The sequence below is a fragment of the Miniopterus natalensis genome, chromosome 10, assembly GCF_054644295.1.
Source record: "Miniopterus natalensis isolate mMinNat1 chromosome 10, mMinNat1.hap1, whole genome shotgun sequence".
Lineage (NCBI taxonomy): Eukaryota > Metazoa > Chordata > Mammalia > Chiroptera > Miniopteridae > Miniopterus > Miniopterus natalensis.
This window is the reverse complement of record NC_142090.1, coordinates 46,986,778-47,125,772: the sequence shown is the minus strand read 5'-3', so window position 1 is coordinate 47,125,772 and position 138,995 is coordinate 46,986,778. Positions and strand designations below refer to the sequence as shown.

The window sequence follows — 138,995 nt, the reverse complement described above, 5'->3', positions numbered from 1 at the left end:
TTCCATAGGTTTGGGAAGCCCTCATGCATTATTTGTTTGAATAGACTCTCCATTACCTTTTCCCTCTCTTCTTCTTCCAGAATGCCTATTATTCTAATATTGCTTTTTCTAATGGAGCCACATAGTTCTTGTAGAACTTTTTCATTTTTCTTTATGCCCAGGTCTCTCTCTTTTTCCCTGTGCATCATTTCTAGGTTCCTATCTTTGACATCACTAATTCTTTCCTCCATCTGGTTGGCTCTGTTTTCTATGCTCAGTAGCTCATTCCTGATCTCCTTAATTTCATGCTTCATTTCCAGGATTTCTGATTTATTTTTTTTAAGTTTCAATCTCTTTGGTAAAGTACTTGTTTTGTTCATTGATTTGTTTTCTGAGTGCACTGAGTTGCCTGTCTGCATTTTCTCGCATCTCGTTGAGTGTTTTCAGAACTGCAATCTTGAAATCCCTCTCATCTGTATCACATATTTCAATGTGTTCCTGCTTGCTTTCTGGGAATTTTTCATTTTCTTTCTTATCATCCTCATTACTGTGGTTATTCATGGTTTTTGCTACTCTCCTTTGTCTAGGCATGAATATCCCTTTTATAGCAGCGTTCTCTGAAGAGGTCTTTCCACTGTTTTCCAGTAGTTGGCGCTGAATTGCAAGATTTTTTTTTTACCTCTGTGATCTCCCAGACTTGATCTTCAGGGCTTCTGTAAAGTAGTACAGCTGCTCTGCTTGGAAATGGGATTTGTTTTGCCCTCACTATAATGACAACCAGCCCAAGCACCAAACCCCGGGATCAGCCACAGAGGGAAACAGCAGTTCCACTGCAATAGCTCTTGGTTTACAGATAAAATGTTCCTCAGCCCAACACCAAGGGCAACAGGAGGTGACCTTTGGGAGTCCAAGGGGCAGCAGGGCTCTGTAGTTCCATTTCTTTGTCAGAAACACCCCCGCCCAACAGTGTACAGCGAGCAGCAGAACCCCACACTCTGTCAGGCGTCTGCTGGTTCAGTCACTGTTTACTCCACTTGCCCTGCTGGACTGGTCCCCAACAGCTCTCTGTTCCTCCTGGCTGAAGGAAGCACCTGCTACTGCTGGCTTCCTCCCCTCTCCCAGCCACACTGCTCCCATGAGCTTCCGGCTGCAGGGCTGCATCTGAGGGCTGTCTGAGCTTTCGTCCCTTCTCATCTCCCAGCTTATTCCCAGGTGCCCACCTTTAGATGCTTCAATGCATGAGTCGCTCAGGCGTGCCTCTGTATTGAGTAGGGAATTCTTTATTGAATTATAGTTAGTTGTTGAAATTTCAGGGGGAGAGGCCAAGGGGATCTCTCATGTCGCCATTCCTCTGATGTCATTTATGGCTCAGTTTTCTAAGATCGTGATAGGTCAGATGGCCAAACTGACAGCCCATAAATCATAATTCAGAGATCTTTCAACATATTTCTAAAGTGTACAAATAAAAGGATATAAATCACAGGCTATTCAGATAACTTGGTCATCAATGAATCTTTTCAATGAAAATATACCTAGATCCCAGCCCAGCATGGCTTAGTGGTTGAACATCCACCTAGGATTCAGGAGAGCGCGCTTGGATTCCCAGTCAAGGCATGTGCCTAGATTGCGGGCTTGATCCCCATTTGAGGGCATGCAAGAGCTAGCGGATTAATGACGACTCTCTCGTCATTGATGGCTCTCTCTCTCTCGCTCCCTGTCCCTTCCTCTCTGAAATCAAATATGTATGTTATGTGTATATATATACATATATATATATATATACACACAGAGTATTTTTTTAGCAAATGTTTATTGAGCCCCTACCATGTGCTAATAGTGATCATGCTAACTTTTAAGTATCAGTGGCAAATTAGATGGACACAGTCCTGGCCTCATGGGATATATTTATTAAACAACAAAAAATGATATACATAGTTATATATAAACTATGTAGATATACATAAGTAGTCTCTCATATGGGTTATAAAGGAAATAACAGTTCTTTTTACAGCAGGAGTAGAAGATGATACTTTAAATATAAGTCAGGAAGGGAACAAGAAGCTAAAAGAAAAGCACTCTAAGCAGATAGAATAGCTTGTGCAAAGGCCCTGAGACAGGAAAGAGCTGGCTTGTTTAAGAACAAGAAGAACATTAAGTTCCATAAGGAAAATATTTTTTCTCTCTTTTTTAACATATATTTTTATTGATTTCAGAGAGAGGAAGGCAGAGGGAGAGAGATAGAAACATCAATGATGAGAGGAAATTATCGATTGGCTGCCTCCTGCACACCCCCTACTGGGGATAGAGCCTGCAATGCAAGCATGTGCCCTGACCAAGAATCAAACCATTATCTCCTGGTTCATGGGTCAGTGCTCAACCACTGAGCTACCCCAGCCTGCCAGATTTTTCTCTTTTGTCTATAGCATAATGTATGTTACATAATAGGCACTACAGAATATTCGTATATGACTGAATGAATATCTGTATACCTAGGATTTAGTGAGTATAAGATAAGGTTAGAGAAGTAGACAAGGACTAGACCATGCCAAGCCCTGTTACTGACTGGGGAATATAATTTACAATTTATAATGATAACCGACAACTGTATGAGGAATTACTCAGTGGGAAGCAAAAATGGAAGAAGGGAAACCCAGGTACATGGTGCAGTGGAGGTAGAGACAAGGGGCCCAAAGAAATCACCAAATAACTAAATGTTAGAGCCAAGGTTAGTGGGTTTAATTTCCTGCTTAATTCACCTCTTCAGCAATTTAGCAAAGTGTTGTATCTGATTTATCTTCATATCCCTAGGACTGCCACAGCCCCTCAACCCCCACACCAAACCTGGAAAGAAATTAACTGTTGGCTAAGAATGTAATCAAGCCCTTAAAGAAAATAATTTCATAGTTTCTCTTGGGTCTTCCTATAATTAAGTAAGTGACCCATCTTAAATGAAGTCACAAGAAAGATCAAGAATATGGATTATATTACAACAGATTTGATCTTGTGAAAAAGTCAATGTCATAGGAGAAAAAATGGTAGAGAAACATTCCAGCTATCTACTGCTGTGTAACACTATGTCCCATGAGTACCACCCATACAGAAACAAAAGCAAGGGAAAAATCTATTTAAAATATTGTTATATAAAGCCAAAAAACTTAAACTAATGGTTATTCTTATAGAAGGCTTGCCCCTCTAACACCTCTGAGACTATCCTGAGGGGATAGCTTCTTTTCATGGAGAATGCCTGTAGTTATAGGCAGTGACCAGCAAAGCTGATCAAGCCTAGGGACAGGCAGAGAAGTATCTGTGAAGCTAAAGAGTGACTGCTCAGTGGATAACTCAGGGAACATTAAGACAACACTTTTCCCAACATATACTGAAAATCTGTGTGCATCTGCAAGGCTGACAGCTGTTTTATAACATCGATTAGCATATCGATTCTCAATGAATGGGAATTTGCTACCTCACAGAGTAGCCTGTTCCATTTTTTTATTGCGCTAGATGTTAGGAAGTTGTTTCTTTCGCTTAATGAAACATTTTTCCCCTCTGATTCCCACCCACTGTATGTTGTTTTACCCTCCAGAACCTCAGCAAATAAAGCTAATCCCTTTTGTTGGAATTTTAAGATTTAATTTAATTTACTTTGGAATGGCTGCCTAGGCTACTTTTAATCGTATTATCTGTTTAAGAGAAATTGAAGCAATGACAAGAATTAAATTTACTGACACAGTAGACAAAGTGCCCCATGTGAAGGCAAGTTTTTGTCTTAAGATTTACCAGTCACTGCAGCCTTTTTAATGAGGCGACTCAGTCTGCTCCTGCATAAGTGCCACAGTTATTCTCCCAGATCTTAAAGGAGTCCCAGCTTCCAGGTGGGCAGGCCTGTGCTGGAATAATAACAACAATAATAATAATAACCAAAATAATTAAAAGCCAAATAACTGCCCTATTTCCTTCCCCCTCCCGGGATATCTCTAAACCATTTACATAACTGGTAAAATGGCATCAAGATCCTTCCTTTAAGTTCTAGGATATTCATCCTCTCAATACATTGCTCTTAGGGTGCCATGGTGTTTCCCATTCCTGAGATACTCTCAGGTTCCACAGAAAGGAGTGTCTGTCTCCTTGGCCTCATTCTCCCTCTCCGCATACTCTGTACTGCACTGTCCCCTGTCCTCTTTCTTCAGTACCTATTCCAGCACCAGTTCTGTAATCCAGAAACGTAATCTCTCAACCATGGATTGCTCTCTGCCATTCTCTTCATGTTGTAGTTTTACACCTTTAAAAAAAAAAAAGACCTGGCTGGTGTTGCTCAGCAGTTGAGCATCGACCTAGGATCCAGGAGATCGTGGTTTGATTCCCAGTCAGGGCACATGCTTGGGTTGCCTGCTTGTTCCCCAGTAGAGGGTGTGCAAGAGGCAGCCAATCAATGACTCTCACATCATTGATGTTTCTATCTCTCTCCCTTCCTCTCTCTGAAATCAATAAAGCTATATTTTAAATAAAGAATTTTAAAAACCCTTTCTCATCATCATAATGAAGCTCCTTGGGGGAGAAGAGATAAATATGCACTTTCAGCCAGTCAGTTTGAACCAGAAACAGTAACACAACATGTATAGTAAATTGTACAAACATTTTAAAGAAATTTTGAAAACAGAAAAGTAAAAGTCTATAATTGTGCCACACTAACACAAACCCACTTATAAGTTTATTTGTACATTTATTTATTCATTCAAATTACCAGATATTTACTTAAATATCTATTATGGTCTAATCACCGTGCCTTCTAAGGAATTAAAGTCTAGTAAGGAAATTGTAGCAAGGTAGAAATAATCACTAATAATATTTTGGTATATTTTCATTGAATCCTAATGTTATCATAGTTTTTTATTTAATACACTGCAATTATACTCTCTATTCAGTCTTATCTCCTTTGTTTTATTTTTTAACTTACAGCACAGTGGGAGTGACAAAGGGGGCAAAGCTCTTTTTCTAGATTCTTGGTTATCAGGAATAAGATTGTTCTTTTTAACCAGAGCCTGGAGTATACTAATGTTTTGTAATTCATACAGCAGGCCCTGTTCCTTTTCTGCTTCACAGAGCCTGCCTGTAATATACTGTTTCTCCACTTCCATCTGGGTCCTGAGCTGTGGGTAGATACGTATACCCAGTAGTTCTCAGTAAGGGTTATATAGCTGATAGAGCTCACTCTTACCAAAATGGAAGCCAGGCAGAATAGGCATCAGTCTGGGGAGACAATCATCAACTCTTGTGCCCTCGTCCAGCTACTTCAGTCCCTTATAGATCAGCCTGCACAGTGCATGGCAGTGGTCTCATGGCCTAGGCCATAAGAGAATGACCCTCTGCGTGTTTTCTTGTCTCCTAACTCAACTCTTCTTTATTTACCACAGTCCTTTTTTACCCCTTCCCCTTCCAGAATCCTGATTTTCACAAAAGACTGCTTGGTTTTGTTTGTTTGTTTTCCCTGGAATGCCACCTCTCCCCTCAAAAAAAGGGATCATCCTTTGATCCCTTCTGTCTTACAGATTTTATAGCCTCAGGCTTCCATTCAAGGCCTATAGCTTTAGCCCTTGCCTAGTTTCTGCTCTCTATAGTTACAATCATATTTTAAATATAACAGAATCATACTCCAGTAATTTTTTTTTACAATGCAGTGGCTTTTATTATATTTACAAAGTTGTACATCACCACCACAATCTAATTTTAGAACATTTTCATCACCCCAGAAAGAAACCAAATACCCATTAGCAGTCATTCTCTATTTCCCCTAGTCTTCTGCCAGCCCAAGTCAATCATTAATCTACTTTCTGTCTCCATAGGTTTGTTATTGCTCTTTGTAGTGAGGACAGGTACAGATGGGGAGAAAGGTGAGCTCTAGTCTGGAAGTGAGCTTCTACTTCTGATACCTGCTTGTCTTCTCTCTCCAAAATTTGAAGTTAAAATTCCTTGTCCCTTTGAAATTTCCTTCCAAAAATTCCCATCTGATCTCTAAAAGATATATTCAGATATGATATCTGTAAACATATATATACCTAAATTTTTATCTTATTTCATATCTTTAATCCTATTTATTGTGAATGAGTAGCCCTAGTACACATACAGACGTATCCACCTTGCCCTGAGTTATATATATTTCATAGCCTTCTTGTCTGAACTTATAATGGGGGCACCATGCCTCAAACACTTTTCCCTAATTCTCTAATTCCTAGGTTTTTCAGGTCAGGATGCCATACCTGTATCTTGCTGATTTTAGATAAGATAGCCATAGTACTAGGTACAGTGAAAGGTAGGAGACAGTAAAATGAACCATGAGGAATGGCTTGGAGGAAACACCCCCCTCTGCCATGTACAAAACTAGAATTGAACATGGGGAAAGGAAGAGGGGTGGGAGGTCAGTATCGAAAGGCTCTTTAGTGGGTACTTTTTCCAACCAAAGTATCTTGGCCTCCCCAACATCCCCCCACCTCCCCTCAGGAGTGGTCCTTTGTGATGTCTGAGCTCCCCCTAGCAACCCTTGGCTGTGGGGAGTGCCCCTAATGACAAAACAAAGCTGAATTTTGCTGGGGAGGGGTATATATACAGAGGACAGGACTCCTGGGGTAAACAATTGAGAGCTTAACCATGGCAAAAGTGACCAAGAAATCATGGGTGCCACAAACCACAAGCTCCAAGCGGTGGAAGAAGAAGACCCGCTCTCAACCTAGATCAAGACGCAGTAACAAGGTCAGATGACCCTACTCAAGCCCCTCTTTTACTTCCCCATTTATGTCCTCTACCTGCCACCCTCCCCAGATAATCCTGCCTCTGCCTGGCACAAATCTCCTTCGCTACCCCTTCCCACCCATCCCCATTTTCTTCCAACCCAGTGCCCTCTGGGCTGACTTCGTTGCCTTACCAGGTTCTGAAGATATACAAGAAGATAAAAAGACCATTTCACATGACCTCAAGAAAAAAATACTCTCCTAAAGTTACAACTACTTCAAGAAGTCAGAAGAGAGGGAGAAGAACCAACAAATTTTAGCCATTACAATAGACTGAGCCATAAAAGTAGCCAGGCTGAGCCCAGCAGACCCTATAGAAACACACCCTTTCAAGGTAAGATCCCTGCAAACAGAACCTGCAGAGCAAGCTTCAGAGACCTCAGACTGTCTGCTGCTTCTAAGTCCTGGCTGCTGAGAAACGGCCAACTGCATAGGGACCTACTCAGACACTAACGTGGAACACGGATGGACCACAAATGGTGGTTATTAAAATAAACCAACAAGATGTGAGAAACCCCTCCAAAAATAAAATTAGGCTCTCTGCACAGAAATTGTGTTGCATTAGTGTTTGAGATTATCCCTGAAAATGAGAGAGTGAAATAACAGAAGCTCAGAATCTGCTGCAAAGCAAGCCCTCTCCTCTGTTCCCCCACATCCACCTGAGGAGAAAATGTACGTGCAGCTTCCAAGGATGGAAAGATACCATTTCCACCAGATTCCCCAACTATGGGAGACCAATTTAACAATTTCTTTACTTGGTACTCAATATGCAATTTAAATGTGAGTGAAATCAGCAGAACATAGCACTGCCCATGTACACTATAATGGGCTTAAAGGCAGTGGAGAAGGGAAAGGGGGGAAAGAAAAGGGAGAAAGTAAAGATGTCCCCAGGAGGCTCTGACTTTCTCAATCACGCAGAACTGAGCTGCTCTAGTCATATGGGAGTAATTCGGTTGGAAATTGAAGGCCATGATGCTTCATAGACTCCCTTATCCTCTGTTGACCTTGAGGTGAGTTGTAATAAAGGACAGAGCAGCACCAGGCCTAGCCATCAGGAGAGGAAAATCATGTGGCCACATCATAAGCAGAGATACTCATCTCTGGTCTGATTCTGCCAGTCTTACCTTCCCCATCAATTGTTCCTTCCCCTTTAAAACCTAGAATGGAGAGCTCAGAGTCCCCAGCAGAAGCAGAAATGATTAGAATTCCAATATTCATAGGTTAGAATAGTGATCCTCAAAATATTTGTGTCTCTCTGAGAGAATTTGAAACACTATGCACCTTCCTGTACAATTTTAAGTTGACGTCCTAAAATTTTTATCATGAATTTAACTATTTACTGAGTGTAATATTGTATTATAAATATTGATATTGAAAATAAAACTGTTAATGTAAATTGAGTTTCTATGAACATAGGGGTGCATAAGTTCTTTCTGATTGTTTCGTGTTTCTTAGGATATATTCCCAGAAGTGGGATCACTGGGTCAAATGGTAGGTCAATTTTTAATTTTTTGAAGAAACGCTATACTGTTTTCCATAGTGGCTGCACCAGTCTGCATTCCCACCAGCAGTGTACTAGGGTACCCCATTCTTCACTTCCTTGCCAGCACTTGTTTGTTGATTTGTTGACGGTAGCCATTCTGAACCTGAATCAAAGAACAGAGAACTTATATGCGTAAATGCATAACCCGTGGACACAGACAATAGTATGGGGAAGACCTGGGGGTGGGGCGGATGTGGGGTAGAAAGGATCAATGTGGGGGGAACATCTGTAATACTGTCAACAATAAAGATAAATTTAAAAAATAAAACTGTTAAATTAGTCCTTTTTTTTAACTTACAGTTAGGTGTATGGTTTTGGTCAGATAAAATCCATCCCACTTTGCTATGGAATTAGACAGGGGAGGTGCCACCAGACAGGATTATTATTAGACCTGCATTTTTCTCAACAAGCTTTGACGCTGTTCAAGTATTTGAACAAGCACATGGTTGAGATTCAATTCTTTTCCATGCTGTGTGAATGAGATTATTTTTTCTGTATATTTTTAAAGGCTACTATTATCTGATATTGGCTTGAACCATAAGGGTAAGTGCCAGCCTGGCCTCTGTGCACTCTTTGTGCCTGCAGGACACATTAGCTGCAAACTACACCCAGCAGTGGAGTGAATTGAATTGATTGTATGCAGTTGTTTAGTAGTGTTTACTTAAAAATCAGATGTCTAGGGTTGTGTAGCATCTTTTGTGAGCATGAATGTCCTGACCATTTTTTAAAACTATGTTTTTATTCTTAGAGAGGAAGGGAGAGGGACAGAGAGAAACATCAGTGAGAGAAACATCATCAATCAGCTGCCTCCTTCACGTCCCCTACTGGGGATCGAGCCTGAACCTGGGCTTGTGTCCTAACTGGGAATGGAACCATGACCTCTTGGTTCCTGGGTTGACGCTCAACCACTGAGACACACTGGCCAGGTCTGACCATTTTTTGCTAGTGAAAAATATAACAGGTGTATTTATATAGATTTGCTGAAATTTAAAACATTCATGGCATAACATTGAAAACTCTCTACTATATCCCCCTTTGGCTCTTTCCGTATCTTTTTAGTAAATTTAAAACAAGTTCCTTTGTCTCTACAAAGAAGGATCCATGAAAACTGATAGCATTAGTTGCTTCCAAGAAAGAAAACTGAGCAGCTGGGACAATGTGAGGGAAACTTATTGTATAATCTCTTGTATCTATTGAATTTTAAGTGATCTGAATGTATTGCATATTCAATTTTTAAAAATAAAGTTAACTAATTATATAATAACTAAAAAGCCTATGCTTGCCAGAATTGTAATAATATGTAGTTATTTTAATTTTCAATCATTAAAACATTTCTCTAGTTCTTAAAGATTTACCCAACAAGTGTGCACAATAATAGCGTAATGGCAACAAGAAAATCACTGGTGGGAAGACACCAAAACAGTATAATGAAGCCAGATTAGCAAAAAGGGGCTCAAACGGGAAACTAAGATTCAGTGTATCCCAACTTTTAATTTAAGAAATCTAAAGATTAATACAGTGAACACTAAGATTAACGCTCTTCACCTAGATTTCACCAGTTAAGTGTTGTAGATACGGTAGCGTATTTGCTTTATCGCTAATATGTATTGGTCTTCAGTAGGGGCCCAACAGACCCCAGTGCTGTTGTAGATTTGTTTTATCTTGCTTTAACAGCTTCATCAGAATGTCCTACCAGCCCTATGAAACCCTATAACACATTCTATCCCCAGAGCTGCTGGTATGGTATTCTCACAGATACCATAGACCTGAGGGTGCAACCCGCTTTTACAATTTGGATCCGGGCCCTTTTATGGTGAATGGAAATCAGGAGAACTCAGCATTTACTGAGTTGATCATTAACTTTTGTCAGGTGTGTTGTAGGGCGGTGCTGTGGAACTGGCATAAGGGAAGGAAAGAATTAGGGCTCCTTGGAGGAGTTATATCCATTTATAATAAACCAGTAATCTAGTAAGTAAACTGTTTCTCTGAGTTCTTTGAGCCACTCTAGTAAATTAATCAAGGCCAATGAGTGGGTTGTGGGAACCTCTATTTTATAGCCATTTGGTCAGAAGTACAGGTAACAACTGGGACTGGTGATTGGATCTGAGGTGGAGGGAAGTCTTACAGGACTGAATCCTTTAACTTCTGGGACCTGATGCTGCCTCCAGGTAGATAGTGTCAGAATTAAGCTGAACTGGATACCCAGCTGTTGTCTGACAATTGCTTGGTGTGGGGGAAAAACCCACACGCTGTAATTGGTGTCAGAATCATAGAAAACAAGCAAATGGGTGCAGGGTTCAGATGCCAAATAGGAAACAAGAACACTTAAATGAGATTTCTGTTAGAATATCTACATTACATCTAACTTAAAAACAAATTATCAGGTTAATAGAAAATCTTTAAAAGAAAGTGGTCAGACTTTGTGGTGTCATCTTTCTCCCTCTGCATTTAAGCGGTAGAGTGTAGACTAGAGAATAAACATTTGTCTACATGCTTTGCCCACAAAAATTTCCAAAAGGAGAATATACTTTAGAGAGGTAACTGTGTTCATTAGACAAAAGGGGGAGAATATTTAATAGTTCAGGATCGTTCTGGAGCAAATTATGTATCTCATGGTGGAGATTCCTAGTGAATCCAAAAAGGCCAGAAAAGCTGCCCACTATGCTGCCTCCCCCGTCACACACAGGGATTACCCTTCTGCAGGCGACAGACCTGATATCAGAGCTCCTTTATGTTCTCTCTAACCTGGGTCCCAAAGAAGGCCCCCAAATATATCATTTTTTCTTAAAAACATTCTTGATATGTGATCTGATGATTTTTACTTTTTAAATGCAGTCCACCGAATGCTTTTTCTATTTTCTAAGTTATTTCTATTTAAGTAAAAACTGAATTTGTTTTAATAATATATGCAAAATTCCAGATTATAGATAGCTCCATTTGTCAATTTGTTAAAAGCTTTTTAGTTTGTTTTCACGATATGTAGTTTCCACTTGCATTGCTCTGGTATTTTGTTGTTTTGTGCTCTTAATCCCATGATTTAACTTTTTGTTTAATTTAAACCTCAGACTTGGGAACCATGTCTTCACATACTTGTAGTTAATTGTTTATCTGCCTGAATGTCTTGCATTTGACTGAACATGCCCAGTTCTTTTAACAGTGTCTCATAGGTCTAATTTCACAGACCTTTAATCAGTTGCTATTCTCCTCTGAACACTCTCCAAGTTTTTTTTGTTTGTACAGTATGGCATGTAAAATTAAATATAGTTTGTTCCAACTGAAGCCTGACCAATGCCAAATAAATAAAAAATAATTGCTTCTCTCCTTTTTCACACATATGCCTTACTACAACCCTATAAAGTATTTGTCTCTTATTTCAACATAGAGACTCATCCAACTTAATATCAACCATAATTGTTGGATCTCACTTGGCTTTGTTTCAGCTATGGCTGTCTTAGCTAGTATTTCCGCATGTTTGTTGCAATTCAGAAGCATATTAAAAATTAAATGTTGAGTCCATAAAAGTATTCCCTCCATATATTTTTCCTTCAAAGATTGTTCAATGAACAATTGTTATAAATAAGAACTTAGTACCTGGCCAGTGTGGCTCAGCGTGGCTGAGCATGGACCTAGGATCCAGGAGATTGCAGTTCAATTCCCGATCAGGGCACATGCCCAGGTAGCGGGCTTCATCCCCAGTAGGGGGTGTGCAGGAGGCAGCCGACCAGTGACTCATCGTTGATGTTATTCTCTCTCTCCCTCCCTCTCCCTTCCTCTCTCTGAAACCAATAAAGACATATTTTAAAAATTAAAAATAAATAAGAACTTAGTGGGTCTTAAGAACTTGGGGTCTCCAGAACTAAAGCTTGAATGATTCTGAATATTTTTGTGATACGAACTAAAAAGGATTCAGATGGTTAGATACCAAGAGAGACTGCAAAAACTGTGGAATAAGCAGGCTGCCTTTGTTTCATCCTGTCAATTCATTTGTAAGCAATTCCTGCTAACTTAAGCCAAGGGGAATTTATTGGAAAGATGTCAGAGGATTTTTCAGACTAGAGAACCATGCTTGGACGCCAGCAAACACCAAAAATGCTCCAAAAAGCAGAAATCTCAGCAGTGTTCTGTAGAGGAAGGACATTAACATCCACTTGTTGGGACTGTTCCCTAGTCATTCAGAGTTCTAAACCTTGGGCACTGATCTTAGGCACTGAGGAAGAGGGGGATCCTAAAAGCAGTAAGACAAGATCGGTGCCCTTTAGAATAGTATAGTCTAGGAGGGGGGGAAAAATACACAAATAATGAAATATAAAACCAAGTCTTGGTTATGCTATAAGAAAAAAATGTTCTAAAAGCTGACTTCCAGGTTGTCTCCTACTTACAGAGAAAACAGACATTCCAAATAACTCAGTATAAATATGGTTGCTGGTAAGGTGCATTTAACCTGTCCTTAACAACCTCTCATTCAAGCTCTCCTCCACTCAGGTTCCATGATATTTCCAGCCTGGTAAATGACAAAGTGAAAAGCACTGATCCTTAAAGATACAACACATGGCTTTACAAACATGTTGGGCTTTATAAATGGCACCCTTAGTGCTTATGTCTTAACCCTGCTCTAGGAAATTCTCACTTTCAGAGAATAACTTCTACATCATTTTCTTGGATGTCCTCGCATGCAGCATTTCCAGCCTCCATGAAATGACACATTGATGTGTCACCTTTTGAGATGAGGTGGTCACAAGTAATTATTCAGAGGGGAGGGGGGGTGTATTATTAAAAGAATTCAAAAACACGAAAATAATTCAAAGTGGTGACAAAGATAGGCTGTGGTTTATGATAACTCGCTGCCAGCTGTAATTTTACCCTTTTCTCTCAGGAAACCATATCAGAATGCCAAACAGTTGTGAGTATATGTACATGTACATACATACAAATTCAACAAGGAAGAATGAATACTCACAGGTCATAGTAGTCTATGACACATTAGGTGTTCTTTTCTTTTATTATAGTAAAGTGTCCATAACAAAATTTGCCATTTTAACCCTTTTTGAGTATACAACTCAGTGACATCAAGTACGTTCACATTTTTGTGCAGCCATTACTACCATCTACCCCCAAACTTTTTCATCGTCCCAAACTGAAACGCTGTATTTTATCAATTTTTTATACATCCCTTGAGAGAATTTGAGGTGCTTTGGGAAGCTGACAACAGGAGAATTCCTGTTCTCTACCTATCAGTAGTTTTCCTCTTGTTCAGTCTCATGTCCAGTCCCAGTATAGGAAGAATGAACTCATAAGCATGATGATTATTTTTTGCATTATAGAATCTTAATTTGGGAGAGAGTTGTTTAGACTGTCAAATTTCCAAAATAACTTTTTAGAGACTAACATGGAGTTTTTTCCTTTCATTTTTGCCTAAGTAAGTACAGTGAAAAAACAATCATTCATCACCACTACTCACAAAAAAGACATCTTAACACCAAAATAGATAGAAAGTCATAAAGACATATAAAGAAATTTATATTTATGAAAATGTTGCTCACTGCATGTTTTTTATTTCTTGAATGTACCACCATGATAGAAACAACATTCTGAGAAAGAGCAAATGAATATTTGGTCTCAGTCAACCACCCTCCACCAATATGCAGTGCCTCTGATGGCTCATTTGGGAGGGTGTATTTTCTCTAGTTACACTTTTTTCTTTTAATCCTCACTCGATATTTTTCACGTTGATTTTTAGAGAGTGGAAGGGAGAGAGGAACGGGGAGAGAGAGAAACGTTGATGTGAGAGAGACACATTGATTCGTTGCCTCCCACATGTGCCCCAGCTGGGGCTGGGGTGAGTGAGGTATGTGCCTTTGACCAGGAATCTACCCCAGGACCCTTCGTTCCGCAGGCTGACGCTCTACACACTGAGCCAGATCAGCCAGGGCTCTAGGTTACACTTTAAATCAGCGATCCCTGGCCCGGTTGAAAGCCTGGTGTGGGCCTACATATCAGACATTTCTTTAGTGAGGCAGCAGCACTGGGTGTAGCAGGAAATTGCTTGCACATCTAACCTTTTACAGCTTATGTCATAAGATTTCTCCAAATGCCCATTATGAGTATAAAATACAAGGTGATTTTGTTTTTTAAATCTATTCTCCCTGTCCCTGGATTTTTCACCTAGGTAGGCTGCCATTGTGACCTCTAACGGGAAGACTGATAGATTTGAAATTATTTATGTTGCACTCTATACAGGCACAATAAAAAAATAATTTGTCTCATTCTCCTGTAGAGGCAAGAATTTTTTTTTAATCTCGTAGCTCTTGAGATGTGTGCTAGCTTGATGAACTTGTATCAAAAAAAATGATCACCTTAAAAAGATAATTTAAAAACTGCAGTGTACTTGAATTTCCTGAGGTATCGATCACCAGTGGGAAGGAAGGTACAAAAGGGGAGTAACATTAATAGTAATGATACAAATTCCGCTTGACTCTTGCCCCTACTGATTCACGGAAGACATCAACTCCATTTCAAAACCACATTTGAGTCTGGGAAGACCCAGAGGCATTTAAAAAGTACCCAAAAAATTCTGGGAAGCTTTTCTCTGGCCCTACCAGCAGGCATGGCTGCTTCTGCCAGCCATAGGCATCTGCAGAACCTGCCCCAACAGAGTCAGTGGGAGATGCAACTTGTGTAGGCTTCCGCTGAATTTCCTGCCACATGCCCTTATTTTTATGGTAAGGCTTATTTTTTGTTTAAAAACAAACAAAAATACTGTGATTAGTGGGGGCATTAAATGTGTGATTATATTTGGAACCAAGCACCTGAGCTCACTAATTCCTTCAGTGTTCTACATGCTGGAGATAAGTGATAAAAATAAAAACTCTTAAGCCCTTACTCTCCTGGAAAGTAACAGTTAACTAATTAATATTGAGTTCATGATACCATCTAATTTCCACAATTACAACATTTTGATTTTCATCAAGTTTTCTGAGATTCTGATCTAAAGAATTGCTACCTTCAATAGCACAAGTCATTTGAAAGGAAGAGGGGGGCCAGATATATATTTTTTCTTTTATGATTAAAGTAGCTGTAAAATGGGGGTAAAGATAAGGGTTGAAATCTTGCTAGATTTCAGGTTGCATCTCTCTCACTCTAGTTGATGCCATTTATACTCTGCGCAACTCCTTCCCTAGACCTTCCCCAGTACTGGACACTATAGACTAATAATTTACATCCCAATGCATTTTATGGCATTTGGAAGCCCTCCAGTGGCCAAATGCTATACCTGGGGAAAAAAAATCTATCATGCTGAAGTGTTAAGATGTGAAGTGTACTCATGTTTGCAATATACTTTGAAATTTATCAGAAAATAAATGGATTAATGTATGAATAGATGGTTACATATGAGATAAAGCACATAATAACAATTATAGAATTCAGGTGACAGGTGTATGGGTCGCTATATCATTCTTTCTGTGTATTTGAATATTTATGTAATAAAATATTGAATAAAAATCTCTGCTAGCTCTGAAGATTTATACCTTGAAATTCACATTATTGAATTAAAATTTTGTTAAAACAGCATTTAAACTACCTTTCAATAAAATTGTCTTCATTAATGGACATGGATTTTTCTTAACATGGATTAATTTTTAAATGTTTAAAAAGCACGTGTTTCTATTTAGAAAATTCATACAACAGGAGTGTGAAATAGCTAAATGATTGCTTTGTTTTTAAAGGGTTATCTTTCTAGAATATCTGTTTTACATACTCACAACTTGTTAACAAGATAACTAGATTCACTTTGTTTTTTTAAATCACAGAGGTGGTTTTTTCACAATACTCTTTCTTAGAGGAGATGCATTGATCAGGGTTTAATGCAGAGAACAAAAGCCACCCTTAAGTAATTTAAGCCAAAAGGGATTTATTGCCTGGTATATTACAAATGGTTGGCACGGTTGAAGAAACAGCCTATAAACTGAACTTCAGGAATGACTCACAAATTCATGCTATGGAACTGGCCTGTCAAAGGACTGTTGCCATAATCTGGAGGTCACTGCTGAATGGGGAAGCCACCCCACAGCCACCCCACCTTTACTATAAAGCACTCCCTTAAGAAGGATGCCTCAAGTCCTGGCTGGTGTGGCTCAGTTGGTTGAGCGTTGTCCTGTGCTTTGAAAGGTCACTGGTTTGATTCCTGGTCAGGGCCCAGGCCCAGGTTGAGGTTCGGTTCCTGGTCAGGGTGCATATGGAGGCAGCCAACCGATGTTTCTCTCTCAAATCGATGTTTCTCTCCACCACCCCCCAAATCAATAAAAACATGGTTTGTTTTTTAAAAAGAAATTATGCCTCATGACCTTCCTCTTCCCCACTCAATTTTGTATTGTTCACTATACTCACTACTAACACACAAATGTCTCCTTAGAATTTCAACCACATTCATAACCCTAGCTGCAAAGTAGTTTGAAAATACATTTTCAGCCTTCCAGACACTATAACCCAGTAAGGTGTTTTAAGAGGAGGATGGCATTAAATGAAAGGCTGTTGGAAACTCTTCAACAGACAGATTTGGCTGACAGTACCTGAACACACTGATAACATTACCACTGAGACTAGTAGACATTATGACCTTTCTGGTAAGTGTAATAAATAGATGTCAGCATCTATGAAGCATTCTTGCCCCAAACATCAAACCTGAATCTGAGAAAGCCTCCAGATCCAAATACCAAGTTTACAAGAAATAGAGGGATAGAAGCACATGTTAACACCACAGGGATGCAATTAGCAAAACCCAAAGCATGTGAAACTACAGGACAAATGACAGTTTCTTCAACGAATACATGGCAGAAACAAAAAAGGGAGAGGAACCTAAAATTGGATTTAAGAGACTGATGAAGTAAATGCAGTGTGTGAATCTCGATGGATCTTGATTCAAACAAATCAGTTGTCAGAAACATTTTATGAGACTCTCAGAGAAATATAAATATCCATGTACTTGGATAATTAAGCATATTAAAGAATTAGTTAATTATTTTAGATAATAGTAGTATGATTATATCAACAATAACTTCAGTCACTTTGGCAATAATCTCTCTGCTTTTTCAGACTTATATATTGTTCATTTCATAATTTATGGCTCTGGGTTTTATACTGGAAAGTTTATTGTGCTATCCATTTTACATAGTTAAGTAATGTAATCTTTATAACAGTCCTGTGTTAAAGGTAAATTATAATGTTCATTAAGGGAACACCTATTACAGCTTTTCTGAAAGTGGGTAAAAACAAATGTCTATTTTAAGTACACTTGGTATGTCTAGGAAAGAGCAAGACAGCAAGCAGTCTTTCAGGGAAGGAAGAGCATCAGGCATCTTAGCTAATAGCTAAGGTAAAGTATCAGATATCTCTTTTCAAGAAGATAGATTTAGGTTTACTTTAGATTCCACAAAGTTAACATTAGACTCAATGTTCAAAATGTTTTCAAAAATGTTCCTTTGTCCTTGAAACTATGAGAGGGCAGCTATTGTCTCATTTCAAAGATGAGGAAGAACCCACAGCATGCCCCCAGCCAGAATGATGGAAGTGTGAGAAGCACATTAAGAGGTGTGGTGTTCTCAGACACACCAAAGGGAATGACACCTGGGTCATGAGTGTCCCCCAAAATCGTTGGCCAATATGGAAAACAGTATGGTGTTTTCTAAAAAAATAAAAAATGTAACTGCCTTATAGCCCAGCAATTTTACTTCTGGGAATTTATCATAAGAAACCCTAATTCAAAAGAATATATTCACCCCTATGTTCATTGCAGCGTTATTTACAATAGCCAAGATTTGGAAGCAGCCCAAGTGCCCGTCAGTAGATGAGTAGATAAAAAAGCTGTGGGACATTTACACCATGGAATACTACTGGGCCACAGAAAAGAAGGAAATGTTACCATTTGGGACAGCATGGATAGACCTGGAGAGCATTATGCTAAGTGAAATACACCAGTCAGAGAAAGACAAATACCATATGATCTCATATGTGGAATCTAATGAACAAAATAAACTAGCAAGCAACATAGATTTGTAGATAGGGAGCAGGCTGACGGCTGTCGGGGAGGAAGGTGCTAGAGGGTTATGTGGAGGGATTGAGCAAAAAAGATAAAAAGAAAAAACTCATGGATATGAACAACAGTGTGCTGATTGCCGGGGGTGGGGGTGGGGAGGAAGGTGGAGGGTGTAGGGGGATAAATGGTGATGGACAGAGACTTGACTTGGGATGGTGAACACAGAATACAGTGTACAAATGATGTGATGTAGACTTGAGCACTGAAACCCGTATAATTTTGTCAATCAGTATCACCCCAATAAATTCAATAAAAAGAAAAAAGAGATTCAGCCCAGAAACACATTTGCTGCATTTTATTGTTCAAAGCAAGACATGAGGCCAGCTCACATACTAGTGGTGGGGAAACAGACCCCACCTCCATGGGAGGAGCTGCAAAATACTGTGGCCACGATTTCCAACCTACTACAGTAGTTAACTGTAAAATTAAAGTTGCCCGGCCGGGCGTGGCTCAGCGGTTGAGCGTCAACCTAGGATCCAGGAGATCAGGGTTCTATTCCTGGTCAGGGCACATGCCTGGGTTGCGGGCTCGATCCCCAGTCGGGGGCGTGCAGGAGGCAGCTGATCAATGACTCTCATCATTGATGTTTCTCTCTCTCCCTCTCCTTTCCTCTCTCTGAAATCAATAAAGATATATTTAAAATTAAAAAAAAAGATTGCTTTTAGGAAATAAATTATAAAAAATAAAAATTAAAGGTGACCAAGTTGGAAAAATTCCAGAATCTGACTCTTGCCCCACACAATGTTTATCCCATTGTGTCCTAGAAATTACCCTACTTACTACTGGATAGGAAGCAAGCAGATACAGAGGAAAACCATGCAGATAGCCTTCATGTTTTCAAGCTATATGTTTTAAAGTCCCTGACAGACATTTAACTTAAGTAGCCCCTCGTCAGTTAACTAGCACACGTTTCTTGCCGCCCTCTAAAGCCTACACACACCTAGCTTCTCTGAAATCTAGAGGTATATAGTAGGGTCAGTAGTTAAAAGCAAGGATTTTGGAATAGGAGCTAGGTTTAAATTCTGGCTTTGCTACTTTGTGTGACTTTATAAATTACCTAAAGTCTATATTCCTGTTTCATCCATTAAACATGAATATATCTACTTGGCAAGGTTTTTGTGAGCTTAAGTAAGATATGTTTTCAGAGATCAGAGTGCTTGGCACATGGTAAACATTCAGCAAGGTTAATAATTTTTATTAAATAGGACTGAGTCTGCGTAAAGATACACTGATGCCTTAAGATTTGCTCATGCCTCTTAAAAAGTGAGGCACTTGGCATGAGGGCCTTCATAAACACTTTCACACTGTGAAGCCACCTGAAAAGCTTTTGGTATTAGACTTCTGAATTTTCTTGAGTACCTTCCCTGACTTTTTTGACCCATAAATTTCCCCTTGGTTTGCTTTGCTACCCCCTTCTGGTAGAATGGGGGAAAATTCAATGATGATCCAACTGGTGCAGCTACAGAAATAAAAGCTATCATTATTTGGAATCTTTAGTCAAAGAATTCAACTTTCAAAGATCTTTGTTCCTAAGTCCAAGTGAATTCAAGTTACAGTCTAAATGTAAAACTGCTACATATAAATTTCACTTTATTTCTGTTACATGGAAGTCAATATTGCCAGAATAGTATTAAAATGGACAACTCACTTTAGGTTGAAAAGATGTTAAAACAACTTTATTATTCTGAATGGCACTAGGAAATCTATAAACTGTATTTCACCTCCCTTAAACAAAATGTGTCTATATAATTTTTATTTAAAAAATGTTTTTCTAATGTTAATCTAATCTCTACATCTTTCACATTATAAGACATATGTAGTATCCCTAGCTTGGTATTTTAATTTTTTCGCACAGCCTGGCTGGTGTGGGTCAGTGGTTGAGCATCAACCCAAGAACCTGGAGGTCCCAGTTTGATTCCAGGTCAGGGCACATGCCTGGGTTGTGGGCTCGATCCCCACTAGGGGTGTGTAGGAGGCAGCCGACCGATGATTCTTATCACTGATGTTTCTCTCTTTACCTTTTCCCCTTCCTCTCTCTGAAATCAATAAAAACAAACTTTTTGCATGGAAGCTGCATTAAAATGTTATTGTGTACTTACTTAATGCTAAATTCTTAGATTTTATATTTAATGCAGTAAGTTATTTAAGTGTTTTTTCACATTTTAGTTTTAAAAGGTATTAAAAATATTCTAATAGATTATATATATGTAATAAAGCTAAAATGTATAAGGCATAATATGAAATATCCCAGATGTATATAGATCAACTGTACACTTGTGTACTCATTTAATCCTACTGGAGAATTTTTAATGATATAATACTGGACTGTATATGTTTAAGTTGCTGAGTGGATTTCTAAAGTTCTCATCACAGAACAAAATTGTTAGTAACTATGGAAAAAATTAAAAATTACTGATAAAGAAAATCTATTTTAAGGAAGAATTTAGAACTTTTTTAATATTTGGCTACTTGGGAATAAATCTGTAATAGCTACAGAATATGTTCTTGCTGAAACATTGGCAAGAGAATCCTAATCACAAATGCTATTATATCATATCATGGTAACAGTATATATGCCATGTTATCTCTAAGGAAAGTAAAATGACTGGAATCTTTGGAATTCCCTTCCCCCTCTAATTCAACAAAGCCCAGATTTGTTATAGTTTAGAACAGATACATCTCCTTGAGAGTTAGCCAAGCGTAGCTGCTTTTCACGGTTTAAAATGTTTACGATCTAAATACTGGTCATTTACATCTCACAAGATTTGTGCACCTTAAAGCAAATAAAAAGCAGAGGAAATATTACAGGAAATCTGTTGAGTAGTTTATATTAAAAAATAGATCTACTTTGCACTTTTAACATAATATGCACAGCTGCTTATTGAGTAGATATGTGCCACAATATCAGTTAAAGCTTTTGTAATCCTATATGTAGGGTTAATTTAGAGGGATTTCATGGATTGCAATCAAGGGTACCAAATATATATTTCAACAAAAAATATTAGAATAAATGTATAATTAAGATGTCATTCTCCATTTGAATTTCTCTCATATGCTTCAGATTGTAACTTGCATTCTTTTTATTGCCCTCCTTCACATTTAGCACAAAATGGCCTCTTTTTAGTTTAATTATGAAAAGGTCCCAACACATGTATTGATGTCTTCAGAACAGTGCCAAGTATCCAGCTTGGAAACTACGGGTGTATTCTTGGCAAATTAGTGGATGAAGTTTTTGACTATTCTGTGCTCCAGGAGCAGAGACAAGTACAACTTATTAAGCCTAACTCCATGAGTGTGTTTAAGTAGATACCTTAGATCATGTCAAGAGGTATTAAGTTTGAAAATACAAACTTAATAGAAGGGTAGTTAGTAATATAAATCAAAGCCAAGTATGGACTAGCTACCTTAATATGTGGCATTTACTTTCTACTCTGTCAGGACAATGTTTAAGAAAATATTTATGTTCATAATTCTACTTTGCACATTGAGCTGCTTTTAAAGTGTGTATATACATATATATCTTTCTCTCAAAGGGGCAAGTGCAGTAGGGCAGAAAGTTCAAGTGTACTGACAAATTAATAGGGTACAGTACAGACACAAAGAAAGATTAGTTGATTGACTTGGGAAAAAGGACAAGGTAAGAGGTTTAATAGAAGAAATAACATTTGAACTAAGTCTTGATACATGCATAGGGCTCACCAGGACAAAAAAGAAAAAGTGTTTAAGACAGAGGGTACAATATGAGTAAGGTGGGGACTGAAGAAACTTTTAAGTAGTTCCTTATGGCTGGAGCACAGGTGTGAACACAGGTCAGCAGCAGCAGATAGATCTTGGATGGGGGTCTTGAGTGATCTAAGTTTAGACTGAATCCTGTGGGCCTGTTCTCCAGTTTCATTATGCACCCGAATCACCTATGGTGCTTGTCTAAAACACATATTCCTTAGCCCCATTCTAACTCAGGTCCACACTAGTGCCATGGAACCTGAATTTTAAGGACGCTCCCTAAATACTTAGTTCAGAACCTGGACCACATTTTGAAGAAACATTACCACAGGCAATGAATAACCATTAAACAGTTTTTAGTGGAGAAGTAACAATTAGAAAAAGAGCATCAGATTGGCCTTTTAGAAACATCAGTCTGGTGGTAGTGAGGAAATTGAAGAGATCAGAACCTAGTGTGCAGAATGAACCAGATGACTGGCAAGGATAATGGGAGAAAGGTGATGTGATCGTGCCCATGGTTAGCCTATGTTGTTTTTACAAACAGAAATGTTGCCCAGCCAGGCGTGGCTCAGCGGTTGAGCACCGACCTAGGATCCAGGCGATCGGGGTTTGATTCCCGGTCAGGGCACATGCCCGGGTTGTGGGCTCGATCAGTGACTCTCTCATCATTGATGTTTCTGTCTCTCTCTCTCCCTCTCCTTTCCTCTCTCTGAAATCAATAAAGATATATTTTTTTTAAAAAAATTAATTTTACTGTATTACAGCACTAACTCATTTAAATATAAAAATTCTCCCTGGGATTTTTGTACACTCATTCCTGTATTAATGTCCTAATTCTGATCTCCAGTCTGGACATTTCTTCTGAACTTCAAATCTACTGTGGACTGAATATCACCTCCTGGGTGCTGGGTATGCCAGGTGTCTCAAACTCAACATATTAAACATTGAGATTTTCCTTTCCAAGACAGAATCCTGGGAACTGAGACCCTCCCTCCCTTTCCCTCATACCTACTTACTTATCTAAATAGGACTTATTATAAATTCAATGTCAGAAGATAAAAAGACAAACTGATACGGAGTGAGCCCTTCACATTCAAGAATTTAACACTCAGTTTTAACTATTTTAAGTGACTGCAGAGGTTTAGAACATATAGTGTGTAATTTCACTCAGGCAAAAGTCTTAACCACATGCCCTATGAGGCTGTTATATGTGAGCAAGTCACTTAGCTAATAATTGCACGTTAGCCGAGCGCTGACATTAATTACGGCTTTATTGCTCTATCAATATATGGAAAAAATATCCATAAAGTGAAACATACTATAGTGAAAAGTACTATTTGTAGAAAATTGCTTCCAAAAGAAAGTTAACTAGTAATGTTATGATGGAAAAGGAAAGATTTAAAGGTCCTTGAAGCCTTACTTAAAAGGTAGAGGTTTTAGACAAAGTGGCAGGATGATTTGGCAGTGGCTTATCTCAGATACAAATGAGCTTACCGTATGCTTTACATAGAAAAATAAATTGTTTTCTCCAGTGTTGCAGGCAGTATAAAAATCATTGGGTGCCCTGGCCAGTGTGGACCAGTGGCTAGAGTGCTGTCCTGTGCACCAGAGGGTCACAGGTTCAAGTCCTGGTCAAGAGCATGAACTTGCAACCCAGGTTCAATCCCCAGCCCCAGTTTTGGGAGGCGACCAAATCAATGTGTCTCTTTCACATTGATGACTTTCTCTTTCTCTTCTCCCATCCCTACTCTCTCTAAAAACCAATGGGAAAAATATCTTCAGGTGAGGATTAATAAAAAATAAAAAAGGCAGAATTTAATAAATCATCATAAAGATAGGCAATGGAATAGAAAGGAGAAAAATCTAGATAACTCACAGATCAGTGGATACCTAAAACCTATGACAACCTATGTAACAGTGGAGAAAACATTAAATAGGGATTGGTCAAAGGAAAATAAATCTTTAGATAAAAGCGTAATATAAATTTTTTAAAAACTTCTAGAAAGCTGTAGAACATCTTGATTTTAGATAAGCAAAGATTTCTACAAGAGGATACCAAAAGGCATTGATAAAAGATTGAGAAATTGGGACTAAATTTAAGAATTTCTGTTTATCAAAAACAAACAAAACACCGTTAGTGTGAAAATGCAAATCATAGGCAAGCCCAAAAGGATTAAAAAAGGATTTCTAACAAATAAGAAAAAGACAGACAACTCAAAAGAAAAACAGGTAATAAAATTGCCGATTATAGGATATGTGCATATTCAGCTTTAATAGATACTGTCAAACAGTATCTGCCAAAGACTTGAACAGGTAGTTCAGAAAAGAGAATATCCACATGATCATTAAAATAAATGTGTTCAACATGTCATAAGGGAATACCACTATGTACCCATTTGAATGCCTAAAATGAAAATTAATTACAATACCAAGTGTTAGAAAGGATATGTAACAATTGGAAAACTGTTTGGCAGGACCTACTAAAGCTGAATATGCATGCATACCCTATAACCCACAAATTCCACTCCTTTATATACGCCCAACAGGTCAATGTGTATTAAGTGCACCAAATAGCTTGCTAAAATTGTTCACAGGAGACTAATTTGTAATAGTCTCAAACCAGAAACAACTCAAATTTCTGGTCTATTAAGAGCAGAACGGACAAAATGTGGCATGTTCATACAATGCAAAGCTCTATAGCACTGAAAACCGAGCAAACAACTGCTAGACGTGTAACAAATTTCAGAAGCCCAAGTGAGAAGCTTCTTAGTGGCTGGTCCTGTTTTACTGCTCTACCTGGGCAGTGGTCACACAGAAGTGTATATACTTTGTGATGATGTTTGCACCCTTCTGAATACTTCAATAAAGATATTCCAAGTAACTGGTCCGTCCCCCCCCAAATCTTTATAAATGATTTTACATAAATCATCAAGTGTATGAAGGGGAAAATATTTTTTTCAGTTATACATTTCAGTTTAAATTTTATTAGGAAAATGATATGCTATAGAGGTGTCTATTTCTTGTGAATGTCAAAAGTCCATTATATTCACATCTCGAAATTCTAAAGGAGCAACATGAAGACCATTTGGCTTTAAAAATATTGACTTGATGCTCCAAACAGTGTAGTTCAGGGGTTAGTGTCGGCCCATGCACCTAACTGTCTTGGGTTTGATTCCTTCCTGATCAAGGGCACGTACTTGGGTTGCAGGTTCTGCTCTGGTCAGGGCACATGTGGGAGGCAACCAATCAATGTGTCTCTCTCACACTGATGTTTCTCTCTCTCTTCCTCTCTCTCCATCTGTCCCTCCCTCCCTTCCACTCTCTCTAAAAATCAATGAAAAAAAAATAACATCCTCGGGTGAGGATTAACAACAAAAATATTTTGACATGAAATTGTATTATTTCTCCTCCACAACAATCTCCCTTCCACTCACATAAGGCGACTCCATCTCACTTTAGTCTCTTAATTTCTTCCCCCTTTGGTATGCAGAGGGAAAATACAGGTGCCCACTAACTTTTTAAAAAAAATCCTCACCCAAGGATATGTTGTTATTGATTTGAGAGAGGGAGGGGGAGAGAAACATCAACCAATCAGTTGCCTCCTGTACACGCCCCGACCAGGGAACAAGCCCACAAGCTGGGTATGTGCGCTGACCCACAACCTTTGGGTGTATTGGATAATGCTCCAGCCAGCTGAGCCACCTGGCCAGGGCTCATGTCTACTAATTTTAATCCATGATGTCACAATTCAAACTTGGTACTTATGGGTGAGACCTGTGCTCCAGTAATGTGATGGGAAAAAACAGTTTCCCTTTCCTAACCTCACACCTGGTTTGGTATTTTACTAGGATCTTAGTAGGCAGTAATGCCTAGGGCTGACTTAAGGATAGGTGTTAAAATTAGTTTAAGTATTACAATTGCAAAGACATGTGTTTGCAGAAGGTGCTCCCTTTTATTTAATTAAGAGATTAAACCCCATTTACACTTACTTAAAGGTAAGACTGAGCCAGCAGATATTAAGTCTAATTTCCTAGGAATGAGGAATGAAAAACCAAAACAAGTAAGCACTGTAAAACTGTTTTTGTTTTTTTAATGGCAGGTCAAATATCCTGAAACATACATATATTTTGATAGTCTTCTAATCCCAGTTGAGTTCAAATATTAAAGTAACACACACGAGCTAAGAGAATGCAATATTGTTCCAAGGCACTTACTGAATCTCCATGACTAGATGAAAACAAGAACAATTAGACAGTATATAATATAAAAATAACTTTTTGCTTACAATTTACAAAATGTATTATTATTACAATCTTTGATCTCTCATAACCTGCAATGCTGGTTGCATGAATCCAGCAGTTTTAAAATTCAGAAACTATTTTCTAAAACTTCAGGGCAAATAATTTACAAATAAGGTACACAAAGATTTAGACCATGCAGAAATTTCTTACATCTTCTGTTAATAATATTTTATGACTGCAACTTTATCAAATTATATACCTACTTGCCCTGTACATATACAAAATAATGCATACATGATAAAACATTAGCAAAAGAGTAGTCCTTAAACTCAATTTATCATAAAAGTATTACTATATTAACATGTCTACAAGCAGCGTGTAACAGGGTTAAGAGACATTAAGGCAATAATACTTGAAGTTACAAAAAACAAAACAAAACCATATGTAATACTTTTTCCTAAGTGTAGTAAGGCAGGTAGATGGTCCTAGCAAAAAATGCACAGGTAACAATCTACACTGCTGCTAGTCCCACATTTTTAAGATGGAATACTATAAATCTGGCTTTCAGTGGCACTTAAATTTTCCAGTATAACTTAAAGTGGTTTTTGGCTCCCTGAATCATGTCCATTCTGAAGGTGGATCTCTTGGTCCTTTGGGTTTTCCACAGCGATTACCAAAACCTATAATCAAAACACCACAATAATTGGTCAGTGTTCAGGAATATTTTTATAGTGTTAAAACCATGTCAGACATCCTTATTTTCTTGACCAAATAAATTTCCACATGGGAATTTAGAATTTAAACTGAACAAAACTCTATAACACAAACCAACTTTAAATTTGTTTTGGGTAGTTCATTTAAGAAACTGAATAAGTCACAGCACAAAATGTGATAAACTTTGCCTTGAGGAAATCCTGGAATGATGGCAAATGACCTTTTTTCATTCTTGCCAGCATTAACAACATAATTCCAGTTCTAAAATTACTAGTATCTGTGGCTTTTGTTGGAGTTTCTGGTATTTGATCTTTCTTGTTAATGGAAGTAGGTGGACATTCTGTACAAGTCTCTGTGTGAATACCTCCTGCTGGATGATATGAAATGCAAAATAAAGCTGCTGGTGATCACCATTATTTGTAGCATCATATGTAGAATCCTCTGATTGTTTTAAGGTGGACAGTAAGTTAAAAGAGCAAGAGTCCTCTCAGGGGCATCATGATTTTAGAGGTCCAGATAAATATAAATGTTGGGGTAGTGAGCACAGGAAATCATGCTAAGTGTTCTTCAGGGCACCTAGAAATCTACAGTGAGTATTTCTGCAATGTGAAGACGCTCCTTATGCTCTGACTTTATTTAATAAACCTAGATCTTGGAATATTATGTTTCCTTAAATTGGTTTTACTGTATGCTAATAATTGCAACTAAAATGCGTTTATATGGAAATCAATGGCAAGCAAGTTCACAGCTAAATAATGGACTTACTTTCTGTAATAATTCTTTTCTTTTAAAGTTTTACATTACTTAAATTCTAGTTAGTTTGCTTACTTAATTATTAATGTATAAGGTTAGTTAACAAAAGAAATAAATGCTATAATTCATTCATTCTTTCACAACCTTTATCACATCCCCTACACCTCCATAAGAAACTTTTCTGGAAACTTGGGAGTACAAGTTAAATGACCTTCTACTATATGTTAACTCCTTTCTTATTTCTCTTCCTTCCCTATCCAATCTAGATACCATCCTGCATCACTATAGTCACTCACAATTATCCCCAACTTTATGATCCTTGTCCTTAGATGCTTAGAGTCCAGAGAGGGGTCAGCAAACTTTTTCTGTAAAAGGCTAGAAAGTAAGTATTTTAGCCTTTACAAGCCAATACAGTTCTGTCACATATTCTCCACTGATTTTTGTTTCTTGGTTTTGTTTTTTAAAATACTCTTTGAAAATGTAAAAATCATTTGTTCAGATCAAGGGCAGAACAAGAAAAAAAGCCAACGGCAGAATTAGGCCTATGTGAATGAAACAGTTTGCTAACCCCTGGTTCAATTAGGAGACACAGAAAAGCACATTAATTAGTAAGTACTGTGATAAGTTTTATAATAAAATTATACATAGGGTGCAATGGGGCAGAAGAGAGGTATGTAGGTGGAACTAGTGGTGAGGTATTCAGGGCTGGCTTCTAGGAGGAAATGATGATCTAGTCTGAAGGCCTCAATTTTCTCAATGAAGTAAAGGTCATCATCTACTAAGAGTTAGTGGGATTGATGATTTTAGAAGTAAAGATTTGGACAATTCAGGTACCAACTAGAGTATATAAAATAACCAAGCAAAGCCGTGGGTCTAACTGTGGATGGAGACCAGAATTGTAGGCTTAGCTACAGTATTCAGTAAGCCCAAGGGATAAAATAAAATGGTATGGGAATTAGGAGCAAGAAAGTTGAAGATAATTTTCACTGTGACTAGAGTGATGGAGGATAGTAACGACATTGGTCAGAGAATGAAGAGAAGCCAGAAAGGACTGAAAATATACTAAGAAAATAAAAGATCCAGGGATCTAGCCACAGCAGTAATAGTAATATAAAAAAGAGAGTAATAATAGCATTGCTGCCATGTGAGTGTCTATAATGTGCCAGACACAGTGTTCGATACTCTATATATGTGATCCAACAATCCTCTACTATTAGAGGTACTATTATCTCCATTTCACAGAGAAGAAAACTGAGGCTCAGAAAGATTACGTAACTTGGGCAAAGCCACATAGTAAGTAAAATGGCAAAAATGGGATTCCAGTCCAGGTGGGCTTGACTCTAAAGCTTTTGCTCCCTTACTTATGTTGCCTCAGAAAGTAGATAGAGTAGTTGAAATGGAGCCCTTTAGGCAAAGATCCAGAGAGAGAAGCTGAAGCAGAGTGGAGGACACAGGCACAGACGATGAACTGGGGGAATTGCACAGGCTAGGCCGTTTGACGAGCTGTTTACATGGCCACCGATCTGTAAGCATGTAACTCGACCTGTTTTTGTTTTAGCATGATAGTCAAGGTAATGTGGTAGGAAAAATTAATTTTTAACGGCATTATAGCACTCGGTTGAACCACATCATCTTATGGTCTTCACATATGTATTAAGTGTTAAAAGATTTCAAAACAGTCTGTTTTTAGGGACACAATTCAATCACCTAGGTTACTATGGGCCATATATATATATATATATATTTCTTTTTAACCCTCACCCCAGGGTATTTTTTCCATTGCTTTTCAGAGACAATGGAAGGAAAAGAGAGAAAAAACATCCATGTTCAAGAGACACAGCAATTGGTTGCCTCCCACATCTGCCCCAACCAGGGCCTGGGATTGAGCCTGCAACCAAGGTACATGCCCTTGACTTGAATTGAATCTGGGACCCTTCAGTCCGTGGGCCAATGCTCTAACCACTGAGCAAAACCGGCTAGGGCAATATGGGGCATTTATTTAAATCATTGCCAGATCTAGATCCTAAGTTTTTTAATAAACAACAGAAAATAAAATACTGGGAAATACTTTAAAATAATTTCTTTCCTGTAAGGCCATAACTATTGATAATAAATGCTGTTATTTTCCAGATCAATAATAATCTCTGGAATAGTCATTAATCTGGAAGAATTATACTTCATAATTCAGGTTCTAAAAGAGATGTCCTACATATTTTCACATACAGAAACAACCAAATAAATAGCATATACCATAAGACATGCCATTTTATAAAAATTATTCTATATAAATCTATAGGAAAAAGGAACAAACTCTAACTTACCACATTTTTCACTTCCAGAGGTTATCAAACCCTATAAGGAAGACATTTAATAGCTTTATGAACAAATATGTTATGATTATATATCCCAAGAAATTTTCAATTAGGCTTACAAATTTTAAATGTATGGTACTTTATATTGGGAGTAAAAGGATAGGGAAATTCCTTTTACGTTCTAGATGAAAACTGAAAATGCAGGATCTACTATACAAAGAAACATACACACTACTGCACTTTGCCAGTCTTCTACCATATTTATCGAATTATGATACCATGGATTAAAAGACATAAAATCATTACAGGTTACCACTATTTTATGCGACAAAGTATATCAGTGGTTTTTAATCAATTGTAAAGCGTATCCCAATTTCAGTGATATTAAAATATGGGAGAAATAGGAAAAATATTAAATGTTGATGAAAAATGATATTTTCCATGGCTAAAATATTTAACTACCAATACATTCCCTGAATGTGGAAGGAGACCTCATGTGACCAGAAAAAGCAAAGGAAAGGACTACATATCTAGTGTTATAATGGAAGGAAAAAAAATCTAGGAAAGTACTATGACCCTGAAAATAGTAAATCCTGTTCTCCTCATACCTCCAGAATGATTTGGAACATGGCACAATTTACAAATTTCAAAAGCAGCTTGGGAAAATAACACTCTGAAGTGATGTGACCATGTGTAGACCATGTTGCCCCTTTAAAAAATTCAGATCTCACATTTCATCCGAAATCTTAGCACAAGAAATGCTGATAAAACATTGTATTTAATAGTCTTAAGCTGACAGTTATTACAACTGACAACTGTAAGATAAACTAACAAAAGAGCAAAAATATAAAGCTCTAGCTGTTTTAATGCCAAAAGGACTCACTTCAGATTTTTTTTGTTCAGACTCTTCCTGACTTTGAAGTTCACTCCATTCAGATCTTACAGGTGTATCTAAGAAAAATGAAATCTTACAATTAAAATTAACATATTTACTTCCTGAAATTTCTTGCATTAGGTAATATACAAAAACATTCAACAGATTTTTAGAAACTATCATAAAAAATTTTCTTGTTTATTCCTTTAAGTTTCTTTCCTTAAAATTTAATTAAAATAATTTAGTCGTCAGAGTTTATTAAAAATTATAATCTATAGATTTGACAAACTTAGACTTACTTAATATTACTGAAGTATATGGCTTCACTGTTTTTAACATACTTAAAGTCAGTTAAAATTAATAAAATATTGGTAAAATGTAATACAGATAAGACTAGTGAAAGCACCTCCACTGAGCATGGGACACTGTAAGTATATTAAAACTGTTTCTGTACTCTTTTTCTGGAGGGGAAGAAGAAAAATACATTATCTATGTTTTGAAATATGATCACTTCTCCCAGTTCTCAATGTAACTCATGTGGCCTTAAGTGTCCCTCAATTAATACCAACTGAGTGATGCCCACCTACAGCCCAACTTAATGTTTACTTATCTGAACTGGCACCAAGTGAACCAATCACTGTTTTTTCATAATGGATAAAAAGACACCAAATTTCAAATACATTTATAATTGCATTTAATTGAATTATAGTATCTAACATAAATGGAGCCATTTTAGCAATGTTAGCAAGTAAAGACTATTTAAAAAAATATTTTTCATACAAGGAATTACAAACATTTGTCAATATCAATTTAACCCTGTTTTTGAATTTAATTATGTAGTTCAATAGCAACTAGATTAAAATCAGCCATGTTTTTCAGAGTTTAAATTAAAGTATGAAGTATTTTTGTAAAAACAGAAGAGATACTCACTATGTTCACTCGCTAATACAAAAGATTCGGGAGTTCTTTCAGGGAGTGGAGGAGGTAAATCTTCACTAACATCAGCATCTATATTAAATACATAAAATTTAGACAAATTATGAACTTGTTAAAAATGCTGGCTCATTAAAAATGAACTTTTTATCTAAACGAAGTAAGAGACCTTTCTTGACATTCTAAAACTACCACAAATATCTAAGAGAACCAGTTTTTTTAAATGCGAAAAATAAACAAGAAAATCTTTACCACTTGACTTGTTGTCAACAATTACAAGGCATATTGAACAAATAAAACCCATCACACAGAGAAAATGATTCTCTCATAACTTTCCCAGCACCCTGCAAACATTATCACGCTGTCCTCTAAGTAGAAGGCAGTCTCCAGTAGAAAAGACAGTGGACAAGTGACTTCTCTATTGAGGGTGCTGATGATGCTTTGAGTCCACAACGGAAAGCTTTGGTTATTTGACTTAAGCCAGTGTTTCCCAAACTGGAATCAACTGCTTAACTGCATAAGTTCTGCCATACTTCGTACCATCTGTCTTATTTACTTTTTAAATTCCACTCATTTTTAACTTAACTATGTATGTATTTCATATTTTAAATAGTAATGACTAATAGATTTGAAGTACTAGTTATTTTTCTAATATACATAACAAGTTTTTTTGAATGTTCATTCATTGACTAAAATCTTAACAGAGGCACATGACTCTATTAGAATACTGACTGAAGCCATATAAAAGCTTTTCAATAAGAACAAAATTAGCTCTTAGCTCTTAATAATACATTAAATAAGCCTAATCAGCCTTATTATGGCATAGGGTGAATAATGCAGTATTAGATCTTTTGAGGTTTCACTGGAGGTAGAGAAAGAAAACATGAGGATACAATTCCACTCTCAGGTTAGGAAGGACGAGGTAAAGAAAGGGAAATGTGAGGATCCTGTAATTATTAAAAAAAGAACAATCTCGCCTTGATACTTTGCCATTTTACATCTGATAAGCTATGCATTAAAAAAAAGACTGAAAATCAAGTAAAGCATTCTCAATTTTCAAGAAGCACAAGCCAAATAGGATTGCTCTTTTCCCTTCTACATTTATTTAGATGAAGATATAAGAAAACATAGTTCTGCATCCTGCTGAGAGGAGAATTCCAGTTCAACTTTATATATCTAACACAAGTACTGGAACACTCTCTTGCATAAAAAGTTAAGCCATTCAAGAACTAGCTACCTTATCTAGTAGTAACAGTCTGAGCCATCATCATTCTTCCCCTTGCCCTTTTGTTACTAACACCTCACAGTGAGGAGATGGCTGCTGGAAGGAAGGGATGCATAACCTTGGCATTGTGGTGCCATTTCATAATTAAGTCAACAAATCAGAAAGGGCTGCCTTGCTTGATAACATTAATTATCAATGATCTTTCAGGAACTCTATACCTGTTCTCTAATGACTCTTAAAGTCCTCACTCTAAAAGCCTTTTTTGTTTTACAACTGTGGTCCTTGCTTCTCAACTGCATGTTTTGGATTGTCTTTACTATGTTATAAACTTGTTTTAGACGTTATTCAACCAAAGACTGCGCATTTTACACAGGCTTTTGCAAATCATATACTGTATGAGGCCTAGTGTAGCCAAGTTTGAGAAATCTTTCAGGACACCCGCGTCAGTTTTAAAATCAGAATTCATAGCCAGGAATTTTTGTCAGGCAGTAACTTATACCAAAGGTTGTTTTAGGTATCAAAACAAAATTATTCTCTTTAATTCCCTAACGAATTCTAAAACAAACATACATCTACTTGAGCCAATGGTTCATCTACAAGGTAAATAATTAATAACATTAAAAACACGACTACTTGTATTTACACTGCAGCACAGAACACTTATACAGGAAAAGCTTTAGTTAATACCAAACTAATGTAGCATTGTCAGGGCAGAGTAAAAAGAAACCAGAAATCACATTTATAGCTCTATCTTTGCTTGGAAATACAAATAAAATAAAGCAGAAGTGAACTGCTATACAGTAGGGTGCTTTCAACTATCCTTCAACAGTATATGGTATTTTAAAGAAACTCCTGTTATCACCAAAAGACTGGGCATGTGGCAGTAAATTTAATAAGCATATCACATCATGCATCCTTCCGGTCCTCACCAAATCCTATTTCTAGTAGTCATTAAAAAAAATACATTTCCTAAGCTCAAGGCACATGCCTGATATGCCAAAAAAATTTAAAAAGCCCCTAATGAAAATTTCTTGTCTATATATTTTCTTGAGAAGTTACAACTTGGTAGTTATTTTTCAACCTCTGAAGTTGAAAAATATCTTCTGAAGATCCTTCAAATAAAAACAAAGAATCAAGAATATAGAGAATCCTAAAATTTAGGAAACTAGTCTAGACTCTTACCTACTCTATCAGATACATTCTCAAGATAAAAAATACAGTATGTGTGAGCTGGAAAAATTAAAGGCACTATAGTATGGGCGGTACTTATTGGGTCAGAAAGAGAAAAAGAAAATCATCTTTCAAGTTCACAGTACTTATTTTGCCAGCACATTATAAATAAGTCTGCATATGTCACTACTAAAATTCACTAACAAATAAATGACCACTGATAATCTATCAGTAAATAGCTTTCATGTTTATACATTTGCTCTCAACTATTTGGTCTGTTTAAGAAAGGATTATTTTTAGCAGATCAAAGTTTCAAAAACCAATAATATATCTTGGGAACTAAGTGCTCACATTATGTAGAACTGCTAAGACTGCTTAATTAAAAAACAGCCAGTGAAGACTAGATACAGATATATCCCACTCACTACTGATTGGATTAAAATTCCCAGTCTGCTGAGTAGTTGCAATATTGCTTCTTGGGTTAAACTCAGGATTGAAAGCAGCCTCTTTTTCAAGCACTTAAGAAGAAAATTTTAAACTTTTGTTTTTAAAAGGGCATAAAAAAGATAACAAAGTAAGTATTTGTTATAAACATGAGTGGAATTAAATGGCCAATCAAGCCATTCTACAATATTTGTGCCACTGTTACTTTAAGCAATTGTCTTCCTTAAATTATTTCTATTAGACAGTCAGATTTTTGACCCATGTAAAATACTAAAAGCTGTAATACAGAAGAAAACGAGAAAAATATTTCAACAATTGAAACATTTTGAAAACATAAAATCCAGCAATGCAACACGATCAAATTAAGGTAATAAATAAAAGCTTACTTTAAAAAAATTGTGTGTAAAATAATGAAATTTTGCTGTAGGTTCTAGAGTAAAGTGTGGAATAAAGCATAATGAATTAATACAGCTAAAGTGCTTAGAACAGTGACTGGCACATAGTAAAAATATTTAAGTGTTAGATACTATTATTACCTTTTTCAGCACCTGAATGTATTGTTCCTGCTATATCATGCCTAGCAATGGACATTGGCAATACTTTCCTTGTAGAAATGCTTTCAGTACTAGTGGCAGCAGAAACTGTGGCACTTGCTGTTGAAATATTAGTTGTATTCTTGGTGACAGCACCGTCACAGTTTCTTTCATCTGAGTCTGAGTCATCCGAGTGAAGAGGATTAGTAAAACTGAGGGGTGCTCTGAATAGAGGTGAACTGCTATGATGATCCACAAGATCATGGGTTTCAACTTGTATTGTGGGGCTCGGTGTTAAACTCACAGTTTTCATGGTTTGACAGAGGGTATCTGAGGATTTCCCTTCAGATGAATCAGGCATGGATAGGGTATTTTCGGGTCCATGAAATGACCACTTTACATGTCCTTCTTCATCAAGAGGCAAGCAGTCTGGCCTTGGAGGTGTGTCTGAATTCTGTGATTCTTCTTGTGGGATAACTGGAGCTTTATTTGACGGTGTTCCACTGCAGTCCACACAAGAATTCTGAGAAATACCACCTTTTAGATCCCCTGAACTCAATTCCTGTGACTTAGAGATTTTATCAGCTATACAAGGTGAAGCCGATTTAATTTTAATTGCGTGTACCCTATTCAAGAGTGTGTTCCCATCAAAACTTTTTGGTCCCTCTTGGAGAGGGACCTTCTTAATTTCAAAACTTAAATTTCGCTCCAATTTTTTATCTATCTGTTCAGTTGATTCATTTTTCCCTGGAAGTTCTGCTGATTTGTTATAATTTCTGTTGAGGTCTGTTGAATGTTGTTCTGATGAAACCATGTGCAACACTGGCTTTGGATGGTATCTGTCATTGTCCTGCCACACAGTAGTGACCGTTGGAAAAGCTGAAGGGGGAGAAGGTGTCAAGATGGGTGGCACTGGGTGAGGCTCTGGTGGCTGCAGTATTTCTTCCTTAGCATCCCCTTCTACAAGGCAACTGAAAACAAACATTAACAAAAGGCTATTGTAAGAATGTTTGTTCTTTGTAAAATAAGCTGATGTGTAACAATTATGCAGTTAAGTCTATTATATTAAAAGTCAGTCGAGCCTTTGGTTATGAGAAAAAAATTATAATTTGTCAGACTAAATGTTTAACAAGGTAATACATGTATTCAGTTTAAAAAGTCAAATACAAGAATTTTAATGCAAAACTGTAATCCCTCCCATACCCTTTCAGCTACCCAGATATCAACTTTCAACATTTTTAAGTAGCTGCTTCTAAGATTTACCTTCATCTCAAAATGCATAAACTGGTGTGTTTTTTATTATCTATTTCATATGTTCTCTATAGTCTTCCTCCTATGTGTCTTCTTCATCTTCCCAATACTCTAATACTGTAATTTTTGTTTAGTTCAATCTGACTATAGTTATTATTCTTACCAGTGATAGCTGATTTTATATCTCTTCTTATACAACTTCTTGTTTTCCCCTACTAATTGATTTGGGTTTCTGATGGTTTGGTTCTCTGTGTACCATCAGTAATTCAGCCCTTCCTCTAACTTCACTGCAAATTTGTACACCTCCTCTCAAGTAGTCGAGCACACCAGGTAACTTATCAACACCACAGGCTTCCCTCTTAGAAACTTTGGGTCTCCTGCTCTAGTGTGGGCTACTGCTTCCCTAGGCTACCACAGAGCTGATGTTCAATCCTGTTTCCCAGGTCCCATCTTCCTTGTTCTAGATACACTCCCTTGCTTTGGTGGGTTATATCCTCTAGCCTAAGAACTATATATACGAGGCAAATTTCTTGAGGCCTTGTATATTTAAGTACTGTGTCCTCAAGGTTATTGATTTTTTTGAAAAGGTATATAATTCTAGATTAGAAATAATTTTCCCTTAGAATTTTGTAAATCTAATTCCTATTCCTCTGAACGTGAATTGTATTTTTGACAGACTTCCTGGTTTGATCTTCTAATTTCTTATCTTCTCTCTCCGATTTTCTATCTGTTTCTATTTGTTCATACTCATGGGAGATTTCCTTGATTCTCTTCTGGCTTTCTGTTTTAAAAAGTTTTGCTGCCCGGCCAGGCGTGGCTCAGTGGTTGAGCATTGACCTAGGAATCCAGAAGATCACGGTTTGATTTCTGGTCAGGGCACATGCCCGGTTTTGGGGCTTGATCCCCCATCGGGGGGCATGCAGGAGACGGCCGATCAATGACTCTCTCATCACTGATGTTTCTCTCTCTCCCTCTCCTTTCCTCTCTCTGAAATCAATAAAGATATATTTTTTAAAAATTAAAAAATTTTTTAAAAATAAAAAAGTTTTGCTATTACTTCCAATAGCTAATTTTTTACCATCCAGTTATTTCATGGGCAGGGGAGCTGGAGGATCTCATTATTCAGCATGCAGATTCCGGTTTTCAGTAAGAGACTACAACCCCATCAACTGGACCTGATGTCCCTGAATCAAAAGATTCCCTGATTCAGACACTCCAGAGTAAATCCCTCGTGTGTATGACCAGGTATGGGAGAAGCAATCATCTGTCTGCTCAATTTTTTAAAAATATGTTTTTATTGATTTTGAGAGGGAGGAAAGGAGAGTGAGAGACAGAAACATCTATCAGCTGCCTCCTGTACCCCCTACTTGGGTTGGAGCCCGCAACCCGACCATGTGCCCTGATAGAGAACCCTGACGTCCTGGTTCATGGGCTGATGCTCAATCACTGAGACAAAGCAGCCTGGCTGTCTGCCAGGTGGGTACTAGAATTATCAAGGGAATCACTTAGAAAATTATATAATTGTCTAACCCTATGCCACACACCTAAAACTAATATAATATTGAATGCCAACTGTAACTGAAAAATAAAACTAAAAATAAATGATCTCAGTATGAAAGAAAATCTTGCTAGTAATGTTATGAAACATCTTCACATAATTTCTTCAATATGAATGCAATTTTTGGCAATCATATTACCTGTACAGTTATTAAGAGAAATTGTAATCTTTAGAATATTTAAATTTTTACTAGTACCACAAACCAAAACATGAGCTATAATCAGATTCATGGTTTATGCATCACTGTTCTGATACAGTATACTACTGAAATTTTATCAAATGAAACAAAATTTATGTACTACACCAGTAACAAATTAGTTGCCATATATATGCTACATCCTAAACAAAGTAATAGTAAAAATTATAAAGAAAACTTAAAGTATTCAAAATTTGTTGTTTTAATTAACAGTGAGTAAAATAAAAGTATCCTTTCAAAGAAAATGCGACGTACAATACCTGCGGGTCCTTGGTGGTTTTGGAGGAGGAGAATCTTGTTTGTCAGGATCTATGGAGCTGATCATATTTTCAGTGTTAATTTCATTCTGCCAAGAAAGAAAAAAACGCTTCATTAAAGTTAGAAAAATAAGTTGATTTCCTCTTTTTAAAAAAAAAAAAAAAAATCTTTATTGATTTCAGAGAGAGGAAAGGAGAGGGAGAGACAGAGATAGAAACATCAATGATGAGAGTCACTGATCAGCTAGCCCACAACCCGGGCATGTGCCCTGACTGGGAATCGAACCTCGATCGCCTGGATCCTAGGTCGACGCTCAACCGCTGAGCCAAGCCCGGCCAGGCTAAGTTGATTTCCTCTTATTTCAAATAAATTGTTTCTGGGCTTTTGAGTTTTTCAAATAATACTAATTCTTCCAAGTAACAAAATGAATATTATATTTTCTATACTGTAGCCTGAAGAACTATCAAAACCCAGTCCATCTCCAGTTACTGAAAAATCAATTGTGTACAGTAGCATTTCAACATATTTCAAGTGCTACTGTAATGCTACTGTAAAAAGAAATAGATTTTCCTGGGTTTCGGCACCAAAAACAAACAAAAAAACCTCCCAAAATCAAAACAGATTTCCCAAGAAAATAAAGATCAAAGAAGATAGTTTTTTTAAGGCATCACTACACTAGAAATTTAGTACGTGGAGAAAGGAAAAAAGCCAACAAAATAGGGCTTATACCTTTCACTTTTCCAGCCTTTTTTGGACTCCTATTGCTACCTAGTACTTTTATTAAACAGATCCCAGAACTCACTTTAATCATTCCTTATCCTATCCTCCCTCTTTCTCTATGGTGTGCCCCCCTCCATTAGTGTATATAGCCCCAATATCACTGCCTGACCAAATGAATCCCAAAAAGGCAGGGAGAACCCACCCAGGAATACCCTCAGTTCTCAGTGGTCACAAGGACCAGGGATATCACTAACACAGTTGCTCTAGTGTCAATACAGCTATAAGAATCCTAGGTGTGTTTAGAATTGTGAGTAGAGGAGCTATGAAATTATGAAATAAACCACTGCCTGGAATTAGTTTCAGTCTCAGTAGTACCTCATTTTTATCCAGCTAGGCTATGTTAATTCTGGACCAGTGAGTAGATAAGAAATTATTTTTCACCAATGCCTACACCTCAGATAATTTTAGGGGGGGAAGCCATCTCTGCATGTACTCATATACTATAATCAATTAAGGAACTCTAAAACTTTAGTTACCTTCTGAGAAAATAAAAATGCTATGTCCATCATGGCAGCCTCTTTGTCTTTATAACTGTTTCTTGCCAGTGTCCTTTTTTATAAGTACTCCCCACTAAAAAACACAGAGATCTCAACTTTCCATCAATTTCTAGTGCATCCTGTCTCCTAATACATAATCAGATGTATTAGAAGAGTTTTATGCATCTTACTCTGGTCAGAACAAAAGAGATACATCATGAGACTGAATGTTCTCATTCTTAAAGCCATTTATAACAGAGGCACCTGTTGCAGGGATATCTGCTATAGGTAGGGTGAACACATAATTTATTACCCAAGTCTGGGCTTTTGAGAATGAAAGGGGGAGCACTATTATTATACCTAGACAACAAGTATAAATTGGTATTGCCTCAGAAAAATCAAGACTTCTGGTCACTTCACTTTTAGATCCTCAGATATCTTCAGAATTTAGAGACTATTTGGTTGGTTGGTTGTTTTTATTGATTCCAGAGAAAAGAAGGGAGAGGGAAAGAAATACAGAAACATCAATGATGAGAAAGTCACTGACCAGCTGCCTCCGGCACGCCCAATACTGGGGAATCAAGCCCACAACCCAGGCATGTGCCCTCACTAGGAATGGAACCTCGACCTCCTGGTTCATAGGTCAGTGCTCAACTACTGAGCCACGCCAGCTGGGTTAGAGACTCTTTGCATCATAAAAATATCTCTGACATATTAATGATTCATTTGTTTACTATCCTATTAATTATACAACCATTCCTATAACACATAAATATTTTTGTACCAAAATCTATAAATACCACATTAAGTAGGTTAAATAAAGATGAAGGGTGAACCACGTGAAACGGCTTCTACTAATCTGTTTCTAACCTATTAAAAAAAACAGCTATTTTTCCTAGTTACAACATAAATATCAGCCTCATGTCAAGTAAAGTCAGGTTTTGCTGCCAAATGAGTATAATACCAAACACACACACAGGAAAACAACTTTAGGTTTTCAGAGCATTTTGAATTTTGAAATAGTAGGTAAGGCTTTGTGGGTCTACATGTGAAATGCACTGAAGAGTAAGCACTGAAGAAGGTACACAAATGTAAAGGAAACAATATTTAACTTCAAGAAGTGTATAGTCTGATAATATCACCAAACAAAAAAGTAAAAGGTTAATAATAAAACCATAAAGTGGTAAAATCAGTACTAAGAAGCTACCAAATCAGAGAAAGGAGACTATTAAGAATATATTTAGAACATTAAGAAGTTGAAAATATTAAGGTAGCATGTTGCATGGCATTAAGGAATCAATAAGACTTTGACAAAAACACCAGGATGGAAGGGGGAACAGCTGGGAGGGGAACAAGAAGAGAAAGTATGGGCATTTGCCAGCAAATGACTACATATGACAAAGGAAAGGTGTCATGAAGGATCCCTCACTCTAGGTAAATAAGAGAATGGTGGAGCCATAAACAGAAAGGAAAAAAGAGAAAGAGGAACTTCTGGAGGAGGTAAGCTTTTTGAGCATGTTGAATTTCATATGGTGAAAGGAATCAATGTGGCAATACTGAGGGACCCATTGCCTACATAACATGACAAAACTTCCTAGTCACTGGACTTCGGAATAGAACAATGTTGTTCTTGGACTCCTAGTTTTTATCTAAAATAATGTTTACTGTACTCTTATACATTTTTGGCACCACATTTGTCCTAATGTATATAGCTGTTTGGCTGCTTTTTATTACCAGTTAAAATAATCTCCAACTTTTGAAGTTGAAAGGGATTTCAGAAATTAACCCATTGAAGACTAGGTTCTAGTGTATTCTCTTGCTTCAGGCAGAGCTTGGTAAAGTTATTATTATTATTATTTTTCACTGTTGACCACCTTCACCCATTAGCAGAAGTGATTTTGTGTATTAATATTCCCACATAACAGAGATGTATCAAAGGCAGTAAAACAAAAAATCAGAACCTAATTATCAAACACTTACGGGTATATCATCAGCTATAGAAGAAAATAAGTATTAAAGCAGGGTGCTTTAAAATTAAAGAACATTATTTGAGGGAAAAAATATTCAGAATTTAGTATCACATCTAAAACGTACAACACAAACACAGCAGGACCACAACACAAACTACTGTTGCTATTATACAATCATTCTAGAATTGAAAATCCTGGTGTTGAGAACTGGTGGTGGTGTCTTTTATATACAAGATAAAAAGGCATGAATGCATACCTTACAGATAGTTTGCTTACTGAGGTTCTCTAAATCCCAAGAAATACAGTACTGGATTTCAGAATAAATTTTCTCTTTAGATCTCCTAGTCTGGAAAGTCATTTTAATTATAAATACCTCTAATAAACAGCATTTATTATAGAGTCTTATATTGCTGACTAGCATTTCAAACTAGTATTTCTACAAAAATATTTCTGGAATGTAGAACTTGTTTTAAGAGCCTTTTTTCTTTATTTTACCTCTAAATTAAGTTGTCAGAGAAATAATAAATGGAGATCTATGATGGTGTTTCACACCATAGGTTCAGAAAGGTAAGTAACATTATTTCAAATCATCTTATTCAACTACACAGTTTTAAGATAATTTCCCCCAATTTTTTAGATTCTATATTTTCTCTAACTGGGATTCAGGGTCTCCAATCATGTGTAAAAATGCTATAAGAACAGTCACCTGTATTTAAAAGTACTTAGAAAACAAAATTTTTTAAGAGGAAAGTATTAGAAAATTATCTGAAATGATAAGCTATCTTTTCTTCTATCCATTTGTTCTTCCATTTTTTTATCCATTCATCCACTGAGTTTTATACATACACCATATAGTGCCAGACATAATGGTACACAACTTTAGGCGAAATAGATATAGCAACAGATATAGCATAGCTTCCTCAGAATGGATTCTACAGGAAGTTGTTTTTCCGTTATACAAAATAGGAAAGCCCATCTTGTCCAAATGGAAAATTCAGCAGTCGCCATGTCAGCTTATCAAAATGCAAAGACATAGTTTAACATTTTAAGTTCAGTTAGCAGATATTTAATGTGTATATTCTATGTACCAGCAATGAGAACAAGAAAGTAGGTTTAAAGTAACCACTGATCTGCTATTGGGTATTATTTCATCTCATTTCATACAATGTGTGATTTTTCTTGAATTCCTTAGCTATCTGTAAACCTCTGACTGACCCATGAGACAAAAACAGTCTATAATTAAAATTATAATCCTAGTGCGAAGTTCAGGCGAGTAAAAAGGGAGTTTAATTTATAGATAAAAACCTAAAAATTAAAAAAAATCAGTAATGAAAAACAAAAGTATGAGAGCAATACAATATTTATTACATATCATTTTCTGGAGATTACTTAAATATAGTTTAAAAGGTTTAAAAATACAACATTCAATACTGCATTAAAATTTTTTTCTAGCAAAGGCAAAAGCAAAAGTAAACAAGTGACACTACATTAAACTAAAAAGCATGTGCACTGCAGAGGAAAGTATCAACAAAATGAGAAGGCAACTTACCAAATGGGAGAAAACATTTTCAAAGCATATATCTGATAAGGGCTTAATATTCAGAATATATAAACTTACACAACTCAATAGAAAAAAAATCCAATTAAAAAATGGTCAATCTGAATAGACAGTTTCCCAAAAACATATAGATGGCCAACAGGTACATGAAAAGGTGCTCAACATCACTATTCATGAGGGAATTGCAAATTTAAACCACAACGAGAACTGTTAGAATGGTTCTTATTTTAAAAAACAACTAGTGTTGGAAAGGATGTAGAGCAAAGGGAACCCTTGTGCACTATTGGTGGGAATGTAGATTGGTGCAACAACTATTGAAAACATTATGGGGAGTCCTCAAAAAATTAAAAATAGATCTACCATATGATCCAGGAATTCCAATTATGGGTATTTACCCAAGGAAAGGAGACAATAAATTCACAAAGATATATGCACCCCAAAATTCACTGCATCTTCATTTACAACAGCCAAGACACAGAAGCAACCTATATGTTTATCAGTGGATGAATGGATCGAGTAAATGTGCTCTCCACATACACTAGAATACGATTCCGCCATAAAAAAGAAAAAAAACCTTGCCATTTGCAACAATATGGATGAACCTTGATGGCATTAATACTAAGTGAAATAAGTCAGGGAAAGACAAATACTATATGATCTCACTTATATGTGGAATCTAAAAACAAAAAGACAAAACAGAACTAATAGGTACAGAGAACAGTATGGTGCTTGCCAGAAGCAGGAGTGGGAAATAGGCAAAATGGGTGAAAGGGGGTCAAAAGGTGCAAACCTACAGTTATAAAATAAATCATGGGGCCCTGGCCGGATGGCTTAATTGGATGTAGCATCGTCCCATACACCAAAACACTGTGGGTTCAATTCCCAGTGAGGGCAAATAATTAGGTTGTGTGTTCAATCCCTGGTAGGGGCACATATAGGAGGCAGCTGATAATGTTTCTCACATTGATGTTTTTCTCTCTCTCTAAAATAAGTAAACAAATCCCTCTGTGAAGACTGAATAAAGTCATGGGATGTAATGTACACATGGTGACTGTAGTTAACAGTCTGTATTATATATTTGAAAGTTCCTAAGAGAGTAAATCTTAAAAGTTCTCATCACTAGAGAAAAAAATTTTAAACTATGTGTGATAATGGGTATTAACTAGACTTATTTTGGTGATCATTTCACAATAGATACAAATATTGAATCACTATGTTGTACACCTGAAACTAATATAATCTTGTATGTAGATTATAGCTCAATAAAAAATAAATTTAAAAAATTTTCTATATGACTAAAAATGTGATGGTTAGGGTGAAGAGAAGGTACAAGAGTGTAAAGGGGGGATGAGAGGTGATGGAAGGAGACTTGGCTTGGTGGTGAACACACAATACAGTGTGCAGATCATGTGTTGTGGAATTGTGCACTTGAAACCTATAAAATTTTGTTAACCAGTGTTACCTCAATAAATTCAATAAAAAGGAAAAAGTAATGGTTAGAATATTTTTCACTTCTATATACTAAGGAAATGGCAGTCTAAAACATCTATATTTCTGTAGTATAAAAAACTTAACTTTGAAATTAATACTGCATTTATGGGGAAATAACAAGTATATTTTTCAATTAAAGTTTAAAGAAAAATGAATAACCTACTTAGCTTTTTGAAATATTAAATGAATCTCAATTTAGGTAAGACTACACACAATAATATATTAGCATTCTATTCAATATTAGAAAATACTTGGCCACAGTCAGCACAGGTTATAACAGGCTTTATATAACTAAAAGGGAAAAATGATGGCAATATATGAGGCCAAGGTGCACAATCATTCTTATGTTAATGAAGAAGAATGAGGTCATATAAATTAATCTTAAAAATCTAAAATTTTCACTTGGCTAATAAAGGAAATACACAGTCCCTAAAACTCATGAATCAATGTTAGATGACATTAACACATTGAGATCAGCATTTGATAACAAATCTCTCATTTGTAAAACCAAGAAATTTCACACAGTCTGGGAAACTGCCAAAATCATGTAAAGAGGAAAAAGGAAAACAAGTTACAAAACTTTGCAACTCATTTCCTCATTTTATTTCAATTATTGGAGCTAAGTTGGTTTATCATGTAGTTGTCTTAGGTTCAGTGATAAAAATGTAAAAAACTTTTACTAAAAAAAAAAATAGCCCCAAATCTTCAGGGACAAGGTGATTAAACAGAGAGAGGAAATAAGAGAACTAGAGACAGAAAACAGGCAGAAAAGAGAACAAGATAAGAATATATGTTTTTATCAGGTTAAAAGTTTGAAGAGCCACTAACATCTTTTTTTCTAAAATTTATATTTAAATTTTTTTTAGTGGGGGAAAGAATATATACCTGATTTTAAAACAAAATTATCAAAACAGTGTTATCTGTGAAAGACTGTAGGATGGTGAACAACAGACATTTGTTCTAAGAACATCCTGAAGCATGGCAACTTGAATTGTCATATATATGATTTCCACTGAGTATTTGTAAAAAAAAAGAAATTAGCTAAATTTATTCCTGGAATGCTTCAATGGACAGATTTTTGTTGTCGAAATAGAACAGTAAATTATTTAACCACTCTGGAAAAAATATAAATAAATGAGCTGATCTGATTAGATTACAGAAACTAAACATTCTTATAATTCCCAGGAAATAGAAAAACTAAAATTGCTATAATTTTAATGTGCCAGTCTTCTCAGAAAATAAAATATTCTCACAGAAATGACTAATGAAGCATTTTATGTAATAATACAAATTCCTTTATTTTTTAAATTTTTTAATCCTCATCTGAGGATATGTTGTTGTTTTTAAATTGAATTTTACGTGAAGAATCAAGATGGTAGTGTAGGTAACAGCTGTACCCGCTGCCTCCCGCAACCACATCAAAATTACAACCAAAATACAGAATCACATCACTCAGAGCCTCCTGAGATCTGGCTGAACAGAAGCCCTGCAACCAGGGAACTGAAGCAGCATCAAGATCAGTAGGAGGGGCGGAGACGGGGGTGGATGGGGGCTGAATCCCAGAAACATGGCCGTGGACCCATACCCGGTTTAAACCCAGGAGAGACATCTTGGTGGTAGAGGTTTCCTGGAGGAGTGAGGGGTCCTAGCCCCACAGCAGGCCCCCAGCCCAGGGCTCCAGGGTCGAGAAGAGGCCCCCCCACAACTTCGGGCTGTGAAAACCAGCGGGGACTGTGGCTGAGGGTCTTGGAGGGTGTGGGAGTCCCAGGCTTTCCCACGGATTCACTCGGGTGAGCTCCCTCTGAGCCCGTGCCCGGCAGCAGCTTGAAAGGAACCTGGGACATCCGGGGAGGAGCTAACCTGCCTGGAATTAGGGCGAGAGGTGGAGGGGCAGCTTCCTCCCAGGCAGAAGAGCTGGCAGAGGCCATGGCTCCTGTGGTGAGTCCTCCCCGCACAGAGCTGCAGGCTCATCCAGGCCATTTCCAGGGGCTTTTCTCTGCAAGTGGCCTCTCGAGCCTTATGCTTAGAACTTTCCTAAAATCTCTCAAACAAGCAGTAGCGTGCCCCATACAGCTTGATAAGTGGCCCCAGGCCTGGCACTAGCAGCAGCCTGCATTGGCTCATAGCTTGGCCTCTCCTGGACACCTCCAAGGGCAGCACAATAGAAGTCAACTACGATGTGCTGTGTAGCTCATTCTGGGTGGCTCTGGGCAAGACACTGGCACAGGCTGACTTTGCACCTCCCAGGAGGCCCCAGAGACAGTGCACCTGGTGGTCAGACTCGACCACGCTGGATTACAACCCTACCACATCCACAAGTGACACACTCAAGGGGCACACTTGGTGAACACCAAAGTCCCACTGAAGTAAATCCTGCTCCATAGGGGTGTCTCCAGCACAGCAGCTCTTTGGCTGTAGTTGCAGTTAGTCCTCACAGCTGATTGGCCAGGGGGTCAATTCTTCTCAGTGGTGCCAACAGCAACCAAGGCTCAACTACAGTAGGACTGTGCACACAGCCCACACAGGGGAGCACCTACAAGGCCCAGCTCAAGTGACTGGGGAGGCTGAGCCACTGGACCCTACAGGACACCTATTACACAAAGCCACTCTACAAATTCCAGGAGACATAGCAGCTCTACCTAACACACAGAAACAAACACCTGGAAGCAGCCAAAATGTGGAGGCTAAGAAACATGTCACAAAGGAAAGAATAGAAGAAATCTCTAGAAGAGGAACTAATGAAATAGATCCAAGCAAGCTAACAGATACAGAGTTCAGAATTTTGTTCATAAGGATGCGTAAGGGTATTAGTAAGAGTATTACGAAAATAATTGAGAAAAATCAATGACATAATAAAGTACCAATTTGAAATAAAGGCTACATGAACTGAAATGAAGAATAATTTATAGGGAATAAACAGTAGAGGATGCTGAGAATCAAATCAGCAATTTGGAACATGAGGAAACAAAAAACACCCAACCAGAAGAGCAAAGAGAATCCAGAAATATGAAGGAGCCTCTGGGACAACTTCAAGAGGCCCAACATTCATATTACTGGGGTGCCAGGAGAGGAAAGAGCAAGACATTGAAAACCTATTTGAAAAGATAATTACAGAAAACTTCCCCCACCTGGGCAAAGAAATAGACTTACAAGTCCAGGAAGCACAGAGGGACCCAAACAAGAGGAACCCAAAGAGGCCCACAGCAAGACATCATAATTAAAATGCCAAAGGTTAAAGACAAAGAGAGAATCTTAAAAGCAGCAAGAGAATAGCAGTTAGTTACCTACAAGGGAGCACCCATACGACTGTCAGCTGATTTCTCAACAGAAACCTTGCAGGCCAGAAGGGAGTGGCAAGAAATATTCAAAGTGATGAAAAACATGGAACTACAACCAAGATTACTCTACCCAGCAAAGCTATCATTTAGAATTGAAAGTCAGATAAAGAGCGTCACAGATAAGAAAAAGCTAAAGGAGTTAATCACCACCAGACCAGCACTACATGAAATGTTGAAGGGTCTTCTTTAAGAAGAAGCTAATGAACAAAAGAATCTGACGAACTAAATAGATCCAGAGACATTGATGCTTGTAACAGATGATCATATTTCAGAGGAAAGAGGGAAGCGGGAGTGGGAAGAGATTAACCAAAGAAGTTATATGCACATATGCATAACCCATAGGCACAGTCAACAACGGGGTGAAGGCCTGGGGAGGCAGTGGGAGCAAAGTGGAGGGGGTCAATGGGGGGGGGGGATGGGACACCTGTAATACTTTCAACAATAAAGATAAATTTTTTTAAAAAAGTAAATTGATTTTAGAGAGAGAGGAGGGGGGGAAGGAGAGAGGAGTGAATGAGAGAGAGATGTGAGAAACATCCATCAGTTGCCTCCTGTATGTGGCCAGACCAGGGATTGAAACCAAAACCTTTTGGTGTACGGGATGATGCCCCAAATAACTAAGCCACTCGGCCAGGGCTAAAATTTATCTTAAATTATAGTTGACACATAATATTATATTAGTTTCAGGTATATAACATAATATTAGACATTTATATACCTTAAGAAGTGATCACAATATTTCTAGTAACCATCTGGCACCATACAGTTATTACAATATTATTGGCTATATTCCCTATGCTGTACATTACATCCTGGTGACTTATTTCTAAAACTGGCAGTCTGCACTTCTTAATGCCCTTCACCTTTTCCACCCATCTCCCAACCCCCCTCTCTCCACCATCTTGATCCTGCCCTCTCTCTAGTAAGATCTTTTAAGGCTAAAATGACACTGAATTTAATCATGCCAAAAAGAGACTCAATTGTGGTCCTATAATTCTACATAATTAAAAAGCATGTACAAAATAACTACAAAAGTTTACAACATTATGACCAAGAACAAAATAAAATTCATGTAGAATCAACTTATAATTACTTAGGTGGGGCTGGCAGGGAGGAGAGGGAGGAGGAGAGAGAACTATGAAGGAAAAGGGGGCTGCCTGGCTACCTGACAGACCTGACAAGCTCAGGGGACTAGCTGGCAGACCTAACAAGCTCAGTAACTAAAGGTAATAACATGGGATGTGTTGATCATAAAAATTCCTAACTGAACAGGTTATAATGGCAAGTCAGGTCCTAGGCCCTATGTGATCAATCAATCTTTACCTCTAGCAAGCCCTATACATTGTTTTTGTGTATCTAGGATAACATACTTAAAGTGTCACAATGATCTCTTCTCCAGACTTCCAGAGATAAACACCTCGGTACTGGGACAAGACAATCCCAACATTCCCCATCGTTATTCTCTATCTGCATACCTCTATAAAGTACATATATTAAATGTTAACTATCCTGTACCCACCACTGTAAGAGAAATATGTACCTCTCCATTTTGCTTTTTATCCAATACTAGAGATTTCCCCATTTTAGTTTCTCCTGCCTCCTTAATCTACCACCAATGGAATGCATGTCACCTTCTTATATCTTCTTTGATTTACTGTATACAATAAGCTGCAAGACTGCCATTCTCCAGAGCATTTTCCCAATGCATTGAGATTTTGCTTCCAAGTCTGGCCCTCAGCCTTGGCTCAAATAAACTCTTTAAGCCTTTCTTTAGGCTTGGAAACTTTCGTTTATGGAACAATGCAGCTAATGTTTTAAAAAGTAATTTAGTCTTGAAACAATAAAGAATTATATGATTTTTGCGTAAGAACTATTTTCCCAACGATATTTTATTTAGAATATTACTTAACTTATATTGGAGTTATTAAATATCCATCAAAATTGGGTGTTTCAAACAGGAAGGAAAGGAGTTAAAATCAAGGTTAAATAAAAATAATAACAGTCACAGATATTCTCATGTTAGATAAGACACAAGATGACAATTAAAAAGCTAAATATTACATCTTGGTAAAAAGTTTCCTAAAATTAATAGGCCAAGAACACCTACCACTCCATCAGCAATTTTTTGGCCTCCATGAATTTCATACAGTTGTAGCTGTTTTTCAAACAGTTGGGCGATAGCTCTATGAACAAGCTCATATTGCTCCTATTGGAGAGATGAAATATTAAACAAAGGAAAGACATTTAAAAAAGCCAAAAAGGCATTTCTAAAAGTACAGTTTATAGAGTGAAACAAAAAACTATACCTTAGTTTGTACTGCAGAATGCCTCTGTGTTCTCATTTCTTGTATTAAATTAAATACATTAAACTCCTCTGGTATTTTCTAAAACAAAGAATGTAATTCATGAACTCTGGATAACTATTCAGAAAAACTGTAAAATAGTCTTCAACTTTTCATATAGACCTTATATATATGCTGGCTAACTGAAAATATTCTCTGAGCACAACCTACCTTGTATCAGGAACTGCTTGGCATTGTAAACACAAAGCTAATCTTGACGCTCAACGGTCAAGCTAGTGAGCCAGATGTGAACAAAACAATGTCGAGCCAAGCCATGACTGCAGTTCAACAATGCTGTGACAAACTATGATTGGTGTGTGGAGTAAAAGTGAAGGAAATATCTATTTGGAGACCTGAGAAGCTTGATGTGGATAAAGCCTAAGACTAAAAGAAGGAGTATTCAAGAAGGAGAGAAGATAGGCTACTTGGTTGGGATCATACTATATAAACACAATAGAGTTTAAACTCATTACATAGCCCAATGTTTCCTGGGCTAGCTACAGAAGGACCGGCTAAGAGAGCTAGGTAAAAATAATCAGATCTCTCAGCTACATCTCTGGAGACTGACTATCCTAGACAATTCTTTTGTACATTTGTAATTAAAACTACTGCAGTAGGCAACCCTGACATGAGAAGACTTGATATTCAGGCAATTTCTGTAGCAGGGAGGATGGCATTCTTAAAAGAAGAGAAACTTGGTAGAGATTTACTGAACCAGTATAAAAAAAAGAAAGCCCTAGTCAATTTGGCTCAGTGGTTAGAGTGTTAGCCCGTGCACTGAAGCATCCCGGATTTGATTCTGGCTAAGGGCATGTAACCTGTTTGCAGGCTTGATCCCAATCCTGGTTGGGGCAAGTATGGGAGGCAACCAGTTAATGTCTCTCTCTTCCACACTCTCTGAAAAAGCAACAGAAAAAATATCCTTCGGTGAGGATTTAAAAAAAAAAAAAAAAATTAAAAAAAAGAAAGGTAGACACAAATTGCAGGCACATGTGAGGCAAAACTATTAAAATTTGGGGATCAATAAGAATATTTTGGAGTGATGAAGATAGAAAAGTTCAGAACAATTCCCAGATTTACTGCTTGGGTGTCCTTATATATATCAAAAGGTTTTTACACCAACCTAAGGCCCAAGACTATATTTACACTAAGTCAAACTGAATCAAATAGGAACTATATTAAAAGTATACAACTTCTGAAATGATCAGATGTTTATTTTGCTTGCTGGCATTCATCTAAATGCCTCTTCCTATCCCAATTTTTTTTTTTTTTTACGTTAAAATGTGATAGATTCCTACCTAAATTTAATTCACTTAAAATTTTTCAATTTAGTATTAGGAGATGATTACAGTTTTGAGGAATACAAAAATAAAAAAATATCTAAAATTCAAATATTCCCTAGCAAAAGTGAAAAATGACAAAAAACCAGGGGAAATAAAAAGAAAGAATAGAGGGAGAAAAGGAAAAGAAACTAAATATTTTATTAATCCTATTTTATACAAGATATAGATTGACATATTCAGGGAAACCACAAAGCTATGAGGAATTAAAAGCCTTCCACTAATGCACAGAAAATGAACATATTATAGAATCAACAAATGAACTAAATCTATGTACAATAAGGGGAATTGTGTTTTTCAAATCTGTAACGAGGACTGGGTTTTATTTATCTCTATATCCTTCATAGTACCAAACACAATTTCTTTAAAAGAGTAGTGGTAATAAAAGCAGCAATAAAAACTACCACTGAACTGAGGAGTTGCTAATTGCCACACATATAAAGAACTTTACAATGATTAACTTAATTCTTATGAATTATTAATACTGATTCCCATACTCAGATGAAGAAATTTGAGGCACAATGAGATTAAGTAATTTGACCAAGATTCCACAGCTGGTAAATGACACAACCAGAATATTAATCTGGGCAATTTGGCTCCAGAGTCAGCATTCCTAACCATTATACCATATTTCTACTTAGGCATAAATATTTACTGAATTAATTGTACTTACACCTAAAATAAATATAAAAAGACAATGAGGATTCTGTATTTTGAAAAGTCAATGCAGAGTTTACATCCCTAATGTAAGTATTAATTCACATAGAACAAATGGATGACAACATGTTTACCTTGCTGCCCAGTGTATTATCTCAAGGTAATATGCATCATTCATATTTTCCCTAACCTGTATTTCTTATGTAGCAAAGCTACTTCTAAAAAAGTAACACGTATAATAAAACATATACTGTAATTTACTGCAATTAGTCACTGTATTTCAAAATCGTAATAGTTCAACTGGACATAATGTTACATAAAAATTATTCTTACCCCAGCTTTTAGTAAATTCCACGTATAATCTATGGCACAAATGGCACCTGTTCTTCCACAGCCTGCACTATAAAGTTTGAAAAAACAATTTGATTTTTGTGATTAAAAAAACTATAAAATAAACATGTTAATATATTTAGAAGCAAAAAAGAAAAAAATTAAGAAATTTGACAAAATTCTACTTAAAGCACTAAATGTGCATGGCAAACATCCTTAACATTGATATCTAAGTCTTGTTTTAATTAAATTTAAAGAACTTCCAACAGTAAGTGACTCAGAATACCTACAAGCCTTTACTGTGGAAGCCTAACTCTACCTCAGAAAGCTTGTCTAGCTAACAAAATATCTTGCAAAGATATTCCACAAAAGTATAAGTAGTTTGTTAAACACGTAATCCAGCAACTATGATTTTCAAAAAGCTCTTAATAATGAATATCAGAAATATTCATTTTAAACCACTGATACTTTTGCCAGTTCCACACATTTCTTAAACATTTCTAGAATTTTAGAGCCAAGAATTACTAGGGCTAAATAATATATATTTAAAACTTGATGGATGAAAGTGTAATATTACAGAGACACAGACTACCAAATAAATGAAACACAATAGAAAGTTCAGAAACATAATGGTGAATTCTCCAATCAAAGGGGAAAGACTAGACCACTCAATAAATGGTACATGGAAACTTAGCAGGAGGCAGCAGATCAATGTTGATGAATTCTTACCTCATACCTTAATCATAAAAAAATTTATAGATGGATTAAAAAGAAAATGTAAAAAAACCCACACCTATAAAGTGCTAAAAATGTAGGAAAAACCTTAAGCACTACTGTGTTAGGGAAGAACTTTCTGAGTATATCTCAACAGAAATAAATCATAAATGAAGAGATTCACAACTCTGACTACATAATAATTTAAAATTTATACATGGCAAATCAGACAGAATAAAAACCATGACTAAAAGTTAACATCTTCAATATGTAAAGAATTCATAATGTATAATTAGTATGAGATAAATGATTAATACTAGAAAATAATTTGGCAACGTATACAAACAAGAAATTCACAAAAGAACATAAATGACCAAAAAAGGGGGAAAGCTTTCCTATCACAGGCATTAAAACAAAGACTGGGGCAACTCTGGGGAAACAGGTACTCCCACAAACTGGCAGTGGTAGGATTAATTATAATTAACATCAGCTTTATGAATAACAAATAATATGTATGAAAAACATTAAACATTTCATAATCTGCCAGCCAGTGTGGCTAAATGGTTGAGTGTGTCTGCCCATGCACCGAGGTCACCAGTTTGATTCCGTGCAGAAGGCAAAAGATCAATGTTGATGTTTCTCTTTCTCTCTCCCTTCCTCTCTCTCTAAAAAAATCAAAATAACATTTTAAAAAATATGTATTTCAAATCCTTTGACTTAGAAATCCCACTTTTAGATCTCTATGCTGCCCTGGTCTGTGTGGCTCAGTTTGCTGAGCATCATCTGGTGCACTGAAAGGTCACTGGTTTGGCTCGATTCCTGGTCACCCTACTGGAGGCAGCTGATCAATGTTTTTCTCTCACATCAACGTTTCTCTCTCTCAGTCCCTTCTCCCTTCCTTTCTCTCTAAAATCAATAAAACATATTTTTAGATATCTATCCTTATGAAATAATTACAGATGTGCTCAAAGATTTTGCCACAAGACTGGCCACTGGATATTTTAAACTATTGTTTATAATTTCAAATAACCTGTAAAGAAGTCAACAGTGGCACAGAAGAATGGAACAGACTCACAAATCTCAGAGGGAAGGAAGGGGTGGGTGGGTAGAGAGAGATTAACCAAGAATTTATATGCATAACCCATGGACAAAGAAAACAGTGTGAAAGCCTGGGTGGGGGTGGGGTAGAAGGGGTTAATGGGGGGAAAAAGGAGGACATCTGTAATACTTCAACAATAAAGATAAATTTAATAAATAAATAAATAAGTCAAGTCAAAGAATTTGCTTTATCTTAATTTTACAATTAATTAGTTTTTTTCTTTTTAACCAATTGACTACTTGATTAAAAGGTGAACTAAACACTGAATTAACTACAGAAAAAAAATATATTTTAATCCTCACCCGAGGATATGTTTTTACTGATTTTTAGAGAGAGGGAGAAAGAGGCAGAGAGAGAGAAATGTGAGAAACATTGACTGGTAGCCCTGGGGATCGAACCCACAACCTAAGTATGTGCTCTGACTGGGAACTGAACCCGCAGCCTTTTGGTGTACAGGATGCCACACCAACTGAGCCACCAGTCAGCGACAGAAAAATATTTTTTAATTAACCAAGTTGTTAACTGATTGTCTTATCTTCATGGTCAAGTCACCTTGCTGGCCCATAAATAAAAAAAGCAGCCCTTTCACTAATGTAGGCATTACAATCAGATCAATTGGATAAGAAAGTATCTTCAGTGTTCCTTTTAAATACTGAATTAACCAGTAAATATCCAAGTCACTTAAAGGGATAAATTGATAGCAATTTTATGAAAGAAGTACTATGAAAGTCTTTTTAAAAAATCTAATGTAAATTAAAGGTAAAGAGAAGAAAAATTACCTCCGGATTCAGGTACCTTTTATAATTTGAAAACCCACATAATGATGTAACGCAAATCCAAACATTAGGTTTTAAAATTCTTTTGTACCTGCAATGAATACAAATAGGCACATCTTCATGTTCTTGGTATTTCCTCATTAAGCTTATCATATCCAGAATAGAATCAAATGATGAGGGAACATCATGGTCTGGCCAGTTCACATAATGAAATTGATATAGCCTCCGAGATTCCTTCAAGAATAACAAAAATTCAGTAATTATGAAAATACATTTGCAAATTTAAAACATATAGAAAAGCTGCATATCTCACTTTACTGCAATTTTAAGATAGTTACGTGGTATTCAATATTACATTACAAAGAAACACCAAATAAGTGATAGTCTACCTTTATTGACTATCACATACCTAGTACTAAGGGCTTTACATGTAACAATTTACTTAATCCCCATGTAGTGTCACAAGGAAGGTAATGTTAACACTATCCTCAAAACAGAGAGAGATGATTAAATAACTTGCCTAACATTTCATAGCAAGTGACCAACGTGGGATCTGAACTCAGGTAGTTTTACCTCCAGAGCACACTCTTTAACCATTACACTATATATACTATTTAACCTACAGTATTACATGAATGAGCAATATACCATAAGCATTGTGTTAGACTCTACTGCAATTAGAAGACTAATAGAATATTTAAACTGAAAAAGAAAATTAGAAACGAACCTGTCCAACTCCAAATCCACTTGTCTTATTTCAGATCAGTATGGTATGGAGGGACAGCCAACCTCTGACACTTTCAGGGAGTCCGTGAGTTTTAAACTATTTTCATAATAATACTAAGGTATTATTTGCCTTTTCCACCCTCATTCTCTCATGTGTGTACAGCAGGGTCTTCCCAAGACTATATGACTTATGACAATATTATCACTTTGACAGCTAATAGAATATATGTTTTGTGTATTCATGTTTTTAAAAAAAAATTTCTCAGTGTAAATTTCAAATACAGTAAATATTGAAAGATATAACCTACATAAACAAAAGCTCTTTGGAATCTTCAATAATTTTTAAGAATGTAAGAGTCCTACAATCAAAATACTTTGAAAATGGTTATTCTACATGTTTAACTGAAAGAACACCTGATTTGAATCCAGGTTGAAACTGTATTCAGATTCTAACTCTGCCAGTTACTGAGTAACTTTAGGTAAACTACTTAACTTCTTAAAGACACTATATCTTCATCTATGTGCAGAGATAACAGTGTCTATCACTATTTATGCCTGATACACTGAAATTTAATAACGTACCTATCATTATTATTATAAATTTAAAAATAGCAACCAAAGTATAATAAATGACTCAGCTAAAGGGACATGATTAGTCAAGTCAGAGGGTTAATAAGAGTACTGGAACCATGTCTTCTTATAAATAATAAGGTAGGAGTTGTAAGTATGTTTACAAATGCACTAGTTGGGGAAGAATGATGAACTTCTTGGTCAAGCTAAATTACATAATATAGTTTAAAAAATAAAATAATAAAAAGAGAAAATTGACAAAGAACTTAACAAGCATTCTGTAATGTCCCTGAGATTTTTCTTTGATTTTTTCCTAGACAAATTGTCACTGTATATAGCTCTGAAGCACTAAAGTCAAGGACCTCAAGTAAAAACAACATATATCTAAATAACGACAGCTTCGATGGTGGCTTCTCTGTCTCTCTCTCTAAAATACTGTAAACTGTAAAAGTGGGTAATAATTATCTAAACAACACCATAATATGCTATTACAATAGAAGAAATACATTTATAGCAAAGAAACCAACTATTCCAAATACAGTAAATTTAATTTAGGGAAAGCTGTTCTAAGTAAGTTAAAACTTATATTACTTTATTTATATTACTATTATTTATATTACATTATTATCTAATTATGTAAGCATAAGCCTCAAGACACTAAATAAAACATTACACTCTGATTTTCATCACTGTACATAACTAAAAAAATTTTTATATCTCCTTAACTATATAAGATAGTATACTATTTATGTCTTCTCTTTAAAAAGTATTCTTAGAGCCTTGGCCAGAGTGGCTCAGTTGGTTAGGCATCATCCCATGCACTGAAAGATTTCTGGTTCAATTAAGTCAGGGCACATGCCCAGGTTGCCACTTGATCTCCAGTAGAAGGTGTGAAGGAGGGAAGATCAGTGTCACAGAGATGATTCTCCCTCTCCCTTCCTCTCTCTCTAAAATGCAATAAAAAAAAAATTATTCTTAGAAATGATCTCTAAATAAAAAATACTTACATTCTGAAATTCAAGTAAGAGTGTCCTAATGAAGTAGTCTGGTCTCGCTTGTTCAGCTTCCTAAATAAACGGAAACGTTTGTAAGTCAGTGACAACATTAAAACAAAAACATACAGTACATGCCAAGTAATAACCTTGTATTTAAAGCCTTCAATATAAAATAATTAAAATTCCTGGTGTACCTGGTAATTATAATAATAACCACTCTAAAAGTCATAAATTTGTTTAAGTTTTGCTTCTGGAAATACATACATACATACATATATGTATGTGTATATGTATATTTCCCGTCAACAAAAGGGAAACTTTATTGAGGCCCCAGGGTCAAGGGGTTCAGGTAGAAGGCTGCTATGTGGGCAGAGGAAGTAGATGGTAGAGGGGCCTTATTTAACCCCTTGGGGCAAAGGTTGTTGATGTGGCCATACTTCTTGCAGCAGTTAACGGCATGAGGGTGCAGGCAGGCATAACAAGTCCAAGTTGTATTTCTGGGAGAGCTGGCAGAGGAAGGGCTCAATGATGCCACCCTGCAGACAAAGCAGCAAGCACAGGAGGGACTCTTTCTGGGTATTATAGTCTGAGGGAATATGGCTATCCTCCAGCTGTTTGCCCACAAAAATCAGATGCTGCTGGTCAGGCAGGATGCCCTCGTCTTGGATTTTATTTTGATATTTTCAATGGTGTCACTGGGCTTAACCTCAAGGGTGATGTTCTTGCCAGTCAGGGTCTTCACAAAGATCTGCATCTCTGCCTCTGCTAGGGAGGCTGCTTTGCCGCCTCTTTGAAGAGAAAGAGGCTGTGGTGTATATATATTTTTAAACAAAAGTATCTGTTAACCCATTACTTAGCTAAATGTCTATTATCCAATAAATGTAACAGCCACCACCAGAATCATGTAATAGAAATAATACAAACAAAATGTCACTTCTTAGTAGCACCACCTTCAACCATTACATCTTTCCATAAAGTTTGATTTTCCCTACTTAACATTCCACTCTGTTAAACTGGATGCCAACTGTAGAAGGAGGATACATGCAGAAATTCACAAATTGTTATTCTGATTAAGGATAACATAACCACTTTAAAGTCTTTTACTGACACCCTGGCCGGTGTGCTAAGTGGTTAGAGCGTTGGCCCATGCACCAAAGAAAGAGTTGGATTCCTGCCCCCACCCTGGGGTCAGGGCATGTGTGGGAGACAACTAATTGATGTGTCTCTCTCACACAGATGTTTCTCTCCCCACCCCTCCCCTCCCTTTCACTCTCTCTTAAAATCAATAGAAAAATATCCTCCGGCAAGGATTAACAAAACAAACCAAACAAAAAAAAAGACTTTTACCGGTATTTGTCAAAGTATTAGAATAAAGCCTCTATGTCAATTTGTCCCTATTCTTTACCTTAGTAGTTAAAAGACGAAAGATAGTCTAGAACAGTGATTTGTCAAGAGCAACATATTCGGTTTTACTGATAAAAAACAAATATTCCTGCTTTCATTTTTAAAGCCATACTAATTTACTTGGAACTTTTCAAATAATATTAAGGAAAAGTTTGTATTTTACTTTCATCAAAAATGAGGATGGACAAAGACATTGATCCAAGACTTAATTTTCTCTTGCCTATAAAGGGTGAGCTAGTAAATATTTTTGGCTTTGCAGGACATAGTTTCTGTCTACTCAACTCTGCTATTGTGACAGGCAAATACGGAAATTAACGGGACTGGTCATATTCCAACAAAACTTTATTTACTAAACAAGTTGTGGGTTAGACTGACCTATGGATAGTGTACCAACATCTGGTCTAAGTGGTTTACATACAGCAACTGTGAGTGAGCTCCTGCTAGCCAGTCCTCCCACTTCCACTAACACTTTACCCTCCTCACCCCCAAACCAAAAAAGCTCCTAATACTGTCCTCCTTCCTCAATCTCAAACATTCTGACTGGAAAATAATCAAGTCACTTACTATGATTACTTTCACCAACTTGCATTCTATTTCTAAATTTGATTTTTACTTAGATAAAAATAACACTTAGGGTTTGGTGATAACAAACCCTAAGTTGTCTGAAACAATCACAAGACATACAAACTACCTTCCGTTTTGAAATCTTGTAAGAAAAGTGTTTCTTCAGCAAGGATCAATCCCAATGCTGACAAATCAAACCAGCTGTTACTATCAAATCAAACCTCATCAAGGACTTTTTAAATTATTTTTAGTTCAATTGAAAAGCCATCCAAAAATTCAATTTATCTTTTTTCAAATTATAAACTACTACTTTCTTTTCTCTATTCATTATTTTAAGTTGTTTATTTATTCATAATCCCAAACTGTTCAAAATTTAAAGTTCTTCTGTTGTTGAATGTTAAGCACTATATATTTTCATCTGAATTTTAACTCTGAGTACAATTATCACATTTAAATTTGCAAATGTTCACTGGACCAGTGTGGCTCGGCAACTGAGCATTGACCTAGGATCCAGGAGGTTCGATTTCTGGTCAGGGTACATGGCCAAGTTGCAGACTCACCATTGATGTTTCTCTCTCTCCCTCTCTCTGAAATCAATAAAGATATATTTCAAATAAATAAATGTATGTGCAAATCTCCAACACAACCACACTGCACAGAACTTGGTTTCCTGGACTGTTTAGGGAGTTAATATTGTAGAATACTTCCTGGGTTGGTGAGGGGGTAGGTGTTCTCTCATAGAAGTAGACAATGTGGTATGTACTGGTTTCTATTATTTTCAAATAGTATGAAACGCAGTATGATTTTTTGAAATTCTTATATTTAACCCTCAAACACTTCATTCTAATCAGAACTTTGAAAAAGCAGACTTTGGTGTGCATCTTGGTCCTATCTAAACACACACGGCCGCAGGAGAAGGAACCACAAGCCATGGATTGTTGACAGATACAAACAGGGTACTCAAGGTCAGTCACAAACAGCATCTGACAGTGGCCTGCACCAGAGACCCTCCAAAAAGACTGGGAGTCCTAGCACATCTACCTAATACGTAGAAACAAACTCAAACAGACAGACAAAATGAGGAGACAAAAAAAAAAAACCTAAGTGAAAAAACAAAAGAATTCTCCAGAAGAAGAGATAAATGAAATGGAGATAAGCAATCTATCACATACGGAGTTCAGAATACTGATCATAAGTATGCTCAACAGCATAAGAAAAGAAATGGAAACAAGGAAATTAAGAATGACATAGTAGAAATTAAAGAACATTGGTAGGAATAAACAGATTAGTGGAAGCTGAGGATCAGATCAGCAAAGTAGAAGACAGAGTAGAAAAAAAATCACTCATTTGGAGAACCAAAGGAAAAAAAACAATTAAAATGCAGGAGGACAGTTTAAGGGAGCTGTGGAACAACAGGAAATGTAACAATATTCCCATCATAGGAGTGCCACAAGAGGTAAAAAGTAAGGAAGGGTTAGAACACCTGTTTGAAGAAATAACAGCAGTAAACTTCCCTGACCTGGTTGAGGAAAAGGAAAAAGGTACGCTAGTTCAGGAGGCACAGAGAGTCCCAAGCAAGAAGAATCCGAAGAGGCCCATGCCCAGACACATCATAATTAAAATGCCAAGAATTCAAGACAAAGAGAGAATCTTAAAGACAGCAAGAGAAAAGCAGTCTGTTACCTACAAAGGAGCTGTCAGCTGATTTCTCATCAGGAAGTCTACAGGCCAGAAGGGAATGAAAAGCAAGGATCTGAAATCAAGAATACTCTATCCAGCAAGGCTATCGTTCAAAACAGATGGTGAAATAGAGCTTCCCAGACAAAAAAAAAAAAAAAAAAAAAAAAAAAAAAAAAAAAAAAAAGGCTAAAGGAGCTTATCACCACCAAAACAGCAGACTGCTCTAGTAAGTTGAAATAGAATGAGAAACATAGGCATAAAGAAATAAAATGGCAATAGGTAAGTACCTATCAATAATAACCTTAAATATAAATGAATTAAATGTTCCAATCAAAAGACACGGGGTAGCTAAATGGATAAGAAAACAAGACCCAAATATATGCTGACTTCAAGAGACCCACCTCAGAACAAAAGATTCACACAGGCTTAAGAAAAAACCAAAAACTTTTGGAGGACTTTAAGGGAGAGATCGACAGCAATACAGTCATAGTAGGGGACTTGAACACTCTACTGACTTTACTGGACAGATCTTCCAGACAAAAAATCCACATGGAATCAGTGATTCTAAATGACACACTAGATCAGGTGGATTTAAATGACATTTACAGAACACTTCCCCCCAAAGCTGCAGAATAGGCATTCTCCTCTAGTGCACATGGGACATTTTCAAAGATAGACCACATGTTAGGACACAAAACAAGTCTCTACAAGTTCAAGAAGATTGAAATCATATCAAGCATATTCACAGAAATCTACACCATGGAATACTATGCAGTTGTAAAAAAGAAGGATCCCTTACCCTTTGAAACAGCATGGTGGGACCTAGAGAGTATTATGCTAAGCAAAAGAAGCCAGTTAGAGAAAGACAAGTATCACAGGATCTTACTCACATGTGGAATCTAATGAACAAAATAAAGTGATGAACAAAATAGATCCAGAGACAAAGAGGCATGAAATAGACCATCAAATCTCACAGAGAAAGTCGGGATGGGTGCGTGGGAAGAGATTAACGTAAGAACTCCCATGCATATATGCATAACCCATGGACAAAGACACAGGGTAGTGAAGGTGAGTTGCAGGGTGGAGGGGGCAAATGGAGGGGGGGGCAAGGGGGACATCTGTAATACTTTCAACAATAAAGAAAAATTAAAATATATAATTAATAAATAAATAAAATAAAACCAGGCAGTTGAACTCTGAGTTATAGTTAACATTACAAAAACACATTGTATTTATAAAGGGAACTGTGTAACACAAGTTAAGTCTTTTTCTGTATTAACCTAGGAAGCACTAAATTTTGGGCATGTATCAGAAGAATTCATAAGTTTTAAGTATAAATAAGTCATAAAATCATGAACTTCTTGAACTCACCAATGACAAAGTCATAGAAATTGTTTTTCATTTAACCATTAAAAACAAAGTAAAACAGAAGCAACTATGAGATAGGAAACGTGGTAGTTAATTTTATGTCAACTTGGCTGAGCCACTGAATGGTCAATATCAAATGTTTGATATTAAGTAAAACATTATTAATTTTTTTTTAGTGTTTTTATTGATTTCAGAGAGAGGAAGGGAGAGGGAGAGAGACAGAAACATCAATGATGAGAGAGAATCATCAATCGCCTGCCCTCTGCATGCCCCCTAGAAGGGATTGTGGAAATCAAACCGTGATCTCCAGGTTCACGGGTTGATGCTCAACCACTGAGCCACACCAGCTGGGCTCAAACACTATTCTTGGTGTTTCTGTGAATATTTTGGGGTGAGATTAAATCAGTGGACTTTGAGTACAGCAGACTGCTCTCTATAATACGGTTGGCCTTCATGTAATTAGTCAAGGCCTAAATAGAACAAAAAGACCAGACTCCCCCAAGTAAGAGAGAATTCTCTAGCAGACTGCTTTTATCTGCAATATCAGTTCTTCCTGGTTCTACCAGACTGTCTTTGAACTGGAACTGAACATCAGCTTGCCTGACTCTCCAGCTTGCCCACCCATTCTGCAGATTTTGGACTTGCCAGCCTCCATAATCATGTGAGTCAATTCCATATAATTAATGTTTCTCTTTACAGATACACACGGTATTGGTTCTGTTCTGTGAAAAACTCTAATATAGGTAAATTATTTAATTTTCATGTTTGTTCAATCATGGATCTTTTGAGTTGGGTAAATAAGAAAATACATTTCTTTCAGGTGATTAAGAAAGATGCCATCAATGTGTACCCCAAAGCAAATTGTTGTTTCTATTTTAAAGCTTGCTTATATTTTACTTTTTGTTTTTCCTTCATTGTTTTTTAAATTCATCTTCTCAGATTTATACTGTTTTTAGAACTTAAATTTAATTCAAGTTCATTAAATAGTTATAAAGTTTCTTATCAAATTATCTGCCATAAAAGATCAATCTTTACATCTAGGATGGGAATTCTTAAACCCATCTTTGTATATAATAAGAACATTCTGGAGAGCATAACAGATATGAAAGATTAACATGATAAACTATACTTCAGTCATCAAGGGTTTCAAATAGATCACTCAAAGCACAATTACTCCATTTACTCATATATCAACACTTATTATAAACTTATATACAAAGACTAACACAAAATTAACATAATAAAGGTACAAGTGAATTATACATTTATGAAGTCATTTCCAAGTTTCTAAATTTTAAAGAAGTGTAAAAATTAATGTTTTTAATATTTGTTTAGTATAATTAAGTGTAGACTTACAGTGGAAACATTGAGTGAGTGGCTTATATAAAACTGAGTTCATACCAAATTATAATTTCATTATTCATCAGTCTAGCTTGCCAATTTTCTGATTAAGTAATGTATATAAAAACAGATACTTACACAAGAAATTTTAAATGGTGCGAATGTTATAGGGTCTTCTCCATACAAAGGCCAATAGCGCTCACATTTTTTCTGTTGTCCAAAAAAAAAAAAAAAAAAAAAAAAAGAAGTTAGTAATCTGTAGCAAAGTTTTTCTTGAACTTTATAAATAGAAATGTTTTGTGCCCTGGTGTTTAGCTTGTTGTTCCCAGAAAACAGAAAAATTACCATCAGTTAGGCAAGGAGCTGATAGAGCTCATATTTATCCATTGTTCTTAAAGATGGGCTATAGTGTCCTCTCCAAGATTAATCATAAGAGCATTATTAACATCCTCCTCCACGGGGAAAAAAACCTGCTTTTACAAAAAGTGCCTGGCACAAGATCATTTAGAATGAAGGGTTGCTAGGCAAGTTTTAAGCCTATAAAATGGCAATCTCTGTAATATCTGGCTGAATTCTCATTAAATGTAAAATTTGTGGCATAGTCGAAAGAGCATTCAACTTGGTATCAGAAGAATTTTATAAGTACTAATTTTCCTGTTTAATTGATCTTTAGTTCCTTTACCTGTAAAAATAAGAACAGTATATTTCAAATGTTCTATTGATGTAAAACCTCATCAATACAAGCATAATGTATAATTTACACTATCCACTTTTATTTGAAATTACATAAAGTGTAACCAGTTTCCCCTCTTACCTTCCCGTTTTAAACAGGTATAGAAATAGAACACTCAATTTTCATTGGCTTTCTAATATCAAACCCCATCATTTTAGAAAATTAAGTAAGTAAATGAAAGCCTAACTTAATTAGAATATACAATGATTCTGATGCCAAGAAATGATACAATTTTATCAAAACCCAGTAAGATGAAAGCCTTTAAATAACAATCTAACTTAAACCCTCAAGGCAGTGGGAAACGTATCAGTTCTTACTAAGTTCCTGTAGCTTCATACATAGTAAGTGGAATTATTACCTACAGGCTAGAATTAACCGAAAGCTGACAATACTGCTCAGAAAACAACAAAGTAGAACTGTCTAGTATATTAGTTTTGATTTGTAAAATATTATTAGTATTTTAGAAGGCTTAAAACCTCAGACCTCATTTCCCAGTAGTTTATAGAAAATGGTAAAGTTAATTAAAATATGTTTGAGGATTTTTTTTTTCTACCTTGTAAAGTTTTAACATCTTGAAGTAAACAGAAAACAAGTTATACAAGATTAACTTAGTAAGAATTGAAGCTGTGTTACTAACATACCACAGTAACTGAGTAAGGATTATATTGGTATTTATACTCCAGGTATAAACTCATGACTATTAATATCAAAAACTGTGTTAAGCATCATACACACACAACCTATAATTATATATCATTCATGTTAGAGATGAGAAAAGTGAAGCTCACAGGGGGCAGTTCACTGTACCATGGTCAAAACTGCTAGTTAAGTGTACGTTTGTTTGATTTCATTATTTATGCTCTTTCCATTATGTCACATTCTAAGTCGAGATTTAAGTCAAGCGTATCAGACAAATTAACAGGCGCTAACTCACTGACTATTTACTACTAATGAAACACTATCAATTCCAAAATCTTTAGTTTCAAAAAACTTTGCACTCAAAACAACTTAATTTTTCATCAAGTATTATTACTGATATACAATGGAAACTTATTAACAGAATGAAAAGAGAAATAAGTCCTAAACCTTAACAGCAACTTAAGAAAATATTAGGAGAGTAAAATTTAAATTTTCTAATAAAATCAATTACATATAATAATGGTACTGAACTACATACTAACAGTACTTAAACAGATAAATTAACAATTTCCCAGTCTGTATAATTTCTAATTTTAGAACATATTCATTTTCTGTCCAATATTACCGAATACTTCCACAACTGGTAAAAATTTGATTGGAAGGAATGACAAAAACTATCAGTTCAAATAAGCTTTTCCAGTGATTTATGTATTATAACATCTCACACAACTGAGAGATGTATACTATCTTGCTTTTGCAACATACCCTTTACTGAAAAATAAAATTTGAATAATTTTTACAACAAAATAAATTTTACTTTAATTAATGAATCACATTAGTATAAGGAAACTTCAAATCACCACATAACTTGTTTATGTAAGTTTGATTTAGGTGTCAGATTTATAGAAGACCACACATAAGCTTCATTTAATACCTATTCTATAAATATAAAATCACCTCCAAAAATGAAAACACAGTAGTTGATGCTGCAGGAGATCAAACAGGTCTGGAACTAATTTCACTTGCACAAGGCATAAAAACACCATTATTAAAAATTTCAGGTTAAAGGATTTTCTTTAAAGATAGCATAAACAAACAAAAACTGTAGTGGCATTTGCAAATCAAAATATTCAAGTTGTAAATTTATTAATAATTAATCAGAATTATTTTATTTAACTCACTTTCATTGCTCAATTTTATTCCTATTTTTAAAATACCTATTTCAGTCCATAAATCATATTCTACTGAGAACACCATTAAATATTTGAAGACTAACAATAAAAATCTGTTATTTTAATTATATAATAAAATGTACTTGTATTTTGTTCCTTTAATCCAATAAAAGCAATAGCACACACAAAAAAAGTACCTACTTTAATTACTAGGGCCCAGAATATAATAAAAGACCAGGAATATATATCCATAGAAATGAAGTGACAAAAAGGATAAGCCATAATTATTTTAAGTGTTAACAGATATACATACCCTTCCCATCTCAAATTCTCGACAGGCCATTACAATGATCTAAAAAAGAAGTGGGGGTGGGATAAGAGGAAGAATTTATCAGTTAAATACAATTTTCTCTTTTTAATAAAATATAAATTTCAAGAATTACTTTTTACTCTGAGCAAAAGTATATTTGGCCTATCAAAAAAAACAGTTTTAATATGAAAAATATGAGTTACATAAATGAGCAAAATTGCACCTTCCAAACAAGGGCTATATAGCAATAAGTTAAACTGACTTCAACTGACATGATGTATTCAATTTGAATTAAATTTTATGAATCTTATAGATTTCTGACTTGAAATTACATTTAATAAAATTATCTAAAGGTTAAATGCATTTAACTGTCTTTAATTGTAAGGGTATTACATTTGCTTCCCCATTCTACATTTTATAATGTAATGTTTCAAATATAAAGCAAAATTGAAATAATTTTAGAGTAAACACTATATATAACTGCCATCTGTATTCTACAATTAATATTTCACTATACTTGATTTATCACATAGCTATTCCTCTATCTATATATCAATTCATCTTATTTGGTAGCTGCCTTATTAGTTATTGACATAGGACAAAGTTTAAAGTGTTACCACACTTTCTTCCTTAAAATCAATGATACATCCTAGAATCAGTTTCTGACTTTTTAGTAAACATTACCTATAATTAAGATATCATTATGGCTAAAAAGTGCTTCCAAGTCTTAATTCAGTAAAACATCCTATGTCACTACATGTAATACTTCTCAACATAGATTATGAAAAGTAAATTACTTACTACAACATTGTACTCCCATATCATCCTCCAAAAATCTATTACTGTATTTGCTAAGGGACCTTGGGTTGCCACATATGCTTTTGGCCCATAAACACCCTAAAATGGTTAAAAGCAAATTTCATTATGATTACCAAAAATACTTCCTCACCTAAATTTTAAGGTTTCAAATTTTATTAGTAATACTGCTGCTTTCAACTAAAGCATTTCCAAAAATTTTTCTTTCATAGTACATAAAAGCATGACAAAATACTATAATCAATTCACTTCAGCTTTTGGAAAAATGTTATTACTTTTGTGTATTAATTAGACACAATACACAGAATTAGTATTAAACTACCTAAAGTTAATTTAAAAATTATTAGTTACCTAGGAATTAAAAACAAAAGCCCCAATACTAAGTCAACAAAGTTAACTGCAGCAGAAACATAAATGCATTTTTTTATTCTAAGAACAAAAATAAAACTAGCTAATAGTTCTTTCTTAGCTAGATTTTTTCCATAGCTACACTTTCAATTATTTATTTAATTTAAAGTTTATTGCATGCCTACTATATGTTTCTAATAATGAACCTGAGATTAAACCAAACAAGATCACACAGTAAAATCTAAACCAGCATGCAACAGAATGCAACAACTCAATGTTATTAAAGTGCCATTAAAAACTAGAACTTTTAACAAATGTCCTATAACAAACATGTAACAAACGTTTATAGAAGAACATAAACATGAACAACATTTGAAACAGCAAAATCACTTATGTATTCGTTTTTTGTTTAACCTATTTGTTTGGGGTTTTGTAATAAAACTGTTGGGAAAAACAGATTTTTATTTGAAACCATGAGCGTTCAATGCTGACATAGAAAATATTAATTTTACCACATAACTCTTACCACTTTAATTCTTTTGTCAACAAAATACAGTATTAAACTTTGTATAAATACCATATGTAAAATAACTAAAATTACGCTCTCATATAATTAGAAAGATTCAAAAACACAGAGCAGCTAATGGAATAGTGTCTTACTTAATCAAATAGCAGTTTGAATATATCTCTGTATTGATAACCATGTAAAAACTTAAGAACACTAGAAGACAAAGTACATAAAAGGGCTGTGATTTTGTTTTTTTCTTTTCCTGTCATCATGTTTAGGCAATTTAAAATAATTTAATAAACTAGTATGAAGGAAGACATTAAGTATGGCAGAGAAATATTTAAAGTTAATATACATACCTTAATAAAATTAGCATTGATATAATCTGAATCTTGAGAAGGAGTCTTTAGAGTCAACTTAACTCGGCTGTGATCAACTATAAGAAAAAAAAAAGCTTTCACAAATTATGTCCTATTGGCATCCAGGTGTTTTCTAATGAACCATAAGTAAGATTTAAATAAATAACTAAAAGTATTTACTTGGAAAAACAGTAAAAATTGACTCTGGGTATCAGAAGGATAATTTCTAAGATCATATCAACAGGAAGTCATTCTTTTTTTTCTTCTTTTTTTAGTTAATCTTTAACCGAAGGATATTTTTTCCATTGATTTTTAGAGAGAGAGAAAGGGAGGGGGTGAAGGGGGAGAAAGGGAAAAAGAGAAACATCGATGAGAGAGAGAGACACATTGATTGGTTGTCTCCCACACAAGCCCTAACCGAAACCAGGGATTGAACCCCCAATACTTTAGTGCATAGGCTGATGCTCTGATCACTGAGCCACACTGAATAGGGCAGAAGTCATTCTTTAAAAACAAAAATCTGATGATGAAAAGCTGGGTTTTAAAGATGCAATCAGTATAATCTCAGGAGCTCTTTTAACATACAAATTCCTGGGAATCATCCCATATTTAGTACTAGACAAGAGTCTGGGTTTTAAATCTCTGTGGCTTTTACAAAACATACCATGTGGTGAGCACTAAGTTCATTTGCAAAAATTCTTATTTATACTATTTATTATTTGGTAATGTCTACTTAGGATATAAAAACAACCTTTATAGTAAAGTCCAAAAATATAAATTTTATAAAATTGTGTAGGTTTATTTTTAAAATAAAAGTAATATATATGATTTTTAAAAATTAAACCTTAAAGAAGATATAAAATGAAAAGCAATCTTTCCCTGTCCTTGTATTCTAGGGAATTCTAGGGCTCTCTCTTTCCCAACAAAGATACCATATTAAGGTTCTTTTTTGCCTTCCAAAAGTAATTTTTATGCGTATACCTAAATACTTTGAAAAACCACACAAATGCAATCATACTATACATGTTGTTCTGTATCTGTTCCTTTTTCAGCCTCTATTCAAAATATCTCAAAGGTAGAGAGACTTTGTATAATAGTTGGTTTACCACTGAATACTCAAGAAAATATTTCTGGGGATTATGAATCCAAATAATTACAGAGGCTCCCAAATGATACTCGAGACTGGTGCCAGGGTTCTATGTGCAAGCTGGGAATTTTTGAAATTTTCTATGATGAAAAATTTTATGCATATATAAAAATATAATAATATAATGAATCCCCATATATCCATTACCAGGCTTCAATAATTATTAATGTTTTACTACTCTTATTTCATCTACCTCTAATCATACAACAGCTAGGAGCTGGAGAAAGCAAATTACAACACAAGATCCCTGAGTCCCATAGTGTAGTAAGTTTAATTCAGTAACTTCAAAATGGGATACAGAAATGGCTTTTTATAAAAAAACTTCTAAAGCACAGGGAGATTTTGTAGTCACTACTTTATACCCCATACAATCACAGTATGTTATTGAGAATTTAAAAATTAATATTATGCTGCTTATATAATACATCATCATGTGTATTTTAACATTCTTCACTGGTACTGCTATTAAGCATAAAAATAAGTAGACAGAACGTAAAGAATAACAGCAATGAAAACAATCATTTCTTCCCATGGTTTTGCTGGCTGCCTCTAGAATTCTCCAAGAGCCCAACTCCAAATAGATAAAAATCAATGTTGGCTACCCAAGGGGCCCTTTAAACCAGAAACCTTTTTTCTTTTTGAACAAACATCAACAACCTATGGCAACAAAAAGAAAATAGATAAGATTGTGACCAAGGAAAGAGAAACCTCGGAGTAACTAAATCTCGGTCTAAGAAATAAAAGGATCTCCATAATTAACATTAGATAGAGTACCCTGACCCCATCACTCCTAAAGCCTAGCCAACTCAGTTTCTCAACACACAAAGCACAGGTCATCCTTGACACAAGGAGTACCTAGAAATTTCTTAATTGTGGTACTGGCTTCAATGTTTTAGTATAAAATAAACCAAATATCCAAGATAGCTCCAGAAAAAACTTAATTGATCTTTGAATAGTGATGAAGCTACTTTTAATTGATCAAAGCAAGGATGTCTACTCTTGTCACTTCAAGTCAACATGACTGTCATCATTTGCAGATGGCATGATTCTGTATGTAAAAAATCCTAAAGGATCCACAGAAAACTACAAACTAATAAATGAGTTCAGGAAGATCACTTGATTAAAAAAACACCAATATACAAATGTAAATTGTATTTCTATATACAGTTGACCCTTAAACAAAGTATGGGTTAGAGACACTCACTCCCCTCCATGCAGTCAAAATCCGTTTACAACTTTTGAGTTCCTCAAAACTTAAGTTGTCCCTCGCTATCTGTGGGAGATTTACTTGCAAATACCAAAATCTGCAGATGCTAAAGACCCCTATATAAAATGGCATAGATCAATGCATAGTTGGCCCTCTGCATCCATGGACTCCCAACCTCAAATCGAAAATAGTAGCTACTGAAAAAAATCGTGTACAAATGGACCCACACAATTCAAACCCATGCTGTTCAAGGGTCAACTGTATCAGTAAAAAAGAATTTGAAAATAAAATTAAAATAATTCCATTTACAACAGTTAAGGAATTTAAAAAAAAAAAAAAGACAGGACTTGTACACTGAAAATCACAGAACACTGCTGAGAGAAATGAAATAAAATCTAAATAAATGACATTCCACATTCATAGACTGAAAGAGTCAATATGTTTTAAGGTGATAGTTCCTCTCAAAATGATCAATAAATTCCTACTGGGATTTCTGCAGAAATTGACAAGCTGATCCTACAATTTATATTGAGATGCAAAGGACCCAAAAGAACCAAACTAATTTTTAAAAATAAGAATACAGTTGGAGTGACTTACACTTCTTGCTTAAAATTTACTACATAGCTGTACAGTAATCAAGACAGCATGATTTTATATGTCCATATAAAAATTTGTATGGAAATGTTTATAACAGCATTGTTCATAATGCCCTTCAACTGGTAAATGGTTAAACAAAATGTAGTGTATACCATACAATGGAATATTAACTGTACAACAGAAAGAAATGAACTACAGTACCGAATGCATGTTACATGGATGAATCAAAAAACTTGCTAAGTGAAAAAAAATCAGACACAGAAGACTACATACTGTATAATTACATTTACATGAATTTCCAGAAAAGGAAAATCTATAGACACATAAAGCAGAGAAAGCATGGGGCATAAATGATCTTTTTGGAGTGATGGAAATGTTCTAAAAATGTATTGTGTTGATGGTTGCACAACTATACAAATTTAGTAAAAATCACTGAATTGTACACTTACAATGGGTAAATTTCATAGCATGTAAATTATATCTCAATAAAGCTGTTTTAAAAAATACTGTATCTGCAAGCTCTGGACATGCTAAACATTAAACATGCAAAAGAAATTGATGACTTAACATTCTTATAATGGTAAGTAAACATACATCTCTAAGTACAATTACTTTCAATATAATTTTCTAAATTAAAGTGACTAGAAACTTATTGGAAACAGACTTATCAAACCTTATAAGATTTAAAGGAAAAAAGGCAATGCCACTCTGACTATAGCACAGTGATTAAGAGCTCAGGCTCTAGGGCAAGATTTCTCAACCTCGGCACTATGGACATTTTGGACTTGGATAATTCTTTATTGTGGAGAGGCTGTGGCCTCTGTACTGTACACATACTATACCCACTAGATGCCAGAAGCCACCTGTCTACTGCACAGCCAGTTCTGACAACCAAAATGTCTCTGCACATTGCTAAATGTCCCTTGAGGGACAAAATCGCCCTAGCTGAGCACCAATGTTCTGGATATAAAGTGCCTGGCTTTAAATTCTCATCAACTCTATTGGCTGTTTGACAAGCTATAGAACCTCAATATGCCTCAGTTTCTCATCTGCAAAGTGGCATATTATAGTATTTACTTCATAGTTTTATTGATTATGGCAAACAATCCATTTACTACAGATACTGGCAAACGATACAAAATTAGGGCTGTTATTTTTCAGAGGGCCAGTTAAACGACACACCATTGACCCTCCGTCTCTATTTAAAATTATGAAGTGTCCCAATTCTATTCTCAGCTTTCTCTATGCTCCATATTCCTACTATATTATTGTGAACACAGTACTACTCACCGTTTGACAGACAACCTATGTTATTTGTATTCATTCTACGACACCTTGACCAAAATATAAACTTCGTAAGGGCAGGAGATTTTACCACTTTGTTTTCTACAGTATTCCCAGGGCTACAGTACATATAAAATCAATGAATGAAACATAACATATAAAAACAGAAACCTGGAGCTGTTTAAGATTTATTTCCTCAGATGATAGAAAAAGGTGGAGAAACTGTCTTTTTAAGAGTGTATGTATTAATTCCAAGCACAGTAAGAGTATTTCAAGATTATCTTGTTTAACAAACACTGTCCAGAAGAAACTCATACCATCCACTATTCTGAGGTGAGCTGGAATGAAAGTGGAGTGTACCTTCCAAAAGCTTAATGGGTGGTTAGTAAGCTATTTGAGAATATAAATACATTATTATTACTAGAATATAATGCTATCAGTACAGAGTGGGGTAAAAGTAGGTTTACAGTTTTGAGTATGCAAAACACAGAGTTTAATCAACAAAGGTTCTTTTTAAAAATAAGAGTTTACTGATTTTAAGAAAGGAAGAAAGGGAGAGAGAGAGAGAAAAAAAATATCAATGTGAGAACACAACATAGATTGAGTGGGAATCAAACCAGCAAACTCTGTGCACAGGATGACGCACAATAAACTGAGGCACACTGGCTAGGGCTTAACAAAGGTTCTAACTGTGAATAAACATCAAATAAAAGTTAATATTTTATCATTTTACAAAATTTATTTACTTTTATTGAATTATCTGTCTATAATATATATATTTTAATTGACTGATTTTAAGAGAGAGAGAGAGAGAAACATTAATTTGTTGTTCTACTTATTTATGCATTCACTGGTTGCTTTTTGTATGTGCCCCAACCAGAGATCAAACCTGCATCTTGGTATATCGAGACCATGCTCTAACCAACTGAGCTACTCGGCCAAGGCCTATGTTATTTTAACAAAATAACTTTGAACAGGGAATCCACAAAAAGATATTCTTACTTGAATTTTTCAGTATTTAAAAGAAACTTAAGCCCTGACAGGTATGGCTCAGTTGGCTGGGTGTCATCCCAGGCACCAAGGAGACCGGGTCACTGGTTTGATTCCTGGTCAGAGCACACACCCATGTGCAGGCTTGATCTCAGGTAGGGAGCATGCGGGAGGCAGCCAATGCTTCTCTCACATTGATGTTTCTCTCTCTCTCCACCTCTTCCCCTCTAGAATCAATAAAAACACATAAAAAAGTAAAAATAAAACTACCATTAGAAGGAAAACCAAGAAGCATAAATACAAATTATTATCATGTAGTGTAAAGAGGTTAACTACTACCTCCTGAACATTCAAACTCAAAAACACTAAAGCGAGTGTAGGCTACAAACTGCTAATTAGCATGTCTTTCTATGAAGGGCATTTCAAACTTACATGGCAGTATGTCCTTATATCTGTTCTTTTTAACATTTTCTTCTTTTTCTCCAGTGGCTGTGGGATAAATCTTTTCTGTTCTATATTTGGTAGACAATCTTCTTAATCGCTTAAAATACAAAAGAAAAAGAAAATTCAAGTTTAGAAAAACGTTACTAATTTCAAATTTTCAATGATTTACAAATAGCTCTTCACTGAATTTTGCTAACCCCAATTCCTCACAACTAATTTCCCTAAGTTCACAGTATCTCCCCACCCCTTAATAACTAACCCCAATGATGACTTGCTTTAACTAAGTGCAAATATAAGATTAACATTCCAAATAGCAGTGAAAGAAAGAAAACTAGAATAACTAAGTAATTTTGTCAAAGAAACTAATAAAGCTGAGTCAGAATATTTAACTCGGTCCTTTAACTTACTCAAATAATTTTTGTGTTTCAACAAGGGGTTCCAAAAACCAAGTTTTAAAACCATGCCTAGAGACTTCCAGTCACAATGGCAGTGTAGGTAAACATGGTACTAGCCACCTCACAGAAACACATCAAAATTACAACTAAACTACAGAACAACCATCATTCAGAACCGCCTAAATAGAAGTCCTACAACTAGGGAATTAAAGAAGCAGCCGCATGTAGACTGGTTGGAAGGGTGGAGACATGAAATGGGCTGGTCCAACAACCACATGTGGTGGATAAAACTGTGAGGTACATTTCAGGTGCAGAGGTTCCCACTGAGGAGAAAGGGGTCCCAGCCCTAGGATGCAGTGCCAGGAAGAGTATTTCTCATAACATCTGGCTATAAAACCAGGGGGACTGAGGCTGAGGGAGACTGTGGGCGGCTGGAGTCCCAGGCAGTTCCTCTTAAAGGGTCTGCGCATGGACTAACTCTGAGACTCCCTCCCTCTGAGCTCTAGTGCTGAGGCAGCAACTTGAAAGACACTAGAGACATATGGGGGTAACTGAATTGTTTACCCTTAGGGTGAGAGCTGGGGATTTCTCCCAGACAGAAGCTCTGGTAGAGGTCATTGTTCTTTTGAGGTTTTGAGAAGTCCTCCCCCAACAGAGCTGCCAAGCAGCTCTGAGACTCCATCAACCTGGCTCACACTGTTTGACCTGCCCTGGTGACTAATACTCCAAATAGCACCCAAATTTCAGCCCTACCAAAGCTATTTCCAATGGCTTTTCCATACAAGTCACTTCTCTTGGCTCATACTTCAGATTTTCCTAAAATCTCTCAAACAAGCAGCATCTAGCCTCAGTGTACCCTGTACCTCTTGCTAAGTGGCCCCAGGTCAGGCATCAGCAGTAACCAGCCTTGGTGTGCAGCTTGACCTCACCAGGGCACCTCCAAACCCAAAAAAAATAGCGGTCATCTGCAGATCACTTTGTACCTCATGCCAAGTGGCCTCGAGCAGAACACAGGTGGCAGCTGACCTTGACCTGCAACCTCCTGGGAGGCCCCAGAGCCAGTGAAGCCAGTGGACAGCTTCAGACCATGTCGAAGCACCACCACCCAACCACCTCCACAAGTGACACACTCAAGGAGCAGACTCAGCAGCACCAGAGTCCCACTGAAGTAACTCCTTCTCTATGCGGTGGGCTCCGGTACAGCTGATCCTCCACAGTGGCTGGAGATCAGTAGTGCAGTCAGTCCTTGCAGCTGACCGGCCTGGGGGTAAATCCCTTCTACTGACGTGCCAGCAGCAATCAAAGCTCAACTACAACAGGAGGTATACAGAGGCCTCACTGCGGGTGGGTCACCCAGCTTAGGTGATCAGGGAGGAAGCGCCACTGGACCTTACAGAACAAATACTACATAAGGCAACTCTACCAAGCTGGGGAAACATTTAGCAGCTTTACCTAATACACAGAAATAAACACATGGAGGCTAACAAAATGAAGAGACAAAGAAACATGTTCTAAATAAAAGAACAGAACAAAACTCCAGAAAAAGAACTAAACAAAATGGAAACAAGCAATCCACCAGATGCACAGTTCTAAATACTGGTTATACTGATGCTCAATGAACTTACAGGAAGAGTAGATGAACTTAGTGAGAACTTCAACAAGGAGATAGGAAACATAGAAATAAGAGAAAACACAAAAAAGAACCAATCAGAAATGAAGAATACACTAACTGAAATGAAGAATACATTACAAGGAGTCAACAGTGGAGTAGGTAAAGCAGAGGATCAATTCAGAGATGTGAAAGATAAGAGAGTGGAAAACACCAAATCAGGACAGCAAAAAAAAAAAAAAAAAAAATCCCAGAAAACGAGTACAGTATAAACGGCCTCTGGGACTGCAAGCATACCAACATTTGCATCATGATAGTACCAGAAGGAGAAGAAAGATATTGAAAATATGTTTGAAAAAACAATGACAGAAATCATCCCTAACTTGGTGAAGGAAATAAACATACAAGTCCAAAAAGATGAACCCAAAGAGGCCCACACCAAGACACATCATAATTAAAACGCAAAAGGATACAGAGATTCCAAGGTGGTGGTGGATTAAATGGAAGCTACAATGACACTCTCCCAGGGCCAAACTGGAATTACAACTAAAATATAGAAAAACCATCTTGAATAATCAACTGAAGATTAGCTGGAAACAGCGCTTATAACTGAGGACCTAAAGTGGAGACCACACAGAAACTGGTAGGAAGTGTGGAGGTGCAATAGGGCTGGCTGGGATCTCACACGCAGCAGCTGAAGGTCTGGAAGGATATCTCAGCTTTGTGGGGTTCACACTGAGAACTCTGGGGTCTAAATCCCAAGCTGGGCTCCCCAACCCAGAGCACCAGAACTGAGAAAGGTACCCACATAAAAACTGGCTGTGAAGAGCAGCCGGGTTTCTGCCTGCCAGGGAGAGATGGCTGGTAATGCAGGCACACTCTTAAAGGGCCAATGCACAAAATTCCATGTGCAGCCAAGCACCTTGGGCTCCAGCACAGAGAGGGCAAAGTAGACTAGAGTTGTATGAGAAGAATCCAGGGTTAGGGGTTCTGGGGAAAGAGCTTGGAGGGTGGCCATCTAGATTCCTGTGCTGAGTCATTCCCCAATACTGCAGAGGAAATATTTCTCAGGCAGACCTTTACCACCCAAGCAGCTTTTGCCTGCGTGGGAAACAACTGCCCTACACTTTAGAAAACTTCTCACTCTCCCCCCACACCCGCCCGTGGAGTTTACACTTTCCTGTGGTCTGCAGCCTGAGGCTCATTAAGAGACTAAGAATAACAATCAGCCTGCAGGCAGAGGTGGACCTCTGGGTGCTTTGTCATTGCCTGATTTGCTTCTGGACCCAGTCTTGGGAAAGCAGACATTGGTGCACATCTTGGTCCTTTCCAAATGCACCCAGCTTCAGCAGAGGGAACCACAAGTTGTGGAATATGCAAAACTTCAAACTGCGTCTGACACTAGCCTGCACCAGAGACCATCCAAAAGCCTGGAATTCTCAGCAGATGTACCCAATACACAAAACAAGTCCAAACAGGCAGGAAAAATGGGAAGATGAAAAAACAAGCCCCAAATGAAAGAACAAAAGAATTTCATAAGAAAAGATACATGAAATGGAGATAAGCCATCTATCATAGATATAGAGTTCAGAATACTGATCATAAGGATGCTCAACAGCATGAGAAAAGAAATGAAAACTATGAAGGAAATGAAGAATGACAAAGCAGAAATAAAAAATACATTGGAAAAAATAAACAGCAGAGTAGGGGATGCTGAGGATTGGATCAGTGAATTAGAAGACCAGGTAGGAAAAAAATCACTCAGAGACCCAAAAAGAAAAAAATGGAACAGTTTCAGTTTGAGGCAGCTGGAGGACAACATGAAATGTAACAATATTTGCATCACAGAAATGCCAGAAGATGTAGAAAGTAAGCAAAGGTCAGAGAACCTGCTTGAAGAAATGATGGCAGTAAACTTCCCTAACCTGGTCAAGGAAAAAGTCACACTAGTTCAGAAGGCACAGAGAGTCTCAAGCAAGAACCCAAAGAGGCCCAAGCCCAGACACATCATAATTAAAATGCCAAAATTTCAAGACAAAGAGAGAATCTTAAAGGCAGCAAGAGAAAAGCAATCTGTTACCTATAAAGGAACTCCCATAAGGATGTCAGCGACTTTTCATCAGAAATTCTACAAGCCAGGAGGGAATGGCATGAAGTATTCAAGGTAATGCAAAACAAAGATCTGAAACCAAGAATACTCTATCCAGCAAGACTATCATTCAGAATAGATGGTGAAATGAAGAGCTTTCCAGACAAAAAAATGCTAAAGCAGTTTATCACCATCAAACCAGCATTGCAAGAAATGTTAAAGAGACTACTGTAATAAGATGTTGAAATAGAGAGAATGAGAAACATAAGCATACAGAAATAAAATGATAGTAAATACCTATCAACAATAGCCTTAAATACAAATTGATTGAATGTTCCAATCAAAGGACATAGGATAGCTGAATGCATAAGAAAACCAGACCCAACTATATGCTGTCTACAAGAGACCCACCTCAGAACAAAAACTCACACAAGCTAAAAAAAACACACAACAACAAAAAAACAAAACAATAAAAACATCTGGAGGACTTTAAAGGAGAAAGCAACAGCAATACAGTCATAGATTTTAACACCCCACTGACTTCACTGGCTAGGTCTTCCAGACAAAAATACATATGGAAACAGTGACTCTAAATGACACACTAGATCAGATGGATTTAATTGACATTACGGAACATTTCACTCCAAAGCTACAGAATAGGTATTCTCCTCAAGTGCACATGGGACATTCCCAAAGATAGACCACATGTTAGGATGGGGGGGGGAGGTGAAGAGGATCAATGAGGAAAAAGGGCACATCTGTAATACTTTCAATAAAGGTAAATTTAAAAATAATAAGTAAATAAATAAAAATACAAAAGGATAAGGACAAAGAATCTTAAAAGCAGCAAAAGAAAAGCAGTTAGTTACCTACAAGGGAGTCAGCTGACTCAACAGAAATTGTGCAGGCCAGAAGGGACTGGTAACACAATATTCAAAGTGATGAAAAGCAAGGGCCTACAACCAAGATTACTCATTTAGAATCAAGGAATGATAAAGAGCTTCCCAGAGAAGAAAAAGCTAAAGGAGTTAATCACAAATCAACATTATATGAAATGTTAGGAGGCAGGTTGGCTAAGATCGTGGCTATGGTCCTACTCTGTTCCTCTGATCTTCTGCTGGGGCCCGGGGCCCACATAGAGGCCCCTGCGGTGAAGACTCTCTGACCCCAGGGAAGCTTGCCCACCTCCCCTGAAGGATATTTGCGATTACAATGAAGTGAACATGGCATGTATTCTGGAACAGTGGAAGAAAGATGATGACCTAGAAGGAGGAGACCTCCCAGAGCACAACAGACCCTCAGCTCCTCTGGATTTCTCACAGGTATCCCATCAGGCAAGCCAGAGAGCATATTTAAAATAATGAAGAAAGGGAAGAAATTCCTGTTTGTTAACTACATCAGGAAGCCCCAGGGAGAAGGACAGGGAAGAAATCACCAGCCTCTGGCCCAAGGCAGCCTTTCCAATGCCAGCTACGACATCCAGAGGTTCATTGTGGGCCAGACCATTCCATCTTCATGCTGTGTGATGGGAGCTACATCTGGGAGATCAAGGACTTTTGGGTCAGTCAGGACAGGTGTGCTGATGATGTCACTCCGGAGGGACAGGTGTACCCTGGCAAAGGAGGAGGAAGCAAAGAGAAAAAAGCAAGCAATAAAAGTACAAGAAGGAGGGAGACACAAAATCTTAGGCTTCAAAGGAAGGCATTCGAGCTGGAAATAGATGAGAAGATCTGTATCAGGGCAGCTGTGGACTCTGCCTGGAATACATGGGATAGTTCTCAGCCAGGGCTCACAGGGGTGGGAAACCGTACACTGGAAAGAATTCTAGTTTTCTATATAGAGGATCTGCCACATGAACAGCTTGTGGTCAGAGTAAGAATTACTCTGTTGAAAAGGCTTCAATAAGATAAGTTTTGTATGAACATTAGGCACTGCCAAATTCAGGTTTACTATAAAATCACTTTATGGTTTTATTGATTTTAGAGAGGAAGAGAGAGGGATAGATAGAAACATTGATGAGAAAGAATCATCATCAATCAGCTAGCTGCCTCCTGCACGCCTCCTACTGGGGATTGAGCCCGCAACCCTGGCATGTGCCCTGACCAGGAATCGAAACAGTGACCTCTTGGTTCACTGGTCGACGCTCAACCACTGAGCCACACAGGCTGGGCCATAAAATCACTTTCCATGGAAACCTGTTGCTTTTTCCCATTTAAATTTGGGGGAGCCACTGACTGCTGTGTCACCACTCCCTCAATGCACCTGCTCTGATCTCATGTCCTGCAGTGTCTGTGCTTTTTATTTTCTGTTAACTGGAAGGATACTAGGTTCTAATGAGACAGACAATAAGATAGGATTTAACTGAATCAGGCTTTTCACACCAGAAAAACATTCCCATTATTGTGAAATTAAAACGCAACATGTGAGCCCTGCATGGAACTCTGTATTTAAATATACAATCAGGATGCCAGGATGTGTAAATCCCACTACATCTTCAAAAAATGCAGAGAACAGAAAATAATGTAACTTGGAGATCCTAAGTATTTCCTTTGGATTTCTTGGAATTTAGAGAGAACTCCTGGTACCTGTCAGCTGTTATGTGGTCTGTGAAGTTCAGGGATCCTGTTCTGTGTCATTATTTAGGAAAGAATAATGCTGGTGATGAGGTTCGTGTGTTCCATTTAATATGACAACTTTAAAAGGTATAAATAGGGAAATCAGCAGAGTCCTTTGCAAAGTGTGGCAGAAGGCTCGATAACTTCATTCATCTGTAAATTTGTTTCTTTGATAAAATGCCTACAAATTTGTGCCATTTCTGTATGATACATGATGCCCTGCCTGCAGATGTCTGATTTTGCTGTTCAGAACTACTGGAGCCTATTCAGGGTAAGAGTTATGGAACTTATATACAAATGTCATTTTTATGAACTAAACTTGTTTGTAAAAATCTTCCATTGTGCCCTAGCTGGTTTGGCTCAGTGGTTAGAGAGTCAGCCCATGACCGAAGGGTCCCGGGTACAGAACTCAGTTTCGGGAGGCAACTAATGTGTGTGTCTCTCTCTCCCTTCCACTCTGTGAAAAGCAATGGAAAAAATATCCTCAGGTAAGGATTAAAACAAACAAACAAAAAAACCTTCCATTGTGATTTTAACTAAATAGCTTAGAAAATGCTATTGTTAAAGAAGGGTACCAAGCGGAAGGTCTGTGCCTAACCACCGCTGCCACTATTGTCCCAGCAGGAGCTGCTGTTAATGTTTCCAAAAACACGTATTTACCAGCTTGTAAAAATAAACATTAAAGGGTCGTCTTTAAGAGGAAGGGAAAAAAATATTAAAAATATGAACAGTAATATGGCAATAATACATATCTATCAACAACTGAATCTAAAAACAAACAAAATAAACAAGCAGAACAGAAACAGACTCAGAGTTAGAGAGAACATTTTGACAGTTGCCAGATGGAATGGGGGTTCAGTGGGTGGGTGAAAAAGGTGAAGGGATTAAGAAGTACACACTGATAGTTACAGAATAGTCAAAGGGATGTAAAGTACAGCATAGGGAACAGTGAATAATATTCTAACAACTATGTAGGGTATCATATAGGTGTGAGATTTATGAGGATGATTATTTAGTAAATTATGTAATGCCTAATCCTGGGGATATACAACTGAAACCAATATAATAACGCATGTCAACTCTAATTGAAAAATTAAAGAAATGGTTTAAAATAAAAACAAATAAATAAAACCATTCCTAAAAGATTATGTACAATTTACTTTACTCTGTCCTAAACCTTGAGCACTAATGATGTGCCAGGCTCCTTCTAAAGCATAAGCAAATAATTAACTTGTAAGACACTGCAAAACAAAGTTCTTTCACATATTGAATTGGGAATGTCCAACAAAGACCAATTCTGCTTATTCACTGTATTACAGAAGTGGTTTGTGAGTTAGTGACAAATTCTTACCACATATGGTGGTAGGGATGTTCTATGGGCTGGAATATTTCTGCGTGTCAGTAATACACTTCCTGCTTTCAGAAGCACTGAAAGTCAGCATTGTGAATTGTTTAAATTCACCACTCAACTACATTGCTGAAATTTAATTTCAAAGAAGCCTAGTTTCTTCCAGGCTTAAAGACATATTGAAGGCATTCTGGTTTTACTATTCTACAAATTATCAAATACAAGTGAAATGAAAAAGTAGTCTAGTAACACTTAACATTTTCACCATTTTACTTTTGCTACCTGAGATGCTGATATTTAAGCAATTAAGATTATGTCTATATTTTTAAAAAATCACAGATAGAACTTTAACTCAAGATTCTTAACTTATTCTTGCTATGATATACTTTAACATACAGCACTTGAAATAATCTTACAAATAGGCACTTACATATAGAACAGTGAACCTTTTGGTTTTCTCTGAGAAACTAATAAACTTTACCACTACAATCTTAAGAGTCCTGAAACAAGAATACACATTTTTTTTTCTTTAAGATGAAAAGACTTACTAGAATCTTGCTCTGCATTGGCACAATGACAAAGTAAAATTCCCCACATTTACTGTGCTAAAGTTAAAGTTCTCAAAGTTTATTAGGGGGGAAAACTGTATTTAAAAGCAAATGGACTGTTGGTGAGGGTATGGGGAAACTAGAACTTCATTAAATGCTGGCAGGAAAGAACATTTTAGCATAACCCATAAGGAAGGTAATTTGGCAATTACAAATAAACATAACCCCTTAGCCAGGAATTGTACTTCTATAAATTTGTCCTCTACATAAATAGCACACACAGAAAACCATGTATATACAAAAAGTTACTTATTGCAGCATTGTTTATAAAAGAAAAAAAACTTCAAAGAAGCAAAAAAGTCTACTACTAGCTAAATAGACTTGTTTCATTCATATAATTAAATATGATATAGCTGAAAGCCAATGAGGAAGCTCTTTATATACAACGATATGGAAATATCTCAAAAAACATATTACGTGAAAAAGACAGGGAATGCAACAGTGTATATAACATATTACTATTAGTGTTAAAAAGATTTTCATTTTCAGATACTTATAGTACTTTAATGCATTACGACATATTATTTGTGAATGTGACTTTAGAAGGATATCAATCTGAACAGTTGCAGAAACACAGGAGGAAAAGAAAGGTACCTTAAGTAACTGTCATTGGAAAAAACACACATATGTAACTACAAAGGAAAAGGGAAGAAGGAATAATTTAATTTATAAAATGTGAATACACTTCTGCAACACCTGCTGCAATCACTCCAAGCATTTCTTCTTTTACGTGACAAATTATGTTGAGAATTGGGCAAAATAAAGTTTTTATGTGAAATGACTTTTTACTTCTCATATAATGAACCTTAAGAACTTCTGTGTACAAATAAGTGCCTAATTTGAGTATACATTTTTACATATTCAGTTTTCTTAAAACCTAACACAGAATGAAATGCTACATTTAAGCTTCAGATGAAGAATGTCCTACTTAAAAATACACTGACAGCCCTGGCCCTTGTGGCTCAGTTGGTTGGGTGTTGGCCTACGCACCAGGAGGTTTGCTGGTCTGATTCCAACAGGTAAGGGCCCGAGTTGCGGGATCCATCCCGGGTAGGGGGCGTACAGGAGGCAGCCAATCCAATCGATGCTGCACTCTTGCATCAATGTTTCTCCCTCTCCTTCTCCCCCTCTCTAAAAATCAATAAACTATTCTTTAAAAATAAAAAATAAGTAGACCTAAGTACTATACTTAGAAATTTTCATACCCATCAGAGATACTAATCTCTGATATAGTATAAATAAAACCAAGGGGGTCCATTAAACACATAAAAACTTTATACTTTAAAAAAAAAAAAAAACAACTGGAACAAAAAATGGTCTCAATAATGTTAGCTATTATTACTTAGCTTACTTACTACAGATTTATTTTCTTCTTTGAAAGCTTTCCTAAATAAGTCAGAGATCAAAAGAAGTCATATATTCTGGGCCAATTTGTTTTCTGGGCAATGTTGAATATTGTAAAACATGTTTCATTCATATTGTCAAATTTGAACATGTTCCAGAATCACCCTGAGGGTTAAAACATAGATTGCAGGGCCCCAACCTCAGAGTTTCTGATTCAGTACAGCCTGAGAACTTGTATTTTTTAAAACAAGTCCCCAGATGACACTGTTGCTGCTGTCTAAAAACCATACTTTCAGCCCGGCCGGGCGTGGCTCAGCGGTTGAATCGGGGTTCGATTCCTGGTCAGGGCACATGCCCGGGTTGCGGGCTCGATCGATGGCTCTCTCATCATTGATGTTTCTTTCTCTCTCCCTCTCTCTCCCTCTCTCTCTCCCCCTCCCTCCCTCCCTCCCTCTCCTTTCCTCTCTCTGAAATCAATAAAGATATTTAAAAACAAAACAAAACAAAACATACTTTCCGCACCACTAGTATAAGGTATAGGTTCAAGAGAAAGGAGTATTGCATGGAATAATAGAGGTTGATTTTCAACAATTCTTAGGTTATTCTGTATTTTATGTACAGTTTGGCAGCATCAAATAATTTTGAAAAAGTGATTAGGGGTTTTCCTCAGGAAGTAGAAGATGAATTAGGGATGAAGAAGGAAAAATGCAATTCTCAGGTAAAAAAATAAGGGATAGGGGAGGAGATCATGGTTCAGAAGCAAGTCAGAGCAAAAAAATGCACCAGCTATAAACAAAACAATTAAAAGGTTTTGAGAGTAGACACTCAACTGGGAGACATAGTAAATAGGAAAATACTCATTTCTCAATCTTTTTTCAATCTCTTAAACATCAATATAATTCAACATTTTATCGACCTGGTAGCACTGACACCAGCAGTGTGTAGCTGTAAAACAAACACCATGAAAGGTGCTTTCAAATTTCAAAAGGTACTTTAAAATTTCCCCATAATTATCTTTCTGTTTTTGTGTACACTTTTTCTTTGCTTCTTAGTGGTAATTCTACTCACATACCCCCAAATCTTATCCATCTTTTAAGTCTTATTAGCCTCCTTTGGAGTTTCTTATCCCATTGATGCAAAAATATTTCTCTTTTGAGCTCTTTTTAGACTTAAACATTATTTCCTTTTGTTTATTTATGATAAATACATAAAATACATTTTTCTTCCCTTCCTAAACTCTAAGCTCTGTGAGCACATTATTATTAAATCTTAGAAAAAAATTTTAATGTTAGCCTAAACAAAAAAAGGTTTTTTGTTTTTTAATATCCCATCAAAATTAATGCCAAAATAGCAGTTGAAGTAGAGGGTAGCACCAAAGTTCATTTAACGATATGAAATGGAAAGTATATACACAATTTCATTTTAACTTCCTGAAGACTATTTTCCATGGTCTGTAGTGAAACTGTTACTAGGAAATAAACTGAGAAACATGCCACAATATACTAAGGGAGTTTATTCATAAGGTTAGTGCTTTGGGACAGACTGTATCAGAATAGCACTTAACTACACATTAATAAAATGATTCACTTATTAAATTATACATAATTATTCAATATAATTCTAAAGCAAGAAAGTACTTTGAATCACCACTTACTGTCCTAACTGGACAAAAATATAGCTAAATGATGGTATATTTACATAAGCTTATACTCACCACATCCTTTATCATGTATGACTTTTTTTTTAAAATTAAGCAAACAAAAAACCAAACAAGCCTTTAAAAAGGCATTCCATTTCTCTGTCTGATTTATTTCACTTAGTATAAATATGTGGACTCTAAAGAACAAAAAAACTAACAAAATAGAAACAGAACAGGCCGATAGTTGTCAGAGGGGTGAGGATTTGAGGGGCTTGGTGAAAAGGGTGAAAAGAATTAAAAAGTACAAATTAGGGAGTTACAGAACAGTCACAGAGATGTAGATTACAGTATAAGGAATATAATCAATAATATCTTGATAACTATGTATGGGGCCAGGTGGGTACCTGAGGCAGCTAAAGGGACCACTCTGTAAAATGTTCTAATCACTTTGCTGTATATCTGAAACTACTATAGAATAATAACGAATATAAACTGTAACTGAAAAATAAATTTTACAAAAGACATTTTCAATTAATTCTACCTGTAAAAGTCTTAGACAAAAAAAAAAAAAAAATCAATATACTTCTTAAATAATTTCATTTGCATCTCAGCATTTATATTAGACAAGTATGATAGTTTTAATTTTAGTCCCACACTTATAAAGCCTCCAATGGGTCTATCACCTCCAAGATAAACTACCAATATCTTAGTTCAAATATAACATATTTTGAATGCTGCCTGTCCAATTTTCCAAATTCCTAGCTTCTTTTTTATAACAGTCTCTTACTTAAGAGTTTTATGCTTCTTCAGTTATATAGAATTACCACCACCATAATCAACCCTCCACCCCTTTACATCCAAGTTTCACAATTTTTACTCATGTTCATGAGTTAATAATAGGACTCTGGCAGAAGTGTTATTTTCTCACCCCTTCTTAACCACCCCTCAACCTCCAGCACAGAGTAGTCAATAATAGACTGTTCTCTTACCACTTGTAAAAAATATTTCCGTAATTGTCTATCTCACCCACTTATAAAACTGAAGGCAGACACTGGACTATCTTACTGGACTTTATAGGTCAATATCTAATACAATGCAAATCACATTAAAAATGGGTAAATTTAAAAATTATTTGGGCCTTCTCAGACAAGTCATAGAGATGTCTAATATTGGAATTTTGGGGACAAACAAAAATTAAATTTAATTTTCACTGTTTTAAAGTTCAAATTATTTTCACATTGTCTCTTAAAACACAAAAGTTTTATTCCCCTAATCCTAAATCAATAAACTGATTCTCAAAGGCCTCTAAAAGTCACATGCAATATGACTATCTTAAGGTACCCTTCGTGTGTCAGAAAGAGAAGAACAGTTTCATTTTACCTAAGCACCAAAGCTAATGAGAACATGTTGTATGATGTTTGTTGAATCTCTCCAGTCAAATAGCTGTCTAATAGACTGTCCACTCGAGTGTCTCACGGGCATCACAAACCTCCAAATAGACCACCATTCAACAGTTACTCAAGTCTAAAGTCTAGGAATCATACTTGATTCCTTCCTTTACTTCCCAGATAACCAATCTATCAGCATATTGTGTTAGCTCCACCTCTAAAATGTATTTAAATCTCTTACTTCACAGTCACTGAACAGACTTAGAATTCAGAATATATTTAGACAAGGGCAGGGACATTTATTAAATTTAATTGTTGGCTAGATTTTACATCAGGATAATTAAAAAAACAAATGGACACAAAAAGTAATAGAGCTAAAATGGAAATTAAGATAACTCAAATTCCTTTTGGAATGAGATATAAAGAAAATAAATATTGGAGCTCAAGACTTCTCATGCTGTTACTACTCCACACACTACTGCCCCAAATTCCTCAATGTCAAAACACTGAAACAGTATGAGTTCCATAAGACAATACTTTTAATAAATATGCATACAATATACAAATTTTAAAACTGTACCTTAAAGTGAAATAAAAGTGGAATTACTTTAAGCTTAAGAGTTACAATCTGGCAAAATATAACAATAACTAACCCATAAAATAGTACTGCTTTTGCTATTGCTTTGAAAAATTTGAGGCAGTTACTGAAGAACCCATCTGGAATTTTAAAAGGTGGGGGGGTACATAGTTGGCACTCAATAACTGTTAAATGAATAAGTTCATCAAGTTTGATACCTGAAATATTTAATTGTCTTAAGTCACAAAAGCCAGTCAATCTAATACTACTAAGTTAATCCTACCAAACAAGTTGCATAATTATTAAACCAAAATAAATTTTTCATTAAAAACCTAAATACAAAGTAACAGTAACTAGTAAAATCAAAGTATAATTTCCACCGAAAGCATACTATCACTAACTGGCTGTTCTTAAATTCTTACAAACATATTTATATAAAAATACACATACTTCTAATAATGTTACAAGCAACTAAAACCACCAAAGGGTTTTTCAACTATGCAATTGCAATGCCCATCTTTAATTGCAAAATATGCAACTCTCTTTTCAAAATTCATCTTATCTTTGCTCATGCTTTACCAACTGCTGCATGACAAACTTGTCTGCCATTCTTTTTCAGAAATGTATAAAGAGTTCTCATATGAAGCTAAGTCAGGACTGATGTTAAAGGACATAACCTTAAGTAAATAGAGGCCAATCTTATGGGCCTTTGGGTAACAAATGATTTTATTCTTTGATCATGTTGATTTCAATGCTTCAGTTATTTTCCTAGTAGTCTGCCAAGCAAACTCCTTGCTTTCTTCTGGCTCAATACAGAAATCACCTTGCTGAAACATTTCCTGAGACTAGTACTTGGCACCCACTACCCCCACTTCCTCCAAAATTGCTTCCTCATCTCTACCCACAACTCTTCAAATATACCTCTAACTAGGACATATCCCAATGTACAATAATTATTCATATATATGCACAGACCATCCCTGATAGGACATGAATTACCTGAAGATGCATACCCGATCTTGTTTTTCTACTATTACCAGCTAGTACCAGCATAACCTGTGACAAATAGTAGCAAGTCAATAAACAGTTTAGGTCTTTTCATGTAGTAATGGTCAGTTCAGAGAAAAGGAATGAAATCAGAATTGACCAATATACTTAAGAAACGGTTTTCTCTCCCCTTACACTTCATTACTACTTCACAATGGGACTGCTTTGAGTCAGAGAAGCTGAGGTTCAATTCCATCAACTATTAGGAAAGGTCTCAACATAGCAGTTATATAATTCTCCCTGAGTGAGTGTAGCATTAGGCCTCCCTTACTCTAGAGAATTTGTTTCTAAATAAAACTTTGATCTACAGGCTTTATATTTAAAAAGAAATACGGGGAAGCATAAAAACTAAAAGAAAAAAGGTAATACAAAATTTTCACAACAAGCTTTATTCAATTTTTTTCAACAGCTTAGACAACAAGCAAATGTTTTCTTTCCTCTTCTGGTTGGCAAAGAAAGTATTTCCGTATAGTGTGTTCTCAAGATCAAAGTAAGTTAGGAGGTGTAATCCAAGTTTATCCTCTCCTTACCTCCATGCTACATTATTATGGAAATAAAGTAGAACCCCGTTTGAATTCAGAACAATAATGTTTGGTCATATATATTAATTTTAGTGAACTGAAGATATTTAATACCAAATGGAAAAGTGGTCCCAGATCTGATTATTTTATTCCTACTTACAAAGCCATCACCTCCTCTTTCATCCATTTTTTCATCAACTTTATCTAATGCCCTTCTAACCATTTAACTCATGAAACCATTCGTTCCACAATTTCCAGGTCAATCTAGCATACTGCTCAGAAATTCCAAAATCTGGGTATTAAAACTATGGCTCCTGACTATGCCACCCTTCATCTAATTTTGTGTCTTGATTTAAGAAAAGAAGAGCACTGTAGTCTTTAGCCTTCAGACTCCATTGCCAACCCAGACTCTCAAAAGTATTCCAAAGCAATCTCTATCACTAATCTCATTCCATAATATATAAACATACAGTAAAATTGAGAAAGAGTTCCAGCTTTAACACATTAATATCAACAGTCCAACTAAAAATTAAAACAAAGAAGACCCCCAAATTAATAGTATGCATGCAGAATTCATATTTATCTTTGCAAAAACAAATACAGCACAGGAAGAGTCACCTCTGCAGTTTAAGACAGCTCAATACATACATATTTACAACTATATGGAAAGAAATGATCTTTTGCTTGGCCAGGCTGCCACAAAGCTGTGGTCAACAGACCAAACTTTAAAGAGAAACTTACACTTCCTGGTGAACCATTAACTCCTTAAGCCCCTGAAAATTTCATTCAGAAAGTACTTCTATGAAGTCACCAATGATTTCCAAAGGGAATCTAAATCTCAAAAGCCTCAATTCATGTAGTTTTTGTTTTTTAAAACACAGGTGAGTACTTAACTCCTTTCTTAGATTCCATTAAACTGTCTCTTAATTCTTCTCTCATCTGCCAGTGAGTCCTTTCTGGTTCCTCTTCTCATCAGCCTCTAAATGTATGTTTTCTGAAACTGTACTCTCCTCAGATTTTGTCTTTTAGCAAGCTTCTCTCCTCCCTATCGTGCCTTTAACTATTACATTTCTGAACATCTCAAAATCTCTATTTCTCTTCAGTTCCAGTTCCATATTCAAACTGCTTACTGAACATACCAACAGCAATTCAAATCTAAGTAGAGAAAAATAGGTTCACTTCATTTTTCAAACGCTTCTATGTCCCATTTAATTTTCATGGCACCTCTGCTTCCTTATCCACTCAGGCTTAAAACATCCTAGTAGTTTTGGACTTTCCTCCTTTATCTGTCCACTTGCTTCCCCCTCCCCTCACATCCAATCAGTTTCAAGTTCTGACTAGCCCACCTCAGTAAACATCTCCCAAACCTGGCCCTAACTTTCTAGTCCTACGACCAAAGAAGAAAGACAGTTGTTTTAGTACAGGATCACAGGTAACAATTTTCTTTCCTTGGGTAATTGTCATTTAAATTAAAAATAAAAAGATTTAAGAAACTCTCTGGCCCTGGCCGGTGGCTCGGTTGAGCATCGTCCTGTGCACAGAAAGGTAGCAGGGTTCATTCCGGTCAGGGCACATACATACCCAGGTTGTGGGTTTGACCCCTGGTCCGGGTGTGTACAGGAGGCGACCGATGTCTGTCTCTCTCCCCCATCTCCTTTCCTCTCTCTCTAAAACTCAGAAAAAAACAAACAAACAAAAGAAACACTCCAAATGACTGAGGCAAAAAGGGAAATTTGGTGGGCACAACAAAATAATACTATAAATTAATCAATTAAGTCAAGGAGTAGAGACAGAAGAAATGCATTTATGTTTGTTAAATCATGTATGTAAGTACCCTACGCAACACCTAGCATAGAGCATATCTTTAAATATGTGAAAACTGAGATGACTATATAAGATTTACTAATAGATGAGGAACTTTTAAAATTATTTTATTTTCCAATTACACTTGACATACAATATTATACTAATTTTAGGTATAGTATACAACATAGTGATCACATTTATATACCTTATGAAGTGATCATCCTAGTAAGACTAGTAACCATCTGAAGCCACATATAGTCATTACAATATTATTGACTATATTCCTTATGCACAGATGAGGAATTTAAAGGAAAATTTGAATCAGCTGTCTCGGATAAGCTTAATTGTTCTTGAAACTAACAGATACCAAAATATATTTGTACATTCAAATATTGCCAAATTTTTTGTTCTTAAAGAACATTTTAATCCCTTTTTGTGTGTATCCTAAAATCTGGTGCTATACCTGAGTAGGAAACTTGAGATTACACTGCTCATTACCAACTCCAGTTCCTGTTAAAAACTCAGAAAGTAATTTTGAACTGTATATTACAAGTTTACTTAGATTGCATTAGACAAAATAAATCATGGGCCAAATTCTAAAATGGTAAACTGTCACCTCTGTTCTCCCTAATCCTTCCATTATCAATCTACACAAAGATCACATTTAACTCTTAACTTATGTATCCAAAAGCTTCAAGGTTACCTGGCAAACCAAACTAACTTTATAGGCTATATTTTTGTACTTTACCATTCCAATTTCCCAGGTCCAGTAACACACGAGGCATTACCATTAAGGGATATGCTATGCCATTTTCTCTATCAGTGCATAAAAATGCTCTTTGCTTAATATAAAGTACTTATGTTTTTAAGATATAAAATATTAAGGGTAATAAAGAATCTACTTTAACACAGCATTATTACTTTTCAAAAAGAAAGAGAGACCAACCAGAGATAAAATCAAGTTAGGTTGCTAAACTTTTGTCTGCAGAATTAAGTTTTAAATTCTTAATAGAAACAGAATTTGGCAATTCTTCAAAAGATTAGAGTTACCATAGACCTAGCATTTCCACTCCTGGGTATATATACCCAAAAGAACTAAAAATACATAGCCACATAAAAACTTGTACACAAATGTTCACAAAAGCATTATTCATAAGAGTGAAAAAGTAGAAACAACTCAAATTCCCATCAACTGCTAAATAAACAAACAAAATGTGGCCTGGCCAGTGTGGCTAAGCAGTTGAGCATCTACCTATGATCCAGGTAATCATGGTTCAATTTGCCATCAGGACACATGCCCGGGTTGTGGGCTCAATTGCCAGCAGGGAGAGTGTGGGAGGCAGCCAATCAATGACTCATCACTGATGTTTCTCTCTCTCTCTCCCTCTGAAATCAATAAAAATATATTTTTAAAAAATAATTATAAACAAAATGCGGTATATTCATACAATGGAATATTATTTGAGCATAAAATGAAGTACTAATATAGTATATCCCCCAAAACTGTATACATACTGAATAAATTATTCATTCCAATGGGTTAAATCTGAAAAGAGAAACATCAATTGAACTATCAAAAAACATATGTATATACATTTTGGAGGAGATACCCTATATATGCTCAACAGATAAATCTTGAAAACATTATGCTATGTGAAAGAAGTCAAGCACAAAAAGTATATATTATGATTCCATTTATACGGACTATCCAGAATAGGCAAACCCACAGAGAGAAAGTGGTTTCCAGGGTGTTAGAGAAGAGTAAATGAGGTGTGAGACTATCCTAAAAACCACTGAAATGAATATTTTAAAGAGGTGAATATTATGATAAGTGAATTAATCTCAATAAATGTGAATTTATCTCAACAAAGCAATTTTAACAAAAATGACAAATCTGATCTAAATAGGAATAACATGAGGAAATTACAAATGAACAATTAGGTCTATTAGAAACTTTGGCCAGTGAACTTAACATAACTTTTTCAGAAAAGAACAGGTAAGCATGATGAATAAGAAAGACAAAAGTACGCAGTTTTTAATATGAGTTGATGCCCAAACCGCAGTAATAAAGCTAGACAACTAATTTGGAAGACTAAATATTTATAAGAGGAAGATAAGTAGTAAATGCAAGGGAGGGGGTGAGGAGGAATAACTGATAAGCCACCTAGGATTAGGGTTAAAGTTTAAATTCTGAAACTTCTATAACTAACCCAGGACCAGGAAGAAGGATTAAAAATAACAGAATTAAACCACAACCTGGGTAATTAAGCAAATATTTTTTTCTTCAAATTTTAGTATATTTTTCTGGAGAAATGAAATAGAGATTATTTTTGATACCAAACATTAAGATTCCTTGCAAAAACCATTTCATTCTAACACTTATAGACTTGGTCCTGAAAAGGCCGGACCACACTACTACAAAGATATGTGCACCTCAAGTTACCAAGAACATGATTTTTGTCTTCATATATCTTTGTAAAAATGATAAGCAGCACTCCTCTTTCTTACATGTAAAATCAAACAAAAAACCCAAACTTCAATTATAATAAAAACTAGTACCTACCCATACATACACAATTTTCAAGATTTCCACTACATTTTAAATAAAGAGACAAACTCATGATATATTTTTCATAACTAAAATAATGTATAATCTAGAATGGGTTTCTAAATTATTTTTTTTAAGATATTTTAGAATCCATCAATTGAAATAAGCCAAGATTTTAAATAAAATATGTGACATTTTGACAACTTTCAAAATCACGGTCAAACTCATTAAAGAGAATTTACTAGTATTTTGTCCAGCAGAAACTTTACTAGTACAGATACAAAGAAAGTATGTCAATCTGTATAATAATCGTGAAGGAAAAATTATAAGTAACCGAAAATTCAGCTGATTATAAGTACTAATTAAAATGGGATCATGAAGTCACATTAACTGTCCTATATGATGATAACATTTTACTTTGAAAATGAATCACAAGTATTGTTTCATTATGATTTTTAAATTTTCATAAACTGGTGCTACTCTTTGTGTTAAAGATGGGTTTGTAAAAACACTGATATAAAGAACTACATCTCAACAAAAAAACCCCACACAATTAAAAAATGGACAAAGGACCTGAGTAAATACTTCTCCAAAGATATACAATGGCCAAACAAGCATATGAAAAGATCATTAACCATCAGAGAAATCAAACCAAAACAAAATATCACCTGGACCCATTACAATGGCTATTATAAAAACAAACAAGTGTTGGTGAGAATGTAGAGGAATTGATGGACTGTTAGTGGAAATATAAAATGGTACAGCCACTATAGAAAACAGTATGTCAGTTTCTGAAAAAAATTAAAACCTGAATTACCACATCATCCAGTCATTCCACTTCTGGATATATACTGAAAGAATTGAAAATAAGGTCTCAAACCTTTGTAAAATTATATCTATGTGTACACTCATGTTCATAGCAACATTATCCACAACAGCCAAGAAGTAGAAGCAATTCAAGTGCCCATTGATGGATAAATGTAAAAACAATTGTGGTTTATACATACAATATAAATTATTCAGCCTTAAAAAGGAGGGACATTTTACACACGCTACAACATGGATGAACCTTGCGAACATTATGGTAGCTGAAATAAGTCAACCACAAAAAGACAAATATTTTATGACTCTATTTAAATTAAGTATCTAGAGTATCCAAACTCATAAAGATAGAAAGTAGAATGGTGGTTGCCAGGAGCTGGGGAGAGGGAAATAGGAGTTGTTTAATGGGTATAAAGTTTCAGTTTTTCAAGATGAAGAGTTCTAGAGAATGGTTGTACAACAATGTGAATATATTTATCAATACTGAGTTGTACACTTATAAATTAAGATGGTAAGTTTTATGTTATATGCATTTTACAATTAAACATTTCTTTTAAAAAAGGAAAATAAAATCATTGTAGTTGTTTACATAGAAATGAAATGTCATATCCAGTACAGTAGGGGAAACAGCTGATTGTGGGTAAGTGCCATTAAAGAAGCTCAGATTACCAGGCCACATAATATTCATATAACATTAGATAGCTCTGCTCTACTCATGAATTAAGATTTTTTTAAATCTATTTTTTCAGTTTGCTGACATACTGGGTCCAGGCATTTACAATAAAAAGAAAAAGATTTAATTATCAGCTTCTTGAGGATAACTGGTCTCATCATTTACCCCTAACCTATCGTATATGCCAGGTACTCTTTTAGGTTCTAAAGATACAGTGGTGACCCGGACAAAATCCCAATCTTCATGTAGCATAGACTCGAAAAGTACATACGAGTCATGTAAGTATTTTTTACTCCTGCCTTTTATATCCATCATTTGTTTATACATTTTATCCTATTACTACCACCACTGTTGCCACCCAAGATTGTAATTCCCTGTCTGCCTGAGATAATCTTTTATATTTCTCTTTATTCCCCCATAGTACCTAGTGTCTTTCCACATGTCATATATTTAATAAAGCATGGCAAGTGTTTTAGACATAATGGGCACTGATAACCACATTCAAAACATCAGTCAATGAACTGGCATCTTACAGTCACATTTATAACATATTTAGTTCAATACGTTGAGATAATATAGTTTGTATAAATGGAGAGTATGAACTTAAAATGCTACTTGAAATTTGATATTTGTGGTTTACCATCATATTGCCTTTGAAACCGATAAACTATAATTTCAAATAATTTACCTAAAGTACTATCTCCTTGTCCTAAATAACGTAACTCAAGACACCTCATATCCTTAGAGATGAGGTATATATGTGTGCTTAAGTATATACACACACATAATTTAAAAATATATTAAATTTAATGTTTTAAAATTTATATAAGCAATACATGCAGATACTAAAATATTCAAACCATACTGGCAAGTTGTGTCATTGATTCCCAAGACCACCTTCAGGCTTGATGATTCATGAGGAAGAGTCACAGGACTATACATATAGTCATATTCACAGCTATGATCATTACAGCTAAAGGATACAAAACAACAGCAGCAAAGGGAAAGGTGCATGAGGCAAAGTCCAGAAGAAAGTAGGCATAAGCTTTCAAAAACCCTCTCTAACAAAGCCACACAGGACCCACTTAATTCATCCAGGAGTAAGTTGTGACACCACCTGTGGATGTGCCTACAGGGAAGCTCATTAGAGATTCAGTGTCTAGTGTTTTATTGGGGGGTTGGTCACATAGGCACATTCCGCCTAGCACAAACCAAAATTCCAAACTCCCAGAAGGAAAATAGGTTTTCTTCATAAACCATATTTGTATAGGCAAGGCAGAGTGAGCCACTCTTATCACAGAATGAGATACCCTCCCAAAAGTCCAAGTTCTAGAAAGGGCCAATCTTGCAAGCATGCCTTTCTAAGGCTAGCAGTCTCAGGCTTGCTATGTTAACTCTTTTCTGCACCCAATTATAAAATGAAAAAGTAATCCTCCCCCCATCTCCCTCTCCTTTTAAGTAGCCAACCATGGTGAGCCTCCTTATTAATAGATATTTTATACTGCTTCACAAAAATTGATGCAACTAACATAGTTGGACATATTCTATTATATTTTAAAGATTCCTAGAAGTTGTTGACATGCTGGGTCAAAGAATATGCACATTATCAATTCTATTAGAAGTAGCCAAACTGCCTTCCAAAAAAATACTTCACCAATTTACTTAACTATCGACAGATCCAAAATACCAGTTTTTCTATTACCTTACCAACATTTGCTATTAATTTCTACATTACCATCCATGATTTACAACTTTTGAATTTTACCAAATTTGACGGAATCTGGTAGACTCCTCCAAAAGTTAATGATGGACCCAAAAGTTAATGTTGGCTATTTGCATTTCTCTGATTATTGGAGAGGTTGGTGACTTTTCTTCCTGTTTTCAGTAGTTATTTGCATTTCCTTCTGTTAATTATCAGTCATAGCATATGTTCATTTTTCTACTGCAGTGTTCTTTTCATTGATATATAGAGGTTACTTAAGTATTTTAGATAATAATCCCCCATGTGTTAAATGTGTTAAAATATTTTATCTTTATTGCTCATCTTTGTGTTACTTTGTATTACAGATGTTTAAAATTTGTATAAGGTCACATCTGAACTTTATTATAATATTTGTGGTTGAAGAAAAAGCACTCTAATTCAAACTGATTTTACCCCTTAATGTCTCATCAGTCTATTTATTTTTTCATACTGTCTCCCTCTAGACAACTATTTCATAAAAAGTTTACACAAATATGGTGGCTATATCATTTTCTAACTTGTTTTTTTTCAAAAGAAAATGAAGAAGTCTTATGATTCAGCTACCATTCTATATGACAAATGGAAGTCCTAGGCAAAATGGTATTCTCTTGCATCACTTTGTAAAGTGACAGTTCTTAGGGACCAGCTAATGAGGCCATAAGCATGAAAATACTTCACTGTCCGTGCTTAACTTCTTTGAGCCATACAACATTGTTTGTTTAAGTCTTAATACTTAATATGTGCTGTGGGTACACTGGCAATCTGTAGGATTAAATTATTTTAGAGCATGTACCTTATAATCAAGTAACATTTATTATTTAAATTATTCTGCTGGTTAGAACATTTCATGAATGAGAAAGACCAAATCAACTTTTACCTGTTGAAAACTGACTTAGTATTTACTCTAAAACAAATTTTTTGTTTGTTGCCTTAATACTTTATATATTCACCAACAGCCCTAGTTATTTCTATAAATGTTCTTTTTGATTGCTCTTGTTTAGTGAATGCTGCTACTAACTGCTGTTTCCTGAAGTGTCTTCATTATTCCCACCTGTATTTGTTTGCTCACGGGTTCCCTCTACTTGTAAAGTACCCCCACCAAACTTTACCTATCCTTCTGGGCTCAGTTTAAAACTGTTCTTATAAAGCACTCCATGACTCTCCTAACAATATGTGAATTTTCCCTTCTAAGAATCTACATTGCACAACAATGTGAATGTACTAAACTGTACATACAGTTAAAAATGGTAAATTTTGTTATGTACATTTTACCACAATAAAGAAGTTGCAACAACAACAAAAGAATCCTCATACAACTTTGTCCCATGGTATTGTCTTCAGTTTCCATTTGTTATCTGCCTACATCTTTATTTCTCCATCTATACTGAAAATTCCCTTGGGAGGGGGTCATATAAGCCCAAATGCCATTGAAATGGGGTGAATTTACCAGAAAACTCAAAATAATCCGTGCAAACTCAGAATAATTCTATATACAGTGGTGCTTCGGTTTCTGAACATTTCAGAACTCGAACGGTCTTCTGGAACAGATTACATTCGAAAACCAAGGTACCACTGTATGGCTCACTCCAACTCTGATGTTTAAGAAATATAGGTGACCATTTAATATCTGTCTACACAACTTTGGTAGGTGAAAAGGAGCCATTCTGTCTTTTACATACTAAATTAGTGCTAAATTGTATTCTCAACAGAGAATTTTATGTTTCAATGAAGTTGCTATTGATAGAGCAGACTTTAAAACCATTGGAAGGAACCACATTATTTATCAAAATACACACTAATTAGTAGAATACTACAGGTATATGAACAGGGATGCTATCATTGATAAGTTTGCAGAGATGGAGCCACCTCCTCATCCTACCTTGTGATTAAAAATAATTTACATGCACCTTTGTTTTTAATTCCATGTTAACAGACATGGGACACTAACATGTTCAATCCATACTCAACTATAAGGCAAAAATTCTGACAGTTCACAAGTAGAAACGTTAACAAATTCTGTGGTGTCAAGCAACCACTTATTTCAAATGGTCTCCCCCCGGCCCCCAATCCCCTGAAACAGGAATGGATAATCTTGTTGCTGGTGCCCATAATGACCACACTGAGAGACAGCAAAACCTCATAGTCAGAATCCAAGATGACGGCAGATTGAGTAGAAGCTACAATGACGCTCTCCCAGGCCCAAACTGGAATTACAACTAAGATATAGAAAAACCATCCGGAATAATCAGCTGCAACTGAAGGCTAGGTGGAGAGCACCCTCATAACCAAGGACCTAAAGTGGAGACCGCATTGAGACTGGTAGCAAGTGTGGAGGCACCAGAGGGCTGACTGGGCTCCCACAGGCAGCAGCTAAAGGTCTGGAGGGATCTCTCAGCTGTTGGGGGTTCCTATTGAGAACTCTGGGGTCTAAACCCCAAGCTCGGCTTCCTAGCAGAGAGCACCAGAACTGAGAAAGGTGCCCACATAACCTCTGGCTGTGAAAAGCAGCAGGGTTTCTGTCTGCCAGGAAGAGATCGCTGGAAACGTAGGCACCCTCTTAAAGGGCCAACGCACAAAGCTTCGGGTGCAGCTGGTCATCTTGGGCTCCAGTGGAGGGAGGGCAGAGTGGACTAGAGCAGTGTGGGAAGAATCGAGGGATCCTGGCTGGGTGAATAGATCTCAGAGAGCAGCTATCTGGATTCCTGTGCTGAGTGATTCCCTCATACTGCAGAGGACTTATTTCCCAGGCATACCATTACCTTCCAAGCAGCTCCCCCGCCCCCTGGGGAGCAACTGCCCCACCCTGCTAAAAACCTCTCACCCCACCCTGTGGAGTTTCTACAGCCTGAGGCTCATTAAGAGAAACAGCCTCTGAGTGCTTTGAGTCTTTTCCTGATTTGCTGCTGGACCCAGGGCTTGGTAAAGGCACACCTTGGTGTGCATCTTGTTCCTTTCCAAACACACCTAGCCCCAGCAGACGAAACCACAAGCTGTGGAGTATGGAAAACTTCAAACAGGGTACTCAAGGCCAGTCATAAACAGCGTCTGATAGTGGCCTGCACCAGAGATCCTCTAAAAGGACTGGGAGTCCAAGCAGGTCTACCTAGTACACAGAAACAAATCCAAACAGGCAGTCAAAATGGGGAGACAAAAAATAAGCACCATATGAAAGAACAAAAGAATTCTCCAGAAAAATAAATAAATAAAATGGAGATAAGCAATCTATCAGATACAGAGTTCAGAATACCAATCATAAGGATGCTCAACAGTATGAGAAAAGAAATGGAAACTATAAAGGAAATTAAGAATGACGCGGTAAAAATAAAAAATACATTGGAAGGAATAAATGGCAGATTAGAGGAAGCTCAGGATTGGATCAGCAAAGTAGAAGATAGGGTAGGAAAAAAAATAAAAATCACTCAATCAGAGACCCAAAAAGAAAAAACCAGGACGACAGTTTGAGGGAGCTGTAGGACATGAAATGTAACAATATTCCCATCAGAGGTGTGCCAGAAGAGGTCGAAAGTAAGAAAGGGTTAGAGAACGTGTTTGAAGAAATAATGGCAGTAAACTTCCCTAACCTGGTCAAGGAAAAAGGCACACTAGTTCAGGAGGCACAGAGAGTCCCGAGCAAGAAGAACCCAAAGAGGTCCGTGCCCAGGCACATCATAATTAAATACCAAAAATTGAAGACAAAGAGAGAATCTTAAAGGCAACAAGAGAAAAGCAATCTATTACCTACAAAGGAACTCCCATAAGGCTGTCAGCTGATTTCTCATCAGAAAGTCTACAGGCCAGAAGGGAATGGCATGAAATATTCAAGGGAATGCAAAACAAGGATCTGACAACAAGAATACTCTATCCAGCAAGGCTATCATTCAAAATAGATGGTGAAATAGCTTCCCAAGCAAAAAAAAAACCATAAAGGAGTTTATCACCATCAAGCCAGCATTGCAAGAAATGGTAAAGGGAATGCTATAAGAAGTTGAAATAGAATGAGAAACATAGGCATAAAGAAATAAAATGGTAATAGATAAGTACCTATTAATAACCTTAAATAGAAATGGATTAAATGCTCTAATAAAAGGACATAGGATAGCTGAATGCATAAGAAAACAAGACCCAAATATATGCTCTCTACAAGAGACCCACCTCAGAACAAAGACTCACACAGCTGATAAAAAGCAACAAAAACAAAAAACAAAATAAAAACTTCTGGAGGATGTTAAAAGAGAGATCAACAGCAATACAGTCATAGTAGATTTTAACACCTCACTGACTTTACTGAATAGATCTTCCAGACAAAAATCAACAAGGAAACAGTGATTCTACATGACAAAATAGATCTGAAGGATTTAAATGACATTTACAAAACACTTCATCCCAAAGCTGCAGAACATGCATTCTCAAGTGCACATGGGACGTTCTCAAAGATAGACCACATGTTGGGACACAAAACAAGTCTCTACAAGTTCAAGGAGATTGAAATCATATCAAGCATCTTCTCAGATATTTACACCATGGAATACTATGCAGCTGTAAAAAAGTATTCCTTACCCTTTGAAACAGCAGGGTGGGACCAGGGGAGTATTATGCTAAGCAAAATAATAAGCCAGTCAGAGAAAGAAGTATCACATGATCTTACTCATATGTGGAATCTAATGAGCAAAATAAACCAATGAACAAAATAGATCTAGAGACATAGAAACATGGAACAGACTGATGAATCTCAGAGCGAAGGCAGGGGTGTGTGGGTTGGTGAGTGGAGAGAGATTAACCTAAGAACTTATATGCATAACTCATGGTCATAGACAATAGGGTGGTGAAGGCCTGGGGGAAAGGGGAGAAGGGATCAATGGGGGAAAACGGGGGACAGTTGTAGTACTTTCAACAATAAAAATAAATAAATAAATTTAAAAAAACGTAATATTTAATAGCATTGGTTTTATAATCAGAATAGTTCTGCCAAATTACTACCAATATGACCTTGGGCAAGTTCAGTTTCCTAATCTGTAAAAATAGGACTTAGATTAGTCTTCGGATTCAATGTAAAGGCCCTAGTAACATTTCTTACAGAGTTTATGTAATAAAAAAAAGTATACAGCATTATATATGTACCATTATTTGTGTTGCCTATTAAACATACTTTGTAAGCATATTACAATCATTAATTTATTTAACAAGATTTACAATGACCTCTCATGGTCACTGGCTATGTTCCAAAAATATAAAGGCAAGACAAAGCCAAGATATTAGATCTCTAAATCTCTGGTCACTAAAGACCTTACAACCTAGTAATATAAACAGAAAATTATATACAGAAGGTAAATATGTCATACCATTACTCTGTCAAACCCAGTTTATTTCATCAATAGTATTCTGTTATATTGTATGATACCATTTAATGATTACCACTCCCACCCTGTCCAAATTGAACCTTAAAGGGGAAAAGTTCTGTACAGTATTAACTACTATTGGAGGTCTACCACTCCCAATGCCCTCACCAAGCTGAAGGACGATTTGGCAACTGTTTCTTCATCTATAAAACAGATATATTTTTCTCAAAAGGTTGTAGTGGTAAGTATGAGAGTTCATTAGGCACAAACTGGTACCAATTCAGCACTTGTAAGGGTTTTTAAGCACTTTCTCAAAGCGTTTAAGACAGCTCTGGTTGCAGTGGACGGCCATCTTGCTTTGAAGGTAAAGGGGAAGGAAAACAGCAGCATAGGGTGGCAGAGTAGAGGGCAGAAATGGAAGAAGAGATCCAGGGTAAAAAGAGGAGAGAATAATAAACCAATCAATAGATTAGCTTTTTGACCTGTCCTCACTCCTTTCCCCAACCTCTTTTCCCAAAATGACCACAGCAGGTTTACCTTTTCAGGACAACTAACATAGATGATAGATTTCATACACAAGGGTAATTCTACTACTGCTTTAAAAAATAAAATAAAATCTATTCTTGCCTACTAACTGCCTAAAACTCTTAATATCTTCCACTAAAAAAATAAAGCAAACTTGTCCTACCACTTTCTCAGTGCTTTTCACAAGGTAACTCATGATTTCTATTTCCAAATCCAGATTTAAATCCAAATTCTCTTTGAAATTCCTCAATCTACTTGGCCTCTATACTACCCTCCAGGTTCTGCTCCTAACTCTATAGCACTGAGAGTTTATCATCATCAAACAGACACCTAAATGCCCCTAATATTCTATATTCCTCTTCTCAGTATATATATTTTTTAATCTTGAAAATCTCATCATCTTTCATGAGTTCAATGATCACCTATACCCCAAAAAATTAAAGATCTATAGGGCCAACCATGACACTGGCCTGAAATCTAAATTCAACTCAAACTCAATTATCTAAAATTGAACTTAGTACCCCATCTTCAAACCCATCTTTTCTCCTGTATTCCCTAGCTCATTACCATCACTTAGGGTCTAATTTAGCTTGGGTAAGTTTTTCCTCACCCTCCAAAATCACCAAGTTTTATGAATGCTACCTCAGAACTGCCTTCCAGTTCACCCTTTTTCTTCATATTCACTGTCACTGTCTTTAGTTTAGACCCTCCTGCTTGAACTACTGGAATGGCTTTTTCTAAGTGAACTCGGCCACTGTCCTTACTCCTCTACATGTTCTCCACCCAGCAGCCAAGGAGATCCTTTTAAAATGTAAACTATCATCATACCTAAGAGCAAAACCCCAAAAGTTCTCATCTCACTTAGACTAAAAGCCAGAGAGTCCTTACAAGAACCCAGATGGTCTGCCATAATGCCCAAACCCACTGCAAATCTATTAAATCCTCACCCACACTGGCTTCCTTGATATTACTTCAACACACTCAACTCAGATCCTTGGGCACACAATCTTCTTTCAGTCAAGAATGCCCTTCTCACAGATAACTGCATGGCTCATTCCCTCACTATTTCAAGTCTTGGTTTAACGTCTTAATCATTCTATGTAATAATAATATCCCCTATACCCAACATATGGTAGATTGATCACATTAATAGCCTATTTTTCAACCTTCCCTATATTAAAACCATGCGACTTTGCAGTTCTTCTGACTTAAAAGGTGGAATCTACTTCCCCACTCCTTGTAGTTGAGGTGGTGTTATATATCCTACTTTGGCCAACAGAATATGAAGGAAATGATAGTATGCCAGTTCCAAGCCTTGACAGTACTTGGGTATTTTTCCCTCACTTGCACCTCTGCCACAGCCAAGAAAATGTGCCAGGTAGCCTACTGGGGAATTAGAAACGTGTGGAGCAGGGACAAGCAATCCAGTCTTCCCAGCCACAGCCAGACTAAATGTGCTGATAGCCAGCTGACCCATGGAAATGTGAATGAACCAGGTTAAGATCAGCAAAGCTGCCTAGTAGACAACCAAAACATGTAATAATATTTCTTATTGTATGACACTAAGGTTTTGTGATTGTTATACATTATTATTGTGGTAATAGATAACTACCTCTACTCCTTTTTCTCCTTCCTGTTTTATTGTTCTCCCTAGCATTTAATATCTGACCTATTATATATTTACTTGTTTATAAAATTATTCTCTGACTCTTGCCAATAGAATGTTAAGCTCTATGAGGAGTTGTAGTCTTCAGGGTCTAGGATAATGTCTGGCACACAGCAGGCATTCAATAAATATTTGAATAAATAAAAATGAGCATGATTTAGTAAATCATTTAGATCTATGTATCTGTGGTTAGATATCTTCTATGGAAGCTATTAAACTCAGAACCAATCATTTGAATCACTATTTCACAAAGTGTTAAAATCAAGATTTTTACAAAATGCTATTTTACTGAGCGAATATGCTTTATGTGCCATTAGTAAATAATTTTTTGAAAATTAGGAATATCATTTAAACAGGCTTTATCTCATCCTATTCTAATTTTGATGTATTTTATAATAATAAATTTTAGCATGGTAGTACAACTATATAATTTATAAATTAATGAAACTATATTGAGAAGGCACATGCTCAAAAGTTTTTACTATGATCAAAAGTTTGGAGATCACTGGTTTGAAGCATAAAGTCAAAACTCCCAAGTTACCATCAATGATATCTAAACATAATAAACATACTATACACATTAATTTTTTCTCTGTCATCAAAGAAGTCCAAATGAGAAAAAGAGCAAGGGGTTGCTTTTTACCCTCACCTTTATTTTACTTCTTAGTTAATACCCTCAATCACGCTTCCTTCCTCACTACCATTTACTTGGAATAGCACATGACAGTACACTATGTCCTTTATTCATATTATTAATTCTCACAATGCATAATATTCATGTTTTACAAATGAGGAAACTAAGATTGAGAGTAGTATAAATAACTTACTCAAAATTACAGAGATAGTAACTAATGCTGGGTCTATTCCAGATATTAACTGTTGTGATCTACATCAACTGAAGTATCCAACATAATGCTACATCAAATTGTTAAAATCAAATATATCATCACAAAGATATGCTACTTCTGTCTGGTTCTCTTTCCTGCCACTTACACATTTGTTCCTTAATCACAAATAATTAAGATTCCCTCCCACCAGCATCAAAGATTATTTGTCTTCCCCCTTCTAGCTATAACATATCTTAAAGATAATGTAGTGACAGTTTGTGTATATGTGTGTGTGTGTGTGTGTGTGTGTGTGTATTCAATCCATGTTCTATTTTAAATAAAATTTTCTAAACGTTCTTAACAGGAAAAATAATAAATGGGGAGATCATTCTGAAATATATTTGAACATATTAGATACAGCATACACAACATGGTTTATAAACAATATTAAAAACTGGCACCTAACAAAACAATGACAGAAAACTACATGTATTGGTTGTACATTCACTCTATACTCTTAGATTGATTTTAAAATACTTTACAAATTAATCTACCAACCATCACAAGAATCTAAGGAATGAGAAAATAGCAATACTTTATTATTCTCTAAAACTCTTTAACAGCATTAGAATAATCCATGTCACTGTAGTCAGTTTTACAAGATTAGTAATATTCCTTATTTCTAAATAGTCAAGTATTCAATTATATTTCCCTTAGGACCCAAGAGTAGAAAGTATGCTATATCTGAGCCAATAACAGAGGAAAGAGACTAAAACAAAGGTGAAACATCAAATATAAATAATGCACTGACATCAAGGGAAGGCTTTAAAAATAAATGTGAACAGTGCTGAATGCTAAAGAGGAATCAAAGATACATACTACTGTAAACTATCTACTGAATAAGTCCAGGAGACCGATCTAAGGTAACCACAGTAAATGAAATTTCAGCAAAATGGTATAACCTGAAATCAGCTCATAGTGAGAGTTAAAGGAATAGAGGAGCTGAGGAAGTGGAGCTAGGCCTACACCTAATTACTTATTCACAATAGCTTACTTTAAGCCTTCATTTTACCGTTATTTTTTTTTTAAAAAAACACACATATCTTTATTGATTTCAGAGAGAGGAAAGGAGAGGGAGAGGGAGAGATAGAAACATCAATGATGGGAGAGTCACTGATCGGCTGCCTAGCTTGCAACCGGCCATGTACCCTGACCGAGAATCGAACCCCGATCTCCTGGATCCTAGGTCAATGCTCAACCGCTGAGCCATGCCCGGCCGGGCACCATCAATAATTTTTTGAATGTTGATGTTTCACAAAGAAAAATTTTCTGTTTCTAGTTTTTAAACTATTACAACCCAGCCTCTTTAGATTTCCATAAAATGAAAAGACAAAAACATATGGTATATTAAACATTAAAACATTTCTCTACTTTAATAATTAATTTTATATCTAAATTATAAAGTAATTAAAAATAAAACTTTTAATTCTGTGCAACATCTAATAATGCCAATGAATGGTTTTAGAGATAAATATTTGAACATATTCGATTACTTCAGTTGCAAAATCCTATTATTGATATCCACCTATTCTGTTCCTCCTTGGCATTTATATATAACCCATTTACAGTATTAAAAGAATTATAAACAAGTAGGCATAAATTACAGGAAATTTCTAAATTACATAGTGGCATTTTCAATCCACAGATGTGGAGACCTGACTATAGTTATACATAGATTTTTTACTACTCAGGGGTCTGTGACCCTATCCCCAGTTGTTCCGGGTTCAACTGTACATTCTGATCAATCTCTAACACCCATTTCCAACACATTATCAGACCTTAGGCGCAAGCAGATCACTGGACAGAGTAGAGTAAGATGAATAGACAAATAGTGATGCACAGGGAGGTACAAAAGCAGGCAGATACACAGCAGAGAGACAGGCACACTGACAACTAGGCAAACACGGTATTACTGTATTTAAATTTTAGATGATTTGGAAACTAAAAGAAACTACAGTTAGACTTATTAATGTAAAATCTATTGTTTAAAATACAGTGTTATATTTCAGATATATATTCAGGGAATAAATGACTAGATATAATATTTTGATAAAACTTTCCTTTAGAATAATATTTCCTTGCAACAGGTAATGTTTTTGGTTCCATATTTTAACACTGAAAAATTACAATTTAATCTTAGCTACCATAAACATGCAATTTACAGATTATCTTAATTTTATAGTTTCCACACAGAAACTTTAAAATTTGCCTGACATTTGATATCACTGGATATGTGAAATAATGCTCTGCCAGAGCCAAAAGAATGTTCTCTCAAGTCATAAGGACTCTTTTGCCTTCTTTCCTTCTCTGAAATAAGGTAAATGGGATTTATTTGGAGCTGAAACCTTAAAATAGTTAAAAGTTTTTTCCCAATTTTCCTTCAAGGATTTTTGAACTAGATATTCTTTGCCTCCCTGCCTAGTTAGTGAACTACCCCTTCTCTATCACAAAGAAAAGTCCCTTCCATACACATCTAAACAAGTTCCCCACCTTGGTCAACTTCACACGTTTCAGAATTCAAATGGTCTTCTGGAACGGATTATGTTCGAAAACCAAGGTACCGCTGTACTAAAATACCCATCTCACTGGCAAGTTAATCTTTCCAGGAATGTGAAAGTGAGACGTATCAATTCTAATCATTCTGAGGTCTTCCCCAACCTGAGATAAAGTGAATGAGACAGGGTGGTCACCATAGGAATGCCTTTATTCAGCACATGGCAGAGAAAGATAGATTAAAGCAGGTGCACAGAGAAGTAAAGGCAAGTATCCAAGAAGTCCTAGAGAGACAGAGAAACTGATAAATACGGAGAACCACAGAAAAACAGAGGAGCTGAAATGAAGAGAAGAGTCACCTAGGTTGTGGATGGCTCTCCACTTCTTGGTCTCTGCCCTTCAAGCAGTTCAAGGTTAGTATTCTATTGCAATAAACTCTTTTTCCATTTAAGCTAGTTTGGAAATAGGCTGCAACCAAAAATTTACACTGACAAACAATTTTTCTATAATTTTCACAATACTTACGCCCTCCTTTCCTTTTTTGACTTTTCCCCCTAAAAAGAATGCAAATGCTGGCTTAGGCAACATGTCATAGAAAGAGGTTATGCTTTGACAATTGGGACAAACTCAGATCTGCCAACTTCTAAATGTAAAACCTGTAACAAGCTCCTTATTTCTAAAGAGCTTTGATGTTTCTTCTAACCAAAGGGTCTATGACTTATGAGTGAATCCACTATATACATGTGGGGAGATATCCAGAAAAGCTATTTTCTATGCTTTTGTAGCATGGGATCTAAAACTCCTTCCTTTTCCTACTATAGTTCTGGTCCCAAAAGTGTGTAGTCTCAAAACCTCTGAGAGAACGCTCAAGAGTCATCTCCTGAAAAACTCAAACTTGTGAGGAATACAAATGAAGCATAAGGCCTAGCATCAGAAATAATTTTCCCAGGTTCTAAAAACTTTTTTAATGTAATTTTTTTTACAAGGCACTTTAAACAGAAGCCAATGAAAAACACTGATCTAACCATCTAAGTACTACATAAACAGAGAAAGCACTACTTTATAAACCTGGGATAAAGTAAAATTACCAGGTTTAAGACCACCAACCATATCACTTAAACTTGATTTTTAAAAGATCCTTCATACCAACCAAACAACACTTCATAAGACTAAACTATGTGACAATAATAAGACATCAAAACACTTCTCACCAAAACATTCAGGAATGTAGAGACCAATTTCATATTCATCTCATACTCAGCATGTAAGTTGTTCTCCCTTAGGGAACTACCTATTATTTGGGTATATGGGCTTTGCTTGCCACCTTGGTTCCTCTCATCTAAAACCCACAGTTCTTACCATCGGTCTTTTGCAAGTGCAGTTTGTTTTCTATATCTGAAATGCCTTCTATCCTAGTCCACCTGACAAACTGTTCCTTCAAGGAGTCAGCTTAAATGGCGGTGCTTTTTATTTACTTATGTTTATTACAGACAGTATTTACAGACATCCCCCATTTCCTCCCCTCCACCCAGCCCCGCCCCACTCCAGGCCTTTACAACACTACTGTCTGTCCATGGGCTATGCATACATGCATATAAAGTTCTTTGGTTAATCTCTTCCCATAACCCCAACCTCTCCCCTCTGAGATCTGTCAGTCTGTTCCATGGATCTGTGCCTCTGGATCTATTTTGTTCATCGGTTTATTTTGTTCATTAGATTCCACATATGAGTGAGATCATGGAGTATTTGTCTTTCTCTGACTGGCTTATCTCACTCAGCGTTATAATCTCCATGTCCATCCATCCTGTTGCAAAGGGTAAGAGCTCCTGATTTTTACAGTCACACAGTATTCCGCTGTGTAAATGTACCACAGCTTTTCTATTCACTCATCTACTGATGGGCACTTGGGCTGTTCCCAGATCTTAGCTACTGTAAATAACACTACATGAACATACAGGGTGTATATTTTATTTCTCAATGGTATTTTGGGATTTTTAGGATATATCGCCAGAAATGGGATCACTGGGTCAAATAGCAGTTCCATTTTTAATCTTTTGAGGAAACTCCATACTGTTATCCACAGTGGCCGCACCAGTCTGCATTCTCACCAGCAGTGCACTAGGGTTCCCTTTTCTCCACATCCTTGCAAGCAAAGAAACCATTATCAAAATGAAAAGAGGTGCTTGCTTCACCAGCACACATGCTAAAATTTGAATACACAGATGATTAGCATGGCCCCTGTGCAAGGATGACACACGAATCTGTGAAGCATTCCATATTTTTTGTATTTCAGAGGGAAATGTGTGGGGGGATTATGAACTTATATGCATAGCCCATGGGCAGACAATAGTGTGGGGAAAACCTAGGGTGGGAGCCAGGTTGGGGGGCGCAGTTAATAGGGTAAAGGAACATTTGTAACACTTTCAACAATAAAGATAAATTTAAAAATAAAATAGGGTATATAAATATAATAAAATATTATTTGGCAATAAACAAAAATGAAGTACTGAAAAAAAAAGGGGAACCCACTGTATGGGAGAACATATTCACCAATGACACATCTGATAAGGGGTTAATTTCCAAAGTATATAAAAAACTCATACAATTCAACAAAAGGAGGACAAACAATCCAATAAAAATATGGCCAAAGGACCTGAATAGACACTTCTCAAAGAGGACGTACAGATGGCCAATAGACATAGGAAAAAATGTTCAACGTCACTTATCATCAGAGAGATGCACAGTAAAACTACAATGAGGTATCACCTCACACCTGCCAGAATGGACACTATCAATCAAACTAACAAACGAGTGCTGGCAAGGATGTCAAATGGGGCCTCTTTGGCAAAATTGTCCACGAGTTTCCAGGCTGATTTAGTCTCTGCTGCCTCTATGGTTTCAATCTTGAATACATTTCCATTAGAGTAATACGACATCTTGAATTATTACTGAGTACCTTCTACATACTTCTATGTGAGGAGCTTCACATACGTATTATCTTGTTCTTAGTCCTTCTTCCTGGTAGGTATTATATTCCCAATTTCCCTAGATAACCTGCTTATATCATAGCAGGGCCAGGATAGAAATTCCTATATGGCTCCAAAGCTTGCTACTAGCCTAGAGGTACTAAGGTTTTTGGAACCCAAGCCCCCTGAGAAACTAAGAGCTATGAATATTCTCCACTCCACCTCACCCCACGTGCTTACACACAAAATATTATGTGTAAATCAAAAGGATTCAGAAACCCCGAGGCCCATCCACTGCACCCAGGAAAATTTCCTGCTGCTTCTCACAAGTGTGTTCACAGCAGGTAAATTGACTATCTTATTTTCAATCGCCAATTCTAAACACAGTGCCTAGGCCACAGTGGGCAATGAATGAATATTTTGTATAAATGGTAGATGGTAGGAACCAAGGAAGGACAGGGACACATTTTTGCATTCCTTCTGAGCCTACCAGGGTAGCTACTCAAACATTAAATAGTTTTTCAAGTGCAGGTTACATTTAAAAACAGTCATTACAGGAAATGTAGATATTAGCATACATCCCAAAGCCTGAGATTAACAGGATCCACACTGCACATTCTCCAGGAAAAACTTTTAGGGAGAAACTACGTATATCTGCCATAAGCCAGTTCACAGAGACTATAATATTGTATAAATGGAAACATGATTTTTATTGATTTCAGAGGGAAGATAATTGATTGCATAAATCTAAAATATTTAAATGCTACAGGAAGTATAAAATGCTAAGAGAGGAGCTCTACTTGGAAGACATAAGTGGTTTAGAACAACTGGCTGTCACTGAACTTGCCTTAGCATGCCCGTCTTCAACTCAAATCTAATTAAAGGTTTTTCCCCCATGGTATTAAAAATCAAATTTTACAATGGAGAACAAGAACTTTAAGATAAACTGGGCTAAATATCTATCCCAGAAAGTGAGAATTAATTACATTTTTGCTTCTGAGTTCTTGGTGAACATGGTAAAGTCATTCTAAATTTTTAGTGTTCTGATCTTCAAAGTACTGATCTATAAAATAGAAGAAAAATTTTCCAAGAGAAAAAAGTTTGTTCAACAGTATAACCACAGATAACCAAGATTTAATTCATTCAGCAGGTATGCTCAAAGACAAGAAATAGCTTATTCCAAAAGGTAAGAGAGGATACATACTGCAGAGTACAGAAATTTAACACTGGAAAGGTAATGTGAAACTATGTTAAGGCAGCTCCAGAATACCAAGCTAAGAAGTATAGACTTTATCCTAATTGGCCTGTGATTCTTAACTAGGGCAAAACTTACAAAATCAGGGGTACAGAAGAAACAGAAATTGGGAAAACAGACTAGGCATACAATTAGTTTGAAAAAAGAAGAGCTTGGATCTGATGCTTTGAGTTGGCTTAGGCATTTAAAATTCCTATTATTGTATTTTATTATTTTTTAAAATGTATCTTTATTGATTTTCAGAGAGAGGAAGGGAGACAGAAATATCAACGATGAGAGTCAATGATCAACTGCCTCCTGCATGCTCCCTACTGGGGATCAAGCCCGCAACCTGGGCATCGAACCCGGATTTCCTGGATCATAGGTCGATGCTCAGCTGCTGAGCCACACAGGCTGGGCTAAAATTCCTATTATTTTAATGGTCAAAGGGGGTCTTCAGGTTTTTGTTTTAATTTACTTTTTTTTTAATCCTCACCTGAGGATATTTTTTCCATTGCTTTTCAGAGAGTGGAAGGGAGAGAGAGAGGAACACTGACATAGGACACATCGGTTGGTTGCCTCCTATACTCAACCCAACCAGAGCCAGGGATGGAGCCTGCAACTGAGGTATGTGCCCTTGACTGGATTGACCTGGGACGGTCTAACCACCTAGCCAAACCAGCTAGGGCATGAATGTACATTTTTTGATGATAAAAATGAAATCATGTTTCCAATATGGTCCTATATGAATGTATTAAAGAAACAGAATCAAGCAGCAACACTGGGACTCAAACCCACATCTCCTGATTTTTCAACCAGTATGCTTTTCTTTACTACACAGATGCCAACACTTGAAAGCAGTATTTTAGGAAAGTGAGTATGGATTGGATGAGCTAAGAAACTAGAGGCAAGGGGAAAACAACAGCTATTGCTATAACCACTCCCCAAACTCCAACGTTATAAGATACTATTTTTGAAGAGATGCCAGTGACATATCTGGATTTTATTAATGCAATCTAAAACCAAAAGTTAAAAGTGGACATTTTATTAAATTTAATATTCTAAGATAATGTTTCCACAGTATGATTCATGGTGTGGGGGATACACAAGTGGTCACTTTCAGTAGTTCCCTGAATCCTTACGTACACCAGCCAGTGTATAGAAAAAAATATGTACTAAGCTATTTTTCACATTTACGTAGAAGATATTAAAATTAAGAAAATCCTATTTATTTAAAAGTTGTATCGAATTCAGTCTAGTACTTTAGCTTGTATTTTCTTTTTCAGTGGATATTAAAAATACAACCACAGTTGTGTAAGCACACCTGTATGCATAGAAGGGGGAAAAGCAGTCCTCACACTGATCTAACAGACAAGCCCCTTGGACCATTTGAAGAATCCACCTGAAGAATAAATCTGTCTTACAGCACTAAGCTGGCTATAATTTCTACTCATGCTATGGCCATTAATGCCTATTAATTGCCAGACACTATATTAAGCAATGGGGATACAGAGATAATTAAGCCCAAGTCTCTAGCCTTGGAGGCTTTCAGTCTGGGGAAGTAAAAAATGTACATGTTTATAAAACTAATGAACTGAGTACTTCGGTAGTGTTTAACATATGAACAAAAAAAATTAATCTATATAAATGTTAATGTCTTACTTTCAGTTTCACCCTTTCAAAAACCTTTTATGTATTAAAGGAAAAAAACTAGCAATATTCTAAAAGTAAATACAGTAAAAAAATTCTTTAGAACTAACACTTGAGGTAAATTTTTAGTGGCTATTTCAGTGAACCATGTCTGGAAAGTTAAAAGTTCCCTTCCACTTGTGAAGTTAATTAAATATAAGTTATGTTTGGCTGGACACCCATCAAAGGATGGATAAGAAAATCTTAACTAAACGAGTAGCACTGGGAAAGCACTAAGAGTAGCTCAAATGCAAAGACTGAAAAATATTTTCCATCACTCTAGCTTTGAAAGACACATGAGACATATAGCACCATTTCTATAAACGTACTAAGATATTTTACAAACCTACGAGCCAACCACAAGATACCACTTCTCACTCACAAGGATGGCTATAATCAAAAAGACAGATAGTAACAGTGCTAGTGAAGATATAGAGAAACTGGGGGGAATATAAAATATGTATTCTACTAGTGGGAATGTAAAATGTGCAGCAGCTTTGGATTACAGCCTGACAATTCCTCAAAATGTTAAACATAGAGTTACCATATTACCCAGTAATTCTACTCCTAGGTATATACCCAAGATAACTGAAAACATATATCCTAACAAAAACTTATACACAAATGTTCACCATAGTATTAATAAAATACAAAATATTATATTTTATATATTATTGTAGAATACAAAATATTCCAGAGTGTAAACAACTCACATGTCCACCAACAGATAAATGGATAAACGACATGTGGCATATCCATACAATATTATTCAGTCATTAAAAAGGAATGAAGTATTTTTGATCCATGCAACAACATAGGTGAACCTTGAAAACATTATGTTAAGTCAAAGGAGTCAAGTCATAAAACACCACATTCTGTATGATTCCATTTATATGGTAAGTCCAGAAGCCATCTATAGAGACAGAAAATACATTAGTGGTTGCCTAGGGTTGGGGACAGGAGGGAGAAAGGGAGAAATGACTTCTAATGGGCATGGGGTTTCTTTGAGGGGGAGCAAGGGATAAAAATTGATTATGGTGATGGTTGCATAATTTTGTGAATATACTAAAAGCTATGAAATTTTATACCTTCAATGAATATATTTTATGGTAGGTGAATTATATCTCAATAGTTCTTAATTTTTCAAACACCTACAAGCCACAATATTGAACAGTTTAACAAACAATAAAAATGTTTATAATTATCTAGTCTATGTAGCATAAGATCTTGCCAGACTTTGTCTTTCCTTCCCTCTTGTTTTCTAACATTTCAAATCCAAATTTTAAATTAAAAAACAAAAACAAAAAATTCAGGGGTCTTAATTAACCAAAAGACAAGTTCTTGTTATCTGTCTTTAAAAATTGTATTTAAACAGCAATCATTTTACAAAAAAGGATATACCTATAGGTAAGAAATATATGAAAAATATTGTCTCTATGCTATCTTTTTTTGAAAAAGCAGAGGGTAGGAGGGGAGCACTCCTTCAACCTGTGTCTTCCTCTAACTTCTGCCATCTACTTTCAGGTTAAAGTAAATGAAGGAATTTATAGCCACTTCGCCTGTTTTCTTCTCAAACCCCTATAATCTGGCTTCTTCCCATACCCCAACCCTAAACTGCTTTTCCTAGCCACCAAATCACTCCTACTTGGCAAACAGAATGGGTACTTTCTAAACCTCACCTTACCGGTCCTCCCAGATTTGACTTTGGTAACTACTCCTTTTCCTGAAACTCTCCCAGGTTTTCTGGCACTCTTTGGGTTCCCTTCCCTCTTTTTTTTTAAAAATGTTTTTATTGATTTCAGAGAGAGGAAGGGAGAGGGAGAGATGGAAACATCAATGAGAAACATCCGTCAGCTGTCCCCTGCACTCACCCCACCAGGGATTAAGCCCGAAACCTGGGCATGTGCCCTGACTGGGAATCAACCATGACCTCCCAGTTCATAGGATGACGCTCAACTGAGCCACACCACTAGTACTTCCTTTCGGGGCTGCTCTGTAAATGCTGATGCTCTTCAACCTAAAGTTGGTCATTCTATATACTTCTCTGAATACGTTCACTCACTCTCATGTTTTCAACTACCTCTCACGTGCCCAAATCTTTAACTCCATCCCATCAGCGCTCTTGACATCTACACATCTATTAGATGTCTCATAGGCACCTCAGTTTTAACTTGTCTTTTAACTTAACTTTTAACTTCCCTCCTACCATCTCCTGCTTGATCCTCTCTACTTGTTACTTCTCCTTTACTTGTCACCCTACCAAATGGTACCCTCTAATTTGGGTAATAGTACACCAAGCTAGAAACCTTGGGGTCATACTACAATATTCCTTTCTCCTTTACTACCCACACCTAGTGCATCATTAAGACTTCTTTCTTAATCCTTATCAGATCCTTTATAAGTTCTCTACTCCACTACTTTATTATTATTTTTTTTAATCCTCACCTGAGGACACGATTTTCACTGATTCTAGAGAGAGAAACATAGATGTGAAAAACACTAATTGGTTGAGTCCCTACGCAACACCAACCGGGGAGGGCACCCACAACCTGGTATGTGCCCTGAACAGGAATCAAACCTGCGATCCTTCAGTGCACAAGACAACACTCTAACCAACCGAGCCACACCAGCCAGAGCTCCACTAGTTTATTTCATTTTAGTTTACTTCAGACCCTCATCTCACTTTATAGTTTAACAACTTCCAAAATGCTCTGCTTCATCCGCTAATTCATCCTTCATACTGCCATCAAAATCAACTTTCTACAACACAAATCTGTCAAATGACTGCTTACCTTTCTTAAAACAGGCGGTGGCTCTCCAGAGGCCCATAGTAGTGATTCTCAGCTTTTCTACCAGAACCTATCTGAGCATCATCGAAGGCTCATAGTAAAGCATGCTGGGGAAAGAAAGGGGGTAGGGTGGTCATAGCAGTTGGAGGTGAAAGAATACTGTTGGAGTGTTGGCAGCTAGAATGTGTATTTCTTTTTTTATTTTTTTAAATATATCTTTATTGATTCCAGAGAGAGGAGAGGGAGAGAAAGAGATAGAAACATCAATGATGAGAGAGTCATTGATCGAGCCAGCAACCCGGGCATGTGCCCTGACCGGGAATCGAACCCCGATCGCCTGGATCCTAGGTTGACGCTCAACCGCTGAGCCACGCCCGGCCGGGCTGTATTTTTTTTAATACCTGCCCACTTTCCCTGTGAATCTAAGAATAGTAGTGTAGAACTGTTCAAAATTACCATTACTGATATACAAAACACAGCATAGATGCAAGAACAATCTGACCCCTACCTAATTTTCTCAGCATTACCTTTAGCCTCTACCATACATTACCTCACTGATTCATAAAGTATGGTTCAGAAATGCCTACTCCAAAATCATTTTAGAGCGCCTATGAGATCAAAACTCTTTTCCTAATAATACTAAGTTATGTTTCCTCATCTGTAAATATGAGATTGCAGACTTTAGTATAACAATTTTTTTTTATCACACCTCTTTTAGGTGTGTACAGTGGAGTTTTCCAGAGGGTAACAGATACATGATACTGTGTAAAATGTGACATTGCAACAGTATGAATGCAGCAGGTATGAGAATCCAACTCTCTCTATTAAGCCAAATATTAAATAAATTTGCAAAAATATAAAAACAATGCTTCTTCAAACCAACGTTTTGTTTTGAATAATTCAAATATTATATACAAGTAAATATGGGGAATGGGTTTATTATCATTATTTTAAAGTGAATTATTATTTTAATGTTTTATTTTCAAATGTAGTAAATAGACAAAAGCTCTTTGGGATCCTCAATAATATTTAAGATTGTAAAGGACTCTTGAGACCAAAAGGTGTGAGAACTGCTGCATTACTTACAGCAGATTATCTACCCCTCCCCAAACATGTTCAACTTTAAAACCTTCATCCTTTTTCATGGTATTGCACCCTCCACCACTATCCTAGTCCCAGCCAGGTCCTCAGGGACCTCAGATGCATCCTGGAGAAATTGGATAAAAAGAAGAGAGGTTTTGAAGCTAGGCTAGATACTTAACTTCTCAGACTGTGTTTCCTCATCTGTAAAATACAGGTTTTATCTACCTCATAAATTGTTATGTTAAATAAGACAATGTAAAATATCTGGCATAGTTTTTAGCATACAGGAAGAAGGAAAAATGTTAATTTCCTTTCTACTTAAAATAATTTATAAAATCACTAACATTCTGTAGTAAAATAAAAACAATATAATTACTTAATCATAACAAAGCAAGCAAACTGGTTGTTTTAAGCTGTTGTGTCAGGATCACTATTTGTAGAAAACATGCTTTTTACAGACTAAATCCCTTGAAATGCATAAATTACATGACAGTTCTGTGGTTACCTTTAATTGATAAATCAAACTCAAGTTAATTTTAAATATCAGTTATTTTAAGTAGCATTTTAATATAGAATGGTTTTATATCTATAAATCTTCTCCTCCAATGTTTCACAAAATTACATAATATAATTCACACTTCTGCTGCATCCTGTTTCTTATTTTTAAAAAATCCTCACCAAGGATATTTTTTCCATTGCTTTTCACAGAGAGAAGAAGGGAGCGAGAGAGAGACATCGATGTGAGAGAGACACATTTACTGGTTGCCTCCTCCACGAGCCGTGACTGGGGCCAGGGATCCAGCCTGCAACCGGGGTATGTGCCCTTGGTGGGAATCAAACCTGGGACCCTTTGGTCCTCAGGCCGATGCTCTAACCAGAGCCAAACCAGCCAGGGCTGCATCCTTTTTTTTAAATACACCAGAGTCCACTCATTAAATTTTTGTTTTCATCTTCATAAGTGGAGAGAGAACTGATTGTTAAGCTGAAACAGCCATATTTACTTACAGCTTAAGTGTCATCTTTTGGATTTTTTATATACAAGTGTTTAACGCACATTAGATAACCTTTACCCTGATCAGAACAAATCTACTTGTTTGAGATTAGACATGATAAAGCTTTAAAACGCAAAAGAAAATGATGAAAACAAAAGCCCAAATACATATTTCCTTCTATCTCTAGTTATCTGTAACTGAAGATATATATTAGTTATATGATGATAGACAGACCTTAGCACAGTAATTTGTTAGAAGACCCTAAATATCAGTGCCATACTTCAGCCCTGATGAAAGATGAAAAGGAGGTACACTTTTCGTCTTTTAAAGATGAGAGAGCTCAGTCATTTCATTTTCTGTTAAGTGGCCTGCCCAAAGTCAGGTATCTAGCCAATGGCAGGGATAGGAGTAAAACCCAGGTCTGCCAACAAGCATCTCATAGAATAGTTAATGACAGATGGAAAAATTTCTACCCTCACCAGTCATCAAGAAATTCAAGTTAAAACACATGAAATTCAAATTAAAACAAGATACCATTTTTCAACCATCAAATTATCAAAGATTAAGATAATTATCATATGAACACTTGCACATTACTGACAGTTGTATAAAATGACACTTCAAAGTTATTTATAAACATGTATTAAATGTTTACATCCTTTTACCTAGTACTTCTAGTACTATATCTTATGCAATAATCCAAAATAAAGAAGTTTTATGCATAAATGTTCATTACAGAATTATGATATATAATAGCAGAAACTAAACAGCCTAAACATTCAACCACAAGGAAATGGTTAAGTTACAAAATAGTTGCCAGGTGAAATATTATGCAGCCACTCTTAAAACTATTTTTACAAATGAAAAGCACGTGTCAAAATATTAAGCTAAAAAAAAACACAACACCCAAGAATATAAAACAGTATATGTAATATGGTCACAGAGAAGCATTAAAACATTAACAGGCTAATATAATACTGTATGTCAACTGTACTTTAATAATTTTTTAAAAAGAACTATATTGATCTAGATATACTTCTAGAATCATGTCCAAAGTAAGATATAAACTAATACAAATAGTTCAAGCCCATTTGCATAAATAAAAATGTTATATAGATATTAAAAAAACATTTAAAAAGATAAGTCTTTGGGTGATGGGACTATAGCAGCGATTTTCAACCAGTGTGCTGCAAAAATTTTTAGAACAAGCAATACCTGACTATTTAATCAGGGGCATGACCTCTTTTCCCTTAGATTATAAATTTAAAAATGACAACAGCCAACACAACAATAGACATCTGGTGTTAACTAATCAAAACTATACTTTTGTGAGATCAGCAAAAAATGTATTTTTTGGTGTGCTGCAGAATTTGAGTAATTAGTTTATGTGTGCCATAAGATGAAAAAGGTTGAAAATTGCTGGACTATAGGAAGGCTGGATAGAATAATGGAAAGAGCACAGTTTAGATGCTTTCCTAAAGATAGGGCATTATTTTAATTATTATTCTATAATTTCCAAATTTTAAATGATGAAGATTATTATTTTATAACTGAATAGGGTTATACAGGCTAGATTGTATCTAAGGCTCAGTTCAAAAGTGCTAAAATTTTAAAATGTATTTTTTAATCCACATCAGAATTTAAGAATAACAGAACAGTTAGCTGATCTTCTATTCTCTATGGCAGAAGGTACATTGTTTCCCCCAATCTTCCAGTCAAGGGGAAAAAGGGTACCAACTAGCAGCCTTAATTACAGCTATTGCTTATCAAGTCACTGAATTAAAAAAGCAAGCACCATAAAAGAATGGCCTCAGTCATCAAATCTCAAATGTAGAATCACCCAGCTATCCCTAGGTATTATGGAAAAAGGAAACTCATTCAGTCCTTGAGAAATGAAATCTTCAATAGGAATCCCTGACTCATCCCTAAAGCATGAACCCTAGGGCTACTTCCCCTGTACCGGAGTTCAGAGACTGGGCACCTGTCCTGATGGCCTGCATCACCGAACAATGCTTTTTCCTGACAGAATAAGCCCAGAGATAACAAAATGACTAGCTTGCAAAGAAGTAGCCGGAGACCTAACCACCTAACCTTCCATAACCAAAATAAGCCTGCAAAAGACTAGCGTTAAACGTTTTAAATACTCTAAGTAAACATTTTCTTCCATTTTTGATAGAGTAGTAAAATGGGGACTCCATCCAATTATTGACACTATTCAAAGATACCAACACCATCAAAACTCTCAGTCTTAAGGGAAAACGTCCTCTTTTCTTTACCATTCTCAGATAAAAAAGTAATTTTTCAAAAATACATAGGCTAAATAGTAAGAAAAACATGCTTAGAAGAAGGCATAGATTATTTAAATCTATACTTTTCCATCGTCAAAAGATACTAACAAAACCTTACTCCTATCCTCTATTATTGGTCTAGAAAGGCGGGAATCACAAAGCTCAGCAACACTGTGGATCTGTTAAGAGTTGTTCATTTTAACGCTAAAGCTTTACTAGACTGAAATCTCTTTAAATTGTGAACAAGTATCTCAGTACTAAAAGTCATTTCACCTGCACCTTATAAACAATTAACCATACTTTGAAGCAAAAACTAAACAATGTGTGAGCTCACTAACGTTATATACATTAACTGTATATACTTTTCACAATCCAGAAATAGGGGGTTAAGTGATTATTCTTGGGGTGTACTTTGCCCAGGAGCAAAATTTCCCCTAGCTTATTTCCCATTCCCAAATCCCGCCAAGGCTAAGCAGCAACCACTTCCCAAAGTCCCACTTCCTTTTCCATTCCCCAGACCTCCAGGGTTTCCAACGCCCCGGTCTTGCGCAATATCCGTAGGAGCCGCAGCCGCAACTACCGCCTCCTAAGCCGGGAAACAACCCTAAAGGAACATTGTCCAGCAGAAAAATAAGGGCGGGGGGGGGCAATGTAGGAAGTCGACTTCTGGTCCCACGCCTTCTGATCTGACCCCCTCCCCTCGTTGTAATGTTTCTAGAGCAATTTCACCAACTAGACTTTTAACCTCCTTCCCAGGCCGCCTGCACTAGCAGAGGGCGGAAAGGGGGGAGGGGGGAGGCTGCGAAGGTTATCTCCCAGCTCAGGGCTTCGGCCCGCACCATCGCCTCCGCCCCACCAGGACTATTGTTCCCAAGTTCCCCACCCCCACCCCGGATAGGAAGTGATAGTCACATCCCCTCCGCCTTTGGCAATATCCCCTAGGGAGTCTAAAGGTTTCCTTCAGGATAACCCTTCCCCCTCCACACACAATTAACCCCCTCAACCTAAAGTCACTTTGACCACCAACACTGTCCCCAACCTGGTTCTTAGGCGACAAGAGACCCGACAGAGGTAAAAGGGAATTAGGCAAACCACGAGATACCTTATAGGCAATCATCTCCCAGGCGTTTTAGGTAACAATTGCGAACCCAGAAACGGCAGAAGTCCTACCTTGCCCACTTTTGAGACCAGCTTGAGTACAGGGACCCCACAAATTAATGCCAATCTCAACACCCTCGTTCCTCGGTTAGCCACGATCCGCTCTCCTCACTGAGCAGACACCCTGCCTCGACTCTCCCAAGAGGGGCAGGATGGATGGGGAGGTAAAGAGAAACCTCACTCGCCTCCAGATCCCGGCACGGGAAACAATAGGTGGTCGCCGGCGGCGGTGCAGAGTGCAGGCTCGGCCCGGTGGCCGCTCCCTTTGCACCCAGAGCGCCTGCGGAGGTGGCCGCGAACGCGGGAGGAGGGCAAAGGAGGCCGAGGGGCGGAGGCGGTCTCACCTCCCGCCGGCCTCCGAGACCACCCGTTCCTTGGGGTTGGTGCGCGCCTCTCCGCCCCTCTCCTCACTGTCGCACACAAAGCGCTGGCGGCCCGGGCCCGCCCGGTAAGGCGGCGGTAGGCTCCGGTGCCGACGAGAGGAGGCGACAACTAGGGGAAGGACTCACCATGAAGTCCCGAGCGAAGTTGTCCTCCCCATTGTGGTCCGGACTCTTCATGGCCTGAACCCTCTGGATGAATTTCCTCAGGATCTCCACTTGCTCCATCCTCCCGCGTCCCCCCGGCTGCGGTCGCTGGCCCCCCCGCCGCCGCCCGCCCGCCCGGCGCAGAGCCCGCTCCGTCTTCCCCAGCTCGGTCCCCCAGCTCGTCCCCTCCCTCCCGACCCCCGCTAACCCCCGCGGCTCCCTCCTCTTTTTCACCGCGCAAGGCGGCGGCACCGGCCCCGCACCCGACCCTACAACTTCCAGGAGCAGCCGCCGCTCTCCTACAGTACTCGGCGAGCCGCTGCAGCTAGCGCCAACCCCAACCCCCAGCTTGCTCCATCCTCCTTCCCCGCCCTCCTCCTCCTCCGTCGGAGACGCCGCCACCGCCTCAGGAACACGGCTCTCCGCTGGCCCTGCCCTCCCCTTCCCGGTTCCTCCTTTTCACCCCCCTCCCCACCAGCAGCCGCCGCCGCCGCCTCTCCCCACCGGCGCGCCCCAGGCCGCCACCCAGACGCGCGGCCCCGCGCTGCGGCTCCGCCCCGAGCGCTACGCCACGCCGATCCGCCCCTGCCGGCTCCGCCTCCTGGCCTCTCCCCCCCCCAAGCCCGCCCCTCCGGCCCCAGCCCCGCCAGGAGTGGCTGGAAGGCGCTTCGGCTGTCAGCTAGACGACTTGATTCCACTTCCGGGGCGGGTTCCGACCGGAAAGCTGTTAGGTGTGAGGAGAGCTGCGCGGAGGGAATTCGACTCGGAGCAGGGCAAACCCTAGTCAGTCGCAGTAAGAGTTTAGTTGGAGCTTGCAGTCTCACCGCCGACTAAGTGGGAAAAGCGTATTTCTAGACTGCTTCCGCGCCGCCGCCTGCCGTGGTCTGGGACTACAAGACCCGGCGGGCAAGAGTCATGGTGGGGACGGGGCGGGAGAGAGCCATGGTGGGAAGAGAGGCATGCTGGGAACTGTAGTAGTATCAGCTGCTTGTTCACAGCGGGTTTGTCTTAACGTTACTAATGGCTTGGCGACTGCGGACTGCAATTAGAGCTCAGTACTTTTGGAAATGGCTACGGCCAAGAGAAACGAAGCGCATCTGTTAAAGGACTTCTGCTTTTTGCAGATCCGTCTAAACCCTGGCGAGTGAGTGCTTGAGATTCCAAGTGCGTCCTAATACTATACATACCACGCATATGGTGGGGACTCCGTGTTTGCTGAACTGAACGCAGTCAGTCTTCCTGCCTTAAGAGTCGCAACACTTTAGAACTGAATAGACTCTTCTCCGTAGAATGCACTTTTTAAGTCTTTATACATCTTTGTAAGTCTAGTAAACAGAGAATATCCTAGTCTAATAATCCATTTTACAAAGAACGTGGTTTGCCCAAGGTCCCCCAGCACATTCTTAGTAGAGCCAAAAACGAGAACTCAAATCCTTTTGCTTTCACTACAACACCATATTGGCTTTCACTAAAGACTGTAAACTTGTGATAATGTGACAGTTGTGGAAGATTTGATTCGTGGACTTAGCCCACAAACATTTTACAGATCAGATTGGTCAGGGAATTTGGTTAAAATAGGGAGTATCAGTGGTAGGCCCCTTTTCCCAGATGAATGTTTAGAAGTAGACTGGACAGAACTCCGGTGAGCATTGAATACCTGGCTGAAGATTTGAACTTCTTACTTTTGGCAGTGGGAGCCACCAAAGTTTTCTGAGTATAGAAGTAAAATTTGAAAAATATTACTCTGTCACTTTTGGATAAATTGTGAATTTATTATTAAAGGGAGAGAATATAATGAGAGATATTGGAAGCCAGTACAGGAAGCAATAAAAGTTGAAATTAGGGTCATAGCACTGCGATTAGAAAGACACGATGGAGGTGAGAGAGACTGAAAGAACTCACAGAATGAGGTGACTTACTGACTTAGTGGGCAAGAAAGAAGGTAGATGAAATTACCAGATTGGCAGAGGTCAGAAAGTTTGACAGAACACAAGACTGTGCATGGTATGGACTAATGGGGACATTTGTGCACAGATGGTAAGAGAAATTGGCACATCTTTGGAGGCAATTTGGCCATAAATGTATCAAAACTGAAAAGTCATGCATGCTTTGACTGAAAATTTTATAGGTAATATTTATAGCTGTGTACAAACATAAACACTTATTGCAGCCTTACTTGTAATGGAAAGAGTGGAAACAACATACCTGCCTATCAAGAGGACACTGGTTAAAAAACAAAATCACATGCATATAATTAAGTTCTATGACACTTTAAAAAAAATGAAAATAGATATATATGTTGCTGACAATAGGCTATAAGATCTATTTATTAAATGAGGAAAGCTAGACACGCATGTTTATGGTATTCCACTTACGTAAAATGGAATGTGGATAAAATGCTTGAACATACATAGAATTTTTCTGAAGGATACTTCAAAAACTTAGCTGTGGTCACCTCTAGGAGGGCCTTGAGAATCTTTGGTAGAAAGGAGACAACTTTACTGTGTGTGTGTTACTTTTACAACAAAATTTATTTAAAGAATTTTTAGTCTTCAGTCTGGGTGATAAGAAGTATGGCAATATCTTTCACAGAAACATTCAAATAAAAGGAAAAAAAATATCTTGTTTGGGAGATTTTTGGGGAGAGGAGAGATGGCACAGGCTAAGTTTCAGAATTTCCACCTACTTACACCACAATTCTCAAGGAACTTGACTGTCCTGCTTAGCCTCAGCCACAGCCTCAGGTTTGGGCACTTGACCCAAGTTAACCAATCCATGTAGACTGGCCAGCAACCTGTGGCCTACTGTAGGAACATGATCTGGTCCAATCAGTTCTCACTGTTAAGAATCTGAACTAGGACACCAAGAGAGAATAAGTTATTAAGCCACAAGGACAAAAGCTGGATGCCATGGGGTAGAGTTAGGGATTTGGCAAGCTGAAGCCTTGTGGGAGAATAGAAAGTATAAAGAATCTGGTTAGTCAAGAAAGGAGTGTTAAGCAGGCATGCAGAGATATGTAGAGACGTCATGATATAACCCATGTAACCATGGGAGAGATGGGGAGAATCCCAGGAACAGCTTGACTTCCTCGTAACTTTCAGGACAGGTTTGATGGACATTTTAATTCTGCAGATAAATTCTGCTTCTCTTGAAACAGAAAAGGGTAATAATAAAGAGCATGAGTTATGCTCAGGGAAAGTTATTTAACCTCTCTAAGCCTCAGTTTCGTCTTCTAGGAAAGCCGCCTGGTGCTGTCTTACTAAAGTGTGTTTCAGAATTAGTGTATCACACATGACACTTGCTCATAGAAAACACAAGAACTGGTTAAGCAGGCAAAGAATGAATGATTTCTAGACCTACTTTTTTTTTTTTTTTTTTTTTTACCTTTCCTTTCTTTATGCTCATTCCCTACTCACAAGCCACCTGCACTCTGGGTAAATGCATAAGGGAAGAGAAGAAAGCCAAATACCATTTTCAAAAATTTCTTCTTAGTACTTTTGTGAAGGTTTGAGTGGGAGTTTAAAACTAGTAATCAAAAAGAGGTTTCAGAATTATCTACCTGTTTCACATTCACACAGCATCCCTTTCCCCTCTAGCTCAGATAAAAGTAGTGCTTTATATCTGTATAAAAACTTTTGGAGTATTTTCACATCTATTTTTTCATGAAAGCTACCTTTCTTACTGTTTTCATAGCATTACAACTCTTTGTGAGTTATTTTTTTAAACAACCTTTGGAAGTAATTTGGCCTCATTGTCCTCATTAATAGATGAAAAACTAAATAAAACACAGGAGTAAACATGACTAACTCACTTATAAAAAAAAAAAAAAGAAAGAAAGAAATGTCAGACTCATGGCTAGAACCCACAGGTCCTGAGTTTCCAGCTTGTTGCATAAACCACTGAGTCACAATAGTTTTGTACCTGGTGTAAGTTAAGTGAAACTACAGATGAGGATTCAAACCTGAGATTCTCCCAAAGTAACACTTCTAATATTAACTTGTCATTTCATTTGCATCCCTTAGTGCTTTCTATACTTCCAGATTAAAGGACTCACAGCTGGGAAGTTATGGGAGCGTGAATAAGAAAGAAGGGAGGGAAATTCTTCTCTAGTTTATTCTTGGTATCCCTTACTCCCTCATTCCTAGACCTAGTCACAGCAAAAAAGCTGTTGACCAGTTTTTAATCTGTGAGTTTATTATTGAAATGTGTTATCCATTAGACAGGGACTAGGGGAATAAAGGAGCCTAACTTTTTAGTCCAGGGCAGCATAACATTTTTAGAAGAAAGCCATATAAAAATGGAGAGAGGTTTAGAAAAGATTGAATTTATTTAGTACTATATATTTCTAAAGCTAATATTTCAGAGCTTTTTCATGTAATACTCCCTGATTATTCTCATAACTCTACCCTAAAGTAGGTAGGCCAGGTATTATTATCTCCACTTTTATTTATGCATTAGAATTTTAGTGGGGATAATAATGCCTAAGCTTAAAGAAATGAAAAGATTGACAAAGGTCATACAGATGGCAGAACTGGAACCAAAACCCACGAGGCTCTCTACTCAATGAGAACTTCAGTGTTACACAACAAAGGCTAATTGCTGAAGTGTAATAATAAATACTAATTGCAAGAGAATGTAGTAATTAAATCTACACTCTTCTCTAAATTTTCTGTCTCATATTTCTTATGCTGTTTCATTTAACATTCAAAGAAAAAATTAACATTTTATAAATAACTTCAAAGTCAAGTACTACCTGAGCATTTAATTAGTGATCCTTCAACATGATGACATTTAGTTTCTGCATTCAGGAATGGATCATTAACAAGGGCTATGAAATATGATTGCACCATATAATTCATCTAGTATATTGATTGAGCTCAGGCTCAACTATCAGGAAAATGCCCCAAAACAAGCAAAAAATCCTTTTTAGTGACTGCTAATATTTTAAATTAAAAATAATCTGTAGCCCGGCAGGACGTGGCTCAGCAATTAAGCGTTAACCTAGGATCCAGGAGATCGTGGTTCGATTCCCGGTCAGGGCACAACTTGATCCTCATTTGGGGTGTGCAGGAGGCAGCTGACCAATGACAGCTCTCTCATCATTGATGTTTCTATCTCTCTCTCCCTCTCCCTTCCTCTCTCTGAAATAAAAAAAGATATATTTTAAAAAATAAGTTGTAGATAAAACAAATACCATATGATCTCATATGTGGAATCTAAAAAAAAATTTTTTTAAACTCACAGAAAAAGAGATCAGACTTGGGTTATCAGAGGCAGAGGGTGGGAAGAGGCAGAATTGGAAGAAGGGTGTCAAAAGGTATAAACTTCTAGTTATAAATAAGTACCAGGGATTTAATGTACAACATGATGACTCTGGCTAACACTGCTGTATGATTATAGGAAAGTTGTTAAAAGAGTAGATCCTAAGAATTCTCATCACAAGGAGAAAATTTTTATTGTATTTTATTGGGATGATGGATGTTAGCTGAACCTACAGGGTTGGGCAAAAATACGTTTATAGTTGTGAGTACACAAAACAGAGTTTATTCTTGTATTATTATTTATTAATTATTGTATTATTTTTCATATAAACAACTGTAAATCTCCTTTTGTCCCACCCTGCATTGTGGTAATAATTTCATAATACATATAAATCAAACCATCATGCTGTGCACCTTAAACTTACACAGTAATATATGTCAATTACTTCTGAACAAAACTGGGGGAAAAATAAAATTGCGATTCCACTTATACAAGTTATCTAAAGTAGTCAATTTCATAGAAATATAAAGTAGAATGGTGGTTACCAGGGGCCAGAGGTAGTGGGGAATGGGCAGTTATTGTTTAAAGGGTTATTGTTTCGGTTTTGCAAGATAAAAAAGTTCTGGAGATCTGTTTTAAAACAATGTGAATATAATTAACATTGTTGAACTGCACATTTAAAAGTGGCCAAGAAGGTAAATTTTATATGTGTTTTTACCACAATATAAATAAATAAATGATATTGCTTGGGATGATTAAAAAAGTACTGGGGATGGTTAGTGGTGACAATAATGTGAAGAGACTTAATGTCACCGACTGTATGGACTGAAACATGGTTACCCAGCTGCAGTGGCTCATTTGGTTGAGTGTCTTCCTGTGCACCGGATGGTTGCTGGTTCAATGTTTTTTTCTCTCTCCCCCTCCCTCCCTCTAAGTATGTCCTCAGGTGAGGATTATTTTTTAAAGGGTTAAAATGGTGAATTTTATGTTAGGTATATCTTACCACAGTTAAAATGCTGTATTTAAAGTACCAATGTGATTTTAACTTTTTATCCCATTCACTATCCTGTAAAAAAGCTTTCCATGTTTCTGCACAGGCCACTATAAAGCTATGTCAAACATAAATAATCAGTGTTGTTAGGGAGGTATTTAAATCTAAACTAGAAAGGGAATTTTCATTTCCAAGACTTATCATCACATTATGCAAAAAACCTTTTAATTCTGTGGAATTCCACAAGGCACCTTATATGCATATTATTTCATTCAGTGAAATCATTAGATGATTACCTTGCCTTGTCAGTGACTATCACATTTCAAGATGCCCATTTCGTAGTCATATTCACGTTCATCCTGTAGTTGAAAATGTGTTTAAAGGCATTTAGTGTGAATAGCTAGTTACTCATTTTTCTTAAATTTCAACTAATAAGCATTTAGGGGTTTAAAATTGTTTTAAAATTTCCTTTTAATGCGCTTTACCAATTACTTAAAATTTCTTATTTATCAATTGATTTGAGAGAGAAACATCGATTTGTTGTTCCACTTATTTATGCATTCATTGGTTGCTTCTTGTTTGTGCCCTGACCAGAGATCAAACCTGCAACCTTGGTGTATCAGAGCGATGCTCTAACCAACTGAGCTACCCAACCAGGGCTAACAAAAAACAAAACAAAGAAGCTTTAAAAATACTTTATTGTAAACTTTAAGACATATATGTCCTTCTTTTTCAAAGAAATAGATATGTAATTCATTCATCCAGGCAATTGTTATCTACCCTTATCAGTTTTTAAGTAGTTCCATTATTTCAAAATTCTAGTGGAATATTTGCTTATATCTTTCTTTAATAGTAACTTGTCTCCTGGAGAGCTTTCATTTCCTTTCCTAGTTGAATGTTTGATATTTAATGTTTCTTCAGTAGATTTCAATCTGCTCTTTCTCCAGTTATCCCTGACTGATCTTTCTGTTGCATGTTACATAAAGACTATTTTAAGTATATTCATAATATGTCACAAATCTAGTATCATGTGTCATAGAGATGGTACTATGCAGTAGTTTTATTTCTGATTAACAACTTGTGAGACAATATTAATTATACAATGCTTTTAACAATTAAGCTTTTTTACTTGTGGATTTGTGTGGGGTGGGGGAGATATTTATGATTTCCACTAAAGCCCTCAAAGCTGCCCAGACAGCCCCCTTTTTACTAATTCTTGGTGAACTTCCACGGCTCCTCAAGCCCTGCACCCTGCTTCCTCATTCTTGGAAAAAATAGGAGTTACCAAGTACCAACTCAGTCACTCCCCTCTCCAAGTGAAATTTGGAAATCACAAATTTATCTCTTTATTTGTTTCTCTCCAATATTAGGATTTGTAATCCTTTCTGAGGCTAACACCTCTCCTACTGACCCTCTATCCTCTTTTATCTTTTTCTAGTCTTGCTGTACAAATATCTCCTCTCCTATGTCTATCTGCAGTCTTTCCCTCTCCACTGACTCCCCTTATCCTACAAAATGCTCCAGACTCCCTCAGTACTGCACAGGCCCGGCTACTGCAGCCCACAATGATCTGAGGACTGGTACATTTCTCCTGGAAGGACCGCCTGCTGGCCAGATTTAATGACCTCTTAGTTTATACCCTTGTTTACTTTTCTGTGGTATTTGATCCCTTTCAATAAGTACCCGTCCTCCTTGAATTCTCCCTTTTCTTAGTTTTCGTTTTAACTCAAAGTGAAATTGACATAGCATGAAATTAACCATTTTAAAGTGAACAATTCCGTGGCACTTAGTACATTCAGAACGCTGTGCAACTACCACCTTACCTCTGTATAGTTCTAGAACATTTTCGTGACCCCAAAAGGAAAGCCCATACCCTTTGAGCAGCTGCTCCCTGCTCCTCCCTCCTTCCACCCCCTGGCAACCACCAACCTGTGCTCTGTCTCTATGGACTTACCTATTCAGGATGTTTCATATAAATGGAACCAAACAGTATATGATCTCTTGTGTCTGGCCTCTTTCACTTAGTGTGGTTTTGTTTATTTTGAATCCTAATATTTTGCCATATTTGCCTTAGATTTTATTTAAGTAACAAAACATTACAGAGAGATTGAAGATGCCTTTGTAACCCTTCCCTTCCCTCCCTCCTCAGAAATAACTATTATCTTGGATTTAAAATTTTTAATGTTCTAATGTTCCGTGGTATGCTGAGTGGTATGTTTTTTAGAAATTATAGTAAAAAAAATGTAACAAAATTTATCATCTCAACCATTTTAATCTTTTATTGCTGTTAATCCTCACCTGAGGATATTTTTCCATTGCTTTTTAGAGACCGTAGAAGAGGAGAGGGAGAGAGAGAGAGAGAGAGAGGGAGAGAGAGAGAGAGAGATGTGAGAGAGACACATGGGTTGGTTGCCTCCCACACACATCTGGACCAGGGCCAGGGCTGGAACCGGCAACCTGGGTGCGTGCCCTTGACCGAGAATCAAACCTACGACCCGTTGTTGCACAGGCCGATGCTCTCACCACTGCCCAGGGCATCTCAACCATTTTAAATGTACAGTTCAGTAGTGTTAAGTATATTCACATTTTTGTGAAACAGATTTCCAGAAGTTTTTCATCTTGCAAAAGTAAAAATCTATACACATTAAACAATAATTTCCCTTTTCCCCTTCCCCTCAGGCCCTGGTAACCACCATTCAACTTTCCATTTCCATGCATTTGATTACTTTAGATAGCTAAAATAAGTGGAATCATACAGTATCTGTCATTTTGTGACTGGCTTATTCCACTTAGCCTAATATTCTCAAGGTTCCTGCACATTGTAGCATGTGACAGGATTTTCCTTCCTTTTAATGACTGAATAATATGCCATTGAATGTATTATACCATATTTTGTTTATCCATTCATCAATGGATGTTTAGGCTGTTTCCACCTTTTGGGTGTTATGAATAGTGCTGCTATGAACATGTGTGTACATGTATTTGGAGCAATTATTGCTAGATCATATTATATATTTAACTTTTTGAGGAACCACCAAACTGTTTTCCACAGTGGCTATACCATTTTACATTCTCACCAGCATTGTACAAAGGTACCAATTTCTCCATACCCTGGCTATTTTTCTTTAAAAGTTTTTGAATTTTTAGTCATCCTAGTGGATGTAAAGTGGTACCTCATTGTGGTTTTGATTTGCATTTTCCAAATGACTAATGATGTTGAGCATCTTTTGAGATGCTTTTTGGCCATTTGTATGTCTTTGGAGAACTGTCTATTCAAATCCTTTGCCCATTTTTTAGTTGTGTTCTTTGTCTTTTTGTTGTTGAGTTGTAAGAGTTCTTTATATATTCTGGATATTAAACCCCTATCAGACATATGATTTGCTGATATTCTCCTCCATTCTGTAGGTTTTCTTCTTTGGGTTTAAAATTCTGTTCTCTGCTATTTTCTTTCCTGTCTCTCTTTCAAACAGTAAGTTTATTCAACAGAATAATTTTGAACACCCAGTACATTGTTAGGCACTGTCTTAGGTACTGGCAGTAAAAATACAAATATTATTTACTCTCTAACACCTTTTTTATTTCTTTCACTGTCTTCTATTTTTTTAATGCCTTAATGTGATCATTTTTGGAGTTATATTACATGCTTTGTGGAGGCTGCCTACTTCATTTTGTCCCAGAAAAAAAGTCTATTTAACCTTCAGGGCCCAATCTGAATATCAAACCTTTGGGAAGGTTCTGTGATTTCACCAGGCAGAATCAATCACTCCTTCTTTTTTCCTGTAGCACCTTATACATTTAACACAATATTATAGCCCTTACATTGCTTTATAATTGCCTGTTTAAATATTTAGGATGTGAGCTCCTCCATGTAGAGACCTTATCCTCACAGCTAACAAATCTCTCTCAAGCTCCTAATGAAACCCTGCACATAGCAGTTATTCAACAAGTACTGAATGCATTACCATGCCCTGGGTTTTTTAAAAACTTTTTATTATGGAAAACTTTTAATTTATAAAAGTAAAGAGAATAGTGAGATGAATCACCATTACTCATTAATCAGCTTTGACAGTTATCAACATAGGGCCCATCTTAAAACAAATCCAGCATAATCCCCTAAATTTCTACACTTATAAAGGCTCTCAGATGACAAACTGATGTTCCTTACACTGAGCTTAAGGTATTGCAAGATCTAAATTATCAAAGAAATGGCTAAGATAAAATGTTACTTAGGCAAGAACTATACTTTTTGTGGTAAAGTTTTTTAAAAAAACATTTTTGTTGAATTTCATTTCACCAGAAAATAATGCTTTGCTATATTTAAATTTAAAATGACACAAGTAGAGGCCCGAAGTCATTTTTTAAAAAATATTTATTGCTGAGAGTTTTACAGATGTCCCCTCCTTTTTCTGCCTCCTTGCCACCCTCCTCCTGGGCAATTGTTCCCACCCCAGGCCTTCACCACCCTACTGTCTGTGTCCATGGGCAATGCATACATGCATATAAGCTCCCCAAAGTGCTTTTTAATTGCATTGAATAATGAAGTAGTGCTTTATGAATATTGTCAAGAATAATGAAAATTACTACTTTTTAGTTCTTTTAATCTAATACATTTTTTGAGCTCTTTCTGTTTTCTACATGTTCTTTGGGGGGATCTGTTTGAAAGTTTAAAAGGTCTTTTCTGATACATTTGATGATTATCACTTTGCTACTCCTCTTGGCCACGTCACTATCATCTCTCATCTGCCTTTTATGAAGATAGCCCTCTAACTGGTCTCTCTGCTTCGACCTTGGCCTGCCTCTGCTCCAAAGGTCAAACAGTCCTTTTAAAATATGTCAGATCCTATCATTCTTCTGCTCGAAACCCTCTATCAGCTTCCCATCTCACAAATTCCCACTATAAATAATTGTCTGTCATCCTTCATGACTTTTAAAAAAATCAATTTCAAGGTACAATTTATATAAAATAAAATGCATCAGTGTACAGTTTGTTGAGTTTTGACAGATGTGTACACTGATGTAATCATTACAGCAATCAAGGTATAAAACATTCTCATCACCACAAAAAGTCCCTTGGTGTGCCTTCTGCATGACCTTTGAATGTTTTGGACATACTTGAAGGTGAAAAACCTGTTTATAATGATCTGAGCCTAGAACCCAACTCTATTTATATATAAATACAAAATATTTTTTGCATGGTTTTAATGTACACTTGATTTTCCAGAAATGCAACTATCATGTAAATTGAGGGAAGGTAATACTGTAACCAGAACCTCAGTTCAGCTGCCTGCTGCCCCCAAAACCAAACTCATTAGACAGATGCTGGTGAAAAAGGAAAGAGGTTTTATTCAAGTGCCAATAACCTGAGGAGATGGGGGGACTCCTGTCGCAAAGCCCATCAACATCTCAGTGCAGGCAGAGGTTTTTATAAGGGAGGAGAGGGGATGCAAAACAAAGAGATCAAGGGGAGGGGGTTGCAAAGTCCTCTACGTGCAGCCAGCACAGTCCATTCCGATAAGGACCTGGATTCTGGTCAAGTGGTGCTCTGACGTGCGTCATCCTGGTCTTCGTCATCCTGGTTCTATGTCATCGTGGTTTTACGTTTGAAGGTCAGCAAATCTCCCGGAACTGGGACTTCTGAAGATAGTTTCTAGGATCCTTATACAAACGTGCTGTTTATCTGCAAGCTACATATTAGTCAGAGTCAGTATTTACAGAAACAATGTCAAAAGAATAATGAGGTGGGTTACAATTTTCCACTGTTACAGTTCTCTGTTCAGAATTTTACCTGAGGTTTGCTATTTTGGAAAATCATGTCAGAGACTTTATCAACATCACCATTTGTGGCATTTGAGTTTCCAAGAGAATACTCTTCTTTTAGCCTACATTTGTAGGTGTCACACTTACAGTGGTTCTACATAAAGGTGAATAATTTCCTTATGTCTTTTATAGTGTTCATGCCTGAACATTTACATATTGAAATAGATATTATTTTATTATAAATCACTTTCATATATATGATAGGTTTGGCATTATATTGGTTCTTTTGAAGTTAGATGTGCAGATAGGTTGTATTATCTATGAGTTTAATTTCAGGATAGTAAGTGAAAAGTACAAACTATTGTAAAAAGAGAGCATTGGCCTATGAGATTAGAGAAGCACTGCCCTGAGTATTTGGATCTTGCCCCTCTTCTCCCCTAGGTTACCTCTCTGATTTAATCTACCGTTTATTTTTCATTCTCCTCTGCATTCCCTGCTTCCCTCCACTGGCTTCCCTGTGCTGGAATGCTCTCTGCTGAGGGCCTAAACGGCCCATTCCCTCCCTTCCTTCAGCTCTGCTGAAATGCCGCCTGCTCACGGAGGCTTTCCCTGACCGCCCTATTTAACATTGTACCTCTATCCTGCGGCACTCCTCGTGTCTCTTCTCTGTTTTATTTCTTTTACAGGACTTTCTATTCTCTGGACAGACTTTATATTTTACTCATTTGTGGTTGTTTTGTTGTTGTCTATTAACCTGTACCCTCCCCTCCCCACCACCACACTAATATGTAAGCTTCATGAGGACAGTTGCAAAATGTAGGTTTGTCGTGGTAAAAAACATTGTCCAGTTATCCAGCATTTGTTTTGCTGGGCTACATAGTCGGCCCTGGGCCCCCTTCTTATCTTTCAGCCTGGTATACTATACTGGCTCCCCCACTGCTCGGTCCTCTTATAAAGGAGCAGCGTCCCTAGAAGTTAGAACAGTGCGTATAGTAGGTACTCAATAAACATTTATTGAATGAATGTCTTTAGAACTCCAAGAGAGGTGTTTTTATGTGATTTTATCTGAAAGTTTGAAAATTTAAATGTTTTTACTTTTATATTTATATGGTTTTCTAGAGAGTAATGCAAAGTATCTTACCTGGAGAAGTGCCATTTATACTCCTTTATGCTGTAAAAGGTGTTTGATTCATAATTGGTTCTTTAAAGGTCCTATTGTATTCTTTTCCTCATTAAGAGGATTCACAGCTATAACTTAGTGTTATTTATAAGCCATACCCATAAGGCACACTGATATGTGCCCTACATATGGTATAATTAACTTGAGTCATAAATTACTGATCAATCATTTGCCGCCCAGGTGTCAGAGGTAATATATGGTGCCTTTCTTTGTTGTTTCTTTTTTATGGTGCCTTTTTAAAGAATAAAACTGGAAAAACATTGTTAATACAAATATACCTCATTGATTTGAGCTCCTGTTTTAGAAATTGAATTAATTTGCTTGAACTAAGCTAAAATTTTAACCCTTGCATAACCCCTGAATAACAGCAAATGACTGGTGTAAAGAGGATTGCACCAAGGTGATCAACCTATTGAAGAGAACAACCTACTTGGAAGTAATCATTTGAAGTAATTATTCATTGATTTATTCAGCCAATATTTACTAAGCAGGTCTACGCACCAAGCATAGGTCTGGAAAGAAAAGGACAAGTAAAGCAGAGTCCCAACTTAGCATCTAATAGATGAAATAGAAGCATGTTCGTAAGTACAATAAAATGTCATAGTTGCCAAAACAGCAGTCTCACAGGGGACAGAAAGGGATAGAGGTGGGAGTGCAATGGTTTTATCTACCTGAGGGAATTGGGAATGGGCAGAAAAATCTTCAAAAAGAAGGTAACACTTAAAATAAATAAACAAACAAATACACAAATAAAAGAAGGTAACACTTGAATTGAATCTCCAGAGTTAAGAATATGGTTGTAAGGGCTGAATGAGTGAGATGAGGGTATCTAGGTATAAAGAGCAGCGTGACCCACCTGGCTAGCAGAACCGTTTGACAGGGTCAGAACACAGAATATTGCTGTGGAAGTGAAGTGGGATAAGGCTGGAGTGGTGGGCAGGGGTGAGGGCATGGACAGCTTGATACCATGGATTAAAGGAATTTGAGCTTGGTCCTGTAGGCAGTGGAGAGAGAGTGCAGTCCTTTAGGCAGGATAATATCAGTTTATTTCACTGGTGTGTCAGCAATGGATTAGACTGGGGAGCTAGAAGTGGTTAAACTGTTAACAGTAGTACAGGTGAGCAATGGTTGATATCCTGAAGTAAAAACATAGGAATTGAGATGAAGAGGAGATAGATTGGAGAAATGCTAGAATTTGTAGGTCTTGCTGATTGATTATAGTGCAAGTATGGGCTGAGGAAGGCATTGGGTCTCAACCATGGTTACATATTAGAATCATCTGAGGGACTTTAAAAAATACTGGTGCCCAGGCCCTACTCCAGAGCAATTAAATCAGTAGCTGTGTGGGTGGATATTTTCTTAAAACTTCCTAGTTCATTCTATGGTTTATTTACATGTTTGAGAATTATTCATCCCATTAGAGTCACCTTGAACTGATTGGGGAAAAATTATACAAAAGTAGAGTTATTCTTATATTTATAGTAATAATACTAGTAATTGCTATTGTTATTATTCATAAACTTAAATGTGCAAGAAATAATACATTACTTTCTGTTATAGTTCAAATTCTATTTTGTGCCTCCAATCCCACCAAGTTGAAAGAAAATTTAAGAGCAATTCTTTAAGCATCCCCTTCTCCCTCAATTACGTTAGGTTCTGATATCTTACACATTGCCAACTTGTCAAGTTATCGGCATCTTGTTCAGGTAATCAGGCAATGCTGCTTGCTGCTGAAACAGTTACCACCGCAATTGTCCTGTGTGGTAACCAGCTTCCAAGACAGCACCCGGTGATCGTTACCTCTTGATTTTCACACCATTGTGTAGCCTCTTCCAACATTATACCAGGGTTGGTCCATGTGACAAATAGAATCCTGGGGAAGTGACAATTTATGACTACTGAGACTAGGTCAAAAAAAGACATTGCCACCTCTCACTTGTTCTCACTCTGGGTAAAGCCAGCCACCATGCTGCTAACATACTCAAACAGCTCTATGAGAGGTCCACGTGGTGAGGAACTGAGGCCTCCTGCCAATAGGCAGCACCAACGTGCCAACCCTGAGAGTGAGTTATCTTTGAAGTGAATTCTCTAGCCCCAGTCAAGCTCCCCGATGCCTGCAGCCATGGCTGATATTTTGACCACATTCTCATGAGAGACCCTGAACCAGAACCACCTAGCTAAGCTGTTCCTGAATTCCTTACCCTCAGAAATTATGTGAGATAATAAATGTCTGCTGCTATTTTAACCCACTAAGTTTTGGAGTGGTAATAAGCCATGAAACAATACACAACTAATACAGTATGTCTCGTTTAGGTCTAAACATTTTCTTTTGCTTACATGACACCGCAGGAGCGCAGGAATTCTCCTGCTGTTTCATGAGGTACTGGAGTATGGAAATTACTGTGCAGTTGTCTGTGCCCTTTATTCCCCAACACAACATACAAGTATTTCTCCACTAAGATTGTACATTCCTCGTCTCTCTGCTCAGGAAGCAAAGCCTAAGTTCCCTCTTCTCCTAGAAGCATAGAACTATTTGCAGAGCTACCATCCTTCATGCCTAACCTTGTTTTTTGTTTCTGTTTTGGAGGAAACTTTCTATACTTTTATGACCATAATATTTTGTACTTCAATTTTCTCACCCTCTCCAGGACTTTTAGAAATAAAAGTTAGAAACTTGTAAGCTTATCTTTTTTCTGCCATGTTATAATCCCTTTCCTGAGACAGTCAGTGGACACATGGCTATCTCCTTG

General features: G+C 36.7%; 1 protein-coding gene, 1 non-coding gene and 2 pseudogenes across 5 annotated transcripts; 2 read left to right on the top strand and 2 right to left on the bottom strand.

The window, feature by feature from the left end:
- Positions 1-26,172: 26,172 nt before the first annotated feature.
- On the bottom strand, positions 26,173-123,151 carry PTPN12 (protein tyrosine phosphatase non-receptor type 12). Of its 4 annotated transcripts, XM_016219581.2 has the most exons (18): positions 123,038-123,151; positions 74,641-74,749; positions 68,984-69,060; positions 67,754-67,849; positions 66,956-66,994; positions 64,237-64,308; positions 57,754-57,813; positions 55,542-55,684; positions 52,865-52,931; positions 50,499-50,576; positions 50,300-50,398; positions 38,582-38,667; positions 35,320-36,287; positions 31,942-32,019; positions 31,021-31,088; positions 30,147-30,177; positions 27,344-27,451; positions 26,173-27,038 (listed from the first exon to the last, which is right to left on the bottom strand). In XM_016219581.2, the coding sequence occupies exons 1-18, from the start codon at positions 123,134-123,136 to the stop codon at positions 26,977-26,979; spliced, it is 2,340 nt and encodes a 779-aa protein (XP_016075067.2). In that variant the 5' UTR covers positions 123,137-123,151; the 3' UTR covers positions 26,173-26,976. The 4 variants fall into 4 exon arrangements, with proteins under 4 accessions (XP_016075067.2, XP_016075064.2, XP_016075066.2 ...); XM_016219578.2 differs by lacking the exon at positions 27,344-27,451; XM_016219580.2 differs by lacking the exons at positions 27,344-27,451; positions 123,038-123,151 and adding an exon at positions 80,181-80,236 and having other exon boundaries at positions 26,174-27,038.
- On the bottom strand, positions 57,831-58,702 carry LOC107542304 (ubiquitin-ribosomal protein eL40 fusion protein pseudogene; annotated as a pseudogene).
- On the top strand, positions 76,230-80,520 carry LOC107542303 (LRP chaperone MESD pseudogene; annotated as a pseudogene).
- On the top strand, positions 110,509-110,612 carry LOC148092255 (U6 spliceosomal RNA). Its single transcript, XR_015715241.1, has one exon. It is a non-coding gene; the product is annotated as a U6 spliceosomal RNA (small nuclear RNA).
- Positions 123,152-138,995: the final 15,844 nt, after the last annotated feature.

Bases quoted from the DNA above. Each gene is read 5' to 3' on its own strand.
- PTPN12 (XM_016219581.2), bottom strand. From the start codon at position 123,136: ATGGAGCAAGTGGAGATCCTGAGGAAATTCATCCAGAGGGTTCAGGCC. The intron at 67,850-68,983 runs GTATGTATATTA...TAACCATTTTAG, and splicing joins TCAATGCTAATTTTATTAAG to GGTGTTTATGGGCCAAAAGC. The intron at 36,288-38,581 runs GTATTGTACGTC...GTTTGTTTTCAG, and splicing joins AAACCACCAAGGACCCGCAG to TTGCCTTGTAGAAGGGGATG.